The sequence below is a fragment of the Zonotrichia leucophrys genome, chromosome 3, assembly GCF_028769735.1.
Source record: "Zonotrichia leucophrys gambelii isolate GWCS_2022_RI chromosome 3, RI_Zleu_2.0, whole genome shotgun sequence".
In the NCBI taxonomy this organism is placed as follows: Eukaryota; Metazoa; Chordata; class Aves; order Passeriformes; family Passerellidae; genus Zonotrichia; species Zonotrichia leucophrys.
This window is the reverse complement of record NC_088172.1, coordinates 18378591-18501891: the sequence shown is the minus strand read 5'-3', so window position 1 is coordinate 18501891 and position 123301 is coordinate 18378591. Positions and strand designations below refer to the sequence as shown.

At 36.6% G+C, this 123301-nt stretch overlaps 1 protein-coding gene across 2 annotated transcripts; it reads right to left on the bottom strand.

Moving 5' to 3' along the window:
- Positions 1 to 44566: 44566 nt before the first annotated feature.
- COL21A1 (collagen type XXI alpha 1 chain) lies at positions 44567 to 109846 on the bottom strand. 2 transcript variants are annotated; one of them, XM_064710113.1, is made up of 29 exons: positions 109759 to 109846; positions 107760 to 108311; positions 103143 to 103311; positions 102793 to 103009; positions 101280 to 101453; positions 100268 to 100345; positions 97987 to 97995; positions 96463 to 96546; positions 94704 to 94766; positions 87035 to 87088; positions 86266 to 86319; positions 83894 to 83947; positions 83014 to 83067; positions 81298 to 81351; positions 81166 to 81219; positions 78585 to 78638; positions 63410 to 63454; positions 63013 to 63066; positions 58634 to 58687; positions 57278 to 57331; positions 56736 to 56807; positions 53465 to 53500; positions 52777 to 52821; positions 50671 to 50703; positions 47744 to 47890; positions 47606 to 47660; positions 47115 to 47315; positions 45589 to 45666; positions 44567 to 44839 (listed from the first exon to the last, which is right to left on the bottom strand). In XM_064710113.1, the coding sequence occupies exons 1-29, from the start codon at positions 109844 to 109846 to the stop codon at positions 44652 to 44654; spliced, it is 2874 nt and encodes a 957-aa protein (XP_064566183.1). In that variant the 3' UTR covers positions 44567 to 44651. The 2 variants fall into 2 exon arrangements, with proteins under 2 accessions (XP_064566183.1, XP_064566182.1); XM_064710112.1 differs by lacking the exon at positions 97987 to 97995.
- Positions 109847 to 123301: the final 13455 nt, after the last annotated feature.

Here is a 123301-nt window from a genome sequence, read left to right as displayed (position 1 = left end):
CCAGCTCCTTGTACATTGCTGAAATTAAAAAGCATGGTGCATAGTGGTCTGAGAAACACCAGCTGTTTGTCAGTGTGGGGAGGAGCCAGCCGGGAGCTGGGACAATGCCACAAGGGTGGCTGCCACCTCTCAGCAGCTCAGTGGCCTCTGCTGGCCATGCTGCCCACCTGCCTTGCCCTCAGCATCACCTGAGCAGCAGCTGCTGCTACAAACACACTCCTCCCGTTTTTCAGCTCTGCCTTCGTTTCCTGACTTCTTTCAGTTGTTCTTCATGTTGCAGGAGTGTGTCCTCCACAGCCAACACTGACAAACAGCAGCTCTGTACAAGCCTGGTCCACAAGCACTAGGTTTCCAATTTTTACATTAGATGTTTAGATGAATGACCTTGATATGCACAAAATTAAGTAGCTCACACCAGCCCATGTGCAATTTAATATGCTGTAGCTTAACAGGCACATGTACAAATGAGATCTAGAGGAGCATTTAGCATTTTTAACTGGAAACTACATATGAATTGAAGCAGTTAAGAACGAATAGAATATTTTTCTCAAATTGTTATTTTTTTATGTGCCTGACTGGCACTGAGTACAGCAGATTCAGCTAAAAGCATTGTTCACAGTCTCTTTCTCTCTGTTTGGCCTCAGAACAGTGCTGTTCCAACTAACACTATTCAGTCATTTTCCCCCAGGACTGTCTACCAACCAGAGAGATTATCAAAGTTAATTATGTCACTTCCTTTCTTCTCTCCAACACACTTGCAGACTAAGAAAAGAGACAAAGTAGTCAGCCTTACCAGCAGATCTCTCTCTGCCTCCTCCTACAGAAGTTTGCCTCCTGCCAAGAGGCCCTTCAACAAGACTTTGCTGCTTTTGGATCTTCCAAGTGGAACACAGAAAAAAGAGAGCATAGAATATAATCTACCACTACATGGTATGGGAGGGAAAAAAAATCTAGAAAATAGTGGCATTGTCTTGTGATTTTCTTTTGGATTCGGAAGCACTGAACAGTATTGCATTAGGAAAGAAATTATTAAAAACAGACAAAAAGGTTTTTATTTATATTTTGAGTCCTTGAAAAACACTACCAAAATGAAGAGTAAGTGAAGGAAGAAATACACAGCAAGACAATTCATAGAAAATACTCAGAAATTATATCACAAGTATCTATATTTGAGATATCAAATATCTTAAAACTCACTCTTCACCAACTATTTATTAGGTGGCATTGATTTCAACTGTGTGAGGGGAAAAAAGCTGTAAAACATATTTCAGTGATAACGCTCAGTCAGAAGAACTGACGAGCAAGCAATAATCTGTGGGCTGACTGGAAAGGCTGAAGTCTGAGCCTAGCAAGCCCACATCAAGGTCCAGTGAGGTCCCCAGGAAAAGGAAAGTCTATTGGATGAAATAGATCATTTTCTGATGTGCACCCTACTTTTAATCATGAGAAAGAGGGAAGGCTGGAAGGTGAGATATCAAGCAAATTCCAGTTCAGCTGATGCTACACAAGGGAAGGAGAACCTTGTCTAGGAAAGTTGTCCGTCGCGAGAGGCACCCAGCACCTTCCAAGCAGTGTTATGGAGCTGAGGGCAAGGAACCAGGGTGGGGTATGACCACCAGACTTCAGGAAACACAGAAGATTTGAGGAATGCTAATGAAGTACTATTGCAGTCAGTGTGTAGGTTCAGTTCCGTAATTTTTTCTCTGCTTGATCATATGTTTAAACACCTTTTCATCTGATTCTCCAAAGACAGCTCAAGCAATATTTCATCATGCAGGAAACAAGAGTGACCAATAAACAGACTGCATGTGCAATAAAAAAAAAAAACAGCCCCACGATCTGATTCCTTTATCCAAACTGACTAGACTGATTGCCTTGACATCAAGTTTATCAATTCCACATGTTTTATGGGGAAACTTTTTCTAATTCCCAGAAAAGGATGCCTACAAAGGTGAAAGCAGAAACGAGTAGAATCCATCTCCTAGGAGTATGTATTTGACTGCAGCACTTTGTTTTGTGCCATAGAAGGGAAGTTAATACGCCCTTTAAAAGCAGCAATAAATTTTGAAAACATGCATATATTTCAGAAACAAAACTTACAGAAAAAGAGGTGTGTCAGAAAAATAAATGGAGTATAATTGTCTCTTCTGTGGTTAAGAGGAAGATAGACTGACAGAGAAGTTCTTGAACACCAACAGATTTTCCTCTTGAAGAGTCTTGTAATATGAAGCTGAGTTACTGTCAAGATTTAGGCTACTCAAGAAGAAAAGATATAATTAAAAAGACTATTAAGAATCATTGCTAGAAAACCAGAATTAGATATTACTCTCTGAAGAATGATACACAAATAGGAAACTAATGAACCTAAATCTCTGCCACCAGATATCAAAACCAGAAAACATAAGGGTAAAATAAAAGATTAAGGATTTTTATTGGAAATACAATACTATTTTTACAGGATTTATCAAAACAGAGTTGCCTATGCAAAATATATAAGAGCTAAGAGCAAAAGCTTTGTTTTGTTTACCTGACAGGAAACCTCTTCTATCTCATACTATGTGTAAACAGAAGGGTCTTGAAACTTGAGAGCTCAACAGGAGCTGAGCAACGGGTTTATCTGCTATCATTAGCAGTTGTGAATCCATTTTCAGGTTCTGCAGTCTTCTTCCATTTGTCCTCTGAATGCAGTGTGGAGCACGACTCCTTCTCAGCTGGAATTTTTCCGGCGACTTCTGTCATAACAATGGAATGATAGGAAATGTTGGCCAAATCATGCAGGCTTTAGTCGGGCAGTGCACCTAATTAAGACAGTGAGAGATCTTCCCTTCATTTGAACTGTGGAAATGAGCCTGTTTTCTTATTCACTCACAGAACATGATTCCTACGTTTTGCTTGTTTGTTTGTTGTGAGTTACTGAAAGATGACATGAACACTGTCTGGCTATTTAATGGAATAACAATCCTGTCCACGATGTACCAGCTCCATCCTTCACAGGGGTGCAGTTGGATATAAAGGTGTCTGTTACAGCACATGCACAAACTCATTCTAATCAGCAGCAAAATGTACCTTGGCCCCATTCCAGCAGAGCACTCAATCATTTGCTTATCAGTTGAAAGGATAACTCAAATACTCCAAATTATGAACACGCTTTTATGCCTTGTTCTATCACACCCAGAATGTTTGCACTATTTGCTTGGATTAATATTAACCAGAGACTGAGAGAGATGAAATGGGGGAGAGAGGTTTACAGCAAACTGATATTCCGAGCACCGCAACACACAACTGCAATATTTTAATCCTGCTAATGCTTTTCAAATGGTTTTGCATAACCACCTGCTCAACAGATGAGATTAGAAACTTCAGCCTCTGGTCTTAGGTCTCTGATTAGAAACTTAAACCTCTGGTCTTCAGGAGTACTAATTTTTTAAAGAAATAACCTTGGTTTTAAGTCATCCCAAGCCATTCCACTTGCATTTAAGTTTGTGTCATCTGTATTTCAGTTTCCTGGGATGAATACTGAAAATGTCCCAAGGTCTTTGGTTTCCCCAAAATTATTTCTCTTACCTGCTAATATGACACAATATCCATAAAATCAGGACATCTTCCAGGTAGCCCCAGCTGTCTGTGGGTGATGTCTAAGTGAGGCTACCAATAGTGTGACTGATCACATTCCCGTCTAGCACAGCCTCTTTTCCACAGCCACATGCATCTTTCACTTTCTGAACTATGGGCATGCCCCATTTTTACCCATTGATTTATTTCTAATGAAATAATACTCAAAGTCAGAGTATTTGCTACTTTATATAGATAAAGTAGCAAAGAAATTAATGCCTTGTATGGATGACATAAAATATTATTTTAAATTACTGTGTTATTTGATAAAAGGTAATAAAAGAAATTAATCAAACCAGAAAACTTTGGTCATTAAAATGTAAAAAACAGTGGCTACAGACAGTTACAGATGAACAAATGCATACAAAAACAAGAGATAATGATAAGTACTGTGAAAATACTAAGACTAGGAGTGAACCAAAACTCTGTCAAAAGAAAAAGTAGGAGAGCAAAAAAAAGGGAGGGATTTGTGAAGAGATTATATTTTATAGAAATTTCTTCATTGTAGCTCAAGAAAATACAAAAGTTGTTCAGTGTAAGTTTTTAAGGAAAAAAACAAAAATCAGAGTTGATGTTATGGACCAAAGCTCTGTTGTATGCAGCAAATATCTTTAGGTTACAAACTAGTATTTATGCATGCCTTTGGAAAAAAAAAAATAGCATGTTTCTAGCACCCCTTTTAATAGTAGTATGAGTCTGATACCAATGGGAGTGGTTCACTCCCCTTCTCACTAGGCATATTTAACAAAAGTATCAAGAGTAAAAACACAGATATCCCACACACAATTAACTCAACAAATGAGAAGTGAAAACTAACAGTTCGCTTTTACATGTCATTTATGCTTTTGAGTGAAGTTTACACAGACACTATCATATACACTTATTTCACCTCTAATCTACAGCAGTGTGAACTACCTGCCTTTTTATTTAGATCTTTTACTACCTGAATAAAATAATCTACAAATTTTCCATTACTTAAATCTCCTCTTATTTTCCATAAGATGACTTGTACAACTGGAAGTTGATCGCTGTTATTTTTCATCTTAGCTTCAGTGTTCCAGTGCCCACTTTCTGGTTTGACAGAAACAACCTCGCTCCCTGTTGGTGACTATTTGGGAATCTTGTGGGACAGACACCCATTTGTCATTGGGCCACCATCTCTCCTGACGTGCCTGGGACTTCTACCCATCCTACCTAATGGCAAGCTAAGGGTAGGCTCGTCAGAGTCAAAAGAGAGGCATGGGGTTAGCCAGGGTGCATTTCATTCCTCTGGCATCCTCATCTCTCTCAAGAAATTACAAGCCACTAGAATCCTGTAGCCTGTAATTCTCCTCAAAGGACAACACTGCTCTCCAAACACTCCAGCTTTTCTGTTTAACAGGAGCTGGGTGTGTGAATTATTCAGCAAAGATAGTTGTACATGGATTTCTATCATGGGATTTTTCCATAAATATAGAGAAAAGAGAATTGATGAAATCTACCACGCCAACCACCTGCATTAGCAAAAAGCATCTATCTGACCTTATCCAATACAGGGACAGGTCATTTTCAACACACTTGTGCCATTTACTATTCACTGTGCAAGTACCAGTGCATCACTCCTAGCTGAAGTAACTGTGATACACTTACAAACTCAATATATCTAGAAGACAGAATAATTCTGAAAATTAACAATGTCTCATAAAAATCACTGACATTTTGATTAAGTTAATTGCGGAAACTATTTACTAAATATCTCAGTGAATTATTAAACCTAATACATCAAATATCTAAAATATATAAATAATGAATTTTAAAGCTGTCAGAGTATGGGTTAAATAGATCATATGATAAATATTATTCATCGCCACTAATAAATTTTCTTAAGCAATCTTAATCCTGCTTGCTGGTTTATTCTAAAGTAATATATGGCAAGCACTGGGGTTTAACTTAGAGCTTCATTTTTTATCATAAGAGAACACATATTTTTGGAGAAACACAGATTTACAATCAAGGAGACAGCTATATGACAATCTTGATAGAGAAACTGGTCATACTGTGGGCATATTTAATAAAGAAATAAATCAAACATTAAAATAATTCTCTGAGGAAACTTACTTCATTTGAAGGGAGAAATAAAGGTTCACCAGTAACCATAGTGAGTTCATATTATTGCCTTTGTTTTTATAAGTTGTTGCCATGACTTTTTTGACTTTTGGGCTAGATTGGACTTAAAACACAACAGATGGCTACAATTATGTGTCTGTAACTCTTTTTTAGAATAACTAAACAGAACACAATAAAATAAACAGGCTTATATTCCAAAGAGACTCACACAGTTTAAGAGAGCTATATATGGTTATTAAAAAAAAATTCAAAACATTCTAGACTCTATATACAATAGGAATAAAGCTTAAATGAGAAGTTAGTTTCATAATGTGCTGTATTCCATAGGCACATGATTCATACCTATAATTTAATTCCTTTGACTAGCAATTTCAGGAATAAAATGAAATCACATTATAATTTTGTGATTACTTGGGGTCCAAGTGTGCATTCCTTTCAACAGAACAGCTTCCATTGAATTTTGTTTCAACAAGAAGTGCTATCTTGGTCTTTTTGTAGGGTAGCTTTTAAGTAAGCACAGCTTAATTTTAATATTTTTTATCTAGAATGAGACCTTAAAAGCCTTTGGATCAATTGTTTCCTAAAAAGAAATTTATTTTATTACCTCATTGTACATCAATTTGTATACCAGCAGCCTTAGTAAAAAGCAAAAAGAGACTTTCATAATGGGAATGGAAAAAGTCATGGAAATTTTTTGTGACTAAACAACACCTCACTGAATCAAAACCACAACATCATTGTGCCTTTAAGGCCACGTTGTGCAACATAGATTAACACAAGCTATTTTGAAGAGCCCAAATGACCTCAACTGTTGCAAAAATCAGGGTATATCTTAATGGAATATCAGCTTAACCTTTAAATTTTCTAGCATTTTTCCTTGCTATTTTGTTTTTTAAATGAGGCTGTTAATTAATTTATTCTCTGTAACTGTCTAAGTTATTAAGGCAATTTAGACACTTGTGTGTCTAAAAAGACTTGGGTATTACTAGTGGTGTCCTGGTCATGCTCTGCCTGGGTCAGCCAGCACAGAAACATTCATGGCCTGGGAGTGAGCCTTTCTGCTCCTGTCACACGCCAGGCTGCTAAGTCCAACCCATTCCCATGTTCCTTCCCCATCTATGACTGAAGCAGAAACTCGGGTTTTTTCTTCAGCTATCACTGGTACGTTCAGTGACCACAAGATCATACCTGCAAGACTGATGTCAAGCTGAAGTTTTGCAAGTTAAAGTCAGCAGCTTTTCCTTCATCAACAGCATAGCCTACCTAAACTGTAAACAAATGCAGAGCAATAGTGACTTGAATAGGTCAGTCTCAAGCACCCATTCATGTAATCTTTTATTTCTCCAATGAAAAGTAACCATAACTTGCCCACTAATAATATTGTGGGTATCTGAATCCATTAGTGGTGCAGTCTTCCTTTCTGTAGGCTTCTGCTATTCTAAGCTCACCCCTGAACACACTTAGCATCTTTTCAAAGCCACATCAAAAGCTTTGAATGGACCACACTGAAGTTTTTGACACAGTGGTGGCAGCACACTGAAGGATCAAGAGGCATGTTACTACAAACATGCCTCCTTATCTAAGAAGATAGGAAAGCAGTTTCTTGATCTCAGCCCAGTTGACTCAACAGTTCTTCTTGATCTCCTCATCTTTTGTTTCTCATCCCTGCTGTACACAGCTTTCACAGGACACTTTTTGCTTTAAAAAGTGATATTTTTCACTTATCAAGAGCAAAGTGAATTTTTAAAGTGAGAAATTATTTAAGCTGTGAAAGAAAAGGTGACAAGCATGAGAAACTTAGACAGCATAATAAAAGCATGATAAATCATAAGATACAACCAAGATATCCAGTTCAGCAAAGCCCTCCAGCATATGCTAACCTTTAAACACATGCAAAAATTCACTGAGGCAAATTCCTCTTAAGCACTTTATTGGATCCAGGATAAGTTTTAGAACAGAGTAAGTAATAATAAAAAAAGGCAACAGACATGTCATATATTTAAAGATTTATTTATAAGCATTTACCAAAACTCTGTATACAAAACAAAGTAATTTTGTCTTCATGATGTCCACAATTATCCTTATGATATCACTACAGTCTTTGCTGTAGTGCCCCAATTTTAGTCAGAGTCAAATAGCTGGTAAATCTAAACACAGAGAAGTTATTCATTCTGGCTGTATATATAATCCAAATGCCAAGGAAAATGGGAAAACCAAATTTGCTGTACCACTGACACTTGATTCTGAAGTGTCATGGACAAATGGAAAAATGCAAAAGGTGAGAGGCACTAGTGCTCTTTAAGGTGGGGCAGACCAAGAATGACTGATTAGGTGTAATCACCAATGTACATTTTGAGTTTATAATTTTACTGTCACATTGTCAGTGTGGCTCATAAAAAAGGCTTTGCTGGTGGATACGCACATACACTGTATGTACATAATAATTTTCTGTAATTGCTATTCCTTGAATTATGAAGATAGATAGCTTTTCCTTAGTTTGGTTGATTTTTCAGTTTAATTTTGATTTCTAATGTATCAAACATATTCTGTTCCTTGCTTCAACAGCTCCTTTAAAGTTATCTCTTCACTTTTACTCTGGCTAGTTAAATGTTTCCTAAGAATCTTTATAAGCTGTTGAGGTCTAAATGAAAAAAACACGGAGGATGCCACATGAGTAGGAAAACTCTACTTCAGTTCCTTCAAACCAAATTTCACCAACTTCTGTTGAAATCATGAACTCACCACTTTCTTTATGAAAGCTGACACTTGTGAACACTCCCCAGAAGCTTCTCTTATAAGATCTGATGAAGAATGAAACAGCAAGATTTGTTTAATAGGTGAAGAGATAGGACCACACCAAAGTGTAAATGGGAATTGCTGGGTTGCTGCAAAGAGTTTTTCAGTCTTGCAGCACTATTTGTATGAGATTTCTTTCTTCTACAAGAAAACTGATGGGGGAGTTTTCTACAACTTGTTCAAACACTTCATGGAAAGGAGATTAGTTTGGCTTTAATTTAACCAACTAAATTGAGTGTTATTACTGGAAACAGCTCTAAGCTTTTCAATTCCCCTAATGAGGTCCAAACTTCTATGGATGCTATCACCTGAGACTACTGTAATATTTTATTTGGATTTAAATCTTTAACTTGGCAGCACTGCTGTGTCTCCGTGGACACCTCTCATTTTAGTTTTATATTCTCCCAGGTGGTTGATTACTTATCCCCGTAACAGGATTCCTTTTCATATTGAGGAAGCTCTGACCTCCATTCCAGCACCGTACTGAAATTTTAGCAGACATGGGATGTTGTTTTTGTTTGTTTTGTTTCACTGTCAAGACCAAACAACCCATTATATTGGATTTATTTGACAGATATTTCAAGGCACCTCAATTTGCCGAGTTTCTTTGATTCTTAATGTTGTTTGGAACTAATCTCTTCTGCTAACATGAAAGCAAACTAAGAGCCAAGATTTTTATGGGAGACAGGAAACGTATATTTAAAGTACTGCTGTGTTATCTTTTACAGCAACAACAAAGGGAATATAGACCCAGATATACCCCCAAGTGACACAGCTGATTTTTTAACTGGTTTTAAGTGTAAGTACTCTTGGAATATTTATATGGTATCAGCAAGAGCATTAAAATCTGCTTAGAACCACAACCCCAAAGTAGCATTACTGTCTGCCAACCTGCCCAGAACTGTAATGGATACCTGATCAGTTGGAAATGTTATTTCACAGAAGGAATTTCCCTTTGTTGATGACTCACCCTCTGTTTTCTGTTTACAAATAGAAAACTAGGAAAAAAAACCCAAAGCCTAGGCAATCTTTTCAACAAAATTATTTATATACATTAAAAGAGCTTCTCATACACAAGACAGAGTATTTCTTAACGTGAATGCCATTCTGTGTGACAGACCTCACTGAAATAATTCTCTTAAGCAATGTAGAGAGAAATAGCATTATACTGTCCAGAATATCTTCTTCCAATCTAGTAATGAAAGATGTTTATTTAGCCTAATTCAGCTCTATGAGATATTGAGGTTAGGCTGATTTCTACACAGCGCTGTTAAGACATTTCATGACTTGTGTAAAGTAAGTATGAAAATGGTAGCAAGAAAGCAAGGTTGAGCTCACTTGAGAAATACAGTTGACAGCACAAATTTTCTACAGGAGACATGAGTTAAGGGAAACAAGTTTGACAATGTTTATGTTTTCTGCCTGATAAAAGGATTAAGAAACAACAGCACAAAACCAAAATCCAAAATAAAAGGCAACTTCCAACAAGTTACAAAATAATTTGCTTGTATCAGCTTATCATTTCAGTAGTTAAATGTAATACAATGGACGCCCTCAAACTACACAATAGGAGGAACGGCATCCTTCAAAAAATAATTTCTGTTTTGCTATTTCATATGCAATCCAAGAATTTAGACTTTTAAGGGTAGTGTGAGGGTACTGACATCATTCTGTATGAGACAGTTCTTGCAAGAACACAGGCTCAAAACAAGCTAGAGAGAAAACAGCATAGTTAAATTCCAGCAATATATCACTATCTTTTTGCCTGATGCCAAAAATACTGAGATGGCTTCAGGTACTGTCAGGACGTCTCCTTTGTCAAGCAAAACATTGTACCTGAAACAAATTTATGCTGAGAACATGCATTCTTTTATGCTCAGTCAGCCCAATTTTCCTTCTGCAGAACTGCATATCCAGTTCTCTCACTGGAGTCATCAGATCAGATTCATCCAGATTAGAAATATATACATCTGAGCTGGGTTACCCCACCCACTGGCAGCAGACTTCAGAAGACAGAACATGTATTGTGCCTAAGAAAGGCCATGCAGGGAGCAGCACACCGTGGCTGAGAGATGCATGAAATGGGCAGTGGTGAATCCAGCCTGATCCTTTCCTGGCTCTGGCCACAGCCCCATGGTCGGAGGGCAGCGTGCTCACTCATGCTGTGTGCCCTCCCTGGAAGACCTGGGATGTGCAAATATGGCTCCTGGACACATTCACCCAGAAGAACCACAGAGATTATACAACTTAGGTGCAAGAAAGGTTTTGCAAAGGCCTGTGACAGACTATGCTGTGAGTAGCAAGGTCACATTCTGACTCCAAAATGCCTTTCCTTACCAATTCTTCCCTCACTAGAATTTCAAATCTCTTACTCCAGAGCACCAGACAGCAAGACTCATTAAAAAAAAAAAAAAAAAAAAAAAAGCCAAGATTTTATTTCTAAAAAACATGGAGCAAATAATCCTTTTTCCCAAACCTTCTCTGCCAGAAATTTTCAAACACTTCAGCCTGAGGCACAGCCAGGATATAAAATAGTACCCTGAAAAAATGTTCAGTTCAAAAAATCATAAGGGGATGACAAATGGTGTTTAGAACTGGTAATATTAAAAGCATGGGTGATTCAATTAGTCTCAATAATAAATAATTTACATATCTAGGATATTTTTAAGTCACGAGGATAAGTTAAGTAACTAACAGTTAATTAAAGCAAACTGAGGTCCAAGTATTTTTCTGTTTGGAAACTTTCTACTGACACTGAGTAGTTCATCTGTTCCATGGATATAAAACAATAAAATAAGTTTAGCTAGAGTTAAGGCCTTTTACACCCTTTTGCTTTCCACTGACCTTTTCAGAATACATTCTACCACCTTCAGCCTGAGACATAGCTGGGTTTTTCAGTATTTCCAGCCTGCAGATGATATTGAAGCCAAATTTGTATGAAAAACATTCACAGTAAACAATTGCATTATCAGTTGTGGAGTTGTCTCATGCTGAGAGAAACACCTAGGGGAAAAAAGTCAAAGCACAGATCCATATTTATATAAATGCCTGTATACATGACAGAGGAAGATTTCTCCATCTATGAGATATCTATCTATGCAAATGTAACTGAAAACTATTACAAGGTAAAAATCTTATCAACTCAGTATGTTACCCAATCCAAATCACTTAAAATACAAATACTATATTATATATACAGTCTCAAAACATGGTACATATTATGATGGAACATTGAACACAATAGTATATGCATCAGTTTCATTGCACTTTTGCAGCTTCGTTTAGATTGATTTTTTTATACAGAAATTTCTATAAGCATTTCTGATTTCAATGCCATGTCAGTAGCAAGAGATTTTTGCAATCAAACTCTTGCAATTTAAATTTACTTATTTACCTACTTTTTTACTTACTAATTTTCTTATTACTTGCTTTATTTGTAGGAGGGGGAGAGTGGGGCTGTATATTCCAAGTAATCCAGATAATGAATGACCAAAAAAACTTGTAAGAAATGAAATCTTTGTAATTGTGGGAAAAACACAGTATACAAGTCCAGTAATTCTGTATGTTGTTCGGATTGCTAAATATTGTGGTCCAAAGTATCTTCTGCCATCTAGTGGGAAAAGCGCCTCACAGGCAGCCTTCAGGCTCACTGCTTCCCTGCCACTCGGAAAAGCCACGGAGAAATACTCACACTGACTGGAAAAGCAAGTATCACTGCTTTAGCTCAAAATCAGGCTCACTTTGGAAATCTTCTCTGAGATAAGAACCTACCCAGAAAATTCTTCATTAATATATATTCTATAAATTCAAATTTTAAACATTGGATGGGTTTATTACCATAGCTTTATCACTTGAAGTACTTCAGAGCATAAAGCATATCAAGTCTGTACCAAGGAACAAAGCATCATAATATCAGGCAATCTGGAGGAGGAATCCAAAATAATGGCTTCAGTTTCAACTAAAACCTGAGAGGGTTTGCTGTCAATACAAAGGATTAAAAGACAGTGTACCTATATATCGCTTATAAACTCTTCCAAATAATGGTACAGTGCTTTACAAAACCCACAGCTAAGAATTATTTTTCCTCTTAGCTGGTCTTTACAGAACCACAGGCTCAATTAGGTTGGAAAAGACCTTTGTGATCGCTGAGTCCAACTTATGACTGAACACCACCTTGTCAACCATACCATGGCAGCAACTGCCACATCCAGTCTTAGACATTTACAGAGAAAAGACTCCAACAACCTCTCTTCCAGTGCCTAATCACCCTTTCCATGAATAAATTCTTCCCAATGCCCAACTTAAACCTCCCCTAGCACAGTTTGTGTCCTCTGGTCCTATCACTGGTTCCCTAGAAGAAAAAGCCAATCCCCACATGGCTACAACCTCCTTTCAGGAAGTTGTAGATCCCTTCCAATGGATTTAGTATTTCAGGTACACAACTGAAATATTGAACTGTCATTCTTAAGAGGCAATATATTCTTGTATTTGCACTCATAATCCTGATCTTAAAGTGTAGCCTGGAAAGCTGTATTGGGCACTTTTGCTGGACAAGTGACAGGAACCCAATAGACCTCCTGCAACATTTCTCCACCTCCCCACAGTGAAGCAATACAGGAAATTGCAGCTTAAGTTATTAAAGACTGTCCACAGAGAAAGGCCAATGCTAGATTCAGGAGCCCTGAATTCAGCAAAGAAGGGGTTGCTCTGATTCACATCCAACTACAAAGAATCACAGTTCAGGCCTATCCAAACCAGAGATTTTATCTTCATTTGGCCTAGAGAGGTGCTATTTTTCTGAACACTGAGAGGTGTAATTTCTCACAGACACCAGAGCTGGGCCAAATTCTGTCCACAAGGATGAATTTGCAGGATGAAGGTGTAAGAGAGCCTGTCTGGTGTCACAGCAACAGCCATTAGGAAAGAGTGGGTACGGCAGGCTGGTCCCAATCCTCACACACACTTCCATGCTTATTCCCGTGACACAGCAGGACCAGGGACAGAACAGGACAAACTGGAGTAAAAAACCCACGGATTGAGATGAAAACAGGGAGACGAATTATCAAGCACTGTCCTGGGCAAAGCAGATTCAACCTGGTGAATTAAATGTTAATTAAAAAATCCATTTAACAACTGATCCAGAAAGTGTGGGGAAAAGGCAAAAATAAAAAACAGGGAAAAAAAACACCCATCATCATCTCCCAGTCTCAGCTCCTCATCAGGCACCTCTCCTCCCCACAGCTGGTCCACCGTGTCACTTCTTCCCTCCAGTCCTTTCTTGTCTCTCATTGCTCTTGCCGCAGGTGCATTCAGTGCCTTTGGAGGAGGTGATGGGTGGCACAGGCAGGAGGGGTCAGTACACAGTGGTTCCTCTCTGCCAGTCCGTCCTTCCTCCAGTTCGTCCGTGCTCTGGCATGTGCCCTCCACGGCCTGGAGTGCCTCTGGGGCGTGCCTGCTGCCACAGGGCGCCTCCCACTCCGCTGACCGTGCCCTCCGTCTGCTGTCCCTTCCCCGGTTCCCTCCTCCTCCTCCTCCTCCTCATCTCTCCCCGTCTCCCTGTCCCCCGGGATATCCCACAGTGTTTTCTCCCTTCTGGAACACCTTCCCCCGCAGTGCTGTGCCCCGGCCGTGGCTCGGCCCTGCGGTGCCCGGCAGGATCCGGCTGGAACCGGCCATTGGAACCGGCTGCGTCCGGCTGGGGCCGTCCCGGCCTCCCCTCACGGAGCTCCGCGGCCCCCGCTGGGAGTCCTGGTGTCGAGAGGAGCTGACCAACACCAATCTAGGTTGTAATTAGCTATCTTTTATAATATTGAAAGTAGCAGTAAAGGAAATAGTGCATCCTACATGGGAAGGTTATTGCAGTAAAAATAGAATTAATCCTAGCATAAAGCTAACCGTACACGTGTAGGTTGCATTATTTGTTTTTCCTCCACGGGGACCCTAGTAACTAAAAGCATCAGGGAAATATTTGTTTACTGTTCCTTTCTGGCTCAAATCCACAGATTTTTAAGTGACACAATGTTCCAAGCATTTACTCTAAATCTTGCAAACAAATGTAAAAACAATTAAAAAATCAAATATACTGGCGTAATTATTTTTTCTGGGTGACAAAACATCTCTATCTCAGGGATGACAGCGGAATCCAGCTCTCTTCTCTATGGCCACCTTGTCAATTCACTAATTCTGAAACGGAATAGAAGAACTCCTGAAGATCCCTTTTTTATACACATAATAAATAGTAATAACCACTAAAAGCAAGAGCATGACTCTTAAAGTCCCCACAGCTCTACAGCTCTGCAGGAACAGGAAATTCTGTTTCAAGTGGCCACGTAGGGATGAGGGCAAGCAGATTCAGTGGAGGCACACCAGAACAGGACTTCAGTTAGCATCGGACATTCAGATGAGAATTACCCAACTGCCCTGCATGCCAAGGGGAAAGAAGAGATGAAACAAACTGTTCTATATTGACATTTGAACTTCACGTTACATATTTCTTCTATCAAAAAAGGATCGGAGAAAAAGGAAGGGACAGCCGAAGTTGTGCTAGTTTAAGTCTCAAAGCTGCCGTCCTTTCAAAAGTTATACACATAGGTATGCTTTCCACTAAGGAGCTTCTCCAGCAATTTACAATTACTGTCATTTACAGATGTAACATTATAGAAAACACCCAATTTGTTAGTGGACCTTAAATCTATGGACTTGTTCAGAGCATACGAAGTGCCAAAGGTCAGCACAGAAATATTTGGGAGATTCATCTGGTGTGTGAATACCTACTACAGATGGTACAGCTCATGCTTGATTTAGAGCAGAGACTCAACTGCCCATCTCCCACATCCACAGTGAGCACTTATTACTATTTGCTATTTTTCACTGGCAAAAACCCCTAGACATAAGCTACCTATGCAGCTGGCCTGAATTAGGACTAACTCCAGAAGAAGAAATATAGATGAGGAGAGATCTAGATCTGGCACTAGCACAGCAGATTAGGAACAGCACTATAGTATTAAAGTTACTTAAAGATATAGATCAAGATGAATTTACAGTTAAAACTGCTAACAAAACACAAAAGGGAGTCCAATTTCAGCATAAAGTGTGTAGAAAAAATACTATTATTTTAAATATTTCAGGTCCATTAAGACTTCTGTTTGGTTAAACATCCAAACACAAATGAACTGAACTAGCTTGCCACTCAAGGCTAACAATAAATCTTTAAGGGACAAGTACAAATACTTACTATTCTCAAAAAATATAATGACAGGCAGAGGCTACAAACATTTTCCCCCCTGAAAAGTACATGGAAACAAAAAAAAAAAAATAACCAAACAAAACAAACAAATAAAAGGCCCTAAAAGAATGTAAACAACTAGTTTATTCCATGACCTGGAAGTTCTTTCACTTTATGAAACATGTTCCTAGATGAACATATCACATCAATTTTCTATTCCCCTGAGAGCATTGTTAACTATAAGTGTTGCAATTGTGTCTGATATGTTGCAAAGCTTCATAAGGTAAAACTTTTAAAATGTATTAAAATTGACCAAGAAAAAAAGGTGTGGAAACAGAAATCAAGATTTCATGGCTTCCCTTGGCTTCTGTCCCAGATGAAAAGGTAGTCGAGTGAGAAAATAAAATGCATCAACTTATGTCTTGATTAACTTGGTATGATTGCATAAGTATATTGGAAAAAAAGAGATTGCTCTCTCATTTATAAATTATAATGTGATCACAGAATTAATGTTGCAAATCATTCTGATGAAGCAGAAATAAAAAGTCTATACTTGATATTAAAACTGATGTATTTTTTTTGATTCCTTAGCCTGATCAAACAACTTTAATTTTTCTTATTTACATTTATAATTGAACAACTCTAATTTGTACTAAGTTTTCCTCCTTATTTTTCCTGACTCACCAGCAATCTGGTTCAAAGCATAGTTTAACAGGGATAAGATAAAGATATCATAGTGAGATGGGGATCTCACTATGGATAGGGAGTCTTCCTTCTTACATCAGAAAGTGCAAATGTCTTCCCACACTTGTGCAAGCATATCTTCATATTCTCATACAGAGCTGGGACTAGTTTCCCTTGAAGTATTAATTATACCAAAAGAGAACCTAGAAAAATTGAGACAACTCTAGTGTTCTGCAGCATGTACCAAAACATTTCTCTCTGTTGAAAATGGCCATCTTTTTAAGGGTCAGGTTTCTACTGTGAGTTCCAGTTTGACTGCAGCAAACAATTTCAGGATAAATAATAGGCAGAATTTTAAAATGCAATCCACTAGAAGTTTACTTTAGACAATTACGTTTTCTAAAGAGATTGAAATAACTGTTTTGTGGTATTTTATTTATGCCATGCTTACTCTAGCGTACACATAATAAATAGTAATAACCACTAAAAGCAAGAGCTTAAACTGACCTCTAAGCTACACAAGAGTCAGACTGAACAAGAGCTGGTCATAACTGTATTTTTAATTACATTCACTTTTTAATTACCATTTAATCAAACAAATGTCTTTTATAATACTGCCCACATCCTCTTAAGCAATCAGTGAAAATTTTTTTATATACAACCTTACCAAAAAGGTCACAACAAAAGTAAGCCATTAAGTTATCACAGATAAGTCTGGAAGTAATTATGTAAAGCCAAACAAATCCTGACAGATGAATTAAACAAATCAAAGTTCATTGTTAGAAGAACTAGAGCCTGACCCAGTAACCTCATGTGTTTGTTCCTCTGATTCCATGAGAAGAGAAAAAAAGGTCCTCAGAAACCCAAGATAAGAGAGATTAGTACTAAACATGTTTATTAGCATGGCAGTCTGTCATGACCAAGGAGAGCTGGACTCCACTGTGGTAGACAGACATTGTAGAGCCACAGAGCAGTATGTGTAGTGCCATTGTAAGCAAGTCACTCAGCTAGTTTACCTTAAACTTATCCAAACTAGAAATCAACTGTTAAAAAAAAAGGTGGATTTTGAAAACTTCATTAAAATAATCTAAAAAAATCTTTACATGGAAATTCAGAACCAATCCTAAAATTATCTTTGTCAGTCCCTTCCAACTCAGAATATTCTGTGATTCTGTGACTACTTCATTTCTCATCAGACTGGATGCAGTTGGGGTTTGGAGAACTATGAATTTTTGCTTGCTTTTAAGAGACTTTAGAATTTTATTAACACTTCAGAAAAAATGCATGTACTTAAGCAAGGAATTTATTTTGGTTGCTAATATTTTTAACAGAAAATCATTTTATGATATCTACCACGTGACAAACATAATATTTGAGGAGCTAGTTTTACTAGCTTTCAGAATACCATAATCACCCTTGGTCAATGATTATGGAAGATCTGAAGACATATACTAAAAAGCTAATACAAACTCGGAGTTGCTTATTGTGAGACCAGATGAAAGTACCTACTCAAAACCTGCTGTTTAATCAAGCTAGAAATTAGGAATCAAACCTTGGCTTAAATTAAATCAGTGAAGAGTCCCCTAAAATCTGTCTGGGAGGGAGGTCTGCTTTTTTTTAAATTTCCCCTTGCACAAGGTACAAGCAATAAAGATGCTGCACCCTCATTGCAGTGCAGTGCCTGTCTTACTAATATAAGCACAATTTATTGTCTTACTAATATGAGCAAATTTTTTTTCTAGGTTTTTCTAGGTGTTTGATTTCCTCTCTTAGCTTAGACATAAAACAAGATAGATAGTTCAGCCACTGGGAAGCAAAGCCCTACATGTAAGTAATCTCCATAGTAATTTAAATGTATCATTTCTATAGTGTGAGTTTACAAGTATTCAGAAGCACTGTACAAAACAATTGCATTGGAAAGTACATTCGTTTTTAGTTCATTCAGGTCAATAGGCTGATTTCAGAAAGTTAAAATCAAATGATGTAAGTGTTCTGCCCAAGGACATTGGATTTTAAATAGTAAAACTGATACAGAAATTTGAAATTTTGCACAGCAGATGGCAATGTATTCTTAAAAATGCCTAAATGAACTGTTTCATGGAGATCATCAGATCATTGCTGCTTATTACTGAGTACTTAACCTGTTAATAAGACCAGCTTAGAAGACATTGATCCAACTGCTCTGATGAGCAGATTCCACCTGACTCTTCACCTGAAACTCTCAGCAAAGATCGTTTTTCTAAAGTGTGGAATTTCCACTTCCTATTTTAAGGGGTAATTCTTAGTATTATATACTCCAATTACTCCAAGTTGAGATTTCAGGTTTATATGAATGCTTGTATTTGAGGCACTTTTCTTTTGATAATTACTAAAATGAAAATGTCTAATGAAAAAGAATACTCAGTAGTAAAAGAGCATTAGTGTTCAGCTGCAAGTCAGCAAGTCTACAGGGCTTCATCTGACAACATTCAGCTTTGTACCAAACCCTGTAATCCCTAAGTTGTCAAAGAAGGGCGCCCAGCAATATTAAACTGAAGAAGAGGTCAAGGCATATGTGAAAACCTAAAAATGTCCTTCTATGTGAAAAGTTTTTAAAAATCTAGGATGTATTTCTTATTTTTTTTCTTCCCAGCAGTAACACAGCTAACAGCTAAACCACACTGCAACAAGCTTTGCATGATGATTTACAATTTTGCATGATTGCTTTACAGTCAAAAAAGAGAGGCTTAATCCTAAAAATCAAATTAAGTATTTTGCAGACTTCCATAATAATTAAAACTTTCACACAGAAATTCCTTTCTGCATCGCCATGCAGTAACTTGGTTTTAGCATTGTTCTTCCTGTGGATAAGAAAACTGAAGTAAGTCTTCAAACACAGGGATGAGAACTACACCATTGCCCAGGACGAAAAATCCAAACAAATGTTTGTTCCAGCAACTGAAGTTTCACCATCTCCAGACATAAACATTTCCTTTACAGTTCATGTGATCTTTGTCTCTCAGTAGCAGGGACTTATGTGTCATCAGACAGCCAGTGTGGATCCAAGCTTTTTTCTCCAGATTCTTGATCAGATCTTATTTTTCTACAGTTATGGCTGGGAAACTCCCTGATTGTCTCTTTTAAGGGCCCCATCTTAGTCACACAGCTGTAAGTCAAGATTAATCCTGCTTATCTTAACAGCCCCATTTCATTGAAATTACATGTTCCTATCTTTGGCTTTTTACCAGCTTCACCCAGCTAGACCATAACCTGCTTGCCACAGATTTGTTTGTCCCATATCAGAGTCTTATTCCAGGAAAAAGGAGAAATGCTTTTTCCTTAGGAGATCACTGCTCAAAGCATCTTGTGTCTCAGGTGTTATCCTGATTCACAGCACATTCCAGACTTTCATTGAAGAACTGCAGGTCTCATTTTCTTCCTAATTTATACCATAAATATGGTCTTTACTGCTACTTCAGCTTCCTAAGGTAAAAAGCTGTTCCATTGTTTTATGGGTATTTCAAATCCACATAAAATTGCACCTTTTCTGCAAAAAAAAAGGCTCTTCAGGGTAATATGTCCAAAAATTCTTCATTCACTTAAGAATGCAATGGAAAATTGTGGGACCTATTTGTTTGTCTTAACTTTTGAAACCAAAATCATGGGTGTGTGCAGGAAGTTAGGAGGAAAACATCTCTTTGGGTTCTGTGGAAAAAAACAAGACCCTCTGAGGTTCTCAAAAATCTTAGGTAACATTAATTTCCTTCCAAAATGGATTTACTAGTAATCAGCATCTGTATATCTAAGAGTACATATTCACCTCTTTTCCAAAGTCCCTAAGAGATAGGTATAACCTGAATGTAAATAGTTATGGCTATGGAGACAAAAAGATCCATTCCAGAGATGTGAAGCTTTCATTCACTTGAAAGATCGTACCATACACAAATGTCCCCCCAGCAAAAGTTTTTTTAAAAATTAAAATCTTACCAGCAACTGAAGTGCTCAGCTATTTGGAGTTGATCTGAAAGTATCTAAATATAGGAAATACAAGCTTTTTGTGCCAGTTAATGGTTGTGATTCAGTTGACCTCTGCCCACAGCAGTACACACAGAGACATGTACACCACCTGTTTTGGGTAACTCCCCATTTTGTTGTGGGGTTTTGTTCTGCACTTTTTACAAGCCCACACTTTTTACGAGCTATCTTGTTCCTGAAATGCGGAGCAACCAAGCCCCTTTGTGCCTCAGAAACTTTGTGGCAGAGTACAAGTGACTCCAAGGATGCTGCAACAGGGACCTCAGCAGTTCTTTCTGCATGTGTCTGTTCTAGGTCATGTGAAACTGCAACAAATAAAACAATAATAAAGCCAAATCTGCTAAGAATGACAAGGCTGCTTTCAAAGTGTAACAGGCACTCTTCAAATGTAATAATTTGGAGACTAATCTAAATCAGGATTGATTATGTATTTAAACTCATCTTCCTTTCAGAAGCAGTTGATTCCAGGAGTAATGTAGCAGGAACTATCATTAATGCCATGATGTATCTCTCTCAAGTCACAATTCATTTGTAGTAGGAACAGCTTAGGGGAAAAAAGCAACCAATCAACCAACCAAACATGCACCTTTAAAATGAAAAGCTATGCAGAAAGATAGCCATTATTTAAACTTTAAAAAGCTCCAAACAAGCAAAAAAACCCCACAAAAACCCAAACCCTAACCCCCAAGCAAAATCTTACATTTTCAAAAGCAAGTTCATCTTCCTCCATTTTTACCATATATTTAAAAGCATAGGATTTTTGTCTTCCTGTTTCTCACAATATTACTCTCAGTTATTAAAAATTTGGGCTCAGAACCTGAGCTGCATGGGATGCCACAGTAACACAAGTGCTGATTCCTCTTGCTTACTTGGTCAGGTCAATAAGGAAATAACCAGATTTCACTGATGTGAAGAATAACATCTTACAATCATTGGCATAAAAATGCATTTACAAAATAAATTTTATGTTCCTGGACAGTGGAAACTACATATTGGTTTCAGCTAATGTATACATATGTTGACCACATGTTTTAAGCCTGTCCTGAACACTTACAAGTATTTTCCAATAAATCCTCTGTGTTATTTCACCCTCTCTGCTCTTCCTATTACAAGGATTTCTTGATTTTATTTAAAAACTAGATATTTGTGAAGTATCAGTTATAAATCTTTGAAGACTATACTGTACCCCACTGTGAATTGTAGCTCATCTATCCTGACCACTGTATTTTGAAGATGATTTGTAAGCACAGTTCTGGAGCCCCTGTGCAATCCAGGCTTTAAACAACTGCTTTATTACTGAATATTTTGCCAAGAAGAAAATTGCTAGTTTCTTTGAAAGAAAAGAAGAAAACTTTTCACTGGAAATGCTTGTGAAAAGTAAGTTAAATGGTACTGACTGAACTTATTGCAGTCTGACCTGCTAAGTTTGCATGAATCAGTAGGTTCAAATGCTTGAAAAATGTGTAGAAGGAAGATAAAATCCTCATTAACTGAATCCCACAGTCCATGTGAATGCTGTAATTTCCTTCTATTTAATTTCTACACTATTCTGAGTTCCCTCAGCACCTGCAAAAGAGTTCACAACTCTTGCCTGAAGTGAGACCTGCAAGGAGGAAGTTCACATCATCAAACTTCAAGCTTATATGAAGACACGTGCACCTCCAAAAGGTAATTCTGAATAGGAACAATGGAACACTTCCTATAGTAGTGTCTCTTTTTGGCATAGGAGTTGAATTTAAGTGTTTCTCTTTGAAGATCCTCTTTTAGGATTTTCTATATATGGGAAGACAGAGAGACTATTGTATATCTTAAGGAGATGCCTGCAATTGGACAACAGAGAACATGAAATATGTCTCCCCCTCAAAATATATTGTACAGATTATATTGCATTTTCATGTCTTCAGACACTTTCACTGGTTAGCATTATTATGATAGTCTTTGTCATCTGAGCATAAAGCAGTGTCTCATTTTCCTTTGCAAGTAGAGTGTTACTTTAGCCACCTTTTGTTTCTTGTTAAATAGATGTTCGATTTAATGAAAAAATTAAAGAGAAGAACATTTTATCGTGTAATCAGGTATGTTCTCATAACAATTTCATTCTAGTCTTCAAAACCCATGTAAAAAGAGTGGCTGTCATCTATAGTAATACTAGTTTTTGAATCTTCCTCTTAAAAATGTAGGATTGCACTGCAAACGCAAGTTCAAACAGTAAACATCTTGATATAATATAAAATTAACTCATAGAAGAGCTATTTTTGTCCCAATCTTTTGGGACATTGCTGACATGAATAAAAGGATCTGGCTGTACAAAATTTTTCCTGCCTTTTTAGGCACTGGTCTCCTTAGTAAAATTGGGTTAGAGTACCCTTATTTTGCTGCATAAGTAAAAAGGCTAAGTTCTAAACAATTAGAAGTTTCACTTGAATCAACTTATCTGGAAAAACATTTACTAACAAATAAAACTTTGTTAGAAATAAATGTATTGATCTTGCTGTTCAGGAGCTTGGTTAGACAGTGACATCCCTCAATGGAACTGCTAGTTCTAAGCTTTTGGCCAGAAAAAAATCACCCTGACACAGTAAGCATATCATGTGGGTTAGACAACTGCATTATCTGTGTTGCAAACACAAGTGTTAAGTGCATAATATATTAACTGTATGTTGTTAAACACAGAGCAATGGAAACGTGCATCTAACCATGTATGGTAAACTGGAGTTTATATTTCAGTTCATTTGCGAAGTATGGGAAGAGGAAGAGCCTACAATAAACACTTGTCCAGTTTGTTAAACATCATCAATAAATGACCCAGCAGTGCAATTCCTGTTTAAGGGCGTAGTGTTCTTATGTACAGTCTCATGACAGAGCAAAGTCAAATAAACCAGGGGCCTCTACACAATTCTCTTGTGTCCTGTCAGTCTTCTCACTGATGTCCACGTACAGCCACATTGGCCTACTGCTGGGAACACCTATTGTCCAGGGTGTGATTGCTTCCAAGTGCAGTAAAGAAAACAGTGTTATCACTCAGCAGAGAATGCACTTTGCCCATAACAAGTATTTAAGAATCAACAAGAGGAAGTGCTTTTTCACACAACACATAATTACATTTTGGAACTCATTGCCACAGGATGTTGTTAAGGCCAAAGCATAAATGGAGTTAAAGAAGAGATTAGGCAAATTCATGGAGAAAAGGTCCACCAGTGGCTATTAAAATATGATGGTCCAGATGCTGCCTCTAATTCAGGAAATCCCTAAGCCATTGATTGCCAAAAGCTAAGGAGAGAGTAAGGGACATAGAACAGCAGACAATGTTCACTACTGGTGTGTTATTCTTGTATGGATACTCATTAAAAAAACATTAAAAATTAAATAAGAACTGTACCATACTATCAATCCTAACCTGCCTAAAATCTTTTGATCTCAAGGTAACCAAGATTTAAGCAAATTTGACAAAGAAGTTGGTGAAAATAGGCAGATCAAGAGAAGAGAGACGTTTTTAATGCCTCAAAGCTGAAGTGCCAGCTCAGCTTTTATTAAATATTTACCCAAGACAAATATGTAGGAGGTCCAGAAGCATTGCAACTGTGTTCACAAAGCTATGTGCTATTATAATATATAAATACTGCATAGCCCATCAAAATAGTTGCAACTGAATGAGAGCTGTAGTGAACTGTAATGAATATTTAACACTCAACACAACTTATGGTCACATAAATAACCCTAACTAATTCAGAACCCAGAGTCAACCCAGCTGCTGAAATGCAATAAATACATGCCATGAAATAAAACAAGGAGAAAAAACCGCCCTAGAAACAATAAGAAACAAATTTGTTTACATTTGATAGTAAAAATGTACATTTTACGTTGCCATTCATTTGCAGTCACATACCATAAAGTCACATCTGCACCAAATGTTCTACTCCCTCCTTTTGAACTCCTTTGAAATATTTCCTTGGTCTTTTTAAAGGAGTGTAAAAATGGCTTCAGACAACTAATTCAAGATCTGCTTTGTTTCTTATCAAGATTTGTTTCCAGATTATTAAGAGGGCCTCAAAATTTAGCTAAACAAAATAATCATGTTGGAAAAAAATTAATGATTCATTTGAAAAAAAACCATGCTTCTTGGCAAAAAGGAAAGGAAACTAATAGAAGACAAAGGCAATAACTGAAGTACTTCCTTATAGAAACAAGCCTGAATTAATGTCATCACTGATTCCTTATAGTCAGCACACTTGATATGAATTGTATTAACTCTTTGTGTGTTATACAGTATATATGGTAGTATACACCTCAGACCAAACCATTTCACAAAGTCAATGCTTGTTCATGGCTTAACTTTTTATCCAGCAAAGCATCTTCCTGGCATTACTGAGAGAGGTACAGAGTCCATAAAAGACAGAAATGAAAATCTGTCTTGTTAGAAGTTATTGCCCTTTGGGGAAACCCTAAATCTGGATGCAAAGCATCAGTATAGGAAGACTACACTGCTTGGCCAGGAAACAGGCATGCCTATGGGATTGCTTTTTGGATTGACTCTGACTTCAGTGTATTTATTTCTGAATCTCAAAATTTCAAGCCAATAATAGTCCAAAGCCACAATTTCATCTTTTAATATTGCATCAGAAGTGTTTTATATACTGCTCAACTTACAGTACCTTGTAAATGGAAATAAATCAATTAGAGTACCCTGAAGACTAAACTTACTGCAAATGGCTCAGTCCTAAAACTTGTAGTTTTAGTGAGTTCACTAAGGCAGTTGAGTATGTTTAAGTGTGAAGGCTCAGAACCCTCTGAGGAAAATGAAGAGTAGATTATTTTCTAGCATATAATTTAAATGTTGTGAGCTGTTCCCAGTTGTCCACAAAGAAACCACTAATTCATGCCTGCTCCTTACAGAGAGGTAAGGAGTCTGGATAATAACATGACATTCAGGGAATACAGAATGCTAAGACTTGCTTGAGATAGTAAATTTTAAATTTTTTTTGCAAAGTAATGCAAGTTACATCTGCAATTGTCTATGTCAGACAATAAATTTATCAAAAGAAAGGAAACTCCTTTAGTGGAAATGGAATACTGAAACGATTTTGGGAAAATAACCATTCCAGTGCTCGAGGGCTCAGTGAGTGCCTCACTGCCTGTGCCTGAGGCTGCAGACAGCTGCAGTCTTGTCAGTAAAAGTGCCCTCACAGTTACATGCTGCAAAGCTTCCATCCTTGCCCAGATAGTGAGAAGGAAATATTTCATTAAACCTCAAGGCCATTCACTCCTTAATATTCAGCAATGGCAGTACTTAGGGGAAACCAAGAATATGTCACTAAGATGAATATCTGTTAAGATACTCCCATATCACTTTACATTGATTTCAAAAGAATTTCCAGCTAAAGTAAAAGCCTATCAATTTCCAGTTCTCCAGCAGTCATGTAATTGTGTGATGTAAGCCCATTGGAGTCTACTGGAGTCTTTCCAACTGCTTTAATATGTCTGGGGATGAAATATATCAGCTGAACTGAGTAGGTAATAACACTGGGGCAGATTTCCTAGGACTCCAGATGAGCTTCCTGTCAGTTCCCACAGCTCTTCCCCCAAACAGCTCTGATTAGGAAACAGCAATAACCATACTCTGCTGATTTCAGATGAGGCAGTAAGGCTCTGACTACTGTGTATACACTGTGATTTGGAGCTTCCTTCTGATAACTGTTTGGAGGACAGAAGCTAATTATTTTCCAGGAACTTAGGTTAAGAATAGGAATAAAATACATAAATCAGAAAGTAAATGTGATTTACATGACCCTCTCAAATAAGACATCTTTCTAAAATAAAGGAAAACATTTTCATTCTTTTTCATTAATACAAATTGTTCTATTCACTTGTCCTCACACAGGCATCCAATGCCATTTGGGATACGCAGAAGCCATTGTGTGGTCTTGGAAGCAGAGAAGTGTTCTTTCTTTTCAAATAAAAATGCATTTAAGAAAATCTAATTCTGAACTAGAAAGAACAAATGTCAGAATAAAGTTTAACTAAAAATATCATAAATAGGTAATGTCATCACAAGTAACATTAATTTTATAGAGACACTCCTGAGACACATGCTAGAGAAATAATGAATCTCTACTTTTCAGAATAATAATGCTGAACCTGAAAGAGAATTTCAGCTGATGTGATTTCTCTCATTGCTGGGCTTACCTGGCCAATTATTAAATTTTACCCAAGTAGTCTCTGTGTTCGTAAAAAACAGCAGATCATGTAATGCCTTCAATAATTATAATATATTTTAATTGCACTCTCAAGGAATCTTCACTTAATTACTGAGGGTTCAGTTGAGGCAAATTCATGTAATGGTCATACAGGTCAGGTGTGAATATGAGAGAGAAAAGTAAAGTCTTCCAGAAAAAGATATGTAAATTATAAAATTTTTCAGCCTGATAGGCTTCATACAAATATTTTGGCTGGTTGGCCAAAAGTCCTTCTAATTTGGAAAAGGAATGGAGTTACAGTTATTTCACTGTGAGTTGTTGTCATAGAGAGCATCATCACCTTCGCTCTTCCATCATTATGTATCCTCACACGTCTTTGAAAAAAGATATGGAGTCATTTTAATGCAAGAAGACATGACATATTCTCTCAGTTTGGACAGAGATCACAAAAGGGAGACATGATGGAGGTCTATAAAACCATTAAATATGTAGAGAAATTGAATAGGGAAGCACTAGTCACTGTTTTTTTAAGTATAATAATCAGGGAGTACCCACTTTATTTACCAGGCAAAAAGTTTAAAACAAACATAGGAAGTCATTTTTCACACATAATTAGATCTCATTCAAATTAAACTGTGGAACTCATTATCACAGGATGTTGGGGAGGTCAAAAGTCCAAAAGGCTCCAAAAGGCATTAAAAATTCTCATGGAGACTAGATCCATTAGAGGCTACATAGCAGGATAGTCCAGATGAGACCCACAGTTCAGGAAATGTTTACAACCACTGATTGTCATAAATGAAGGACTCACTCCAGGGAAGTGAGCAGGTGTAGCATACTCTATCCATATTAAATTTATATTAAGATGTCTGCTACTGGTCCTTGCAAAAATAAGCATTGACAAAATAACAGTCATGATGGAGAGATGATCTAAATAAATATAGCATCGCTTCTTTTCTGTAAATTTGTTACTTATATGAATGAAAAGTAAATATGGAGTGATTGCCATTTTGACATAGTAGAATCTTAAATGAAATTGATTAAAACTAAAAGAAAAGTGCACAGTAATGATCAGGTGTTCCCTGAAGCACCATCAGTAAAATACTGCAGAGTTCCAGTTTTCCTCTTGGTTAAGAGTTCAAGAGTGAAAACTGTGTTCTTTTTGTGCTCCTCAAAAGATGTATATTTTGAAAGACCTATGTATTTCTGAGCCTAACTCCACATAATCATCTACCAAAAGTATTGTATGTCTTTTTCACTCTAGTAGTAAGGAATTGACAGATTTCCTATGCCCTTATTGATTTCATCATATAAATAATTTTCTTTTAAATCATGTTTTCCTCAAAGATGAAGATGACATTTATGAAATAGTGATGTACTTTGGAAAGGAAAAGAAAAATTGAACAAACAGTCATTGTTGCATATTGCTATTTGTTCAGGGAGTGTTTTAGCTGCAAAGCAGTATATATATATACTTACATGTTTTAAAAGGACTCTATACTTGAACTAGAGCACATAATGTTAAAATACAGGCCAAGGCTATAATGATGTGTCTTGGTTAGGAAATGTCCAGTTCTCTTTACTATGTTTACAGAAAGAAGTGCTATGTTTTAACATCAGGCAAGAAAGCAAGTTTCCACAGGCAATGACCTACAACAAGATGCATTTTTGTAGCCAGCACATGTGGTAGTTCTATTAGCTCAGAGATTTCAAGTAAGAATCCCCCAAATCCAGCTGCACACAGGAGCTGCTCAATTTTGTTAGTTACATGTACTTTTTTCCAGCTCAACAAACTGTGCAAATAGTTTGACTAAGGATTAGATGATTCCCAGCAATTTAAGTGTTCAAAGAACATATGCTAAGTAACTTTCTAGTTTGTTTTGCCTTCAGTGTATTTAAACAACTAAGGAAAAAGAAGAAAGTAGAAAATTAACTAGTAACCAATTCTGATGGGCAATGTTATTTACAAGTTCTGAGGTCTTGAATTGCTGTAACTGTGTCCTGAAATCACCTTCTGATTTTGCTAAGCTTACGACATTGTCTTGTTCCTTCATGGTTAATTTGGAATATCCAATATAATAGTGATGGAATTACACTACCATGTAAATTCTTGCAAATTAAGGAAGTTTCACTTTGATTAATAATTAGAGGTGTCAAAAGAAAACCAAAGCCTTTTGCTGCTATGTCACTAGAAAATAGTTTTGTTGTTAGGATTCTAGCTATTGCTCTGGACAACAGTAGCTATTAGTTTCAAAAGTAGATCTGAGTATCCATTATATTTTCATTTGATATCCTCATCTGCAAACAGCAAAGCAGAAGGGAACTAACTGTTACAGAATTAAGTGTAACCAAAAGCATAACTGTTTCAAAGAGAATCAAATATGACAATGCATTGATTGAGTTTGTACAAGCCCACAAAATATAGATGTTTCTAGCATATCACACATCCCAAATCTGTTTTGAAGCACATTTTGTACAGGATTGTGTCCTGTGTATGGAACCCTTCCAGTAAATGTATTACTTGCCTATTGCTAGGTTCAAACTAACCCTTCTTACTCTCCTCACTCATCCCTCAAGAACACCACAGCTAGAAAATTACATTTGTCATGGAAATGTGCTCTCCAATCATGCAAAAGATCAATAAAAGGATGCTTTCCAAATCTATTGTCTCTGTTACTCTGCCTTGATTGGTGAACTGGTGATAAGTGGGCTGATAACATTAACTCAGTTTTTCTGTTCCTGCCCTTGTCTCTTGCTCCTGGGCATCTTTTCTCTTTTGGGTTCTGGTGCATTCTACATCATGTCTTTAACATACCCAGCATTGTAGCCGCTTCATCAAATGACAGAAATCTACAGAATAGCTATAATTTTTTTTTTTTTTTTTTTTGGTACAGAAGAAGAGTATAAAATTTGCCATCACATGAAATGTGAGCATTGTCCATAACTAAAGGGCCCTTAAAAAAATGCTGATTTTATGGATCAGCAGCTTGATCTAACTTCAAGGTAGGCTTTAATTTCCAAGTTGGCCCTTCTTTGAGCAGAGATACCAGGTTACTTTCAGAAGCCCTTTCTAATCTAAATTATTCAATGTTTCTCTGTCCTGCCAGTTTATCCTGGTTACTAACATCTACTTGGCTTCCCCAAATTACATATGTGTTATAATAACCACTTATTTTTATCCATTTTTGTAATCGCTATCTTGTAGGACCATACTCTAGGCTTCAATGAGAATTTATTGTAACCACCTAAAGAAAAAAAGGAAAGTAAAGAGGTAATGCAAAGGTGTTTACTGTCAGAGTTATAGAACAGGAAAATGAAGATCATAATAATATGCAAGGGAAATGTTTGGGCTTCAGTGAAGGAGGGCCCCTTCATAATGGACCTTCATTGGAGACATCTGTTTGACATATCTTCCACTGCTTCTGTAAAGGCTGTGTTCAAATGGGGATGCCAATAAATATGAGGATCTATTCATACAGACTCCTTAAAGACTGGGTCTTACATCCACTGAAACTCAGGAAGTCAAAATAAAAAAGTCCATCCAAAACGTTGCTGTTAGGAAGTCCTCTCAAGCAGCAGGAGAGCTTGACAAGGAAGTGGGCTGACTGAAATATAATAAATATGTATTTGCCTGAAGCAGAATAAGATCTGGAAGTGTGAAGGCTCTAGATTATCAAGGTTATCAAGGGAATCTGAAGCAACTCTGGCAGGAGAGAAAGAATGTGGCTCAGTCAGGAAATGCTGCTTGCTCAGCCTCAGCAGCCAAGGCCAATAACTGATTTCTGTCTTGGTGACCTGCAAGGAATCTACCCTACAGATTTGAAAAATGTGCCCTAAAGCCTCTGCTTCTTCTTTATAGTGGTGCTTGTGCATTTTGAAGAGCAGTGCTTCTGGGACTCAGTGCTGAGGAAGCTGAAAGAATGATCTGCTGACTTGTGAAGTATCAGAAAGTGCCACTGCAAAGGGCCTGGAGTCCACTTAGAGAAAAACTGCCAGGGCTCATCTGAATCCCAGACTACTCCACTACATTGCTAACCCACATAAAAATTGATGGTTCCTCTGGGACTAAAAGTGAGTAGATCAGAAACCACCAGAGCCAGAGGCTCACATATATTCTCCTCAACTCTCCTCAGTGTATGAAAAGGCTAGACAATGACTGACCTCTTTTGGATAGAATGAGATAAACACATGCGTTCAGGGATACAAGGACAAAATAAAAGCAGTTAGTAGAAGGAAGAGAAAATATACCCTGTTTATGTGCATACCTATTCGAGTAGCACTTTGGCTTCCTTCTTTATGCTACAAAGAGACTGCTGCATAGACATGCTGTAGCACCAAAAAAGAAAGAAAGGAAATTTTTTGGATACAATCATTTGAAACTCTTGAAGAAATTTCAGTCATTGAGGATAAGTGAGTAAAGTGGCATGAAAGAAAAAAGGAAAGGTAATTTGTTAGGTTGATGAATATCTTCCATCCTAAATTTCATCCAAAAGTAAAGAGCCCTAGCAAAATCTGGAAGCCTTCATACCTTCAAAATTATTAGCCAATGAGAATAACAGAGATTTCTTGGATACAGCATTAACAAAGATTTCAGTTTTTCAGAAATAAAATACAGTAGGAAGATGATTTAGGGGTTACCTGGAAATATATGCATGTAGGATTTGGAGTAGAGGGAAATAGCAGCCACATTTGTGATAAGGACAACAGTGATTGTCCATAGATATTGAAACCAATGGGAGCTCTGAAATAGAAATGGGACATAAATACTCTCATACTAGTTAGCTATTGGTTTATTAACTTTCCCAAGCAGATAAGTTAGTAACTTCCCCAGACAGACAGGTCAGCTGGGATGGAGCTGTCAATGTCTAATCTGACAAACTGTCTTGGTATCTAAAACGTGGTGTTTATATGTGCCTACATGCACATGTCTTATGAGATGGTCTCTGGAATGTTTTCACTTCTGAACTGAACTTGGCAATTATTTAGGTGAACATCATGCCAGGGATTTTCCCTCTATTCACTGACACAAAAGCATTCATTGGCAGTATTTCACTTTCTAGTACAGATTCAGCCAGAGAGAAGGATGAATCTTGCCTGTTTTTAATATAACTCCGTTGTAGATGCTACTCCCAACATAATAATCCTTAGTTCTCAGTAAATGAGAACAGGCACTTCTTTTAGAAAGGATTTAATCTAGCCTAGTATGGGCATTTACACTAAAATGAGAAAAAAATCACACTCAGTTTCTGTCTCAAGAAAATAAAAATGATAAGAATGGAGCTAAGGATGAACTTGGAATGAAGTATGCCTGATTTTTCAAAGCTTCTCAGCAAGATCCCATGCTAAGCTAAAAGAGACTTTCATGCACTAAGAGTAAAAAAAATCCCAGGATATTAGTAAATGGTTAAAAGACAGAAAGCTAGGTGAATAGAGTGAGATGGCAAGAATTTGCTGTCAGGTCTTTTTTGCTGCTCCATAATTTCAGAACTTATTTGAAATATGGAACAAATAATGAGTTCACAACTTTTGCCAAGTTCACAGATGGCAGGGATGTACTCAGGATCATCAACTCTTAGACTGGATGAATAGGGCAATAAACAGAAAGTGTTTTTCACTAGAAAGTGTTACAAGCAATTACATAGACTGAAGATGAAAACCATTATCCAGTAAGTGAAAGCCTATGGATGTAGGGGAAAAAGAGTTCCAAATCACAGATACAGGAAGGTGTGTCTGAATTTCTTATTACATTTCAAAGGCCTCAGAGTTGCTTTAAGTATATTTGTGAAAACATCAATTTAAGGCTCAGACACAGCTGAAAGTCAAGTGTTATTTGGAATTACTACAGTAAAGGAGGAAAACACATCAAAAACCAGTAGAAACAATACAGAAAATGAAAAAAAACTCACTGCATCATGCCATGGGATCATGCTTTTCAGGATATCATACAACTAGGAAAAGCTCAGAAAAAGGGACTGTAAGGATAGCATGGAAAGACTCCTATACAAAAGCAGATTAAGAACAGAAAAAGAGATTTGAGGAACAATGTAGTAGTGATCTACAAAATCCTTTTGAGTATGAAAAAACTGAGCAGTTTAACTCACAGATTTTAGAAAACATAGGTCCAATGAAGAATCCATATCTAGTTTGGAGAAAAGTTGTAACATGAATGAGGAAATTAACTATTTGAGTGAGAAATTGAAGTAAAAGTCTTTGCTTTTTTTGGTCACAAAAATGTGTTTCATTGTCCTACATCTCTTGCTTTGGCAAAAGAAAAAGGGAGACCAAAAAAAGAAGATGAAGAAAACAGCAGCCCCCTCCAACTACTAAATGTGATTGGTTTCCATTTCATGTAGGTTCTGTCTTACAATTAAATAGCAAGTAATTATGTGTCTATGTATAGAATTTCTCAGCTAGCTTTTTGTGCTATGCTCTTAAACAAAAGTTTGGGTTCAAGCAGAGAATGAGGCTTTGAGCCTTCTGACTGCCTTTTTTAATATCTCCCATTTGTATACACATACACATTTTATTTGTTTGATTGTAATGGGTTTGTTTGCCTTGTGGGCTTCTTCCCCCTACCTCCTTATTCCCTTTCTTTTGTGTCTTTTTACTTCAAAAGCTCTGTTTGATTTTCCAGGAATGAAAAAATATACAAAGTTGTGAAACAAAGGAAATGTAACAATTTAATATTCCTTCAGGATGGAATTGTATGAGGAATTTTATGGGAGGGCAATTATAAGCCTCAGTATGGAACTTTCTGTCTTTTATGTGTGTAGTAATTTCGGGCACTCATTTGGGCCTGGGACCAAGACTGGAACTGGCCCAACCTAAAAAAACGACTAATTGAATGTTTCAGTCAAAAGCTGCAATCCTAAAATTCCCCTTAGTGTGCCACTGCTGGATGCAGAGAGCAGCTCAGCTCAGTGCTCCATATCTTCTCCTTTGAAGCCCCCCAAGTATTTAGACAGCAGTGGACCTGCTTCTAAAAACAGATGTAAAGCTGGTCTGGTGCCAGAATTCAAGCCCTACCTCCACCATCCATGTGAAACCAAGAAGGTTTTGTCACAGAACAACTTTTCTGGCCCTGTGGCGGGGTCTGTTCCTGGCCCAGCTACCTCCAGCTATTTCAGGTACCCCTTGGGGGTACCATGCTCTGAGAGATTCCCTCTCTACCTCAGGAGAGGGCAGAAACTCCCACCCTCCACTGCATGTGCTGTCAGTTCCAGTTCTGGTTGTGTGAGAGGGGTATGAAGGCAGCCATTTCAGCACAAAGGACTCAGTGGGCTCTGGGATGCAGAGGAGGATGTGCCAGGAGCCCTCTGACACCAGTAAACTGGAGAAGCTTGGCCCATGGCTTATTTCTCATTCATAATGCCTGGTCTGGGTTGTTCCCTGCAGAAATCCTGCCATGACCCTTGTTCCAGGCTCTCCACTGAGCCAGCTCTGCCACTTACAACTCCTTCAAAGGGCCACAGCCCATCTGCAGGAGGTCACACCCAGGCACCAGGGAAACATCCAAGAAGTTTCAGCCCTCTTGGCTTGAGACACTCAAGCTCCCAGCCAAAGCACCAATGTAAAGATTACCCAGGAGTGCTTTCTTTAACTCCCGCTGCTCTGTAAGTTTTTCTGCCAGGGTGGGATCAGAACGCCGTGGTCTGACTTTTAAGGCACTTTATCAGCAAGTTGTGCAGTCAATTCAGTTCAAAGCCTGTTTCTGTAGGCAAAGGACATTCACACATGTGGAATTTCTCTGGGGGCAGTAGTAGCATTTCCACTTTCCCACACAACTTCTGGGCAGGTGCCCCATAGCTGTCCTACAGTTCTGCCCCTCCTGCTCCTTTCAGCCAAACCAAAACCTTCAGTTTCAAGCAGGAATCAAATGTTGTCACTGTATTTTGGATGAGTGTTTTCAAACATCCCCACTTTATAGGAAAGGGAAATTACAGTCATATTGGTGTGTATCAGGAGAAAATTTCACAAGCCTTAACTCAGATGTGGCTAATGGGTTGGAAGATTTGCTACCCTCCCTAGCACTGAGGGAGGTTACTTCAGTGAATAATCCAAGGCTGATCCTTCCCTAAGTCTTTCCATCTCAGCTCACTCCCAGCAGCTCTTTATTAGTTTAGGAAATCCAGGTACATCACCCAGGGCTGTAAGGCCAGCTCTAGAGATCACTGGTTGTACTGCATCTGACTCAATCCCCTTCCAGCCCTTAAATCCCTTCATGCCAGCTCCCTGAGCAATCATGCACACTCTTAGAGTGGTGTGGTGAGTGAATCCAGAGAATTTTCACTGTTTTTCTGAGTTCTCAGTGTCACAATGAGAGGAATTTCAAGCCTTGTCTTCAGTCTGTAAGAAATGTCTCTTTCAAATTAAGATCAGCCATTGCTTTCTGAGGGCATCTGGTTCATTAGTGATGGACTGAGGCTAATACATTTACTCATACTATAAAAATATTCTCATTTCAAAGAATTAGGAAATATCTGTCTGTTGATTTATATCCTCCCCTAATTTGAAGAAAAATCAGTTAGAAAAGCAGCATGATTACTTTCTCTAGAAAGGCAAGTATCCCTTGACCTGGAATTTACAGTTTCTTGACTGTACAGGCATTCATTCCAATGAGGAACAGAGGAACTATATCTGTAGTGTTCCTTTAGCTGTAACTCTGTAAGCAGTAGAGACTCTGCTTTTTCTGAATAGTTTTTAGCATATTCATTTCCTTTCCAAATTCTGGGCTATTTTTGATTATGAAAGAATACAGTCAGTTTTCAGCAACATGGAATGCTAAGTTGCTACTGTCTTTCAGCCAACATGTCTTCACATGCATGGATTTGGATGTCATCTTGTGTTAAATGAGCTTTCAAATGACAAAGATATTGCAGAGAGAACTTGATCATGCATATCAGCGCTGAATAGATACTTTTTAGAACTGAATGAACATTGCTGAACTGCTCAGAAATGTTTGTACCTTTCACTAATGAGCTGTATCTATTTTCTCTTCTGAATGAAGTGCATACTTAGATACTAAGAATAAACACAAGACACTTTCTTTGACTTGTGCGCAGGACTGAAAGTCAGTAATTTTAAACAGCTTGAGAAGTGAATTTGATGGCAATGTACATAATTCACTGAATATGCACAGAAAGGTGAACTTACAGAGCTGAAGCAGAACTGCTCTGAGCACAGTAAAGGTGAGACAGCCAGGAGAAGCACTTCATTAAAGAGCATATTACAAGAGCTTCTCATGGCACCAGAGTCACTTGAATTATAACTATGTTTTGTCTGATCACATTTTTAGACATAATATCATGGTTTAGACCATGAAGAGACTTTCCCGCAATCAGGCTGGGAACACTGCTGGGAGAAGGGGAAAGAACTTGCATGGAAAATTTCCCTCTATTACATGTACAATGAAAATGAGCAGATGAAGTTGTGTGAAAACAATGTGCCAAGGCGTACAGTTGTGTGTCTTCCTTCTGATCATTCAGCATGGAAAACGTGGCTGCTTACTATCAAGGATATGCCAGAACACCTCCTGTAACCATAAAATTTCCCATAAGTACACTTGCCATAAAAATTAATTTCCATTTGTCAACACCTAGTGCCCAGTGCTCTCAAGGCATTTTAACAGATGAAAATTTGTTTAAACTTTTGATTTAAGCATGACAAACATTTTGTTATCTATCTATAAAGCTCCAAGTATGATCCAAGTATTTTTACTGGAAATTAAAATGTCACTTCTTCCAAACATGTTATTTCTTTACTTGGCATACAGGCACAACAGATGGACTAAATGTAAGAAATTGCTGTAACACTGAGAAAAGGTGGTTCTTAATGCTGAAGAGTTAGAAGAGTTTGGAACTGATGTTAACATTTGTCTCCTTGACTTCCTTGAAGTCACTGCCATGCAATGCCATTAATGCACATACTGCACAATCTTCCAAGGAATAAATGTTGATATATGCACTGATGTGAAGCAGCACTCTCCAAAAACCTGGTCTAGTGAAAGGTGTCCATGCCCAAGGCTCACAGCCCCACCCAACCTGGCTTTGAACACTTCCAAGGATGAGGCATCCAAAAGTTTCCAGGCAACCTGTTCCAGTGCCCCACCACTTCCATTTCATATTTGCATTGTGATTATATTGATGCCTTGAGAGGCCACCTGGAACAGAGGCTGGGCAGAGCTAAAGGAATAAAGTAGGTATTTATTAAAAGGTCTTCAAAGGACGCACCTTGGGCAGTACAAGAGCCTGGCTGACACTACACCCAAGCTGGACGATGGGTCACATGTTTTCACACTTTTATAAGTTTTGGTTCATTTACATATTGGGGTTAATTGTCCAATTACATCTTCAGGTGATGAAGTCTCATCCTCCCAGATTGCTCTCCTCTATTTGCTGTCGTTTATACTTTTTGGGCCTGAAGCTGCAATGGTGTCCTTGGTTATCAGGCTGGAAAAGCATTGTTTTCTCTAACTAAACTGAAGAGAACTTGTGAACACTTTATATACCTTATATTGGAAAATAAGATTGCAATCCATTCAATTGCACCTAATCATATCTCCCACCAACTCTAACTTGTTTAATAAAACAAATATTCGGTTTCAGTTTTTAAACAGTAAAGAAATGGACACATGGTCAAGGGCTTGAGCTGTATTTGCTGATTAGACAACATGGAAAACCAAGTTCAAACAGGCAAGGAATTTAGTCCTAAGAGACACTATTTTTATTACCACGTCCTTCCAGCTCTGGTAACAGACACACAAGGCAGAAGGTTTCCCCTGTCAATATCTCAGAGCTCTCTCCCACCACACAAAGATTCTTTACAGTATTGGTGCCATGAGTCCTGCTCACAGACCTGCTCAGCAGCCCTCCAGGCAGTCTTTTCTCTCTCACTCAACTTTGCAACCAGAGAGAACAATCCCATGGTAGCAAAGGAATATGCACACAGCTCTCAACAGGCTGCAGGTCTGCCAGTAACTCCCTTTATTCCTCAGGATCCAGGGAAATAGATGGCTTTTGCACCTCCTGTTTACAGGAGCATTGAAAACACAGCAGAAGAGACTGAAGTAGAAGGAAGATGTGGATAAAGCCACATACAGACTGTGCCATGACAAAAGCAGAACAAAAGCTTAACAAAAACAGAAATGTAGTTAAAAAGAAATGTAGTCAAAAAGAAAAAAAAAGAAAATAAAATGAAGGTGAGATTAAAGAAAAAAACATTCATTGCAGATAGAGGAAAAAGAAAAAAGATTGACTCATGAGTTACCATCAAAATATTACTCCAAGGTTTCTCAAGCCTTTGCCAGTATGAATGAATTACAAAGGCATCCTTTAGGTAGCGATGTCATTGTGAAGTAAAATGATAATAATCTACTTCTATTTTGAGCTATATAAAATTTTCTTTCTCATGACAGACACTGCCTGAATTTATCTACCAAAAAAGTAAGTTTTCCTATTTATTATCTACTACATCTACATGTTAAAGAAACATTGATAGTAACTTTTAATACCTGTTTGCTTTTGCCAGTTGGTATTTTGTGGGTACCTCCAGCTTTTATATGAGCTCAGGGGTATGTATACCTGTTGGAAGGCACCTCCAACAATAATTTGATTCATAATTTAGCAGTGATCTGGTTACAGTGAATACTGAACAGTAAATGACCTCTGAACACTGCTTCTGTTAGCCTGAGCAATAATGAGCTGCCCTTGAGAAAGCTGCTGCCTGTTGTATTCCTGAGTGCAACAGACACCCTGGTGCAAGAGAAAAAATTAAGTTTGGGGGATTTTATTATTTATTTATTTATTTTGGGGGAATGCCAGTTAAGCCCCTTCCTCAGAAAGGCAAAGCAGCCCAGTTCCTGAGCACAGATGACTTTGGATATTCGGTACAAGATTTATGTGACCACAACACACAAAGCCACATTCTTTTTCCTCAGTTCTAGGTTTGGGGTTTTTTCCCTGACAAGCATTATAAAAGGACTAACGTGTACATAAAAAAATATCTTTAAACTTTCATAACACAAATACTGTTAAGTGCTAGCATTTGCTTGCCAATTTCCAGAGGAGGAGATAGTATCAGGGTGAGACAGTTATTATAATCCTGAATTCTCATCCAGACCTTTGGTCCCAGCTGTCAGAGACTGCTGGTGCTCATCACTGACACATTCATCATGAGCTGTCACTTTAGGGAGGTCTGTTCCTTCATATCAAGAGAGGTGCTATACCCACAGTGTACTTTCCCATAATTTTTTTTGATAAGGACATGGAAAAGCACAATTCATTCAATACATATTATATTAGAATGAAGGAATAAAGTGGATGACCTATTTCTTCCCCTTCATTTGCTACCCAGACTCTTGTACTGCTTAAGCCATTTTTTTCCTTCAGGATCCATCTTTGCTACATTAAAGGTATCATCCCCATCTTACACACCTTGAAGAGCCATGTCCCAGTTAGAAGAGAGCTTTTTTTTTTCTCCATCTCTCAGGTAGCATTACATTTTTCAACAGTTCAATAATGTTATTTATTTGAAACACAGGTTCTCTGCATTACTGGGAGTTTTTTGCATTATATCCAATATGTGATTTCAATGTTTCCCAGAGATACTATGATGTTTTTTTACATGTTTTAAAAAAGGAAAATCAGAAAACAACAAATTAAACACTCTGGAGTTACGCACTTCCAACATGAGAAAGATATTTTTGAAGCATTATGGCCATATGATGTTGTAACTGTCAAATGGCTACATCTTCTGATGAATTCTCACCTACCTTTTCCTTAAGTGGTTACTACATACTTTTATAAGCATAAAACTGGGGAAAAGTGTCAGAAAATCAATACAGAGCACTTTAGCTTTTTAAGCCTATCGCAGACAACCAAGGAGCTTCAACCTGCCAAGATACCCACAGGAGAGTTAGCTGAGTGGCCAAGTATGACCTGAAAAAACATCTAGAGCTTGCATTTTGTGCCAAGAAAGAAAACCATAACACAGAATAATACAATATACTGGAATGCAACCAGAATATTTTTTTGATACAAAAAAACCACTTCTATGCAAATACTGGGAGATGCTTGTAAAGAAAAAAAATCAGAAACCATGTAGTAATGATTTCCCCATTGTAAAAATGGACTTAAATTCTCCAAGATACATAGATGATGTCCTCTATGAGAAAGTCCTGCTTATCAACAGAAGAAAATAACCTACCATTTGTTTTTATATTAATTCAAGTTTTGAACATTTCAATAGCACTCCAGAAGGCAATAGCTCTTAAAGGAGTTTATGGTCTCTGCTGACTATGGATTATCAGGTATTGTGATTTATCACCTTTGTGTTCCCCCTACAGGAAAAACTTACAGTATCTTTTCACAGAGGTTTGATTCAATCCATGTGAGCCATAGTGAGTGTTCATTGCCAGGACAGTCAGATGTGCTGAAATTTCATTTTAATGCACCTTGAGTTTTCACACAAATGAGGTTCTCTAGTTCTGAAAGATGCACAGCTAGCAATTCTCAGCTCCTCCTCTGAAAGGCCAACCAACCTTGACATATGCTAACTACTCCTGAAGCTGACAGTGACACCTTGGCTCTGAAGCAGTAGAAGGACTGAAATTGTTCATTTCTTACAAGACTAGCTTTCCAGACTAGACTGCACAGTTCAGAAAGACAGGATGCCATCCACAGGGCCATGGACAAGCTCGAGAAGTGGGCCCATGACAATCTCATGAGGTTTAATGAGACCAAGTGCAAGGTGCTGCACCTGGGTCAGGGGAACCCTCAGTATCAATCCAGGCTGGGGGATGAGCAGATCCAGAGCAGCCCTGATGGGAAGGGCCTGGGGGGGCTGGTGGATGAGAGGCTGGCCTGGCAATGCCAACTTGCAGCCCAGAAAGCCAAACGTGCCCTGGGCTGCACCAAGAGCAGCGTGGTCAGCAGGGTGAGGGAGGGGATTCTGCCCCTCTGCTCCACTCTGGTGACACCCCACCTGCAGGGTTCCCAGCACAGGAGGGACAAGGACCTGTTGGAGTGAGTCCAAAGGAGGGACACCAAGATGATTAGAGGGATGGAGCATCACTCTTATGAAGAGAGATTAAGAGAATTGGGATTGTTGGGAAGAAATATTGTCAAGGTGGTGAAGCACTGGAACAGGTTGCACAGAGAAGTTGCAGATGCCCCATCCCTGACAGGTTGGATGCCCTAGTGGAAGGAAATGTCCCTGCCCATGGCTGGAAGTTGGACTTTAAGGTCCCTTCCAACCCAAGCCACTTTATGATTTTATGATTTTACTTTTTTATTTTTATTTGTAGGACTATGATATCTTTCAGTTAAACAAATGAAGAACTGAGAATGAGACATACACACACACAGATATATACACATATACACACATGATATATACAGGTATATATTTACCAAATAAATCTGCACATGTGGAAACCATCTGTGACATCTGGTCTTTTGATAAATCATATCTATTTATATATAGACACATCACTCCATATGTATTTACTCCAAACTTCTCTAAGATCATGATTCTCAGAGGTCAAAATTGCTGAGCTCCATCCATACAGCATTAGGCTTTCATTAAGAAATCCAGTTCCCACAGTAATACTTTTCCATTCTGCGTCTTTAAGTCCAAGTACATGCCTAAGAAACTGAGAGAAAATAGCAATCAATGAGCATAGCAAAGTGGTAAATATTAAATCTTATTTTATGGACACAGAGATATTAGGAGTTGAAGCCATATCAAAAATTTAGCAAAGTGAATCATAGTTCCTCTACTGACACCAACAGGCACTAGACAACCAGAGGGGATATTTCTTAACTCAAAGTTAGCAAAATGATACAAAAAAAAATCCAGACCTTTTTTTAATCTTGCCCTCTGCTTAAAAATTAGCCCAAGATCCAGTTTTAAGACTATCATCAGGAGAGTAAATAAATGTCAGTTAACAGAGTTTCTAGTAATTATTTCCAGAGAATATCAGAGATGGTGACATGTTGCACTGTGATCTTTTTAATTCACAGCTTCTGACTGAAGATTAACATCTGCAAGAACCTCATGTAGTTTGCATCATCAGTAAATAGAAGTCTCTCTCCTGTGGATCATTAATCTGATAATACTCAAGTTTCTACCATTTGTTTAACCTCTTACTGTAGAATCAGATGAAGATCTGGAAATATATTCACATTCTCGGTTAAAAGATCCAATCAAGATACAATCTTGGACACACCTACACTGCTGTATAATCCCACTATATCAAATGAAGTCAGGAAATTCAATGATTATGATGTCTGCTAAATTCTGGCTTGATAAAATTTTAAGGAGGAATAATTGAAATCACAGGTTCCTAGGCTATAACATATGCATTTCACTGGGATGGAAGATACTTCCTATAGAGCTCTGGGCATTTAATAATGTAGAACTACATTTCCAAAGTGTCTCCATGTATTTAAGCTACTACTACTAATTTTCTTAAAGGCACCTGCACAGACTGGATGGCTAGCATGTCTTCTGGAAAATTCCAGCTTGTCAAAACCAAATAATTTTTTGTAAAAATGCCACAGTTTCACAGACTCAAATTCAGAGCAAAATATCAGAGATCCAGCAGCACTAAAGCTCAAAGCATCCAAACAATTCAGGAGTGTAGGCAAATAGAGCATCAAATCTCCCCCTTTTGCAGATCAAGGCTTTGAATTTGGTTTTACATTCAGTGAAGCCTCTTAATTATTTAGTTTATTAACTCAGTCTTTCTTACCATATTATTATACAAAATGAAATGGGTCCAACATGAGATTTTGTTTTATAGCTATAGCTAGCTTAGATTGTACTCTTTGAGCAGCACTGTACAGAAATATTCATGCTAGGCCAGACTGAGCTACTTTAGATACCAGAAGGAGCAGAGGATAAGTAACTATCTTTTTTATTTGCATGGAAAAAAAAATTAAGACAAATGTGCCTTAGCAGCCTGACAAGATGACAGCCAGAAGACCAACCCCCTCTAGTGTATGCATATCAATGCAGACAGCCTGGGGAACAAACAGGAGGAAATGGAGCACACTGAGGTCAGTAGGGGAAAAAACATTTTAAATTTTAGAGGAGAAAATTTCAGCTCTCTCAGACCTAAATTGGGAAGGATTTCATGGGAAGCTTCCATGAAGGATAAAGGAGCTAGACCATGCCAGGAGTTTTTCTTAAATTCTCTTCCTGGAAGCACAAAAATAGTTCATCTCCTTTAAAGATAGAGAAGTAGGCAGAGCAAGAGACCACCTTGGCTGAACTGTGAGCTTCCGAGTCTGTTCAAAAGAGAAGTGTTCCAGAGTTGGAAAAGCAGACAAACACCTGTCAAGAACTATAAGGGAACTGCACCAGTGCACAGAAATGCAGACAGAAAACCAAAGCTGAGCTCAAATAGAAATTGGTCATACATATAAAAAACTACAAGAAAGGGGCAATTAATAGATGCAAACTGGAAATTCCTCGTATATCCTCAGTCAGTCACTCAGAAACAACCCTCCAGTAGGACTAATGGGGTGATGAAACCACCACTACTTTTAAAATTAAAGCTTGATATATGTGTTAATTTGATCAAATGAAATCAGAAACAAAGCTACCAATCAGACTGGCTGAAAATCAAGAGGATTTTTCTATAATTAGGGAACTCTGGTCTTCTGTTTGTATTCACTGTAGTCAGAGGTCCTTCTGACTTGCACTTGTTTGGTTGGTCTTGGTTTTGCCTCCTCTCAGACTCATAATTCACTCAACCATACATCTTATTGGAAAGTGTGTCTTTTATTTTACCTTGAATGTCAAACATATTAACAGTCTCTGATAGTAGGACAACAGGAAAACAACACATTAGAAAAAATGACTTATGAAGCACAAGTTAACTTAATACAGGACTCTGCCTTAATTTAAGAAATGGATTTTAAATTCTCATGGGAACTGTGCCTTTGCTCTTTATGTAAAAGCAAGCAATAAACTTCATTAGCAAAGCATACAATGAAAATTACAGACAGCTGGCTTAAAATGAAAAAGAAAACAGCATAACAAACATTGCAGCTTGTCAGCCACCAGTTAGACCTTTCACCTTGTAAACCTGCTTCTTCCATTTGGTAATACAGTCCGTGAGCAGAATCAGCAAAGAGTATATAACTTGATACTTCATTACACAGAACTGTTACATTGGGGTTGTGCAAACATTTTTAAATCTTTAATTTTCTCAAATCACAGCTAAAGCCAGCTATGTCAGGATTTTAATATTTTTTATATTTAATGCTATTTTCATATAAGTTGAATCACCCACATGGAAACTTTTGACATGTCACATTTGACAGTACCATCTTCAATAAAACCTTGGCCCTTGGACCTGTAGTTCTACCTCTGCATTTGACCTGGGTTTGAAGCAGAGCTGTATGGCAAGACAGGTGGCATTTCCCCTGTGATGTGTCCAAGTATCTGTCTTAATTCATAAAAATCTGGTAACATGTTTTCACTCACATCTGGAGCAATGACATATGAAATGGACATAAGACAATGAAATTTGCGCACATATGAAGTCAAAGTCAGCCCCATTCTTTCAAAATCAAATAGTATGTATGTTGGCTGCATGTGAAAAATTTCACAGTTATTTATACCTGACCAATGCTGTTTAAGACCTAATTCTGTTCCCAGTGGTGTTTCCAGCAATTTTGCAAAGGATATTCTTTGGTAAAGAGAGGTAAAAGGAGAATGATAGGACACTTAAATACTAAATACTAAATATTAATTTTATTTCTATTAAAACTGATAATCTCTTTAAAAACACTTGAGATTCAACCAGTGCAAGGTATAAAAAAAGTTACAAATGTTTTGGAGTTTCTTGTCTAAAGGAATGTATAACCTTTGAGATCATTATTTATAATGCGTTTAATGTCAGAGGTACTTTTGTTCTTTCTTATGGGATTATTGCTGGTCACCTTCCTGAGATTTGAAAGACCATGAAAGATAAGCACCGTAACTATTCCTCTAAAGTATCATATCACAAATTAATAATTTGGTCCTTTTCTAAATGGATCTCTCCCCACAATTACACTAAAACACAGTGATGGGTCACAAATTCCAGGGGGTCCAACTGGTCCTGGCCTTCCTGGAGTGCCACGGTCTCCATCTTTACCAGGCTGCCCACGCTCTCCAGGACGGCCTTCCTTACTCATCCCTGGTGGACCTTCAGGACCTTAAAAACACACATGCAGTAAATAAATAAATAAATGCATTCCTATTAAAATTAAAAAGAACAAGTATGAATCCACAATACCCCTGCTCTTTGGTAAAGTATGCAGATAAAGAAAACTTCATTTCCTGCAAAAGACACTTCTTGTTACAAACTGCTTATATATTTATATAAACGACATGACATCTTATAAAGATTTTTTTAAATCACATTAAAACCACTTTAAATAAAGATAGCTTTTAAAGGAGAATATGAAAATCTGCTTTAGTACACTATTCTACTTTATCATATTATCTGGTACCACCATGGCAAGAATCAGTCCCTCTATTTCTATTTGTTTCTCTGCCTTTGGATGGGGCCCTAATATATCTTCTAAATGCCCAACTTTACATGTCGTATGCATATACTAATGTTGTGAAGAATATTTTCCCTCATTAAGCAATCCTTAAAAGTCACATGATTATATCAGGGCTCAGTTTTCAGATATAGCTGACTTCAGGATCCATCTATCATGAAACAGCAGTCTCAGATATCAATCTCCTACAGGACCTGTCTTATATTAAATAATTATTATATGGCAATTTATAAGGTGCAAGTGATGCAAGTGACAGGCATTACCCTAAAATATATTTGGTAAGTAAAATGTGTACAAAGTAGGCAAGTTTTCTGAAATTACATCAACATTTTTTCTAAACCACACTTCAAAGAGTTATTAGCATGCACTGAATCTGCACATCTGAACCATCCCTCACCTGGAGGTCCTGGGGGGCCTTGGATCCCAGGAACACCAACTCCTTGGTTGCCTTTTGCACCATTCTTCCCTGGCAGTCCTGTGAATTACCAAACACATGCATATCTTTGCACATCATTTTCATCCAACGAAGTCAGAAATCAGCATTTGATAATATTTATTGAATTTAATATGTAATATTTCAAAAGCAAATAATGGGATGCAAAACAACCCTTTTTTTGTAACCTGCACAGTGTGACTGGGTTCTAAATTATGCTAATTTCTACTGAATTTAGAGTTGATGCAGCAACAGTTAAGCAGACAGCCACTATCAGCTGAGGGAATAGATGATAAGTAATTAAGCAATTTGCTGTCATCACCTTCCTATCAGCAAAGTTTTTAATATGTTGTATAAAGGAGGTGTAAGTTTTTCAGCATAATCCCTGTGGAATACAGAATATATAGAAAATGTTTCACAACACACACAGCAGAATTAAATCTCCACCAAAGAAGTATTGTGAGATTAATACACTAGCACAACCCAGTAAATTCAGCTTCTTCATAGATACATTATCTATTTTCCCAACATTTATGGAATAACCAGAACTGCTAGTGCCAGCTCCAGAGGCAAACTGCATATTCTCCTGCTGGAGTTTAAATTACAAAGGTACTACAGGCAAATCAGCATTACATACAAAATTAATTTGGTGTGCTAGGTCACAGGTAGTAAGTCACAAAGAAAGGAAATGTTTATCAACCATTGGTCTGTTTACCATTGGCACATTACTAGCTAGCTGTTATTTCATACAGCTTTCCTGATTATTTTCATGCTACTAGTTACCAAATTATGGACTCCATCCAGTCCCTTGCTCTAGTTCCAGACTATATATGCATACATAACATAAAATCTGCAAATACATCACAGAAATCAATTGGAATGCTTGTACAGCTGAGTTACCTGAAAGCATAAACCTTAGACTGCCTAAAAAGAACCAATGAATGTTTATAAAGAAAGGAGCAAAAATTCTTTTGAGATAAAGAGAGCAAAAGGACAAAAAAAGTCAGGAAATCAAAGGAATATAAATACAAAATTTGTTGGATGTCAAAAACCAGCACAGCTAGTAAGTAGCCAGTGAATACTGTTTCTTAAAAAAGCAGAAATGAACAAGTTTGGAAGAAAAGAAATCAGAAGACATGGAAATACCTTGAAATCTATGTATACGCATATTTGAGCTAAAAAAATAATCAAAATGCAGGTAGAAACATGTACATGAGACTAAGAACTCTCTAAAAAGATCAGAACAGAGTTTATAGTACACCACAGTAGAACTGTACAATAACTATCCGGCTTTGTTCTTGTATTCTCTCTCCTGTCACGCGTTCTCTGAAGGTGGTGAAACATCCACACACTGCTCCATAGTCACAATTACTTTCAGCCAAGCAAGCCCAGCTATTCTCTTACTCCACCCTGCATTAATCCCATCCAAAACCAGAAGCAGGAACCCAAGATATAAAGGCCTTTAGCACCGTGGCACACAGACACTGTACCTCTTGTCCCACGAGCCCCAGGGCGACCCGGCATGCCCATCAGCCCTGGAACGCCGTCATTCCCTGGCAAGCCAGGAAACCCTCTGGGGCCTTCAGGGCCTCTGGGACCTGGTGGGCCTGGAAGTCCTGGGGGAGCACTTTGGGACTGACAATGGTTACAGTTTTGTAGTCTTCCACTCTGGAGAATGGCAGGCAACTGGGCTGGGAGAATTCAAACAAAAAATTGCTTAAAGTGTTGCAACAATAGAAGTATTGCCCCCAACCACTAATACAAAATCAGTTCCCTCTCTTAAGAGAATATAACACTTCTAGGAAATAAGATGGTAAAGATTGGAGCCTGTGATGTGGAAATATAGTTCTACACATATAGGAAAACAATGAATAAATAGGCAATATGGAACTTGCTTTCAAAAAAGCATTTCTGTAATTATCAGGAAACTTCTTTAGCACTTCAAACAAGGAAACAACAGTAAAGAAGCTTTCCAACTTACTTCTCAGTACATCTGAACACACCTGTCGAATAAACTCTTCTGAAAATTCCCGTGCCTGAATTGAACAGAGAACAGAGCATGCAATTCTTTCCGGTTTTTAAGGTACCCAAAATGAAAAGTCTGATGTCCTATACATACAGGTTTTCCATCTGATCCAGGTGGTCCTGGGGGTCCTCTATCTCCTGGCTGACCTCTGAGGCCAGGAGGTCCAATCAAACCCGGGACACCAGATTCTCCTTTTTGTCCACTGATGCCTCGAATGCCCGGATCTCCTTTCTCACCTTTCTGGATTGAAAAACCAATGAAAAACCAATTGTATGTTCACAGATCATTTGGAAGATAGGTAGCACCAAACAAACATCTTCTAAGAACTCTTTACTGAAGATCATCATGAAATTAATGTGATGCCAATGAAAATTAACTTGATATTGATGAGATCTATTTTGCTAAATGCACTGAAGTTTTCAGATTCCTTAGCAGCTGTTTCAGATAAAATTACCAAATACAATTAGAAATAAATTGCCTTTTCTTAACTTTCAAGATCCATTTTACTATTCATTATTAACACATGGAAGGAAGGGTTTTATTCACTTTTTCCACAGAATCAGAAGATTTCTTTATAGTATGTTAAAATTCTTAGAAGGCCAGAAAAACTGGATGTGAAATTCTGGCACCACTGAAGTTCCTGGAAAATTAAAGCCTTTTACCTTGTATCTTCAGTGTATAAGACAAAGGAAAAAATACTTTATTTCAGTTAGGGATTTTTTTTCTTCTTTTTTTCCATCTGATTTATAGTAACTGTAGTCTTTTTGCTTCACTGGAAAAGGTAAAAAAAATGCTGAAAAATATTTTTATATATCTTCACCAAAGCAATGGTTCCATTTATGGAATTACCTACTGCAATAGTTCATGTGGAACACGTGGAACACTTTCCCTGTTATGGAGCCAACAATACACCAGTATGTGCCCAAGATTAAAGTCAGTATACTACACTTGCTCCCTTATGAGTTTTTTCCTCCCTTGTTTGCTTCTGCATAATATTATCACTTGCTGAAAATTTTTTCTTTCTCCACTTCCAACTATTTTAGATGGAACTGTGAGAACAGGACTAATATATATCACAAACGTATTGAAGCAAATAATAGAATTTTGATATGCTCATGCATATGGTCTCAATAGACTTCCACTGAATTTTAAATTATGGTATTTATATTACTTTGTAACATCTCCTATAGTACTTATCAAGATTCTTCACATCAGAAAAGTTCAAAACTTCCTGTCTTGGTCTATATTAGTAACAATGCCCAGAATTCTCTACATGAATTACTACAGGGTAACAAGCTTTAAATTCAGTGTCAGATTAACCAGTTTTATGAGCTAGGCTGTAAAATCAGACAGGTACTTCATGCTCTTAACGAAACAGAGAAATGAGACAAAATGTGACAGATGTCAGCCGAGTGCCTAAGAGTGCTGCTGGAAGGGTGGCCAGTTCAGGGGCATGACCTGAACAGCAGCCCATACCTTCAAAAGTCATTCATTAATTCAGATACAACTTCTTCCAAAGTTGTAGTTGTAATTTATTTTCTTGATATTCTCATCTTGAATGTTGTAGTCACAGAGAAGGGATCCTCTTAGCTACCTCATGTAGATTTGTACTTGCTCATTTTTAATACATAATTGCAAAGGTGTTTTTTTCATTTAAACAGTCAGCAAGGATCAGAGATAAGTACATGGTGCTTATGTAGCTACCTATGGCTATACTAGAAAAAGTATGTGCTGAAGTCTGAAATCATCTTGGGTTTATAGCTAGAAGAGGTTTTGTTTTGGTTCTATTTAAATTTTAATTCCTCTTACCCCTGTGGACTATATTTGCATAAAAGACTTGCAAGCTGAGCTAGCTGAACCAAATGTTCAGCTAGCTCAACCAAATGTTAGAGGGGCTAGAATGCATTAAGAACCAGAGAACACTGGGGAAATAGCATCTACTGTAGAACAACATTAGAGGCAAGAAGCCAGCATAAAAACACCAGGAGAAAATGTTGGAGGCATCAGCAGAACTGCCTGAAGAACTTGCCAAGAAACAACTGAAACTGTAGAGGGAAAATTTTCCACAGTATATCTTGGTGTTTTAATGCTCAGCCACATCCATGTGAGGCCTTGTTTGCTGACCCTTGCTATTGGCAAAGAAAAGCAAAGAAAGGAAAACAGCTCAGTGAGTGCTGAGACTTACAGGCTGAAGAAACTTATTAGAAATCAGAGTCTAACAAAAAACATATTTTAGAGAAATGGAAAATAAACTAGTTTTGTAGGTTTGATAAGTAAACACAATGACATCATTACAGCTTAATACATATTACGATATAATTTAAATTAATTTCCAGTAGAAATATTTTATACTTAAGGAGACTAATTCAATAGCATACAAAGAATCTTTTACCACTTTTGACAATAATTTAGTAAAACACCTATAAGCTAAACTGCAACTAAAGAATTCCTAACAGAAGCATATGAAACAACTTATATGTTAAAATGGATAAAATAATTTAATTATCAGAATGAAACTTCCAGCTAATGTATCCAGCTACTGATATAAAGCAAGAATGCTTTAAGGAAAAAGGTTGAACAAACAATATCTAAATAAATCTGAAGAAGAATTTGATTAATGGGAAAGTGTATACTCTGATTTTACAAAATATTGAAATAAACAAATAATAACCAACAAAATTATTACTTTAAATACCAATTTTTAAACAACATGCAACACAATGATTCTTTGTCTTTGGTTATTTCCTCTATTCAACCAATCCCTTCTTTTTTTGTTGGTTGGTTTCTTGGCTTTTCAATTCTCTTAAAGTATACGTTTGGATTTAATAACTTTTAATGAAATGTATATCTCATTCTGTCTCTTTATAACTAATACTTCTTTGATATTTTTCAATTTCTCCCCTGTTGCTTATAGACATGTGAGTACAGATGACTAAACACACATTTTACAGATCACCTAATTTGCAGAAACAAAAGGAGTAATTTTGTAATGCTGTATTTATCATTGCAAAAATACGTACCTCTCCTCGTTCTCCACTCAATCCTTCTACTCCCTTTAAAAATAAGATGAAAAAGAAATTTAAAATGTACGTTGAGCCAAATTACTTGGAATAAAAAATTAATATTTTTTGTCCTTTGTTTTCAGTAATCAATCACAAATGGTAATTTTTAAAGATTCTCTGATTGCTACAGTACAAAAAACAAAGCTATATATAATGATAAAAAATTTATATCAGGGTGAATGAACAGTTCAGTATTACCTTTAATATCATGTACCTAGAGCATAAGTTGGGAATATATCAAACCTATTATAAACATATAAACATAATATAGATTTAAGAGAAAAAATCTTATTTGCTTTACAAAAGAAATAGCATGTGTCCTAGCAGAAGTAAACTCCTGATTCAAACTGTTTAATACCATCTTACTAGGCAGAAATTAATTTCAGAGCCTTGGAAATACAGATGGTATTAGCCTTAGAATACATATGGTAAGGCAGATTTTGCATGCTATCAAATTATTTTGGTGTCATTGCTGCCAAGTGATTCAATGGTGTTACTGACCATTACGTCCCACAGCAAGATGGCAGTTCACTTTTCTGATTCACTCTTATGGACAAGGAAATCTGTAGGGTGTCTTGGAGTCTTGAGAATTCTTGGAAAGATCTTTTGCTGTCTACTACATGACTGATTTTTTCTGTTCCTGACCAAGCCAGATAAGCATGGGAAACAATTGTAGACTTAGTCTGTATTATTTTTTCAGCTTTCTCCAAAAAAAAGAAAGCAAGCAAACAGCAATTCAGTTGCATCATTCTATCTGGAAAAAAATAAGTTTTCTTTCACTATCACTTTGTTTTCCCTTATGACTAAAATAATAAAGATATTAAAATTTGCCCATTATTTGCAAAAAAAAAACAAAAACCCAAAAAACCAGAAAGTTTAAATTGTAAAAATGTCGATCTAGGAAATTATATTTGGTTAAGTCAATGACCTGTCTTTAGTTTAAACTATTTCTTTATTAAAAAATGTGGTCAGGTTTAACAATGAACTATTTTCAACCTACATATCTCTGAGAGTGTTAACTAACATGCAGTCTAGATTCCCTGCCCAGAATCCCCAGGAACTGGGTCCATCTGGCTAGACAGGCAGCTGTATCAATGTTGTAATTCTGAAAAAAGCAACCGTGGCTTCCTTCCAAGTCTAGTTTTAGATATGTACCTCTGAAAAATACTTCTCTGTTCAGACATGACATAGATTATGCAGTTAACAAGTATTTATAAATACTAACAGCTATTTCTGCAGAATAACAAGATCGCCAACTATGACACAATCAGAATACACTGGCCTAGAGTTAAAGAGAAACAACTGGATCTCACTGATTTACAGCTGAAACAGGAAACATCTGTAATTTATGAGCACAGAAAATGTCAATAATGACTCCCAGTATAGTCTAGGAGGTAATGAACTGTATGAAAGTGTAGCATAGTGCATGAAAATCTTAACATCTCAACTATCACTCTTATAACCTTTGCACAAAAGCCACTATTTGCTGTGATCTGCATTTTATATTACTTGTAACTATTTTATAAAAATATTCTATAATGAAGGCTTTACTACAATAATAAAAAAATGCACTTATGGTCTGTTTCTCAAAGTATCACAGAACACAGAAACATGTAGGTTGGAACTGACCTCCTTGGATTCAACTTCCTTTGCAGAACAGATGCAGCTTGATCAATTCAACAGGTTGCTCAGACAAGTTTTGCCACAATATCTATGAACAACCTGCTCCAGTATTTGACCACCCTCAAAGCAAAATGTTTTTCCTGGATATCAAGTTCCTGTGTTCCAATTCATGTGCATTTCCTCTCCTCCCTCAAGCATGCACAGCTGAGAGAAGTGCTGCTCCATCTTCTCTGTATGTTATAGCTGTTATTTTAAAAATACTAAGAGTATTTAAGAGGCAACTTATGTAACTATGTTATCATATTACACATAAATATATTTCACCTCAAGCAAAGGCCTATATGTGTTGATGGAAAAAGTGTTAAGAAACAAATATTAATCATGGCCTCAAGCTAGGATCACTATGGCTCTCTTGAAGTAGGATCACTGTTTGAACAGTACCTGTAAGCCTGGATTTCCTTGTCTTCCTTTTTCTCCTTTCAGTCCCTTCAGAAAAGAAGCACATTTTATAAAATATAGATTTATCTGGCACATGTTATTAAATTATGAAAAAAATAACACAAGGAGCTAAATACTAAAACCTCATTCTAAATCAGGACAAATCAACCCAAAAAGTTACTCTTCAAAGAGATCAGAGCAGAAACCATGAAGAACAAAATTTCTACCCTGAACACAGAGGAACCAAGCCAGGATCCAAGTAATAACAAAACTATTTTCTTTTTCTTGTAAGTATTTCCACGATTTTAGATAGCAAGGAGGAAAATCACACATGCTAATAGTAAAGTAGGTAGGCAGAGGCCAGGTGGAGTTACTTTGACTGCATTTCTGTGTTCTGTTCTGCAGGCAGGGACAGAATGCATTCTGTGACAGGGAAATTCCTCCTCTGGGGCAGCAGCACAACCTGCACCCTGTGCCTGCACCATTGCTGGGAGCACACAGCTCTGCACCAAATGCCAACAGCCTTCTCAGGTCCCCAGAAATGCAGATTTCCTTGAGGGAGAGTTACTGCTGCTATTCAAGTTAACCTTCTGTGGAGTTTAATCTTAAAAAAAGCCCTGCCTAAATTAATACCTAAGACTTGTATAAATAGCAATGCCAGATGATTTAATTAGAAACAAAGTTGATATACCTGGATACCAGTGTCACCTTGGTTTCCTTTCTCCCCCTGTAAAAATTAGAAGAAAGGTCTCCATTTAAACATGAGTCACCTCTAAAACATGTAGTCTGTGCTTTAATTCAACACAGTAATTACAAAAGAAACAGCTATCTCTTTCTTATACTGAAAGAAAGCAAATCACTTTATCCTCATGTACACAAAAAAGTCCAGAAAGCTATACTAAGAAAGGACTTAGTCATTAAAACAACATCAAAAAGAAAGTGGATGCTCACATACCAAGCAAAAAGTTAAAAGATACAACATAATGAGGTGGCAAGTCTAGCAGGATTTTATCTTCTCAGTGTACGGAGTGGAGAGGATGTAGGCAGGAAGAGAGGCAATGTTTCTTATGGGTTAAATTTTAGCTGAATGCACCACTGCATGCGCAAGTTATGCAAAACACGAAAGTATTTTTTCACCACAAACACCTCTATATTTAAATTCAATCACAATATTTAAGGACGAAGCTCCATTTTGACTCACTTTTTTGCCTCAAAATGTTTAAAGTTAATAATAATGAGGGGATTGGCAATCAGATGGTGTAAATGGTGCTTAGAAGTCAGGTATGGAGTTTTATCAACTTGTCTGAAGACCACCTAATTGACACTGGAGAGAAACAGGCAGTGTATGAAAACTATTCACTCTAATTAAAAACAGAGGTATAAAATATATACACTGAAAATGTGGCCATCTCTCTTCATTAATTGAAAAGGAAACAAAGTTATGGGAAATGGCTCTTACTCTAACTCTGACATCTTATGTCTAAATAGACATAAATCAAAATGCTGAACCATGAACATAGCAGCTCATGGAACAAAAGACAGATCTGTTGGGGGGGGTGTGCAAAACTGCATTTAATAAAAAAATAATTAGAATGGAGATTTTGGGGTCTATTTTGTCAGCTTTCTTGCAAGAGCCAAAATTTTGCCTGTTTGGTTGGTTTGGTGGTTTTTGGTTGGTTTTTTTTTTTTGGGGGGGGGGAGGGGGGAGGGAGGACAGTGAAAAATAAAAGAATATTTAGTTAAATGTGAACAGTAGTGAAAAGGAGACTTTTGCCATGGCAAATATTTACCTGATTGAAAATCCCAGAACATAAAAGACATTTATGCCACCTGTAGTATTTTGTTGCATTGTACTTGAAAGTAAAATATTCTGTTGTTTCAAGTTTTGAAATCATCTATAGCTGAAAGTTTTCACTTTTACTGCCAGATGCCCAAACTGTGCTTTTCTTCCTGAATAATTCCAGTATGTCATTGGACTTATAACTCCAGCTAACTTGCATCTTCATATAAAATAAATGACCTTTTCAAAGGCTTCTTCAGTTTAAAATTTAGAGAAGTTCCATAAATTTTAACAAAATCATCTTTCATAAAATATTATCTTAGTACACATGCTTTACATAACCCTGAGATATTGAATTGAATATATAGTGATAATGAAACTAATTAAACTATTATTATGACCCTGAATCCATTCTCTAGTCAATGTAAGGCATGTCCACATATGTGTCTACTGACATGAGAAGTACTCCAGTACATGTAACACGTGTATATGAGGCTGGCATATCTGACACTGGACATACAAGAAACGTGTGCCTTCTGGAGCAGAGCATGAGCTCTCTTGGAATACTTCTGCATGGGGTTTTCATAAAACTTGAATCATAACACCATCCTTCTATCTTACTGTCTCTTTACCCTTCAACCTTTCTCTTCTTATGAAAGTGACATGCCTGATTTAATTCTATTTCTTTAATGCCCTATTGGGTCTGGCTGAGAAGGAGTTCATTTTGTCCATAGCATCCCTCATGGTGCTGTGCTTTGCAATGGTGGCTAGAAAGGTGTTGATAACACACCAATGCTTTGGGTATTGCTGAGCAGAGCTTCCTGCAACATCAAGGCTCTCTCTCCAAATCCCTGCCTTTTCCTGCAAGCTAGGGCAAGATCTCAGGTGGAGACACAAATTCAGGCTAGGTGGAGAAGGGATTGAGAGCAGCCCTGCAGAGAAGGACTTGTTCATGCTGATAGATGAGAAACTTAACATGACCCGGCAAGGTGCACTTCCAGCCCAGAAAGCCAACTGCATCCTGGCCTGCATCAAAAGCAGTGTGGCCAGCAGGGCAAGGGATGCAATTCTCCCCCTCCACTCCACTCTCCTGAGACTCCACCTGCGTCCAGCTCCAGGGCCCCCAACATAAGAAGGACATGGATCTGGTGGACCAAGTCCAGCAGAGGGCCATGAAGATGATTAGACTGGAGCAACTCTCTCATGAAGACAGACTGAGAGAGCTGGGTTTGCTCAGCCCAGAGAAGAGAAGGCTCTGGAGAGACCTTAGAGCAGCCTTCAAGCACCTAAAAGGGGCTTAGGAAAGAGCTGGAGAGGTACTTTCCACAAGGGGCTGTAATGATAGGACAAGAGGGAATGGCTTCCAACTGGAATTAGGTTTATTAGGATAAAATTCCTTATTTTGAAGGTTGTGAGGCACTGAGATAGGTTGCTCAGAGAAAGTGTGGATACCTCCTCCCTACAGGTGCTCAAGGCCAGGGTGGATGGGGCTTTGAGCCACCTCATCTAGTGGAAGGAAGTGTCCCTGCCCATGACATGGGGGTTGGAACTAGATTATCTTTGAGACACAGCCATTCTATGGTTCTATGACATAGCCAGGGCAGATGAAACTAAGGGATATTCTTATTCCCTAAACTGAAAGGGATATTCCATACCATAAGATGTCTGCTTAGCAATAAAAGCTAAAGGAAAGGAGAGGAAGTTTCATTATTGTGACATTCGTCTTCCAAACTGAAGTGTACTGAAGTCCTGCTTGCCAGGAATGTGTGGGACAACACATACTGACAGAAAGCAGAGAATAAATATTCTGTTTTACTTTGCTTTCACACATGGTCTTTCCTTTTGCTTTATTAAACTGCCTTTATACTGACCCATGAGCTTTCTCCTATCTTATTTTCTTGATTTTTTTCCCTGTCCTGCTTAAGAGGGGAGTGATGGAGCAGCTTGGTGGGCACCTGGCATTCATCCACTGTCAACTCACTACAAATGCCTTCACATTGAGGACTTTATCCTTCAGAAGAAAATTTTCAGGATGGACATATTATTGTTTTAAATGTGTCCAACTGTTATCTAATAATAATGATATATTTAGAGAAAGGATTTTCTAAAATAATGATCACTTACAAGAAAATTACTTCCAAAAAAAGATGCAATTAATGTAAAACTGGGAAAAAATACTTACCTTTAATCCCTGGGTACCAGGAATGCCTGGGTATCCTGGTTCACCTGGAGCCCCTGGTACTCCTAGATCTCCCTGAGTAATACAATAGCTTTGTGTCAGTGATGTGCTGTGTGTAAAAACACACACTGCATGTTTCTCAAGGCCACATGATACACTTTGGCTATGATATTTTGAAATTTTACAGCTGAAGATGATTCAAATGTCTGAAGGAGTTTTGAAGGGACGGTGAATATAGGGAAGCCACATTCAGTAACTATTTTTATTCTCTTTTAAAACAGTTGATGTTTCAAAATAACACAAAAAAAAACTACCTCAAGTAACAACACTTGCAGGTTTGAACTTAATGAGTATCTGATTTTCACAGCCTAAAATCTAGTATAAAATTAATCAAAGGGATTCTGATGCAATTAGATGTTAACTAATATCTTACTGTGAAACCAACTGTCTTTTAATGAACATGGGGAAATAAGGGAAAATTAGTACATCAAGAAGAAGTAAATTAATCCCTTCTTTAACTAGAACACTGCCAGAATCATATTTACCTTGGCTCCTGATGATCCTGGTTTTCCCTGTATTCCTGGTTCACCTTTATCACCCTAAATAACAATGTGAGGGATACATCATTATGTTTTGTCACATGTGGTATGTCTAGCAAACATAAACAGACACTGCTAAGAAACTGACTCTTAAAATGGGCCCAGGTAGCGACTGAAAGGCTGAAGTTCTTCTCCATTACAAGAAGCCTGAAGGTTTAACTTTCTCTCAGGAAAGATGAGATACTGATGACAAAACCTGATCTGCCAGCTTCTGCACACCTGTCCCATCTCCACCTGCCTCATTTGCCTCACACAGTCACACCAAGGTTGTGTGTACGGACCTCACATTTCCACCATCTTATTTAATTGTCTAAGTCAAAATACTTATGTATGTTCTGGCTTTTATCACAGCCTATGGAATTAGACATATATTCAGCAAGAGGATTTGCTTTGATCTAAGAATTACTGACTACATCATGATGGACTTCTGTAAGAATGAGCTTATTAAGAGCAATTCTCTAAGAAACAGCTTATATTCTAAGTGAGATAAATATACAAAATAAAAGCATTTTTCACAGAAAAAAATATGCAGCTAATTAATTTTTAGTTGTATCAAGGGTATTCAACCTTACTGACCATAGAAAACATTAATACTTTCAAAAATGATACTGTCAGTATACAATTATAAATAAATGCATATGCACTTTTGGATGTAGATTAATGTACGGGGGAAAGAGATCTAAATGTAAATGCTAAGTTAGGGAAATGGATTCTGTATTCCTAAATATTCTTTAGGACATACAATTCAATACTTACTTACAATTTAATCCAAAACTCATTTTGGATTAAATAAAGAAGTTACACTAACCAATCTGAATTTGTAGTACTTATTTTAGCTTTTGAGAACATTGGTAAAATTAGCTCTTGCTGTAGCTGCAGTGCAATCAATAAAGTTACATCTGAAATAAGTTTGGCTCCTTGGGTGGAAGAAACAGCACGTCACATTATTGAACACAATTAAAATATAAATAAATGTAACATGGGAAAGTTCAGATGTATATAGAGAATTATCTGGTTTCCAGCATTGCAGAAGATTTTCCAGGACTGTAAAGCTGAAACAAAGTCTGACAATTTCCACAACTGCTAAAAACCTCACGGGATGACAGGCACCATTTACTGAGTTATATTAACCTCTCTTAAGCCTGAACTATCGTAAAAGGTAACACAGGGAAAATCATACAGCTGCTCACCAATATTCAATACACAAAAAATGAGCTGCAAAATCTTGGCACTGCCCAGATCAAATCTGCATACAAAGCAGTCATTTATCAAGGTCACAAGCAAATTAAGTCAAACACTTACCTTAGGCCCAGGAGCTCCAGGTAGACCAAGTGAACCTTCGGGTCCCATCAAACCCTATTTATTTATGAAAAAAAGAGAGATGTTTCTGTACTAAAACAGAGGAATAATGATCTTGGTATTGAGTTAGTAGTATCATTATTTCTTTAGTGAATTAAACAGTAAATTCAATGTCTTTTATCTTATTACTATACAGGCTACAGTTTTGATACAGCACAGTGGATTATTTAGACCTTCTATGGTCTGAGTGACCACAGTACACCTTCTAATGAAGGACTACTGTGCAATAGAAAAAAATCATGCAGGCGAAATGAACAGGCTGCCATGGAATACTCATGAGAGAAAAACTCTTCAACTCAAGACCCAGTCTGTAATGCATCCTTAGTCATAACTGAAAGTGACACAAAAGTTTCTTGTGTTCTGTTTAGGGTTTCCAAAATCAACAGAAGTATTTGTGGCATTTCATAATTCTCTTTCTCCTTTCTCTCTCACAATGAGTCAAGTTGTGACAACCTTGAAGGGACTGCATGTCCCTCTAAGGTTGTCATAACTTGACCCATTGTGCAAATTTTGTGGAGATTTATCAGGAGCAATTAATTTTGGGGCCACACCTTTGTATCTTCTGCAAAATCTTCAGAGTTAAACTACTCATTCAAGAACCCAATAGCTTCTGCCATTTCAGATCATGACACTTCAGCACATGTACAAAGCCAAAACAACCTCTTGGACTCCACAAATGGAATCACGTTCATAAAGGCATGTTCCCTACCTAAAATAAGAGCTAAAGAGTATTAAATCATTAAAGGGCTGACTTCCTTAATTTCTGTTTAAAGCTAGTCTCAAGTATACTTTAGAAAAGAAATCCTTCTTTGAAATCATACTTTCCAGGAAGGAATTCCCATTAATCACATTTTCCACATCTGGTGTTAACAATTCTTTATTTCACCACTTCATCTCACTTCACTTTTAGTCTAGAACTGCATGCTTCAATAAAATCAATATATTATTATTGTTATACTTGGACTTGCTTAAATATTGTGAAATATAATCTGCAATAAGAGCAGCATAAAATAAAGGCATAATGATACAGAAAGTCAAACAATTAAGGCCTAGAAATCTAACTTGTCAGAGATTAAATTTTATCAATTATTCCAACTGATAATATTTTCAAAATTCACTGTTATTACTGTTATTTAATCTTTGCTTTCATATAAATAAAAAAAAAATCACCTTCTATTTAGTAATACATGTTAGGAACAATTCACTCCCACGACATTATCGCAGCTCAGACTTCTTCCAAAAGTCACGTGTAATCAAAACCAGATATAATTTCTCATACAAGTAACAATGCAGCTTTGCAAAAAAAATTAAACTTTATCTGTTTATAACTAAACTAAAACTTAAAGGGTGTCTTTGTTTCCACAATAGAAGAGAAAATTCAGAATAGAGCAAGAAGTAATTCTCTGTAGCCATTGTTTTCAGAAATTTATCAGTTTTCTGGTATTTCACCTGCGCTTTATTATTAACCAAAGATTAATACAAATTAACCACAGATTAACTCATGTTTCTTGCCTGCTTTATGATAAGAAAATACTGGTTACCAAAACTTTCCATCAATAAATATAGCAACTTATTCTTTAGGCCACAGACACTCTACCACCATACTAGATCATTTCTAGTGAAATCCACATCAGTCTTTGGGTTACAGAAGTGGCCTATGCTCACCAAAAATGTCCCTCATTTGTTTTATCTTATACAAAGCAGAAATACTATAGGTACAGAATAGCTTATTTTTTTTTTTTTTAAGTTAAATCAGCTATGTATCCACATTGGCCTGCAAACACACACCAGAGAAGGCAAATGAGAAAACACATTTAGTATAATTAAAGGTCAAGAATACATCTGCAGGAAAAGGAGAAATAAAGTCCATTTTTCCTGGTTTCCTTTTTTACACTTTCATTACTAGGCCATATTTGACTAGTTTTGTTTAAATAATTACATGGAAATGACTAAATGAAATCAGCACACTGCAAGAAGGAAACTTTCAGATGCAATATAGGAAAAGCTTATGAACATAATCTAAAAACTATAAAAAATTAGAGGAGAAAAGAATGTCCTGAACAAAAATGTACAACAAGAACATAAAATATATTATTGTTATCCTATTTTGAAGAGCTGACATTATATGTCAGGTAAATTAATAAATTGTTGGTGTTGGCAATGCAATAGGGATAGTGATTACTGAAGAAGAGCTTGTTACTGAAAAATTTTCCCAAGCTATTAATAGACCATCCACAAGCTTTCCATCTGTGTTTTCTGGAACAAACATATTCAGTGTGACTAATACAAGGAAAATCCCACTATCTTTCTGGTTTAAATTCCCTAATGCCATATAACATATTCACATATTCCATGCATCAATCTCCTACTTAATTTATCAGGTGACAAAAAAAAATACATTAAATGAATTGACAGGAAAGAGAAATAAATTATTTTCAAGTGTATCATGAACCAGATGTTATTTATCTAAATAAAATTTGAAGAAAATATGGTAGGTGAGTTAAATAAATATGAGCACTTTGGAATCCCACAAGGCTTTACTGGAGTTGATGATACAGCCTGCCCTCTAGCATTTTGCTCAGCTTTGCTCAGAAAGAAATGGAGAAAGAAATGCCAGTAACAGGCAACAAAAATAGTTAGGAGGCACAGGTTAGAGAACAAATGTTTATGTGTTAACTAAGAGTAGGGACATTTAAACTTCCAGTTCAGGCAGTGTTTCATCCAAATTTGTTCTGGACAACTGCAATAACTGATTGTCAATGAGATCTATTTTTCCAGAGATCTTTAAAAGGTAGCTGGAAAAGTCCTCAAATTTCATGAAAAGAAAATTAACCAGTGTACTCTATATAAAAAAGGCATTCTGACAGCTGTAATGTAGCGATTGTGCCTGTGGTAGTCAGGAAAGGAAGAGATGCTGTTTGGATACTGGGTAAGTATACTGTGTAGGAAATGCAAAATGTACTGGGTGACAGAGTAGCCCAGAGATTTTAAAATTCCAAACTAATTACAATTTCTGTCTCCAACAAAAATTGGGAAGGGAAGGGAAGGGAAGGGAAGGGAAGGGAAGGGAAGGGAAGGGAAGGGAAGGGAAGGGAAGGGAAGGGAAGGGAAGGGAAGGGAAGGGAAGGGAAGGGAAGGGAAGGGAAGGGAAGGGAAGGGAAGGGAAGGGAAGGGAAGGGAAGGGAAGGGAAGGGAAGGGAAGGGAAGGAAGGGAAGGGAAGGGAAGGGAAGGGAAGGGAAGGGAAGGGAAGGGAAGGGAAGGGAAGGGAAGGGATACCATGAGGAACACCCCAGCACACCAGTGTGTAAATGATGCTTAGGTTAGTAGCTACTTTCATACCCAGATGGCTGATTTGGCATGCAGTGACATGTAATTACACAGGACTGCACATACCAAGGTGGTCAAACATACGTGTTGCTAATCTCCATCCAAACAAGGATTCTCTTCAGGGAACAGGGAATACTGCAGTGGGATGTAAGCCCAAGTAATTTTGGTTTCAGGTCTGACCTTACACACTCTAGAGGATGATAACCTTAGCTAGGATGTTAAAGAGAGTCATCAAGAAAGACAGAGGATTAAAAGGTCCACATGGACATCCTTGGCATCCTCTTCCTTCAAGGTTCCTCTCATCCAATCAAATGAGGCAGAAGCCACTGTAACACCCCTGCAGTCCCTGAAAGTAGGAAAGAATGGTCCCTGAAAAGATTATTCCTGTCATGCAAGGAAAAGTAGCTACTAAGATGGCCTTAATGTGACAGTACTCACGACTGAGAAGCAAATATCAAGGCCCTTTTAGAGAACCACTGAGTATTCTGTATTTGTCCTTGTAAATATGTACTACTTCCACTTTTAACACTGCAAAGGGACATCAGAACCCCCTTTGTCTACCAAAATGGATGAAATCCAGCCTGACTACTGTATGTCAAGAAGTTCACTGATGAAGATTTTCATAGGGAAAGACCTCAAAAAATGAGAGAGATCAATCATGAGACAGGCAAGTTATTAAACTGAAAAATACAATCTCTTAACAATTCTCAGAATCCAAGAACCTATAAAAACATAAACTCACCTCTTGTCAAAATATTCAGAAGCTTGAATTAATGGCAAAGGTAACAAAGAAACAACCGTTCACAGCTTTCAGTCAGAATTTCCATGCTGCTAATATGTCATTGAGCTAAAAACTTACATTTACCATAGACTTGCCTTCCAACCTGTAAATGCTAGTTTGCTCCTGTATTTACCATTGCATGTTTGTTTATGACAAGCATAGAATGGCAACACCACAGTTATTTGTTCATAATAACACAATTTTGAAACTTACAGTATCTCCTGGTGACCCTTTTGCTCCCGGTTGACCTGGCGGTCCAATTTCACCCTGTATTTTTTACATAAAGAGAAAAATTCTATGACTAATGTATGTATACTTAACATTTTTTTAATATATTCTTTAACTATGCAGATTTAATTAGTTAAGATTGTTTCTCAATGTATTAGGAAATTAGCATGGTTCCTTTTAAACTATTCATTCTTTCTGGAGTAGTTAAAGTAAAACCTAATAAGAGATTTTTAAATGTGCCATGAATTGTCTCCATTCTTTTGCAGCATGATTTGATGTTATAAAACCCCACTATGAAAACTCTTATCTAAGCCTGAACCCTTAGTTTGGAATGGGTATATATAGTATAGGTTTTAACTGTGTTTTGAACAACTAATAGTACCTTTTGTCCTTTTGCTCCTTGATTTCCAGGAATTCCAGGAATTCCCTGAGAAGGAAAAAGAAAATCTTTTAAATATGGGGAATAATTTCACCAGAAATTTTTTAGCATTTGCCTAAAAGATTTGGGTTCAAAATATGAGCAGGGACAAATAAAACAAAACAGAACAGAACATAACAAAACAAACAACAACAAAAATACAAAAAAAAAACCAAAAACAAACAAACCAAGAAAAACCAAAAAAAAGCCAACACCAAAAAAATCCCAAGAATAAAAAATCCCTCAAAGGACCAAAAACACATAGGAGAAAGAGCTTCAGCTGGAAACATGCAGACTACTGTAGAGATACGGTGAAACACTAATGTTGAAGTGTTCCCCACTGCTTTTGTTGCAGTAGCCCATGTCTACTGCTCAGTAGGCTCATATGCTCTTGCTTGCCCCAAAACCCTGACTGACACATGGAAAGGAACCACTTTACAATATCCATAAGATTTCCCACATAAATTAAAGCAAAGCCCTGGTCAACGGGACCATCAGCATCACAGATCATATTATCTAAAATACAGTGACTTTAAAGAGACAGATACAGTTTTCCTTTATGTATACTAGCTTCCACCTTCATAAATACTTGAAGATCTCTGCCATTTCCTCAGCATCATGCTCATTCAGCTCTACAGTACATCTCACACTTTTCTAACAGTGATAATTTAATTGAATGTGATTCAGGTTAAAACAGACCTCTGTATAGCTTAATGCAGAAGTCTATATTCAGTTATTCGATTTTTTCTCTCAAGTAAAAACTATTCATTCAAATTTTTTGGACAGACAATGTCCTACTTGTACCATAACTAATCTGCAGCAAGAATTTGGCTTACAGGCTTTACATTTTAATCTAATATTAAAAATAACATGTTGTAGTGAGGACAAGACAACTGTTCTAGACACCACTGAAACAAATGTATTCTATGGGAAAACATAACATGAATGCAACAGCCATAACCTAACAGTTTCCATATGAATACATCTGTGCAAAAGATAGTCCCACTGTTTTGCAGTTTACACCCACTTTTAGTAAATAATGACCCCACAAAGTAGAAACAGTTCATTGGTCAATGGCACATGAGTTAACAATTACATCCTGAGCATTTTACAGACCATTAAAAATCTGATGTACCTATCATTAAAGGAAGAGATCAAATAATGCAATAAAAATAACTTGAAAATAATGCCTCATACTGAGACTTCCAATCACATTATGTTATATAACTCTTCTTAACTTTTGTTAAAAAAAACCTTCTTAGATCTTTTGCACAAATAAAGAGATGGGAAATAGGGCATGTTTGCCACCACATTTAGGAATTTCCAGACCCATTGGTGAGTTCTGAATATAATTATTTAATATAATTATAATATTTAATAATGTAGGGGTTTTTTTCTGTAGCTGTAAAATATAAAACCAAATTATGAGTGTCTGTACCTGTAATATAAACCAGAATTTAATATATGCTAAAAACATCCCACTAGGCAGCAACCTTCTTATCCTGAATGTACCAGAGACTTCTAGTTACATTTCTGGGCAATTTAGAGGGCTCAGAGAAGACAGCTCCCCACACTTATCCAACCCAACAAATGATTTACCATGATATGAGCATGCCTAGGAGAAACACAACGTCCTGCTGGGCTGTGTTGATCTTTCTTGGTTAAAATAAATTCCTGGTACACAACATTTAATTTTATATCAGTGACAAAGAAAGATGAAACTCCAAGATCAACAACTGTAAAACTAAGTCATATTTCCTTTCTTTCCTCCCCCCCTTTTTTTCCCTTTCTGACTGATTCTGCACTACTGAGGTATGTGGAAATTAGACCCTTATGTCAGTGAGAGCTGGTCTAAACCCTTAAAATTCTCTTCTGATTCATTAACATTTACTCAGCTAAGAATGAATAAATCACTTATGCTGATGTGATTTTCAGAGTGCATGAGGTAGAGATTTTCAGTTACTCTCCACATGTCCATTACTTCCATTTACATGGATAATCTCTGATTTTGCCAATTAGAATTATTGGCACTTTCTCTAGAAGACAAGGTTAAAAGATAGTATAGATATCAAGAGTTTCTTACCCAACTTCTAAATCAAAAGCCAAATCAAGCTTTGGAAATGTGTCTTGTTCCCAAACAGAGATTTCATTCACAATACAAATCCTTAGAATCTGAGCATCTTTTTTTCTTTTTTTTAGTTCCATAGACATCTTGAATAGGAAGTTATATTTAATAAGATGACATAACATTAAGCTGTCAAAGAAACCTTACTTTAATTACCTTACTTTAATTATCAAAAAATGCATTCTAACTTTAAAATATGAGGCAAAACAATTAGTTTTACTCTATTTGTAAGACAAAAAAAAAAGCTTTTTTTTTTTTGAAGAGTATATTGCAACTAAAATTATAACAAATGCCTGTGTTTAATCAAAACTTAATGTGAAACACATTTATCATGCAATTTTTCTGCCACTAAGGGAAAAACAATGTTTGGAACTGCTACAAATGGGAAAACTGCCACCCACTGGGAGTAATAGAAGCAATGCTGTGGAATAGTTCATGATTCACTGGCCTATAGAAAACTAAACCCTGCCTTTGGGGATGTTCTTTGCAAAGCTATCAAGCACATTTTGATTATATAAAATATGAAAAGGAGTTGTAATTCTAAAGTTTCTTTTTCCTCGCCTTTACAGAAAATGTATGTTAAATGGTTTGTATATATCACATATGCAGACATAATAGCAATAGAAAGTAGCATTACATTTCTAGCCAGAATATCTGAAAATCAAACAATCTACTGTCCTTTACTGATTTCTATCCTTGTGTGAGTGGGAGAATTTCTATACTTTGAATCAGTTAATGTGTTTCCCTTTTTTCTTTTACATCAAACTTCATGAAAGGTTTATTCAGTATTTCTTCATATTTAAAAATTAAGTGCAAGTACTGCCTCAGTTCTTTCAACATCATCAATCTGACTTCATCAATAACCTTCAATTCATTCCAATGCCTGCCTCCTTTTTTTTGAAATTTTCCATTAAATGAGAAGTCTTCCCTTACCGCATAAATGCCTGTAATATTATTCATTATTTTAGCCTGTAACAGCAAGTGCAATAATCACATGAAATGTAAGGCCTGCAAGATAGTCTAGCAAATCTAATTCTTTGATTTAAAGTCATGTTTATTCTAAAAATTCTGAACTGCAGTTTTATCACACACAGCTGATTTTGTGCTTAAAAACTAATGTCATTGTGTACCTGTCTGGCAGCTAACTAAGATTTTTGGAGACTGGGAAAGGATTGCTGTCCTTATTCTTTATTCAGCCTCTGTTACTTGTTTAATCTTTTATCTTCTACCCTATCTTAACTATGTGTACCCAGAAGTCTGTCAGCTTTCTAAGGCCTGGTTAGGCCTGGGGAGGCTTTGCAGGACCTAAAGTGACACTTGAATGCCATGTAGATAATTGAAATAATCTCTAGTGCCACTGATGGTGCTGTGGGATAGCAGATCTTTGAAAAAGATGTCACTCTGCTCTAAAAGCTGTGCAGTGCCTGCCAGATGCTGCAGCTGTCCTCACACACCTCCAATGGCTCTTGGTGGCCATGCCCAGGCAGCCAAACCCCACACTCCTCGGTATCTCCTTATGTCTCAGTATCACATTGCCAAACGAAGCTCATCTCAATATGCAACCAAACCCCTGGATGAAGTCCTCCTCAGCTGCAGCCTGCACAGCTGGGACTTCAGAACACCCATTAATTTGTTTCTGTTGTGATGATGAACTTCAATTATGACAGTTATAAAATTTTGTATTAATATTCTATTTTATTCAAGTTTCAACAATTTAAATAAATCTTCCACTCTTTGATAATATCTGGCAGATAGAATGGATTTAACTGTAATAGAATGGAACTCTAAGAACTGAACTGTAAGAGGAAAATGTTTTCACAATCCCTGGAAAAATTTTCCTGTAGTTTGCATTAATCATGAGGTGTCTATTTTTGTTTTGGATTATATTAAACAGATGGACTTTCTTCCATGCAGCCCCACAAAAAAAACCTTTAAGGAAATTGCCTGGGGCCTCATATACAGTTTAACTAGATGTAAGCATTTTTATTTAAGACACAAGCTACACTTCTCAAAATATTTCCTGCTTTTTGCAGCTAGTACCAGGATTATTTGCATCTCCCTCATGGTTAATTTTATGCTTGCAAACAGAAGAAGAAACCACTCAGAAGACCTTTCTTAAGAACAAAACAAAACCTATTTTAGTCTTAAAAGGAATACATATTAGGTAATTTTTATTCCTTATTTTCTGCTAATGTCTTTAATATTCCCCATTTCTTCAGTGCCTTGTAGGACAAGATACCCTGTTATGGAAACTAGGAAGTTCTAGGCTACAGGAAACATATCTATAATCATAAAATTTTATCTCTCTTCTGGAAGATGTGAAATTATAGAGTATTTCCAAAAGCTATTTTGTTAAGAGCAAACTGCTTTGCAGTCAATTCCCCAGGTAGATGTAGAGAACTTTAGTATACTTGCCTTTATTATCTTATTTTCTTCTGATAAAAGGATGGTTTTTCTAGTATATATGAGTTCTCTGATTTATGTTTCAATCAAATGGTTCCTTCCACTCTGAAAAATTTGCAATGCTGAGATGACCCTAAAGGGTCTTACATAAATTACAGCAATAGAACAAGATACACAAATGATATCTATCTATCCACATGTTCCCATGATCCCTCTAAACACCTGGAAAACTCAAATCTTCATGTACTACTGATGCTTAGTTGAAAAAGCCTACTTGATGATACATGAGAGATTTACTGGAGACCTGCAAAAAATACAAGTCAACCCATAATTTGGATGAAAGAACAGCAATCAAAACACTTTTTAAAGGATTATAGCAAATCCTTGATAATCCTAATAGAATGAAAGAGACAAACCAAATTTGGATAATGCATAAAACTGGGAAAGAAATTCAATGAAGCAGAATCTGCTACTACTGACTAGTTGCAACTGATGAAAGAAAAAATAAAAAGGCTACATACAAAGAAGCATTCCCATAGACATAATGACTATACACCAGAGCAGCACAGCAGCTTTAAATTAAGTTCAGGAAAGGAAAAAGCATTACCAAGATCTTTGCAGTTATAAGACCATAGTTTTCAAACACTTTTTTGGCAAATCAGTTATTAGCAATAAAACACACATGTTAAATGTGGAACAGAGTGACCCCTATTGCATTGCCAACACCACGGACCTTGGAAAACTATAATCTAAAAGCTGGAAATAATGATAGAAAATGAAAACTGTATATATCTTCTCAGTGGCTGAACCTGGTGCTACTCTTGTTTCTTGTAAAGAACCCTCAAAAGAATACAAGCATCAGACTTGCCAAATCTTCATGGATCCAAAGATGGGCAGACAAAATTGAACTCCCAGCTCTGCAGGTGACACCATGATACCCTCCCTCTGCCTATAATGCTAGCACCAGCCTTAGAGATTGTGATAACCAACATCCCATCTGTCAGAAATCCTACAAATGTCTAAATGCTGACAAACTGACCCACGTTTGACACTTAATCACACTGATACTCAAACAGTTATAAGCCTTCTCAAAATGGCTTAAAATTTCTCCACCACTTTAATTACAGGGAAACACTTATGAGGGTCACAGCACTTGAGCACTCCCACACAGTAACACATGGCAGGCTGAGGCCAGCCAAGCCTCCCCAAAGGGCACTGTCTGCTGCTCTGCTCCTTACACCCACCACATAAGCAAAGAGCTCTCCTTACAGGTCACACTGATGCAGTTGGATAGAGTTTTCAGCCACATCTCTTTCCCACAGTAAGGAACCACTCAGTTAAATTAGCAGGGAGTAAGTTTAACAATAAATCATGCACTCTTTTTTTTTCTCTTTTTATTTTTTTTTTTAATATGGCGGATTCTGCGAAATTGGTCACAGAATGTAGCAGAAGAAAACAGTAAAACAGTGTTCCAAAAGGGATTGTAAAATTCTTACAGAATTGGTCCATTGCTGGCTATTAAGCAAGATGGGCCAGCCTGCATTTTTGGCAAAGAAAGCCCCAAAGCTCTGACAGAGAGAATCTGGCAGTAAATAACAGGTAAAAAAAAAATAATAATTCTGTATGTTCCTATCCATTCCCAGAGAAAAAGTTCTGTGATAATTCCTTAGTCCAAGTCTGTTTGGCAGCTGTTACCTGTTCAAGAAATAGCTAAGAAAAATTGGAACAAAGGCTGGGACAAAACCCTTCCAGAGCACAAAGAAAGAAAATCACACCTTGACTCACTCAGCAATCATAAAGGCTAAATTTAATTACTAAAACTAACCACTAAAGCAAAAATTAATTTGCATAATAAGAGGCAAAGGCTGCTTCTTAAAATGGTTTAATAATATTAGGAGAAACATTAGTTAAATCATGCAAATGGATTTAAATTCACTCTTATGGATCATGGTGTTTTGATTTGCTTTGTTTTGTTTTGTTATGGATCAGAAGCCGGACTCTATTCTGACAAAACTTTCCATAGCATCAATTTGCAGTAATTTTAGTGTGGAAGGATTAAAAAACCAAAACACTTTCTGTGCCACATTTTCCCAAATTTTCTAGCATTATATATACTTGAGTGTCTGAGACTTGAGTATCAGTTTCTCAATTTCACATTTAAAGCTGTTTGTGGACCAGAATAATGCAGTGATATTGATCAAGAAGGTCACACAGAAGAAACACAACAAGTAACTAATTACTTTGACAGCCCAACTACCACTTGAACATAAAAGTAACAAAGCAGTCCTGCTACAAGTTGTTTGTTTTTCTCTTGTGCATTTTCTGCAGGGATTCAATTAAAATAACTTTAATTAATCCAAATATCTAAACTTTTTAAGACAAAACAAAAATGATCCCTTCTATTTGAGACATGTCTTTAATGATGAGTTAAATGCAGATATCAGTTTCACTTTAGAAAAAAATCATATCGAAGAAATAGACAAAGTATAGACGTATACTTGATTATATGAGTTGAAATGAAAACCATTCTGGGTAATTCTCAGAATGCAGCCTGCCAATTTGATGCCAGATACAGCACTTAGAGCTAGATACAGCTAGAGTGCTTTGGATCACCATCCTGACCACGCTCTCAAGGAGGCTGTAACTCAGACCTTCTGAGGCCTCAGGTACAACAATTTTTTTCTGTGGCTTCTCCCATGTTGAAGAAGAAGGATGACTGGCTGGAAAACTGTCTATCCTGTTACTACTCTGTTGAAGCCGGATCAGAGGAATGAAAGTCAAACATCCTTTTGGTAAACCTCTTTCTATTTGTGGTTAAGTAACTTGCTATAAACATGTTACAAAGCATAGAAAAGAACAGCAATGAGCAAATTAAATCAACTGAAATAATAAATATTTATGTCTGCTACATTCTAACTGAGTGTCTTCCTCATTCATACTCTATTCTCTATGTCTGGTTTCTAAGTATAGCAATTAGCTGGGGGAAGTTTCTGCTTGCTCTTCAGGGTCGCTGGAAATTCCAGCAGATATTTATCTAAGTCATAAAATGTTAACAAGAAAATTGCATGGCAAGAATAAAAGGAAATGTTCTTCTTTTTAAAGAATAATCAGCACATGTGAAGCAATGATTACTTGAAGTATAAACCAGGCACTAACAGGTCAGAGGCCAGTCCAATACACAACATATACCAGTCCAAACATTCTCTTCAAGCTTTTTCTCTTCAGAAAAGCCTTTCTTAGCTGAATGAAATTAGCACATACATTCAGGAATGCTCTAAATATTACTACTGACATCAGGTGAACCCAAAAGAATGCAAATGAGTCCTTCTTTAAATATCACATGAAAGGAAGTGAATATTGAGCACTTCAGGTATGCTTATTTTATTCCATTGTACTCCAAGATCTTTTGTCTTGATCTTATTGTATTCCAAGATCTTTATTAGTTATTTTCAGCAGGTTGAAACAACCAGTTACAGGTACACACACACACACACATACACATTTTATTGCTTTAATTCTTTAATTTAAGCCAAATCAGCAACCCCACTTTTAGCTGATACTTGAGAATAAAGACATTTCTGATAAAGAACACAGGTTCAATTCAGAGTTGTGTGGATTTGTCCATTCAACTTTTCAAAAATCTACATTTGATCAAGTCCAGTGATTTTTTAGAATGTCTTTTTCTCAGTCCAAGAAATAGTACATTAAGTAATATACTTGAAATGTATCAGCACATCATTTACTCAAAGCAACAAAAACAATTCACCAGAAGTGGTTTTGAATGACACTCTGTTGTAGTAAACTGGTGTTTTCCCACTTAAAACACATTGTCATATTACATATCTACAATATTAAAATGCAAAAAAACCCCAATTTCTATAGAAAAACCCACTGCGATACTAATACCAAGAAAATTTAGTTTCTGGTACTGAGAAAAAAGGTAGCGATGTTTCCAAGCACACACATATCACAGTCTCTGCAAGTTCCTAACTGCACAAGCACTTAAATAGGCAAACATTTATTCATATTTTTGGGGAATATTGCCATGAGAGAGTATATTGCAATGAATACATCCATACCACCAAATTGTTTTCACTCTTAGTTTCAACCCAGATCCCTAGACTCCCTCAAAGCCAAGCTGAAAACATGACAGCTAAAGGCTCGATCTAGACATCATCATTCCCTCAGGGGGAAACAACACAGGTGGAACAACATGTGCCTTACTCTAGACAGAATAAGCTTATGCCAAAGCACTTCATCTGGCAATTAAAGCTCACTTTCTAGTACAGAAAACTATCGAGCCTAAAGTCTCTATGTGAGAATTTCTAAAAATACCCCGAATTATTTCAAGGCATAGAAGAAATCGGACTGTTCTGAAGGGCCTGTGGGTTTGTGTAGAAACAGGTCTAGCTCATTGGAATCACTCCTGGAATACAAATAAGTCATCACTAGCACTAACTTTGCGCTTAGAAGTCAGTCACTGCACTCTTTAGCAAAGGTGCACCTTCAAGTGCTCACTGCAGGACAATTCTTTCAGAATCACACTGGTTTAACACTCTTTTTCAGTTTATAAAATATTAACAAATTAAGAGATATTTTAACAAAATGATAAGCACTTGTTTATTAGAACACAGCTCATCAAGTCAGTAGAAGTATTTTAGTTATAACACGTTTGCTAGAGGTATTTCTATTTCTATGTTCATAAAACATCAGCAATAGGGGAGGAATGCGGGTGTCTAACCTCTATCAGCATATGAACTAGTAAAAAAAGTACTAGGGTAGCCATAAAAAGGACTATAGCATACAAGCAGAAAACAGGGTACTTTGAGTACATTTACAACCACTTATAGCATATGCCATTCATGTCCACAATGGGTTTACAACTAGAGCTCCTTTCATATTTCCTTACAACTTTAAAGAATTTCCCTTTGTTAACATTGCATTTATAAAACAGTCTTAGGTGTTAGCAGGGATGCCACTCTTCTCTACAAGATTTTCCCAAATTTTCAAATTTAAAATGGCATTAGTTGAACAAAATATAATAAAAAATAGTTTCCCAAGTCTCTGTAGACAAACAAAGGATAAAAAAGATATTATAACTATAGCAAATTAACATATTAATGTAAGTGTACTGTGGAAGGAAATAAATTTAAAAATTAGAAATCATGATGAACAGGCAGAAAGTGTGAATAACTGGGACAGAACTGTTAGCTTTACAACTTAGAAAAGCAGGCTTTATTTCCCAAGCTGCAATAGGTTAGTGGGTCCAAGTTTATTACAGCATTTATTGTGGCCCCAGTCCACATTGAATTCAATGGGAATCTTTCCATTGATTTAATACACTGTGGATTAGCAGCCATGCTGTCATGTCGTGTATCATCTTTGTCAACTGGGAATAATAAAGTAACTCAGATTAGCCTGCCTGAAGTTCTAGAAGTTGTAATTACCTGTTTCATTACAGCACTATTCTCATATTCATCTTCTTAACAGTAATTAACTCTTCCGTAATAATCGTGTGGAATGAATTTAGTTAAAATAACTTGTCAGTCAGAATGAAGATAACCTAGGTTGGAAATAAAGTCTGCTCAAAATACATACAGTTACCTAGAAGCTATATCTGACAGAAAAACCTGCATTCAGTCTAAAAAACATTTTTGGACTTGCAGCACTGTGTAATTAACAAATGATTGCTGCGAGTATTGTGCAGTCAAAGCTGTCAGCTCCCCCCTTCTCAAGTGAGAACAAAACTAACATCTGTTATGTAGCTCAAGCACTCAGAAAGTCATCAGCAAGACTCTGTCTACCTCTACAATTTAGATATTAGAAGAAGGAATAAAGAAACAATACCAAAAAGTACATTCAACTAACCAAACCTACTTGTAAAGAAATAATGATGCATGGCACATGCCTACAAAAATCATCACTTTCAGCTGATAATGAATAAAATAATCATCCCACCTAAATAAAAAATTGGTTTTTTATTTACAGGTTAAAACTCAGAATTTTCAAAAAGAAATAGGTATTCTTTTGAGACCTACAAAATTTGCAGAGAAAATGCTTGTATTTATATCTCTCATGACTGTAACACTAGCACCTTTGAAAAGCAGGCCACCAGAGCTCAGGTCCTACTATCAAGGAATCTCAGACTAGTAGAAAAGCATGAATATCAGATCATAAATGAAAAAATATTGATAGACTCACACCAACTACTTTGTTGAGTATCTTGATCACTTTTCTCTTGAAAACTGACAGGAAATAATTTCTTTATAGACTACTTACAAAGAGAGTGCTATTTTATAGCAGAGCCTAATTTAAGGTGATATAAAATCTGAAGGAGTATATAGTGCTCTGTGGAGTATTTCCACAAACAATTCACACAATACATGAACTTTTGAGCACTGGAAATACAACAGGATCCTTATGCTTTAATGTATGAAGAGATTAAAAGTAGAAATTTAATAATCAGACTAGATAGATAAAAAATAATGTAACACTTTCAGAAAAGATTTTTTTCACAAGGCCTACTGTGCAGATATACAATAGAGGTTTTAAGTTTGCTTTTATCCTAAGTACTTCATAACTCAGTATGTAAATGCAAACACACAAATGTTGAGTAAATGGCATCTTAGTACCTAAAATTGGTACAAATCAACATAACATCAACATCAGGAGCATCAAGAAAAACATTATGTGACATAGAGAGGAAAATATTATTAACAAAAAAAACCCCAAACTTTGTCTGCATACTACTATCTTACTAGGTAAGGATTTTTCTTTCCTTTTTTCCTGTTTCTATCAATCTCAGCATAGCTATTAAATGCAGTAGAATTACATTAACTTTATATTTGCTTTCCAAACACACAGGATATCTGGCTATACCAGTTTGTTTTCAGGATTTCTGCATTATGAAGACAATACAACTTCTGTTGTACATTCTAGCATATTTTGAACATGTTTCAAAAAGAATTTTGCTACCATTGCCTAGCATAAACCACACTTTTTTTTTAGAGAATGCATTGATCTGGCATTCCTGATGCAGTATAATAGACAAACCAGGGTTATAGGTATAACAATGGGAGTCAGGTCAGAAGCTGAAGTCACGCTGTGCTGCTATCGCTGGCACAAATGAGGCCACATCTGAGGTCCTGCGATGACCTAAATATTGAGACAAAACTCTACCATTTTAAGTGTTTGCAGATGTATTTCTGAAAAATATGAGTTCTGGAGAGTAAACATGAGCAGTTGCAAATGCTCAGACATATTACTTGTGGCAGGAGAGCATATGCTGGGCCTAGAAGAGTGCTATAAATGTCCTGCCAGCTTTACCCACAAGCACTCACTTCAGGGCTCCCATCTGCATAATTGTAAACACAAGGAGCATCCACGGAAACCCAGTTCTGAAAAACCTTACCTATGTTAAAAATCACAGTCAGACTGGAATTAGGCTCAAATAAATCTTGACTTATTCTATAGGCATTTGGTCCCTAAAAACAATGCATTTATCAAAACAGCCTGTCATCAGTAAGATAGATGACTAGCCATTGAACTACTGAAGTGACAGCATGGACTGGCTTTGTCAACAGGAAAATAAGCTTGATTACTACCTTTACCAAATCTTAAATTACTCTGCCCATACTGTCACATGTTATTCTACAGAGTGGGTAGAACTGGGACAGTCTGGTTAACTGAGTTCCAAATAGTATTACTGAGGGAAATCAAGCACATCTCTTGAAATTATTAATTTATCCATACAACCTATTTTTTCTGTCTGTAACTTTGGGGATTAATCAGAGCAGCAATACACCAGAAAGTATTCTGTCCAAAAAACAGCCACACATCTCAAAGGCTGGAAGCAATGGGAGTTCAGTTCACCTATGCTCTCCATTCTAGGCACTTGCTCCTTGGATGTCTCAACATGTATCCATTTCACAACCATGTTATTTTTATTTGCTAAAGCAAGAGTGATCATAAGATGTCTATTTTTTACATCATCAACTTAACAAATTAAGCCATGTCTAACACTAATATGGCTGAATGAAAGAAATAAAGACTGTCTGCATGTCTGTTTGTGTGGGTGGGGTATCCACACAATCTGCTGAGCTGTCCCAGGGCCACAGCTGCATGTGGCTGGTTAATGATATAAAGACATCCAGCTCTAACTGTATCATCCAAGGCTTGTCTTGTGCTTAGGCGGCCTATTTGGCTGTGCCAGGGGGAGGGCACAGCACAGTTCAATCCCTCTCTTCCAGTGCCCTAACTATAAGGGTGTCCCACCAGAGTTGTTTACATTGAATTCCACAGAAGGGGAGCCTAGAGGAGGCACTTACACATTATGTTTTAAATACACATTGGGGGAACAGCAGAAACAACACAAGCAGTAAGTTGCACAAGATATCACTTACAGTGCCCAAAATCCAGCTCACTTTCCAACAGGTGAAAGACAATTACCCTCTACTTGAATAGAGGAGCCTATGTATGTCACAGCTGAGGATAGCTTTCATTTTCCACAACCCAAACACACATTTTCACCTCAACATTTCTGCAATGAACTGCAGAAATGCTGCTTTTTGCTCCTCCCATAGGTTCTAAATAGATGGGAGTGCTGTGTTGGTCATGCAGGATGGTGTGACATCAGCAATAAAGGCAGATGGGCAGGGATAACTCAGCGTCTTACATTCCCTAATGGTGACCTTGAGGCAATCTCGTGGTCAGCATGTAGCCTTACTACTCTTCAGAACCTCCACTGATTATAAATGAAGGATAAAATGCAATTTAGTTTACTCTATTATGATTGTTTAATTTTTTTTGAAGTTTACATTTTGGAAGTCTCCCTCTATATGTTTTGCGGTGATTTAAAAAGACTTCTTAGTACTTTTAATGTCTTAAATCCACCACCTCATTTCCCTTTAAAGCAAAATTATGGGACTTCAGTGATGGGTTTACATTACTGTTTAAAATGTTACATTGTGAATGTTATATTACATATGTAATTTATGTTAACTTTAAACCAAAATATATTTCAGTAGTAGATACAGTTCATACTTAACAAATGCCATCACGCTAGAAAGACAGCTGTTAACGTATTAAATATTTAGTTTTCTTTATGTCAGAAATGCCCTTTCTCTTCCATTTCTTAGATTAATTTTTTTAAAAATCAAAATGACCAACTAACATTTCTTTTTTAAAAATGAAAAGAGGCAAACCAAGGCAAGGGACAATAACAGAACTCCCTTTTATCTCAACACATTCGTTAAGGTGTACCAACTTACAGTAAACCAAAATATTTTCTTTTATTTTATGATATTTAATTAACATTCAGTCTTTCCTACATATGGAGACACCACAGACTGTAAAAGGTTAAAACACCTCACAGTTATTTGGGGCAGAAAAAGAGGAAAAAATAAAGCCAAGGGAGGAATTATGTGTGTTCTTCACTTAAGCCAGACAAGTGGGAAGAAAGTCTCTTGGGCATGATTTCTCAGTGTTTTGCAGTGTACTCAAAATGTTTGAGAAGGTTTTGGTGAATATATAAAAATTTTAAATTAAAAACTTTCACAGTTTTTCAGCTAGAATAGTTATTTCCAACTCCTCATTATCAAAACTTTGTATCACATTTCAGATCCTGTAACTCAGACTACCTCCCATTACATTCAGTGCCACAGAATTTCAGACTCTGTGAAGCTGTATCCCTTTATCTTAGTATTCTAAATGTAATTCAGAAGGCAATTCATCTGTAAGGCAGTGCTCCACCAACTGAGCTCTGTTTACTGCTCTTGGCCTGCAGAAGAATTGCTGATGCTTTGCTGACAGCTGGCTGTCTCTCAGCACTTAAAGCTGCTCTCTGGGCTCATCTGCTCCAAGCAGTCTGCCAGCCTGGAAGGAAGCAAGAAGGAACAAAGGAGGACAAGGAGGAAACAAGGAAGGACAAAGCCTGGCTATCAGATATTAAGGGGAGGTAAAATGAGCTGCCCAAATACTGGTAGAGGAACAATGTCTTTGGAAAGAAGCAAAGCAAAAATGAAGCAGCACAGTCCCCAGTGAAGCAAGAAGCACAGAGATGCAGATAATGTGGTGTAAGAAGATGCATGGAAGTAAAAGGCTACGAAAACTGGGCAAAGGAAAGGCAGTGCTACATAGTGAAAAAAAAACTTTACAAATGTGATTAACAAGTATTTAAAAGAAGATAAACCATGTAATCTCCTAGAAATGAGAAATGAGAGTCAAACCCATCCAGAGTCTTTCCTCAAGTAAGTAATTATGAATATCTAACTATACCACAACATCAGCAGGACAGAATTCAATAATGAGACAATTTTATACTGTAAATCTCTCAGTATATACAACAGCGATATGGTGAAGAATATTTTCCTTTAAGGCATCTTTGAATTCAAGGGCTTGTTCATTGCTTTTAACTAAATTAAATTTAAAGATGAACAGCAAAAAAAACCAAAGTATTTTTTAAAAAATGGACATATCAACCAATTTAAAACAACATAAATTAAACATGAAGTATAATAGCTATTAACAAAAAAAAAATAAAATAAAAAAGACAAAACCCAACAAAACAAACAAATCACTACATAAGGATATGTCAGCAATTTAATCACTTACAGGCTCTCCTCGATGCCCTTCTAGGCCTGGAGATCCAGGCTGCCCAACTTCTCCCTTTAAAATAAAAAAAGTCTTTTTTTATTTATAAAACAATTTTATTTGCACAATAAAAATTATTATTTTAAATAGTAAATTATATTTTTAATCTAAGTAAAATTTCAAAGCAATATACATTGAGACTTCACCAAACAAACATCTCTTAACAGTTTAATACACAGCAAGAAATGTCATCAATCCAACATTCTCGCATGTTGTGTCTGACAGCTGTCAAACAGCTTGCAAAAAGAGATGAGAGAAAATTTTCTGTTCACTCAGAACAGCAATTTCTGGTAGAAAAAAAATGCATAAAACAATAACAGACTGTTACTGTCTAATTGTCAGCATAAATAATAGTATGAAAAAATCTTTCCAAGTACTTCAGAACACAGCAATACAAAAAATGATCAAACATTTATCACAGTATGTATGATACTGAAGTATTCTGAAAATCTGAATAATTCCAAAAATAAAAGCACATAAAAAGGCAAAGATATAGATATGGATGTAGATAGATATACACACACACATGTATAAAATAATCTGGCACTAATCAACTTAAAATTATAAGAGCTGAACTTCAAGGAACAATGGCTAGCATCTGGGTTTCCAGCCATGTTTTTTCCACATTCTTTCCCAAAATTAATATTGTAAAAACCAGGAAAGCTCCTACAGAAATTTCCTTCAAAGACAGCCTGTTTTTTACTGTTCTGAATTTGATTACGGACCCAAAATGAAGCAATGTTTTATAGCAAGCAGATGTTGAAGTCAGGCTAACAAAATGTTTGAATGAAAAATATGGCTTCTATTAACTATTGTATTATAAAATTAATAAAACCTAATGAGCACATCGTAATTTTGGTACTGCAATAAGGAATTTAGTCCAGACAATGTCTTTCAATTTAAATGTACACACATTCACACAATATTCTGAATTCTCTGTATAATGCTTACAAGCGTAAAACATATGAAAGTACTCTCCAAATTCATGCTTTAGCAACACAATGCTTCACTCTAAATTGCCACCAGTGACAGTTGAAATTTTATGTTAATGTTAACTGTGACTATTACCTGTCCATGTTATCAAATACCAGAGAAGAAAAAAATCTAATATCTATTTTTTTTCTATGTCCTGAAGTACCAGAGAAGAAATTTCTCCTCCAGCTTAGCAATGATATCTGTGTATGTGTGTGTATATATATATATAAAATAAGAGAGGATTCATTTGAAATAAATTCCTGGAGGTAACCAAGCTCATATCACAGATAACAGACGTCTAGTCTGGACAATTGATGGAGGATTGATTCAGCTGACCAGACACCAGGAGTTGAATTCCACTGCTCAAATACAGACATTTGATCATATTTGAGTTACCCCATGGTATCCTGCCTACTCCCACTCCTGAAAGGCACTGGCTTTCCACAGGACTTGTGTCATATTTTTCAGCTCCCTGAGGATGTTTGGACACTAATGCATTTCAAATGCATCAGGGGCTCTTTATGTGCACAACTAAACTGAAATCTTTGAGTCTGCCTTCTGTGAGCTGAATTACTCTCCAGACTCCACTGGCATTACCCTGGATCCAGCCCATTGACAGCTGCTCCCTGGAAGGTTTTAGGTCTCTCACGGGTCTTCTGTCATATGTCCATGCTGCAGAAGATGTGACAGATATGCCAGGTGCATCCCCAACTGCACTAGACAAGCATAGTCACAAAACAGAAGATCCAGATCTCCAAAATCAGCAATATGAATTTAAAATTTAAAATGCAAAAATCCAAACTTTGCATTTTTGAACACTGAAGTAACATAAATCTTGAGCAGCCCTAGATAATTTCATTATTATTAAAAAAAAATCTAGGAACAAAGATGCTGCTGAAAAACTTCTTTAGATCAATTCAATTGAGCATTTACATCACATATTATTAAAATCTTTCCCTGTGAACTTATAACTGATACTACAAGTCTTTGTTTTCACAAACTAGAACACTGCAAGCAACAACTTGTCAAATGAAACATCCTGTAAGCTGACAAATCGCAATACATTCTAGAAACACCAGGTCCTGTTGCCTTTTTTACAGTAGACACATTCTTAGTTGACTTGAAAACTGTTCTACGTCAAATATGAACAGCACTGCATAGTAAAGAGAATAAGAAAACATACAAAAATATTAATCCAGTACTGAAGGTACTTTCCCCTAATTTTCCTGCAGCTCCTTTCAAAAGCAATTCCGTTCTGCAGTGTAGGCTTGTATATGAATCTCTTTAACACAATCACAGGGTTAGAGGAACACACAAGAATATCAGAGAGAAAGCATAAACAATCTCTAGTGATCACTAATACACTCTTAATAAAAGCTTTTCCTTTGCTCACTGAACAATTGAAAACAATGAAATCTGCTTGTTGCTGCAGTAAACTTTCACAGCTCCCAGTAACAACATTATTTCGATTTCCAGTACCACTCCAAAGAATAAACTCAGTATGTTTGCACCATGAGCAATGCTATTGAAGACTTTTATCAGTATATTAATATCCATTTCTACATACCTTGAATCCAGGACTGCCTGGTAATCCATCTTTCCCATTTCTGCCAGGGTCTCCCTGTGGCAACATTTAACAGCAATCAGCAGGTGAATTAACAAGCACAAGCTAATGACAAATTGTCTCCAGAAAACTTACAGTTCGCCCAGGCAGTCCTGGCAACCCTGTATCACCCTTCTCTCCTTTTGAACCCTGAGAAAAACAACAAGTGGAAAGTAAGTAGTGCTCCACGTTTGTGCTGTAAATTCAATATATTTCAATAATAATTCATGTATGGTATTTCTTATTTTGAAAAAGTACAGAAGATCTGTTTCTTTCTCAACTCAGGCAGTTGCCAATTAATAACTACAACACCATTACATAAACAAAAATATGCTTCAAACTACAGAAATGCTAACACAGGCGCTCTTTCAAATTGCTTAAAACTCTAGACTAACCACAAGAAGAAAATATAAGGCCAGGTGAAAATATAGCTGTTAACACTGGACGGCCAACTATACTCTCTACTTTATATAAATTACAGATTAAGGCATCTCTCTTTCCATCTGCTATCAGCCCCACTTCTTTTATGTGCTCTTCTCCTCCCTCCCCTAACTCCTCTCCCTCTCTCTTGTTTGGTTATATGTACATCTGTATTAAAAAACACAGACTTCTTTGCAATACAATTATTACATATACCCTGTATATGGTGTGTTACACCCTAGACACATTCACAAAAAATACATGCATTTTGTGCTATGTGAAAATGAATTATACCAATCCACTAGCAGAATGAAAAGGTTCTCAAGATATGCAAATAAGCAGAGCATCTAAATACATTCAGTAAATTTGACATTACTAAATTTGATGTTAGCAAATGTAAATACATCCATTAAAAGCATGGAAGATTTTTCTGAGCTGTAAATAAATAACTACATTTTCTGTGAATATGCATGTTATAAAAATATTAATTATGTTATCTGCGGTTCCCATGCCCAGGCTCCCAGTGGGAATGTGGGGGCTCCGTGAGGGGAGGCCGGGGCTGCCTCAGCTGGGCCCAGCCAGCTCCAGCCAGACACAGCCAGTTCCAGCCAGACACAACCGGTTCCAGCTGGTTCCAGTTGGTTCCAGCCAGACACAACCGGTTCCAGCTGGGCACAGCCGGTTCCAGCCGGATCCAACAGCCCACTGCAGGGCACAGCTGAGCCACGGTCAGGGTGGGAGTGCGGAATGAGTTGAACAAGGGACAGAAATGTGACACCAGCAAAATGAGGAAAGAGGAGAAAAGTGGCAGCTCTGCAGACAGCAAGAAGAGGGTGCTGGAGCAGAGATTCCCCTGTAGCCTGTGGAGGGGCCATGGTGGAGCTGTGGTAACCAAGGTGCAGCCCACGGAGAATCCATGCAAGGCCAGGTTTGCCCAGAAGGCCCACGGCCCATGGGAAAGACCTGCTTTGGAGCAGGGGAGGAAGGTGAGGGGAAGAGCAGGGAGAAGTTGTTAAAGCCTACCCTACCTCACTCCCCAGTTCCTATCCCATGAAGGAGAGAAACTGAGCCTGGGAAAAGGCAGGGTGGAGGAGAAGGGGGTTTAATTGGTTTTTTTTGGTTTTTTTTTTCTCACTATCCAGACTTATTTTAGCTGCCAATAAATTAAAATAATTTTCCCCAAGTAGCCACTGGTTTGCCTGTGACAGTAACTGGCAAGTGATCTCTCTTATCTAGACCATCAAGCTTTTCCATCTTACATTCTCCCTCCTACTGCTGAGAAGGGAGATTGAGAGAGGTGCCTGGGGGTTTGCACCAGGCAACCAGTCCAGGTGACCCCATCACAGATACCAAGAGCATTTTGCTTTAATTTATGTTTATAAAGTCACTTGCCTTTTTTCCATATATTCCTGGCACTCCTTGATCTCCTTTAGGACCTCTTTCTCCCTAGATAAAATGTATGTGAGCAAGTTAATTTTTAAAATAGAAGTAGTTACCTAATGATATACGTATATATAAATAAAGGATACATGTATAGCACACACAAAGAAGGCAAAGAGCTCCATGTAAGCCCAAGCCTTAAATGCAAATCCTGAATTTGCACAGCTTTGCTAGAGGAGAAGGCCAGAATGCCCCACACTGATGGTGAGACAATCCACAGCTTGCAGGCTTAAGAGTTCTACTTTCTATAGGAGACACTTTGTGATTCTCATTGCTTCAATATAGGCAGGAACCAAAGTGAAAATTCAGCTCCTTGGAAAGGGTTGGATTTTTCTGAAGACCTTATTTGAAAGTTAAAAATAATAATTTGGAAAAACTAAGAGGTAAATTCTGTGGAGCACTAACATAGATGAGCAAAAACTGTGGGGAAAATTGTTTTGGGGACCACACACATGAACTAAAATCACTGTGATAGACCAGAACTGTTCTTCAAAATGCTGTCACTCAAGTAGAATGACACAGAATTGTTTTTATTTTTCTAAACACTATTTGTGATGAAGAATCCTCTAAGTAGTAGTAAAATCAAATAAATATAAAATCCCATACAGCAGAACAGAAATTAAATAACAGGAGGTTTCTATTGTTTGGTATCTATGTAATGAAGTCCCATGGCATGTATCCTCCCTAAATATCACCTTCATATCTATTCATCTAGAGCAATTCATCAAATTCTCTGAAATAGTGTTGTATATAGACATGTTTACCCTTTATATTGAACTACAGGGTAAGCTGAAACACAGGAATATTGTAACAAGAAATACTTAATTTCAACCTTTGGTGCTGGCATCCCATGTAATCCAGGAAAACCAGGTAGTCCACTGTCACCCTGAAACAGCAAACATATATTAAATCCTTGTATCAAAATAGTAATATACAACAACATTCATATTCTTGTGATCAAGTGATCAACAAATAGTGGCAACATGTAATATATTACAGTATCAATTTCATAACATTGGTATGATGACCAATAAGAGGTTTTTCATCTCTAAACAAAATTCATTACATAAAAGAAAAATCATAATCATTAAATTTTAGACTAAATGTACAGTAATCTTATAGTAAGTCTTACAGAGGTTCAAAAGCAGCAATTTATGACCTTATGAAATTTCCTACCAGCTTACTCTGGATAAGTGAAATATTAAAAATAAGATATTAAGTATCTACTCTACAAAAGAAACTAAATTAAACCAAAATACACTTATAAAACAACTTTGGCAATTTGACAAATGAGTTCTCATTTCAGAGGAAGAAATAATCCACTTAGGTTAAAACAGTTAGCAATTGAAAAGACAAGGCAAAATACCAGTTATTTTATTGTTCTCAGAGGTGTCAGGTATCAGGTATCCAAACTTTTGCTGTTGGTACCTGACAATTTGTCTTCAAGTTCTCTTGAGCAATAACAATGAAATCCTTCTTGAGAAATAACAATGAATTACAACTTGTCACTGCTTGATTTGAAACAATAAAACCAATCCTAGTTGCTTGGTTCAGCAGACTACTTCCCATGAAAAAACAGCTAACCACAAAATCATTTTTGGGCAATCAGAATGCTTTCTTTCTGTTAATACCTACTTTTATATTGAGTAATACATTTCAATTTGTTTAATGTATTTCAATCAGATAGAAGGAATATTAAACTATGCTTAGAAAGTTATTTCATATAATATTTTAAATTCTAAGACAAGGGTTAAACCAGGACAACATGTCTCAATGCTGTTTATCAAAGCCATTCATGCCTAAGCAGATTTGGAAAGATCTGTCATGTGTTTGCAGTAGGCAGGAACATGACCACAGGAATGACAGCTTGTGGGTTAATGCTATCACAATATCTCTCAACAAATAATTATTAAAAGCAGACAGTGGAATGGAGTTTAAAAATCAGCAAAGGTTATAAAATTACCACTTCATATATCCATTGCTTCTTAATGAAAAAGTGTGGAGTCTTGATTTCTACTCAGAAGTGGTGGTTCAATTATTGAATAAACTAAAACATTTGGAAATGAAAACAATTTTAAATTAACTACTACAGAAACTTTACAAGCAATGGGATGAAATAAAGAGATGAAAATTTGGGCAGAATTTCCAGGAAAAAAAAGACAAGACCTATTTTACAATGGAAATGTTTTCTAAAATGGTGGAAGCCCTATTTCTTGGCTTATTTTACACAAGTCTAGACTGAGCAATAGGAAATATTCTATCTGTCACAGCCCTACACTGTGACACAATTAGAGTTTTTCATCAGCAGCATCTTAATTTCTCCACATACCCAATAATGACTGATTAGATTAACCTCTACAATCAATTAGATTGAGATGAATTAAGCACAGCACACATAAGCAATTTTCAGCTCTAACCATGAATTTGAGAATTCTGCTGAACAGCAATGAATTTAAGGATCCAGTTATCAGAAACTTTAGAAAGAAATCCCAAGATCTGTTGGGAAAATAAGTACTTGTTTTACAGAAAGGGCTTGGAGTTTTAATGAATCAAAACCAAAATAATTGTCATTACGATCAGCTTAGAACTTTTCTAAACATAGGGCAGAAATGTGAGAGAAGGCCACAGCCAGTGGGCAGTTTATTCACTGTGTATACAGAAGATCCCAAGTCAAGTTTATCCTGATTACCAGGAGACAGTTACATATAAGCTTCCACATCTGTCTACATCTCCAAGCTACTGGCTACACCTCAGGTAGAATTTTCCACAAGAAATTTTGGGTTCAGTTAGCCAGTGTTTTCTGATATAAAGTGCCATGCAGGAATTTCTACCTAAATCATCTGGATACTCACTTAAAGAGAAAAAGGGTGAAAAAAATTAAAAAGAAACCGTTCTGACAGATGTCTGTATTGCGTTTCCAGGTACCCATACTGTGGTACCTGGAATTAATTAACTTTATTCAGTGAATTAAAGTTGCTACTGGCAGTGCCAAAGCCTATATGAACTTTAATAAATAAAAAGGGCCAGATTCAGAATTTAAATTTAGGCTTCTTAGTCCTTCCTTATTACCCTTTAGCAAACAATTCTCACAGAACACTCATGTGAAAATACTGATACTATTACCTGTACAACCAAAGATTATAAAAGGTAAGAGTAAAAGCTTTTTTTATCTATCATTCTGGTTTTTGGTTTTGGTTCTTTTACCTTTGCCCCATCTTTTCCTGGTTCTCCCTTGATACCTGGCAAGCCACGAGGTCCCTAGATTGAGAAAGAAATGAACACCAGCTCAAATCCTGATAATACTAACACAATCTGATACAGAATTAGACACAGAAATGTGACACAACATGGGCCAGAGACCAATGTGTCACCTGCCTGATTCCAACATTTCAGTGACTGGACACAAAAGGAGAACTAAGCACAATGTGTACCCTGCATGGATGAACATGGCACACTATCATAATCCATGACTGAGAAGCACTCAAACAATTTTTTCTTCTAACCAAGGACCATCCCTGGAAAAAAAAGAATGTCACAGAGCCCTATTAGCCTGTTCAAAATCACAACCTATTTACATGTGAGGCCAGAGATGTCCCCTTCAATAGCCCATCAGACAGCCTCCACATACGCCATTTTGCACGCTTGCTCTTGGCCCCAGCAGGCTCTTAGATATTTAATTCCACAAATGAGTAAATCCTTGACTATCACTCAGACTGGATCCTGATCCACAAGTAAAATACAGCACAGGTTTCCAACAACTGTCTCTGGAAGGACTACTAAATTAATACAAAAAAGAATTCTCCTCCGTCAATCGGGGCTTTATGTGAACACTTGCTTGGGACTTGTGAATCATGGGCAATCCATCACCATTGAGCATTGATGGGCAATCCATCAATATCAAACGAGATATTGAAAGAGATCTGGCAGGATTTGTCTCAGATATTCAAATTCTAGGAATGAAATAGAAACTTACTTGAATCCCTGGAGTTCCTGGGATACCTGGAGTTCCTGCTGATCCCTGGTATCCCTAAGGAAAAGAACCAAGACTTGTGACTTTTCAAAAGCAACATACACAAATTTCAAAATATCTATTTAAAAAGAAAAAAACCAATCTTCGTGCTTACTGAAGAACTTTTGTCACAATCCTATAATTTTAGGTCACAGATTTTAGCAACTGCTATGGCAATCATACATTTGGGATTCAGATTTCAGCTTTCAAAAGCTTTCATATCTGCAGCTGAAGTTCTCATCCTGCAGACTTTAGCTAAAACCAGTCATTTTAGAATTGTTACACAAACGCATAACAAACATATTGTTTTGTTTTCCACTGGGGAAAAAAAAATAAATTAATCCACATAGTAGCACATTTTTTTTTCTCCCTCTCTTAAGAAAAATCGCTGAAACTGGCCAAGGCTTTTTTAAAGGCTTTTATCCAGTTATAGAAATCAGCTTTAACAAACAAGGTATGTTGTAATACATTATGCAGCTAGTTTTATAATATCTCTACATAATAAAAATTCCATTCTTGATACTAAGCACTTAGCTATGAACTTGAAGGTATATAACAGTCTATACAAACAAAAATAATTTGAATGAGACTACAAAAAGAAATACTAAATAATTCATGAGTTAAAAAGAGAATTTCAGGAATGCTGTGCTAGAAATCAACATTGGCAGAACAAGAGAACCTTTACAGAAACCAAAATATATGTATATATTTTAGTATATTTTATTCAATTGGTACAGAAAAGATAGCCAGTTTTCATGCAAAATTAACAAGGGCTTTAAAAATCCTTTAAGAGAGGCAAGTTACTGAAGAATAAGAATTTTGCATAGCTCATTTAAAAACATGTCCTTGCAGTAGACAAAATGAGCTACCAAGAGGATTTTTTAAAGAAAACATATGAAGCAAGAAGAGAAATTGTTCTATAATTCTGAGGCTATTTGGTTCAGACATTTCAGCAGGCAGACAAAACTAAGTTTGATAAATCCCATTAAACAGGCTATCCAACTTCAAATACCCAGAATCTGATTTTGATTGGAACTGAGAGAAGTAATAATCCTATTTCCAAATGGGTCAAGCTTAAAACCTTGGCAAAAACATTTCCAGGGGTGATTTCCACACTGTAAAAAGGCACTAATAGAACATTTTCAGTGCAAGGGAGGCAATGCGTTTGTCTGATTTCCTCTTTAAATCAGTCAGAGCTTCCTAGGAATAATAAACAGAGCTAAAATTATTTGCTGGGTTAGATACAAGAGAGTCCTTGCTGTGCCCTCTTTCCAAAAGACATTTGAGCAGTTGCCCGATGAGCCAGCTGGTAATGTTTAATATAGAAGTAAACAGAATTCTAGGTCTCTGTCATACATGGATCCCTTATCAAGCATTTTACTTTTAGTGCTCAAGGCAGTTCTAGCAAAATCAGCTTTAACTGTAAATGGTATAGTATCCCCAGAGTGCTTATAGGCCTCCTGGGTGGCTGAAACAATTCACCAAATCAAAAAATGCCTCTAAAAGTTTATCTAATTTTTCTTCTCAAAAAAAAAAATCGCTGTGACTTTCTGTAGGATATAACTCTATACAAATAAAACTCTATTTCACAATTTAGATCTCTGCAATGCACTTTCCCTTCTCCCTCTAACAGAGCAGGGGAAGTAAAAGAGGACAATTTCCTGGCTGAACTGAATTTCAAAATCACAAGATGAATGAAGGACAGCAGAAGAGTTTTCAGCTTACAAAACTGCATATTTAGCTCAGGGTTAAATATTGTAATGTGATTTCAATACAAATCAAACATATTGTCAATGTGTTCTTTTAATGGAAAGCTGGAAGAGACAAAATTCAAAAGGAAATTCACAGAAAGTCACAAAAGCTAGAATCACTATCTGGTGCAAATAGCATAGCAATTGTTTGGGCAAATTAAAAAACATCTTCTATAAAATAAAAAAACACAGATTTCATATAAAAATGAGTATATATTTTCACCACTCCTTTTGCAGTATGGATCATCAATCTACATGCTAATGCCTACAAATTTTTTTGCACTAAAGTCAACTCAAATCCTCTTTCCCTAATGACAAAGCCTTCAGTAGGAGTACCTGTGTGACACACATACATATCTGCAAGAATAGCAGTGCCACAGCTGCCATTTTATGTAAAATTAACAGAGGTGAAATCTCACTTTTCAATTGATGAGTTCAGGACTGGAGGTTCTCTTTCAAATAGGGTGAACACACCATATTTGCCACCAAAACCAATAATTTTTATCTGAGTTTTGTCTTCTCTCATAAACTTTTCAAATAGCATGAGAAGTGTTATAGTTAACTCTGAATTTGATATTCAATTTAGAATGCAGTAGCCTGAATATAGGCAGCTCCTGCCTTTTGAGACTCCTGAGACACTCACCCAATGTTAGAAGACAATGGCACAAAATATTTGACAGGCAATAATTGCCTTGCAGTGTGGGCAAGAAAGAATACCTTGCAGCACAAAAATCCCATACTTTTTGTGGTATATTAGTTAAATAGTTGACTACTATGAGAATTTAGACACCCTGTGTCTCTGTACCCATTTAAATCCTAAATGCATGTGCCTTAAAATGAATGCCACCTATAATTTTTCATCAACGTTATCAGTCAGCACCACTCCACAGCATTTTATATTCTCGTTTATTATTTTACATCAGTCATCTGAAATCAGGATTACACAAAATTTACCTCGCAGATTACTGTTGTGAGAATGGAACTGATAATTTTCTAGTGCCTTAAGATCCTTAAAAGGAAAGTGATAAACAGCAGGACATTGAGATTAGTTTTGTCCCAGATTGCTGGGTATTTGAAAAAATCACAGATAAAATGAAACTTTGGAATTTAAAGAAAATGGCAATCATTTGCAAATAGTTCTAAGGAAAAAGACTGAGCACACTTCTTAGGTCAAAAAACATATAATAGCCACAAAAAATTAGCAATCATCCTTACTGGAAAAAGAAAATTAATTTGCTTATAAGGGAGAAAATTAACCAAGAAGGACATATGATGAGAATTAATTGCAAAGAACTCATGCAACAGCAGGGAAATCTCAGTATATCTTCAATGCATTTGCACACCTAAAGGACAAAATTTCAGACAGCATTCGTAAGCATATCTCTTCTGATTAGGATAAAATAAAAAAAAATTAAAAAAAAATAAGCTGTATGGATAAGCCAACGAGAACTGCACTGCATACTCCCATAATGAAAAGCTTTTGGAGCTTTGGAGCCAATGGACAATATCAACAACAAAGGCATGAACACAAGATTGCTTGCGAAAGACAAAGGGAGAAGTAAGCAAGCTCAATTTGGCTAGGAAGAAACAAGGCATCAACAGTAATGGTCTAAAGATATTCAAGGACTGTAAACACTAAGTAAAAAGAACTATTTAGGGTGATGTAACTAAGCATAATGGAATTCAACTGCAAAAGGAAAATTTAACTTGGCGTTAAGGAAACACTCTGAAAGTCTGCAGACCTCTTATGGGAGTTTCTTGCAGAAAATCTTTAAAGCACAACTATCTAAATCATTACAAGTCTTCAAACTCTTTTCATAAAATACATTACATCTTAACAGAAATTGCTGTAACTATGTATACATGTATCCATGTTTATTATTTCTGCATTTCATTACATTTTCCTCCATTAGCTACTCCATCATCTGCCAAGGCCTTCATAATTCAGAACTCCTAGCAGAATATTTTACCTAAACACAATGTTCTCAAATAGCACAGAGGAAAAAAGATCCAACAAGATCATTAAATAAAAGGCTGTAAATCCAGCTTTAAAAGTTCATGAGCTTCAGGCTATTGGGAGATAGGATGATATACCAAGGGAGTCTAACTTCCTGCTCACTGTTTAGATGTTCATCCTTATCATATCTCTGCCTTTGGCAGCTGCTGCAGGTAGTGATGTGGTCTTTTGTCTGAACTCTACAGCTGTCTCTGCAGCACAAGTCAGCATCAGGCACTGCTCTGATTCCAGACTTGCAGGTCTCAGGGAAGGCATTACATGACTGCATCAGAACAGAGCAGAAAGATTTCCTCTAACAATAAAAAGGCCACAGTATTACTGAGGAATATGCATTTTCCTGGAATTGAGAACAGCATTTCACTGCTGAATTATCAACTCTGTCTATGAAAGTTTTCTGAGAAAAGTAGCTCCAGAGCTTAGAACAACTTAAATCCCAGGCAAGCCATCTGGGAACACACAGGGAATTCTACGTATATGAGAAACTATTACCCATTTTTATTCCAAAAAGTATTGTTGAAATAGCTCACCATTACTCTTATAGTAAGTAAGTACATCACAAAAGATTTGGCCTTCAGGTGGTCACCAAATATTAAGCTCTAGGTAATACAGCTGTAATAATGTTCTATAATCTTTTAAAACATATATTGGAATGATCAGAAATTGTTTATTATGTGTGGCTCTTGATACCTTATGAACTCCATATCTACTCCTATCAGTAAAGTTGGTCTCACAAGATTTTTTTTTATAAACTGCTTATTTCTTCTCATTTCTTATTTTATTTTCTTGTACATACTGTAAAGACAAGGCAAATTGTTCCAAACTTTCATGAGTGAAACTAGATGGAATACTTGAAAATTGTCCAGATTGACAGCTGCATGGATCACAGATCAAAATTGACAAATGGGTGGATTTTTAAAATTTCTGTTTGCAGACTGATAACCTACCTCTATTAATCACAAGTGATCACTGCTTAGATAGATTCTGATAATTTTTTTTTTTCCTTTAAATTGAGTTTTTCCACAGTACATACAAAGCATCCTTTGGAATAAAAAATGGCTTTGTGACCACACAAAGGTTGGGCTGCTGAGTGCTTCCAGGGCCAGCAATCACTCCAACTGCTTCTTTCTGATTAATAATGTTCATGAAAATGAGTTCCATTTGAGATTCAAATATTGTTTTTATCTTTGCACTTATTTATCAGCGGTTTTTTCTTGACTAGACAGTTTAATAATTTCCGTTTCTAAATTACATTTTTAATTGAAAAAATGTATTTTCAAATGTATTTTCATTACTTATGCTTCTGACTTTCAGGCCTTTTTACAGTTTCTTTAATTGATCTTTTCTGTATGTATCAGAATATAAACAGAGGTCGCAATTAAAGGGGAAAAAACAAAAATTGTCTGAATAAAACTAATAAAAATAACATTTAAGAAATGTCTGGAAAAAAAGTAATGTCTATGTTCACTTCCCCAAATATTAGAGTAAACAATTTTATGGGCTAACACCAGGTAGACAATTATGTTCTGGTAAGTTTTAAGATATTAGGAATTGTTTTTAATTTTTTTGGACTAAAACTAACATTAAGTATTACAACAATATAGCCAGCCCACAAACAACAAACTAAATTTTATTTGATGTTTTACTCTAAAATCACTTTCATATAGTAAAATAAATGCATGCCTAAAACCCTTCTCAGAGGAAGAAACATTTTGTTTACCAGTTATAGTGTTCCAAGAAAATTATTAACAGATAGGCATACTGGAAAGACTTTAGAGAAGAACATAAAAATGTGTTTGGGAACAGAAAAGATTGAATTTGCAGGAAAAGCTTTTCATACAAAAGCCATTTGATTAAACAAAACTGACTACACTACCTGTAAGCCTATGGTGCTGTCTGAATTAAAAGCTTGCTTCTCAGAGTTCCCTGAGACACAAAACTAGAAAGATTCAGACGAGCAAAGTTTCCCCAGACAAGAAAAATCACTGACAGCACAGAAAACGTGCTAATCGTATTAGCAAATACAAATGTAAAACAGAAAGAAAAAGACAGAGAGAGGAATCTGTTTCCTGCACAGTGGATCTAAAGGGTCTCTGACCATGCACAGCTAAAAGGTCGCCTGGAATGCACCCAAAAATCTACTGTAAGGAAAATAATGTACTGGCCAAACGTGCAGATGATCTAATTGGTTTGCAATTATGTCCTTACAAAGAACAGGCAAAAACTACAACTGATATTTCAGAAACATTCTTTAGTTAATAAAGTTACAGGATTTAGCTGCAAGCACTTAACATAATGTAAGTTCTTCAGCAAAATGATACAACTTCTCCTGCACTGGAGCTTTTTGATTCTCATTCTGAGATACTCTGGTAATTTCTTTATGTTCAGAGAATGCCCATCTATGCACATTATGACTTATTTGCAAGAGAAAATAAGCCGTGACTGTCAGATTACAAAGTTACAGTAGGTCTACAATTTCAATATATTTCTCCTTCATTATTCATGCTGTTACAAATTCTAGTGCTTATGGGAGGATAAATAACCTTGAAGTGGAAATCTTCTTATTAAAGTATGAAAGAGTCATAACAAATTGTTTCTAAAACAATACGGTTGTACCTGACTGGATGCTTCAGAAATAAAGTCTTAATCTATTTGTTAAAAGGAGGGGAGGGGAGAAACTGATATTTCCCTACCAATATCCAGTCGATTCTGCCTTCATTAAAAGTTACATGATAACCCTTTACTTTTCAAAAGATCAGATTTAGCTGCATTAAAGACAGCTCTGCTATGCTTATCAATACTGCAAATCTATTTCCAGAAATCAGCATGATCACATATGATGGACACCTTCCCCAAAGCAACTCCATGTTCAGACAATCTGTATACTTGTCTTTTATAGGAGATCAAACTGCTCTTCACAAGCTTAAGCACCACCAAATATCAACTGAAAAGTTGTTCTGATTAAATAGACTTCCCCATCTTAGAATACTTTAAAACCTGTATTTTCAGGATTGTCTAAAATCAAAATGCACTATTTTAAAGCACTGATAGTTCAATTCAGATTGTGTTCTCCAACTCTGGTTCAAAAAACTCCTGAATTTAATAACTATCAAAAACTGTTTAAGAGCAAAAGGATAAAAACATTTTATATCACAGGTAAAGTGATTATATTTGCCTGTGGGACTGATGAAAGATTCCTGTACACACTGCTCACATGTACCATCAGAGTTAGCATGCTCAGGTTTCAATATAACAAGTCCCATATTTTAAAAGAGGGAAATTTTCCATTTTTAGCAACTATTACATTTTTCATTTTTGTACCTATTTTCTTCCTGTTAAACTAACTCTGGTTACAAATGGAATCACCACCAGTGATGATGGTGATTGAAATGAACCCGTTTAGAACTAAAAAAGATCTGTTTTGGGTTTTTTTTAATTTTACATGCATATCTACATATTTTGATGGATTACTTGAGGTAGCCTACAAAGAAATTCTATCAACAAAGGACCAAGCCCTAAAAAAATTAGATAGGATTTCAGGTGACCCAAAGTGCTTTCTAGTGAATAAATTCTTAAGGAGTAAAGACTGAGGTAGCAACATAACTGCTGCAAAGTAATTCAAAGATCAACAGAAACTCATAGCCTGTTCTCTGCTTTACAACAGTACCCAACTCTAATATTTACAGTATTTTACCTTGAAACAGAAATAATATGTTTGACATATTTATACAACAGTTGCATACAGTTAAATGACATTCACAGTTTCAGAGAATGGCAACTAAATTTCAAAAATGTGGTATCAGTGTTCCATGGTTTTTCTCCTGTTAGTTTTACATTTACAATATATGACCAAGTTTTTAGTACTCACAGGCTTACCATCTGGACCAGGCAGACCAGGATAACCATGATTCCCAGGCTGCCCAGGGTCACCCTATGGAGAAGCAACGTGTGAACACACAAAATATATAAGCATTTTTAAATTGCAAGAGTATTTGCAAATGAGCACAGAGAAACCTTAGTCCTAACACATTCCACAAAACAGTTCTACAAGTCCAGAGAGCTACTATGGAGGAGCAATTCCTACAGTGAAAAAGAACTGGTGTTGGGATGGGAGGGGAAATTCTCCCAAACTTCTCCTCAACTTCTTTTGCAGTACTTGGACAAGTGAATCCACATTTGGTTACAGCACAGAAGCACTTTTATAAAACAGATTAAACAATCTTTAATAAAACTTCATTAATTAAGTAGTTCTTATCGAAGAAATCTCTCACTTGCTTTAGCTGAGCCTAATTCTTAAGACAGAAGCACTAAAGAGGCCAGAGCCAGGATTAAAACCTGCAAAATAAACTCCTCTGCACACAACAACTGCTGTCAAAAAGGTATTTTTTAGATTTCCTGTTAAAAGTCCTTTGCAATTATTTTGATAATCTCTGTTACAATCAGATTAAAATTTAAAATAACTTGACAAGGCTACATGTTTAGGGCGAGAAAGCAGGAACTTAACATGCTACTCAATATATCCTCCTAGAGTACTGACTTTCTCTTTATCAACAGCTTTGATTTTAACTCAGCAAAATCCAACAAGATTTGGGATTTGAGAAAAACAAAATTTGCTTTCAAATATACCATTTATTCAAATATAACCATTTAACATACTATTTGCAATTAAATTTTGTACTTTTAACTTGAGAAGCTTAAAACATCAGTTACTTGTATTTTGAAATTGTTTTGATTTAATTCAATTTATTGCACTCCATTAATATCACAAACACAAAAATTAAGTTTAAATTCCTACTGTTCTAGAGTCCAGTATTCAAAGGTTAATAAATATTATAATTGCGATAACTATTCAACCATAAATTGGCTTCCTTTTCACTTTCTGCAGCCTTTTGTGTTAGGCACCATCTTGTCACCTGTATTATTCAATTATCCCCAAAAGATATTACAGTGCATTGTAGATGAAAAATTGCACGTAAGGCAATAGATAGAGATCATCTGAGTTCTGAATTTTCATATTCCTTCACACTTTACAGGAAGTGGTTTTCAATTCTTTTAAAATTGTAAATACTTCATTCTCTCTCTTTCTTCTCTAAAGAAAATAAAAAAGGTAAAAGACCACAGATATTCTATTACATGAAACAATAATAATGTTTTGCAGATTTCAATTCCCTGACCAGAAATCTTCTCCACTATATCAAGAAGCCCTTAGACTTGAGGCAGCTACAGCATCCTGTAACCTCTTTTATGATGGCAGCAGAGAAGGTTTTTATTCATTTGCTTAATAAAGACAAGTGATTCGGGGTTGTCTGCTTAGTACAATTATTGAGAGAGATAATAAAGAAATACTGGGGATTTGAGTTTGCAATGTAAGACTTCTGCAGCTCAAGGCTAGCTCTCATTTTAGTCTTCATCAACACAGAAAGGTCATCAGCACAGCTAATGTGAAACTCTCCCAAATAAGCATCAAGTTCATTCTTTTACAAAGAAGGAAGAAACCCCTCTCTCCATTAAAAGATTTTGTTAGAAAACCATTTCATCCTCAAACAATTAACAGTGCAACATCGTTTGCTGAAGAGTAGGAGGGAAAGACAGGTCATACACACTCAACAAGACAGAACAGAACTTACTTTGGGGCCTGGAGGTCCTTGCTTTCCTGGTGGGCATATGCAGGGGGCGGGTGTTGAGCCTACGTCACTGGGACCATTCATGCACTACCAAGAGTGAAAACAGCCATCAGCACATGCCAAAGGCAGCCAACAAACCTACTGGAACACCAGGTGAAGCTGACCTTCCTTAGGCTGCCTTTCACTTAGGTCTTGGCATTCACTCCCTTGTTCAGCTGGAACTTCTGCTTATCTGAATATTGCCCTCCAACTACTTTTCATGCACATAATCATTTTCTCCAGAATAAAAATTTTAAAAGTAAGTACTGGTATTGGGCTGACACCTGTAACTTTGTTTTGCACAAATATTTTGTCATAGAGTTTGATAATTTTAAATCTTGCAACCTGAAAGCCGCTTCTCCTAGCTAATCTATATTCATAATTTGAAGTGTGACCAATTCTCAAATACAACAATTTAATTTAAAAATGTGTAAAATGATGCATATAGCATAATGATCCCAACCATTGGCATGCTATGCTGTGCAGTGAGCCTGAAAAGAAGATAAACCCCAAGTCTCCTACATCCTAGGTATGTGTTCCTGCTGTGAAGCTGCTTGAGGGGAGGCAGGACACAGCTGCTACCACAGACTCCTAGAGGTCACTAGTCCTGGTCCCAAGAGTGCCCCTCCTGAAAAAACCATTAGGTCTCCTCCAAACCATGCTCCTGCAGCACTAAACACTAAATCTTGGCAGATCACATAACCCTCTAGAATTTATTTCTTTTTTTGTGATATTTACTTCTCACCATTAAGCCCCACAAGAAACCTCAGTGCTTTACGCAGGTAGGCAAGGGGAGAATTATAAATAAAATCTATTATAGGTATATCTCTACTAAATCTATATGTTGAAGTTAGATTCAATAAATTATTTTTCACCCATCAACCCTAACCCAGCAAGTTCTCAGACCTATGGAAAGGCAGAAATTTAAGAATCTAAGCTAAAAAGAAAATATTTTTTTTATTATTATCTAAAATTTTCCATAGCATTTTACTCATGTTTTCTAGAATAATGACACCTTTGAAGATGTTTGTTGACTGGAATTCTTTCTTGGGGTCAAATGATTGACCAAAACACAAACCCGTGTTTCCTTTGCAGTGGTACAAGTTGGGAGTTACAGGTAAGGTTAGGGAAGTTGTCATATTAGGTCTTCAGATAAGCTCCTGTTCAGGGAGTTCCCATAAGCACAATGAGGTAACAGCTGCATTATCCCTGTGCATATCCCCCACCCCCCTGCAAACAGCAGCAATTGAATTGAACTGGGGGAAAACATCAGGCCAGTTATTCTAATAAACATGTGCTTTTTCAGAACAATTATTTTTAATTTGGCTACTGACTAGAATTTAAGCAAGGGAAGTCCAGCACTCTCAAGCTTAGCATATCTCTATCCACTTTTGAAAACAAAGTGTATATTACCTAGAATATTAAGAAGCTTATAAAAACTCAAATACTACCTTAAAATGAGTTTGAGTAGTTTAGGATCGAGCCTACCTCTCCATTCTGAAACAAGAAGAAACACAGTTTAAGAGTACAGCAATATTTCTAAAAAGAAAGTCCATTCAGTTGGAAACATTATCAAAACCAACCATAAATCCTGAGCTGTAACTGTCAAGAAATTATAATTCAAATTTTTAGACTTTCTGAGACTTATGTACAGCTGCTATGAATGCATATTAAATTAATTTAGTTAACTGCTTTTAAGGGTCTGTCAATGGGAGTTATCAGTAGCAATTTTTAAAAGATAATGACAGAATTAATACTAAACTATGCCAGTATTTACACACTAAATGTTTAGATTTGGTTCAAACCTTTTACCAGAAGTAACTTCTCATCAAAAATATGCTCTGCTTGTTCATTCATGTCAGAGAATGTATCAAAATATTTCTGAAATCTCTGCTCTCTGCCTGAATCCAGCATCTGGGAAAACAGAGCAGCACACAGGCAAGGCTGGCTTTTTCTTGCTTTCCTGTGACTGTGTTAGACTCTGCTATCAATTGATTTTTGGTCCAGTATCTGCAACATCACAGAACAATCCAACCCAAACTACTTCAGCAGAGCAACCATGAAATTTTCTGTCTTAATAGTTTAGTAGCCGCCATTGGCCACAATGTCCACAGGAGTATTCTAATGCACACAGTCGCTGCAGATTTCATACACACTCTGTGGACACAGAAAGCTTCCTCTCTATTCAATTTTCAGCTTGAGCAAACCCTAGAGAAAGTTTTCATTTTCCACAGATCATAGAAGGAGCTTAAAATTACTATGCAGCAACGTATCTCTGGGAAAGGGAATTAATTTGGTCTGTAATTAATACATAAAGCCTCTGCTTATTTCAGGAACTCTGACACAACCACACTCTGACAGAATACAACCACAAACCACATATTCCTCCTTGAAGATCATCCAACATTTTTATTTTCTGAAGGACTCCAGAATTTTATGGGCAAAGTCCAAATTTAATTTACAAAAACAGACAGTGAAACTAAAATGGCAAAAAACCATCTGTTGGCTTCAACTCCTTGATAAATAGCAGAGAAAATAAGCTATTAAATACTTTTTAGTGTTTGCTCTCTTTATGCAAAATACTTTTCGTTTGATTACTTTTCATACCTTACTTTTAACTTTTAAAGAGCAAAAATATATGTGGTGCAGTTAAATAAATACTTTACTTTCCTCAAGATTCAAAGTTAATTTTACAAAAGTATTCCTGCACCTGTTAGTTCTTGACACACAGAGTTAGAGTTCAGAACAGCTAATAATCCATTCACCTACTTTCAGCTTGATTGAAAGTTGAAAAAGCCCTGATAAGGATGCCGTAGACCAACTGGTCCCAAAGAAAAAGAAGAAAAACAGACTAGCTGGCAATACATGCCAGACTGACAAAAAAAAGAAAATCTGGATGCTGGAGAGTCAATGGTTCTATTGTCAAACCAGCCAAATGATACAAAATCTAATCACAACATGAGGAATGTGGGTCTACACTGGCAACTGATAATCTTTAGTTCGGCTTGTTTCATCCACCCAGCAAAGGAGATTATTTTGAATTTTTTTGTTTAAATCAGTCTCTTGCTTATGCTTTTGAGATGGGAGCTGAATGCTTCAAATTTGGCTCTGTCAGTCATGACTGGTTTCCAAATCTGTTTGTATGTCTTACATTGCAGTGCATAATTAACTGCAAGAGGAGCAAGAGAGGGCCAAAGGGTCCCCATAAACTTGCTAATTGTGTACATGAATCATAAAGTCTTGATTTTATTTCTGCCTTGTACTTAATGTACTTCTTAAAATCACGGCAACAATTCAGATAATGGGGTGTTAATTACAGACCTCTGCATAGATATTGCTAATGGGAGAAGGTGATTTAGAAATGCAGATTTGCTGATTATGTACCAACATTTCACAGATTAAATGACCTGACAAGTAGCAAGGAGTATTTCAGAAAAGTTCAAAAATCATACTTAGAAAATTTTACACTGAAAATACCTAGAAGTTTCATTATTCTGTAATGCTTAAAATCTGAAATTTTAAGAAAGGATCCTGAGGTTCTTCTATACTCATATATATAAAAAATGCAGCATTAAATACCTAAACTAAAACAACTTTAAAAAACTGTGAGAAAATAAGGCTGAAACAAAGAAGGTCTGTAACAAGCATGTGTTTGCACCAGCTGAATCAATGTAGAATAAACTATTTTAAAAATTCATTAAGTCAGCTTTAAACAGTGATGTGTAAAAAAATGCCAAGTAATCCTCAAAAGTTCATCTATCATACTCACAAATCCTGGGATCTCACAGACTGTTTCTCGATTATTTTGCTCTGGGTCACAGTAGATTCGCAGTTTTTGTAAATCAAACTGTAATTCAAAACGTAAAAGACTCTTTAGAGGTCTGTGCATTCACTGCAGTTAAAAATCAATTAAATCTACAGAAATATTTTTAGGCTACTCACAATGATTAATATGCACAACCAATTAAACTGAAAAAGAATTATTTAAATAAAAATAATCAATCCAAGAATTTTTTTAAAATAACAGAAATCACCATCCATATTCCCTGGGAACTACTCCAAACACATGCAGCACAAACTACACTGGCTGCCAATATCACTGAGGAAACAAGTTAATAACACAGGCAAGCCCAACCTCTTTCCTTTTACCTTAACAGACCTGGGAAGATGCTTCTGTGCAGACCTGCTCATATTAGATATAAGATTAATAAATTCTAGTGAAGCATCTGAAGGCATCCCTATGCTTAGTGTTTAGTATACAGTACAAATCTTTTACAAGTGTTGAATAAAAACACTGGCATCAGGTAAACAAAAGTTTTTGCCATTCTGCTTTGTTGCTACATTCCAAAACAAAATGAAACCACTGTCAGTTTTTCTAGCATAAACTATTGTGATTGCAAAGCAAGGAGAAAGAAACTTGACCGAAATTCTCCTCTTTTACCAGCATCACCCATACATATACTGATGGAAGGACATCATGTGGAAATGTCAAGCAGAGGAAATTCCTTACTTTGAGATAAAGTTTCCCAAATACAGGCAACCATGTTGCATCAATTTTGTCCTTGGCATCAGTGAGACCAGTTAAGTATCCATGTCACGGGATAGATCACTTATGTTAAGTCCTCCCGAACATTTTTACTCTCTCTTACGTATTAAATTTTGTACACTAAATTTCAGTCTACTCTGAGTTAGAAAAGTAAGCTCAAGAAAACAGAAGCCTCCAATGCAAGGTTAACCTACAAAAGAATTACTGAATTATAGCAGTTTTAGCATATGCCTACCTGTACCGTTTCCTCCTTTCCAGAATACTTTCCTATTTGGGTTAGGCCACTGATGTAAATACCTAAAACTGGATGTAATGGTTTTGTTTCAATTTCTTGGCCATCTATATACAAAGTCACAGAGTCTTCTGTTACTAAGAGACGAATTTGATGCCAGCCTTCATCAAACAATGTCTAAGAAAAACAAAGAAAACAGCATTGTATAAAACAAAATGCCTTCATTTTAAATAATGATAAAACTGCACTTCAACAATCAAACTGCTGTTAATGGTTGAGATGATGAAGGCTGCAGGTTTTACATACAAATAACTCTAAACTATACAGGCAAATAAAGTATTGCCAAATGATATCGTAACTGAAAATATGACAATTGGTAATAATTAATCCCTATTTCAGAATTATTTTATAACTCACATAGATTTTATCTTTTTAGTCTATGACCATGAAGAAGCTCAAACCTGTATTTCTTAAAAATACGCAGCCAGAAGCCTATTTATAAGCACTGGTATAGTGTCTCAAACACTTCAGATTATCAATTATGGTGAAAAAAATTGGCACTTGTGATAAATTGACAGGTGATAAATTATCATAAAAGTTTACTAAAGAAAAATGTTCATCAGGAGTGTATCGGCATTTATACTGTGTTTAGAGAGTCTAAAAAAGCCATGAAATGGTTGTTCTCCATAATAGCAAGGCAGGCATGGAGAAACAAAAGCAAACAAACAAACAAAACACTGCAGTTGTGTGTTATCATGGTGAAGTTCATTGATACCTGGGACTGCATGAATCAGATTGATTTGTCTGTGCAGCTCCAAGAAATAGATAAATATAAATAGAGTATTGACTTGAAACTGATTTTTTTAATTCAGTTCCAAGTTTCCAGTAAATCAAGTTTAACACAGCTTCTTAAAATAATAAAAAATTATTTCACCTGCTAATAATTATCAAAAGGTAGAGGAAATTTGGAAAGAAAAGGCAAAAATTCTCCATCTAAGAACAGAAGAATAAAATGCCTCTACCTAGAAATAGCTTAGTAGTTAAGACCTATTCCTTGGATAGGAGTCCTTCCTTCACTGAGGATTTATACTTAAAATTCCTTCAGCCTGATTTGGAGTAGGGATTTGAATGCAGGCCTCCACTTCCCAGAAAAGTTGAACCCACTTGGCCATGAAGTGCTCCAGCAGCAAATCTTTCCCAGTCTTTGCTGAAATAGCCCTCTCTGTTCACTAAAATAATACTCCCTGTGGCAGGAAGGGCAGTCTCTGGGCTGCACATATTCCTGCTACAAATGCAAGAATATGGTCATTCAACCTCCAATCCTCTGTCTCATCTGCAGCTAAGACAATCTTTCTTACAAGAGTGGAATACTCCACTGGAAATTACTGAAGAAAGACTGAAAGGCAACCTTCAGATTGTACTAGAAAACAACAAAACTGGTTTGCTCAAAGAGGAGAATAGTGGAATAATGTAAACTTAAAGAAGCATTCCAGCATGATAGTGACATACTCCTTACCTTTACATGAGGTGCAGCAAATGTAATAACTTGTGTGCCATTTATTAAACTTGTTGTAGTGAATGATAATGTTTTCTCTTCTCCATTAACAGTGACGGCTATCTGTGGTCTCTTATCTAGACTCAGGATTCTCCACAAATCCCATGTCTTCTTTACTTTAAATCTTTGAGTGGAAACAAACACATAGGATGGAGGCAGACCTTCTGGAAACACATTCCTAAATAAGGGGAAAGGGTGGAAAAAACAAGACATTACTTGAATATTCATATAAATCTTAAAATAAGTCCTTCTTATTTAAAGAAACAAAAAAATCTTACTGAATATAGAAGCATATTTATAAAATTCAGTACCTTGTTAATTCTGAGAGGTCAACACGTGAGGTTACTTCATAAGCTTTTGCATTAGTGGTTGATATTTGAATTCTCTTTTTAACTTTTTTCTTCACACCTAATCCTACAAGAATGTCAAATCCTTTTTCATCTCGAGCTGCCACTGGAATTCTTGTTGGACAAACAGATTCTGAAAAGTAATAAATGCAAGGACAGTCTAAAATATGACTTAAGACTTCCAAGAAAAGTAGCCTCCCACCCAACTAATTTTTTTATCTGCCTTTCAAGAAATAAAAAGAGAACTGAGAACTGTCAGTTAAGTACAACATGAGAAAAGTGGTTTGCAGGATACTCAGGAAATTAAAACAAGAATATTACGATGGCATATTTTACTGCAATTACATTTACATACTATTTTGAATTGTCACTAATTGTTAAAGAATAAAATTAAAGAATAGTACATTATCTGGCTAATAAATATATTGAATTTCATTTCTAAAATTTCATGGTTCCAAAATGATATTAAATTATTTATATTAATTTCCAAAATGCACTAACAATTTGAATTCAGCGTCCTTCCCAACTATAAAATGAGTTTGAAAATGGAAAAAGTTAAAATTATCTCTGACTTTTATTTTCATTCTATTTAACTCAAAATGGACTCTGAGATGTTATGTCTGTTACGCTGAAATCTTCTTGAAGTTATTCTCAATGAAAAAACAGTGTGTGTGATATATTTTCTGTGACAACCAAAGTTTTCTCAGACAAAAAAGAAAAGAAAAAGAGATAGGACAGTGAAACTTAATACTAAAACAAACATTAGGGTAACAAATCAATAAAAAAGAAAGTTTTTTGTTTATTAAAATTATGCTAAACTGCTTACAATAAATATCATCACTCATTTCCTACTGTTTCTCCAGAAAAGCCGCAGTTCATAGGCAGGGAAGAGGTTGGGAATACATTCCAATGAAGGGATGGAGAGTTCTCCTATCTCCATCTGGACCAGCCATGAAGAACTCCTGTCTCTGTGCCAGGGAATTACCAGCTCAAGGTCTAGACTGGTTTCTTTTCACAGTATGAGCAACACTGCATGACTTCCCTTTCTAACCAACCCCAGGGCAGTCAGAAGCTCCCCCGTTCTGGTGGAAGAGGCAGATTATATATGCTCCAAGAAAACTTTGCTAATTTTCTGCACAACCTGTCTGTCATGGGGAAGGACAATCATGGGGATTGTCACAGGTACTTGGGGCAGCAGCAAGAACCCACATAAACTCCCCTTAGTTCTCTTTTCCTCTCTACTTCCAAATTTAAAAAAAAATTGTCTGTCTATGCTACAAGAAAGAATTGCACGAATTCTGCACAGATTTTGGAAATTAAAATGTCTGCCTCCTGAATATTAAGAAAAAAAAAAAAAAAAAGAAATGCAAAGTCCAACCAAACATTCCCTCTTATTCTTCTCAAAACACAGATTTAAGTCAACATACTTTTGCTATTAAGTAAGAGTAATAGTGTTTTCTTCTGGTTTCTTCAATTGTGCATTGTTATCATGGAACTATTTTCTAAACTCATTTATAGCAAAGCTGGATAATAGTCACATCACAATTAACAGAGATTACAGATAATCACATACATGTACACTGACAAGTATAGGGTCTTCTATCAGTTAGAATATTAAAAAATTGGCATAAAATCAAAAACTAAAGGCAGAATAGGAATACTTTATATAAGAGGGCCATTATTATGGATCTGGGCCAAAATAACTGTTCCAAACCAATACAAACCAAACAAATTAAGCATTATTACATTAGGAAACAATTTTTTCTTTCCAGTGGCACATTGGCAAATTACATTAAAAATTCCCAGTCAGGTAGCTTTTTTCTGGGTCTTCTGGATAATCTTGGGGTAGGACTATTTTGATAACTAATTGAGCCATTATACAGCATGCAGAAGTCAGTGGCAAAATTAAGAGCTGTCTTCCACTGGAAATGGGGTTGTATTTCCAATCCACAGTACCAGTCACTTCAACTATCCAGCCTTTGCTGAAATCTTGTTGCCATTTAGTGTTTTTACATAGTTTTCTGATGCTTATTTTCATTCCGAAAAGGTGAAATAACTTTACGATGTTAAATCCCAGTAAGTGGGACAAAGCAACTTTTCTCTGCATCCTCCAGACAAACTTCTAAAGTCTGCACTGGGTTTTCTTCCTAAATGGATTCCTGAGATACAAGTTTTTTTGGGTTTTTTTTTTTGCTATAGCATATTGATAGTACAGGAACATTTGACTTTCAGAATAAATAATAAATATCAAATATTCCTTAAATATTTCATTAAATTCTGGCAGACAGGTTCATGAAGTCTTTAGTCCTTGGATGTACTTTAAAACAAACACTAGAGTCCCCAAAAGGCACACTAGACACTACCTGCATGCCTGTTCCTAAGAGCAATACTTTCTCCAAGAACCACCAAACCTCAGTCTTCATTGTCCATAAAGGAAATACTACCCCTGTGGCCTTTTTGTTTACATTTTTACTTGAGAACGGATTTTAAAACTCCATAGAGCAACAGCTAGCATATTTTTAGACATTTACACAAAGACTATGAAGACAGAGTTGCAAAATTGTTAGGCAGTTTCATGTAGTTGATCACAGCCAAATTGCTGCTCGGCCCTCATGGAACTTCCTCTCTCTCAAAGTCAATCTTAACAACACGATAATCAGTAAAGAAATAAATCAATAAATAAATAAAATATTGCACAACTCAGCTATTAAAATTGCAGTTTATCAGTCTTGGAGTTCACCTGGTAAAGACATTGTGGTTGGAAATGAAGCTGCCAAGGGGCTTTGATTGCTCTGCAAGAGAAGGATCTAAATGCTATAACAAGGGAAGTGCACAATGTAAGGGAGACAAAGCAAAGGGTCACTTCAAGTGAAAGAGTAAGTACACTTGGTATAAATAGTCAATATTCACAGATTACTACTGTAAATAATGTGAAATACCACAGATGAACTTTAAAGGATACTAGTTAACTTGTTGCTGAAAATCCATCTTGATGAAATATAACGGCACTTCTTCTAAAACTTTAGTCAAAGAAAATATTGTGTTTGTTTAGTGTTCATTTAGTGTTTATTTAGGGGAATTTCTCCCTGTATGAAGTTCTATTAAAGAATTTAGCTCCACTTAGCTGATTTAATTTTTGGACTGACAACATTACTACATCAGCCACAAGGAATTACTATGATTTTCATTTAATGTAGCAAGAAATAAACACTAATATCCTCAACAAAAGCATTACCATATTTTTTCAAAGAAATTGATACTCAAAGTGAGAGCAAACAGAATCTATTTTTCACTCTTAAAAAGTACAGAAATATGATAAAACTGAAATATGTCTTGCATCAATTCTTGATAATAAAACATGTACAAAATACCACTGACATATTAGAATCTGAGTGATATATTTTAGGAGCAATTTGCTATCTTTTTTATACATAAAAGAAAGCCATTGTTTTACACAATTTCAGAAAACTCAATGCAGTAATGCTGTTAAAAGAGTCACTTTACAATGTTGGCCTTGGCTAACTCTTCTGTAAAATTCTTCTAAGACTAAGAACCATCATTACTGCTTGCTACAACTCCAGACATCTACTCCCATGAGCCCCACCTAAAGTGCAGTGTCCATCTCTGGGGCCACAACATAAGAAGGATGTGGACCTGCTGGAGCAAGTCCAGAGGAAGCCACAAAGTTAATGAGAAGGCTGGAGCCTCTCTCCTGTGGAAAAAAGCCGAGAAAGTTGGGGTTGTTCAGCCAGAAGAGAAGGGTGTGGGGACACCTTAGGGCAGCATTCCAGTACCTACAGGAGCCTTACAAGACACCTGGAGAGGGACTTTTCACAAGGGTGTGTAGTGATAGGACAAGAGGGAACAGCTTTAAACTGAAGGAGGGTAGGTTTGGATTAGATATTAGGAAGAAATTCTTTACAGTCAGGGTGTTAATGCATTGGAACAGAGCAGATATGGATGCCTCATCCCTGGAAGTGTTCAAGGCCAGGTTGGATGGGGCTCAAAGCAACCTGATCTACTGAAAGGTGTCCCTGCCCATGGCAGGGGGGTTGGAACCAGGTGATCTTTAAGGTCCCCTACAATCAAACCACTCCACGATTCTATGATTTTTGCCAGGAGTCTTTCTTCTGGGTTTTTCAATGCATACTAGAAACATGTATTCAGAAGAACTCCTGTTGTAATGCCAAGCTGTCCTCTCACCTCCCTAGAAGAAAAACTGGATTTTGTGTATCAGTTGCAACTAGGAAATCAGTAAACTCTATATTCTTGCACTACAAGAATTGCTGAAATATTTCAGTATTTTTAAACTTTATCAATGAAAAAAAATTTGGGCTTAGGGTAAAAGGATACATATTGAAATTAAACACGTACTGTGTTAAACCACCATATCTTTCCCAAATATACCTCTTTGTTTGACAGAGAAAATAACATTTTGGGAGGAATTTCCAAAAAAGAAAGCAGATCATAGTAAAGACTATCAGGTCCCTTAGGTTACATTAATAATGCATTCTGCTTGTGAAATTAAAAAAATATATGTACAGAACTCCATTTTGCACACCTAAAATATTTTATACTCACCTTCACAGAGTTTCTGTTTTATAACTTCTTTAATTCTTGATATTGCAATATAGTCTTCAACATAAAATACGTAAGTTGATGAAGGTTTATTGGCAATAGCTTTAAGTTCATCCTCCTCAATTTCTGAGCCAACACCAATTGCAAACAAAGTGATCTTATTTTTCCTTGCTTCTGCTGCTACATCTTTGACTTCATCTTGGGACTTTCCATCAGTGAGAACCACTGCTATTTTTGTTAAAAATCGTGAAGATTTTGCAAAAAGATGGTCAAAGGCAAACTGAATAGCTCTTCCTGTTCTTGTATTTCCTCCCAGATAGTGTATGGACTCCATTTCCCTAATGAGGTTCTCAGTGGATTCATGAGTTCCGAGGGGAATTTCAAGTACGGGGTAATCACTGTACTGGACAACTCCAACTTGAATAAACTTTGGCCCTATGTCAAAATTTCTTGTAATATTGACAAGCCAACTTTTGATTATTTCAAAGTTTTCTGGGCCAACACTGTAAGAGCCATCCAAGATAAAAACTAAATCTGCCGGAGCAGTTCGGCAACCTAAAACAAAATCAAACAAATATTTTAACGAACACTTTCCCTTTCTTCTGCCACAGTAAATGTTTTTCTTCTCAATTAATGTTTATATTAGGATCTATACTGACATAGGCATTCCAGCTGAAAAAAAAAATAGCAGAGTTCATCAGGGCAAACTTGTGTAAGATTGTGTAAGCAACAGAGATCCAACTTGGTACCTGAAAGCCACACCATTTTCTGGTTTTTACATTAGCTCCAGAAACAACTATGAAAAAATCTGGAATTTAGTTCCTTAGCTGGCACTTGCACTCTATTCAACAAACAGAGATGAATACATATTGGATCTTTTCATATATCATCTGCAGAGATAATAAACATAAAGACTCCTTTTTGTTAGTAAACCAAGCACACTGCAGAAGAAGGCGATAGACTGAATACTCCACAATCTTTTTACAAATACCTTTTAATTGACTTTGGAAATTCCTACATGGCATTATTTTTATAAAATAATGCCATATAGGATTATAAAATCCTGAGTCTCAATTGAATGTTGCTGGTAGCATATTCTGATTTTTACAGAAGAAAAGTATTCAGTGAATGAGCTCAACCTCCAGAATATAGAATCACATAAGCATTTACTAACTACTTGTAACTGCATGATGACTTAGGCATGGATTCAGCTCTCCTAGCTGTAGTCATGAACTTAGTTTTTAGACTAAGTTGCCAGCTACAGGCCATGGACAGACACAAGCATTTTCATAGGAAAGTCCTTCCATGCTACATGCCCATTCTCAGATGGAGGATGTAACTTTCTAAAGGAGAGAATCATCCTCCATTGACTGTGAAAGAGGTTTTGATAACTGACACATGAGGTGCCAAGGGCATGGCCAAAAGCAGGAGGGATTATTTTGATCTCATAGCATAGGAGGCCATGAGGCTTACTGTCCTTTTGTTTTCTGAAAGTCTGCACCAAGTCTGCAGGGAGGAGAGCTTTCCCTTGCTATGAAATCTGCCTATGGACACTTCTGATCAAGACACGATTTCACCTTCCTTGAAAGCAAGCAACCACAATCTGCTGGAGAAACGCTAAATGGAGTTAGCTTCCTCTCACAGAACCTTTATTCTTCCTTATTTAGTTTCTCACATAACAGTAAGCTATTCAGAACATGACTTCTGAAGCAATGAAAATACAAATACTCAAGACTCAATTTTAAATCAAGACTGGAGCTTTACAGTTCCATCTACCACCTTGGGCATTTCTAAGACACAAGAAATTCCCCTCCTAATGAAAAAATAATATATTTAAGCTATTTTTATTTTATTTTTATATTATTGGATTTTCACCAGGAAAACTATATTGGAATAAAATCACCATCAACAGAAGGGTACATGTGAACACCAAAATGGATATTAACAATTTGAGGCATGCTTTGAAGTTGCACTTATCTGAAATGCAAAAATTAAGACCTACTTGCTCTTGTTTCGCCATCTTCAGCTGAGACATAATCATGAAGCAGCAGAACTAACAGCATCTGAAAAAATGTTACAATCTGTGCCATGTGTATTTTATTCTTTTATTCTCAAGGTCTTGACACAAAACTAGATGGGGGAAAATGAAAAGAAAATACAGTGTTATTGTATTACCAAAAAAAAAAAAAAAATCAAGCTTCTGCAGTTTAAAAACTGTGTCTGAGGAACATCTCTGAATCAAATCCATATGACCAGATGTGGCCACTCTTCAATGAACCATTGACTCAAAAGTGTCAGTCATGTAAGCCCAAAATTGAGATTCTAAACTCAGCAACACTCACCAGCCTTTTTGCAGAAGCTCAGTTTTCACCAGGATGCATTTATACATTTCTCCTGCTAGGTACATTCACAAGCAGGTTACACTCCTAGTCACGCTTGTCCAAACACTATCCCACTCTGTAGCCATTATCAAAAGACATTACCAAAAGATCCAAAACTTGGCAAGTGTTTATGTATTACTGGTGGGGAGGTGCTACTTTGGTCTCAGCCCTACACCTGGCTGCTTCAGGGAGTCTGGGACAGCTCCCACTCCTCCACCCCAGGACTGAGACTGACACCAGCAGCCAGGGTCTCAGCAAGCCCCAGCCCTTTCCCAGCAAAGCCAAGCCCTGCAGACAGTGTAATGCAACATCCAAGATTACATATATCTTCAACTTTTAATTTTTTTTCCTCTGTTTACATCTCCTTTGCTATCATGGTTTATGAAATACAACCCCACATCAAGCAAAGATGCAATTTAAGTCTCATATTGCTGTTAAAAATATTATTTGACTAATTTATTTTAATTAAGAAATATTTATTCATTATGCTTAATGAAAAAAGGTACCATACTGGTAAAAGATACATTTTTGGAATGCTGTATTAGAGATCCATTAATTTCAAGACTGTGAAAGAAAGTATACTGAATCTCTTTTGTATTCTCTCATCTCATCCTTCAATGTAAAATGCAATTTTCAGGGCATTCATTTCAAGGAATTAATTTCACAGAGCAGTCAACTTCCAGGAAATTCTACTCCACCTAATGTATTTCCCTGAAGTTAATAAAGCATGACCATAATTATTCTGTTATTAAATTTCTCCTTCAGATTACAGATAATTGCAAGGTAGAGCCATATTTTGTTATTCATATTACCTTGTGGCAGAATGGCTAAGAAATCCGACACTTGGAGTTTATGGGATTGGACACAAGATCCAGAACTTTTTATTTGTGTAGTTCTGCTACACAAGTACTGCGATATCACCTTCATTCAAACAGATTAAGTGGCAGGTTTTTATTCCAGTTATGTGAAAAAGGATCTATTTTAAACCATGAAACTGTGTATAAGTATTAGGCTTATAATACAGAAAAGAATATAGTAGAGGTAGACATTTTACATAGATTATTTGGTTTGTTGGTGCTTTGTACAATTGATCATTCTAAAATCTCTTCCAGCCTTTTCCATGGCAAGGTTTTAAGTATAAACCAAAATAATGCTTAGTAGGCCAAAATGAGCCTATTAACAGGAAACAAAATTAAAAGGATAAAACCAGAGCTTAAGCAACCAGATAATGAGGATTCCAATGCTTTATTTACTAGAAAGAAAATAATATTATAGCACTGCCTTTTAACAGTTAAAAAGAGATGCCAAACCAACAACTCCAGAGAGCTAGCTGCTGTATCTTGTCAACACAGTAGTTCTTGAACAGGCATCAAAAGTGTACTTGAAATTTACAGAAGCACCACCCAATCCAGGAATGAATATTTTAAATAAAACTTTTGCCCTCTGTCATTTTCCAAATTTTCCCTAGTGATTAGTTTGTGGTTTTACCAAACATAACCAGGAAAACACATAGAACTGGCTTCCCACTTCTCAGTTGTACCAAACCACTTTTAACATATGGAAGTTGATGTAGGAGAAATTCATACAGGGTTACTAAATAAATACACAGATGTTGCATCCAGCTCAAGTAAAGGGTGGGAGACTGAGAGAGTATTAGTGGAGAAATAGCACATGTGTTACTGTATTTTTCAAGGCATCCTTATAGTTTATTTTTTCCACTTTAAAAGGGACAGAGCCCCACAAGCAACCCCAGGCTTTGTAATGCTGGTGATGCACAGGGTGGCAGGAGCAAACCTTTGGCCATCTCCCAGCACCACTAAATTGTTTAAAGTAAAGCCACAAGATTTAATGAGGTATTAACTGAGACAGGATACTGGATTGGGTGGACCTTTAGTGCGACTCATTATGGCCATTCTTTCCACTGTATGCTTTTTATCTTGGTATTTTATATGCCAGTTTGATAGCAAAAGGGATGCTAGAGTGAGGGGAAACAGTCCTCTAAGGAAAACTGCCTATCTCAGACAGAGGGAAAATAAACAGCTTATGTAAAGGCTTCTGCTCTGAGCTCCCAAAATGAGGGGCTGCAGAGCAAACACAATATATCTGAGTGATTTGAAACAAGACCCAGGCAAATTTCTCTGCATCTGAGTGTACACAAAAGATAAGGTCCTAGCAGTGCTACTAAACATCAGACCCTCAAACCAATGGGGTAGTAGTGTAAGACCCAGTTCTCCAGAGCAGAGTTCACAAAGTATTATTTCTGTCTTCACCAAAGGCAGGACAGAAAGGTGGCACAATAAAACCTGGCTGCATCAGCCATACTCCATGAGATCATGGTCAGAGAGAGGTGATAGCCTCCCCCATGTACATTCACTGTTTGCTGTGCACAGGAGGAAAACTCAATGAGGTTTGGAAACCAGTGACACAGCAACTCACCCACTGCTGTCCCTGCAGGCAGCCTTAACCACTGGGACAGTTCCTCAAACCTATTTCTCACTTTCTTCTGGGCAGAGCAGTTTTGCTGTGCAGCAGCATTTGCACCAAAAGGGCACTGAAATCTGCTGACTGGGAAGGGAATGGAACTCAGGTTTCCTATATAGTGGAAATGTGGTACAGCCATTACTGAAACCAACAGCCTCTACTCGATTTTCAAACTAATTCAAGACTGTCAGTGTGTTACAGAAGCAAAAGCATGAAATTCCCAGAACAGCTTTGCTGCACAGAAGTACACACAGGTTCAAATGACATCTCCTCTGTATGCACAGCAGAATAATTTCACATCCAACTTAAGTTTTCAGTAGAAAATTTATGCATCTAAGCAGGTTAGACAGTATTTACACCTTGCATTTATGATGCCTAAAAGCAGCACCGTCTGCATCTCAAAGGGCAGTTTACTGATACAGTCTTTCCACAGCAATTTTTCCAGTGCCCAGACAAATAAATAATTTTATTCTCTTCGTGAATACTCTCTGAGGAAACTTTCCATTTAGAGCAATTTAGAATCTTACAGAATGAAAAATATTTGCTCTTCAGTGCAGTTTTGTCACTATTCAAATTCATAGAGAGAGATTTCTTCTCTCCAAAATCTTCTGGCTTCTCTGCTGCATGAAGATTTCTTGCTGAAGAATTACACTGAAAGGAAGACTTTCTTCCTTCAATTCTTCCCACTGCTAGTTACTGCCTAAGAAGAAAGCCAGGAAGGGTATGGTTTTAACCTTTTCCAGCATTCTGAGAAAATAACCAGACTTAAGGTTATATACATTAGCAAGTTTTCCAAGAATAAGTTAACACTTCTCTCATATTGCATCACTGCATAAACCTCTCCTAATTCAATTAGAGATCATCAAGTTTGGTGTACAAAGGGCCAAGTATGAAGACATTACAACAGTGAAAGGAAGTGAAAGGAGTGAAAGGAGTGAAAGGACATAGAAAGATTCTTTGCATTTTCAAAATTTACACAATACTACAGGAACTGAGCAGAAAGAAAAAGGAATGCTGAAAATTCTCATTAATATGCAGGAAGTAATGTGGAAAAGTAATGCAATATTTCATCACCACGTTTTTATATTTGCTCCCTTTATTTTCAGAATTAATGGGATTTGCAAATAAGATGTTAGGGCAATTTACCTTTAGCTCTTTATTTCTATCTCTACCTAATACTACCAGTCCTATGCATTCAAAAAGTCTGGGTCTAAGTCAGTTTCTTTCATCAAGTAATTCATCTGAATCTGTATTTATTTCCACTTGGATTTCAGTCCCATTCTGCATTCATGTTTTCCACATCTTATTCCTATTCATTTGTTTTTCTTGGTGGGCACAACTGATGAGGTTGTTATACTAGCAAACATTTAAAATAACAGCATTTCCTGAGCAGGGTGAAGCTGTAAAGATATTATTAATTTAAGCTTGGTTTGCACCTATATACATGTACATAAATGCAAGATTACCTATAAATAGATAAAATCTCCAAAAGTGACAAGTACATCAGTATCCTTCATACCATTTCTTTCTATTTCAATGTTGGAATAAAAGATTTTGGCATAATCAGCAGTATAACTGCATTCATGCCAGGAGTTTTCTACAACATTAAATATATGATTAAGGATGCGGTTTAATTAAGAGAGGTCAAGAAAGAAAATTATGTATTTAAGTTACACATACTATGAATTTTCTTTTGTGTTTTTTCTTTTTTAAGTATTAGTGCAACAAGAATAAAAAGCCATTATAAAATGCCTCAACCCTGGCTAATTCTTAGCTGTACTAAGTCTACATATGAATACATGGCAATATAAAGTACACTTAGTGCACAGTTTCAGATATTTTATTTCCTAACCCTGAAATCGAGCAGAAAGCAAAGCCTGGACTACCTTGAAAAGAAAAGACTAATGCAAGCATTGCTTGGGCCACCTGACCCATTTCCACTTCCTTTGCTCTCTCTCTCTTTTTAGAACAGCAAGAAAGGTTAAGGAGCGTAGTTTTGTTTACTTTCCCTCTACGAATCTAAAGCCTACCTGGCAGACAGACTAAAAAACAGAGATCTCCTAATGAAGCTGGAGAAACACATGGAAAATTGAGAAGGGACGCAGACAAAGACCTCTGGCTCAAGTCCACAGCTGCAGCAATGAGAGCTGTGCAGAGTTAATGGCAAAGCAGCTGAGTTAGCTGAAGATGAATGTCCAAGCATGTGAAGAACATGAATGAATATTGAAGACTTCAGAGAAACAGTAACACCACATCTCATCTCCATTTTCAGAAATCAATCTCCCCTGACTCTGCACATACATCTGTTGTCCCTCAAGTACACATTAGCATGGTCTGTTTTGCTGTTTAAATGTTATATTGTATTTCTCCCTCAAAACACAGTAAAGACAGTAACTAGTACTTCAAGATGATGTTTGATATTTCAGTTATTTGTGCCATAGATACAATTTAAATCTCTCAGTAAAAATAGTTGACTTAACAGTCAACTGTTAAAACTACTGCCAAAACTACCGATAAAGCAAACCACCTCAATCCTCATTCCAGAAGACATTTTACGGATAAGTAAGCAAAAAATTCAGTGCACCAATAGTTTAAATGCAATCATTCTCCAACATGACTACAAATCCTATTATAAGAGGTATTCAATACAAAAAAGATAAACTCACAGGAATTGGTACTACATGTTAAGACTACACTTCATATTTGTAGCTTTGATATATATATGATGCATAAAGTACTATGCAGATTATATAAAGGTACAGACAGCATCAAGAATTCATCACTTGCTCAGTAGATTTTGAAAATAAGTCTTTGTATAAATTTTATAAAGGCTTTATACCAAGTTCCATGCTAGACATTGAAGACTAAAGCAAGCAGTTGACACATATTATAACCCAAGTAAGACTATACATAATTTTGAAAGCAAATAATGCTTGTAAATGACATGGGCTGACTGTTTATTTTTCATATGATTCAGTAAAGCACACAAACCCACACGTTCCTCCAGTCTACAGCAGAGACAGTTTGGATTCATGCTCCAACATCTGAAGTCATAGAAGACTTGTCTTTTTAAATCCAAGTTATTCTGGCACTTCGTACTTTGTTGGATTTATTCCCACTCCAAGAGGATGCTGTGCCAGGACCTGGCAATTAGTCATTATGGGTTAAAGAAAAAGGAGCTTACCACAGCATTTGAGCTACTGGACTGACACACGACTGACTGGGAAACAATACAGGATGGGCAACTTAAGGAAGTAACCACACTTGGCAGCTCAGATTGCTGGCTGCAACAAAAGAATTTGAAGTCTCCCTGGAAACCATGATTTAATCCTGTCCATGAAAGGCCTGTGTTAATTCTCTCTTATCAAGCATCTTGAGATTCCACAGAACTTTCCCTCCTTGGATGGACCCAAGAAAAACAAAACAGCTAATCAATAGGAGAAAATCTGACACTCAAATGGTACAGCTGAAATTAACCTTGCATATGATAATAGGAGTCTATATAAGAAATGTTCCAACCAGAACTCCTAGAGGAAATCTCAAAGTTCAAATTTTGACTGTGCACATGTAAAAGTATCTATATTACTAAACAGGGAAAGAGAAAAAAATTAATCGAAATTACAACCTGGTGCAATATTTTGGGAGAACATTTTGTTTGCACTAAGGAATTTAGAGTTCAATTGGGCCACTGACAAGAGAAACAATAATTGGGGCAAATAATGAAATAACTAGAAATTATATAAAGTAATTATATATAATTACATTAAATTATATATCATTTAGCAGTGAAACCACTACAGAAATCAGTTTAAGTCTAAGAGAAAAGTACAACAATCTCTAACAATAAGTGTTGATAAAAAGAGTCATAAAGGCAACATAAAAATGGAATCAATCCAAGTAAGAACTCCTAATGCAATTATAAGACTACTTTTGAATCATTCCCATTTGACAAGAGATACACAGAACTGCTCATCAGTTACTGCTGCGGCCATAAAGTCCTCAGAAAAGCAAGACAGTTATGGACCTAAACATTGTCAGATTCAAGTAGGTTGTCATATGTGGGACACACATTTCTGCCATAGCTCCTCACCCACTTCTTTCTTTTCCCAATACATTGATTTTATTTTCATCTTTTTATGTGGACACACATTTCTGCCATAGCTCCTCACCCACTTCTTTCTTTTCCCAATACATTGATTTTATTTTCATCTTTTTATTTTAGTTCTACACTTTTAAAAAGGGAGGGTACGGTTGGCTTAGCTAAGATGTTATTTGCAATGTGATGACTGCAACATTTGCCATGAAAACAAGAGAGATGCAGTAAGAAATACACAAGAGGGGATTTAAAATAAATTTACTGCGTAAAGGAATGAACAAGACTGCAGGCTTTGTTTGCCTCCTGAAGTAAGGACCTGAATCAGAAAAAGAAATTTTATTTTTCAGTCTTCTTATCTTTTTCTTCTATTCCTTTCTCCTATTCATCCTCCAAACAAGTCTGGATTCCAGCAGCAAGACCCCTAATGAAATTCATTGTCTTTTTTCACAAATTATACTTTATGCTATTATTTGTTTTAGTGTAAGTAATATCAAAGGCTGGAGAGGATAGGAATAATGCTGTGGATGCCTGCTTTAGCCAAAGGCATCAAAACTTCCTTTGAAAGCCTAGTCCTTTGCAATTCTTTAACTGTCCTCTCCCTTTTCCCATAATTTCTGGAAAAAAGTCAACTAAAAGCAAATCAGACTAATCTTTAAAAAAAGTCCATAGCTACAGGAAAGGATGATTAAACTATCTTTTAAAACCTTATGTCATTGTTTTACACTATAGAAAGAATGGGTGTTTATTCAATTTAATGTACTTTAGACTATATATAAAGGTATCATGAAGTAGACTGCCCTCTAAAACATTTGATTATATGTTAGTATTTTAACAATATACAAACTCACTGACATCAATCCAGGAAGAATCATATAAGATGAATAGATAAAAAGGATTTTTAGGTTTTCCAATTCTATTGTTTTTAAATGATAGGATTCTATTTACTTAGTCCTGTTTTCATTGAAAATATTGACAATTCACTCAAAGGAGGTTGTGATGAATGAAGAAATGAAAATAGTAGAAATTCTTGAGGAATTTAGGACCTGAACTAGTAAAAGTTTGAAAGAATTACATTTGTATTCAGTGGAGCTAAATCAAACCATTAAGATTTAAAACAGTTTTTGAGGGAAGAAAAAACAACTTTAGCACATGCATACTCAAAGGGGAAAACAAACATTTTCTGTTTCAAGTATATCCAAAATTTGGTACTTTGAGAAATACATTTCCAGAAAAGTATGGTCCCAAGCAAAAATTAAAACCATGCAGAACTTCTACACCCAGCTGCTTTACACCTGCAAAAAGACTGAAAGTGAGCAAGTAATCCAGCTCACTTTCTTTGAACTGTAATGACTCTTACAGCCTATGTAGACAATTATTTATATTACTTTTATAAAGCATAAAATTCCTTCCTAACCCTACCATACGGTTTCATTCACTCCACCAAGCAATTAAAGACAAAGCTGCAGAGTTGAGCAACAAATAAATGGACAAGCTGCACCCAGGAGGCTTTGCAAAGATGCAATGCATCTTTGGGCAGCAGTCCTGCACTATACAAAAATTATCTCTGGGTATTCCTCCTGTACAAGATTCCTGTGTATTTCTCTGGCTTCACCATAAAAAAGATAAAAAGCATTAAGAAAAAATATGAAGTAAACCAGGAGATACTGTACAAAGTTCTCCCTGGATGTTGTAAATCACTTTCTCACATAAAAAAACACCACTATTTCCCAATGTTCCAGGCAGACATCTCAACATGGAGCTGTTCTTTATTTTAGCATGCTTGTTATTGTAATTACAATTAATTCCCTATTATTAATTCCCTGTAATTCCAGATTAATTCCCTATTTCTACATAAAAGCCTTGTACTTCTGTGGTGGGGTGACTCCAGCCAGAGGCCAGGTGCCCACCAAAGCTGGTCTATCACTCCCCACCCCAGCTGGAAGGAAGAAAGAAAATACAACAAGGGGTTCATGGGTTGAGATGAAGTCAAGGGGAGATCACTACCAGTTGCCATCACAGTCAAAACAGACTCTACTAGGGGAAAAAATATTTTCACAAGCAATAAAAGCAAATCTTAAAAACACCTTCCCCAAAGCCCTTCCTTCTTTCCAGCCTCAACTTTAGTCACAAATTCTCTACTTCCTTCTCCCAGCAGCACAGGGGGATGGGGAATGGGGGTTGCAATCAGTTCATTACACGTTTTCTCTGTTGCTCTTCAGGGAAAGATTCCCATGCTCTGGCATGGGGTCTCTGCCATGGGATACGGTGCTTCACAAATTCCTCCAAGATAAGTCCCCTGTGCTAACTCCTCTCTCTGGCTGCAGGTGCCATTGCACAGGTTTTTTCCTTCTTCTTGAAGGAGGAAAATGATCTCAGAGGCTCTACCACTGTCAGTGATGGGCTCAGCCTTGGCCAACAGCAACTGCAAACCCACCTTGGAGCTGGCTGGCATTGATCCTGTAGACATAGGAGAAGCTTCTAGCAGCTTCTCAGAGAAGCCACCACAGAACCCCCACTGATATCAAAACCTGGCCGCACAAACCCAATACAACTTCACATATCCAAACGTTCTGCTCTATTTTGTCCCAGTCTTGGAGCAACAGTGCATATTGAGGTGATTATCTATGGAACAGTAAGACAAAAAAAATATTGCTGAAGTAACCTACATAGAATAAACTGATTAAAATTATTCTGGATGATCTAGGAAGTGCTGCTTTTTAGATATCCCTCAGTGTCTGCTAGTAAACCCATCTCTAATTATTTAAATAATGGCCTTTTAAAACCGATTTAGCTCCTTGTGGGGGTGTCTGTATTGCTACAGGTCACTGAGAGAGAACCTAGAGGAAGGTCAGATGTCTGAAGGACTCCGGAGGACTCTTGGTGCATGAGGAGTGAGGGCGCAGAAGCTGCATCCAGTCCTGGTCAGCACTGTCTTGGGGCTGGGGGAGTTTAAGTGGGAGTGCAACCCTAAATCTCCAGGATATTGTGAGGAGTACCACCTTGAAGGGTGAGAGTTTTTTGGTATTACAGTAACAACAGACAAGGGCATGCAAGTTTGTTCTGCACTTGGAAGTTCTTAAAAATCTCAATGTTCAAAAATAATTTCTCTGCATTGTAGGCAGTTTCCTTCAAGCTGCAAGGATGGAGTGCGGGTGGAAGGCTGCATCCTGATCCATCTTGCCAGTTTACTCATGGGAAGAAGGCAAATTCCTTCCTCCCACTCTACATCCATGAAGAAAACTTCAACATATGGGTTAGAGAGTCGTCTGGCCCCCAGGCCATGAGACTTACTACTATACTCAGCAGTGATTCCAAACAGTCATAAGCACTCATCACCCACACATCTCTTAGGTTCCCACCAGGCAAATGAAATAAGTCAGGCACTTTTCTCCCTCTTTTGAGCAACAGTTAAATATTACTTACCAGACGACCTACCACAAACTATTCTGAGAGATTATATATTTTATTATATGGGTTATACATTATAATCCATTCAGTAAACAGCCAAAGACTTTCCCTTGAGGACATGGTTTAATAGTCAACATAGTAATGGTGCTGGGTTGGCAGTTGGACTTGAGGGTCTTAAAGGTCATTTCCAGCCTTAAGAATTTTATGATTCTATTCTGTATCCTTCATGTCATTCCAATTGCAATTTTCATGTTCAAGAGAAAAATGTAAACAGTTCTGCCTTTTGCTTCTTTTTGCTATGAAGGGTCCTAGAATCTCTTAATAATTCAAAAGTGTCATATTTCTGAATCAGCCAACTTGACCTAAATTAGCCACCAGTGAATAAAATGACCACTAGAGGTTAGAGAAGTATAGAGAACATCTTTTCTTTCAAAAACATTGATTATTTTTTCTGAAGTAGTTACCATTTCTCAAAATGTACAAGACACAAGTAGCTTACTTTCCATAGAGTCCATTAAGAAGTGTCACCAGTGTAGTTTGCAGAAGAATGAATAAAGCAACACGGAACACTTTCTAGGACCTATGACAAGTTGCTTACCCAGCATATTGATGCTAACACACAGGACTGAACAAAGAATAGGTCATGCTTTCTTGCATAACCAGCTGTACAGCTTGGCTTTCAGAGGAATACCTCAAATTTAAAAAAAAAAAAAAAAACCATATTTTATATTATCAGAATTTTTAATGCAAAGTTTAAAAAAAAGTGAAAGGAATACATTATCAATTGTGCCAGAAATCTGACATTTCAAAAGATGCCAAATGCATTTTCAGACATATTCCAGAGCTATTCAACTTGAGATGAGCTTTTCTTTTTTAATATCAAACTGATGCTCTTAGAAAAGTGGTTGATTCCAGGTTTGTTTGTTTGTTTAAAAAGATGAATTTATAAACAAGAGGGAGCACATCTTGAGCATCACTTACAGCATTTCAGAGAAAACACTTGTAGTGTTTCTAGGGTTTATTGTGGCACTTGAAGCGAAGGATTACACAGTTGGACAAAAGCATTATGCATGCAGTCTTAGTGACCTAATATGAAGAAGCCTTATGGAGATAAATACATGTGTTAAATGTCAATTTGTATTTCCTACAGTAAATAAAAAGCCATGGTTTAACAGCACCACCAGCACAGATTCTTCAGGCCATGGCGTTGTGCAGTCTCTCTTTCAGGAGTGATCCTTTTTAATTATATTGAGACAATTCTCAGCTGTCTGCCAACATTCCCAAGAGTCTGACCATTTTTCATCAGAGCACAAAAGATGCTGGAGGTAATATTGTTTTTACATTTTTACACTTTTTACTCCAGTTAATTTACAAGTACTATTTATAAAGCAGTTACAAAATGAGGTGCTGCTGGTTCTTGTTGTGGTAAAACCCAAATCTAGAGATCATCATTTATGCTATGGAGAATCAACATAAAGTAACTTGGTTTATATTTTTTCACCACGATGATGAGATTCCTAATAATTCTTAGAGTGTTACTAGAAAATATCTATTAGCTTTTAAATTGTGGGATTGATAAACTGTTGAAAATATAGTAAGACTGCAGCATGAACAACTATACATGGTGAAAAATAAAAATAAAAAAGCTAGACAACCAACTTATCCAACATGTAGCAATAAATAATTTAAATCAGACAACAGGCACAAAAAGAAATCAACACGGATCCAGATGAAGAGTTTCTAAACATATTCCCTTTTATGTTCCTGGTCTATTAAGTTTGCTTTGCAGAAAAAATGTTAGTAGACTTAATTAACATGAATTATAAAAAGGTTCAAAAATGCATTTGTATATTTATGTCCTCTAGTAAGGCAAGGGGTAAGAACACAGTATGACCAAGAGGTGTTGAAACCTCGTGGTGGTGAAGATAGACTGGAGTTAGGCACAGCCCCTGCCACAGGTATTGGCTGCCGGTGCTCCAGAGCATCACTGAGTGAGCGCCAGACACAGAGAGACACTTCTCCAGTTCTGCTCAGAGACATCCTGAAGAGGAAAATCCTAAAAAAAGCTGTTAAGTGTGCTATTGGCTACAAGCCAATAATAACGTTACCTTACTTCTGCCAAAGAATATAGAAATTTTTTTACAGAATTTAATACTAAGGAAGAGACATGCAAATTTGCTTTTCATAAAGTATGTTATTGTCTACATTGCGTGCTGAAGTATAAAAAACCCGTAAACTTTAACACAGACATGTAAAAATAACTACAGCATTTACCTACAAGTTGTAAAACTAACATCTGTGTATTTAGACAAAACCAAGTATTGTACAGAGTGTGACTTCTTCAACTTAAAATGACTGGATAGACTGCAGTTCCCACTCAAAACAAAAAAAAAGAATCATGATCTCAATGAATCATAAAATCTGCACCTGGACTGTAATTTGTCGTGTTAAGGCCTAAATAAACAAAGCATTGTCTGTACAATTGGGTCTGAAAACAAAATAGATCAAGAAGTAATCAAAATAGATAAGCATAACATGTTACACTCTATAACTTGAAACTTTAAATAACAGCTATTCTATTTCCAGTTACAGAATGATATGCAGTGCTCAAACCTCCACCAAACATTGTCGTTCATGTAAAAGAAACAAAAAGAAGTATTCTTTGAAATTCTATTCCTCCAATTTTGATATGTTTACAAAATACAAAACTACTGAAATATTGAATCCTACAAGAATGCCAACTTAAGTCTTTCAGGGTAATTTTACAGAAGTTATATTTACCACTGCAAAAATGGTGGTATTTGCAGATGCTTTGAGACCTCAATAATTATGTAAGTGGTGTGTGAATTCTAGATAATCCACACAATAGGCTAAATAATTTTATATGGTTATTTACAATTTGATTTTATATGACTATCATCTCCTTAAAAAAAAAGTATTTTGGAGGAATCTTTGGCATAGTATCAAGAGCCAAAGATGGTGTGTATAGTTTCATATACTGTTTCCTTACTTAAACTATAAGAAATAAATCCAGCTCTCACTAAAATGTATTTTCTTGTATCTGAGCCTTATTTCAAAATGTGTGATTACGTTCTTGGTTCTTATTTGGGCTATATAATTCATGAGAATTCACACAATTTAGCTATATTTTAGTCACAACAGCTAGCAACTCTATTATA

Bases quoted from the DNA above. Each gene is read 5' to 3' on its own strand.
- COL21A1 (XM_064710113.1), bottom strand. From the start codon at position 109,846: ATGGCACAGATTGTAACATTTTTTCAGATGCTGTTAGTTCTGCTGCTT. The intron at 101,454-102,792 runs GTAAGGAGTATG...TGTTTTTCTTAG, and splicing joins TTGCTGCACCTCATGTAAAG to ACATTGTTTGATGAAGGCTG. The intron at 78,639-81,165 runs GTATGTAGAAAT...TTTATTTTAAAG, and splicing joins CAGGCAGTCCTGGATTCAAG to GGAGAAGTTGGGCAGCCTGG.